The 144179-nt window shown below is 36.7% G+C and overlaps 4 protein-coding genes across 5 annotated transcripts; 2 read left to right on the top strand and 2 right to left on the bottom strand.

The window, feature by feature from the left end:
- Positions 1–44006: 44006 nt before the first annotated feature.
- On the top strand, positions 44007–49094 carry LOC117605819 (zinc metalloproteinase nas-4-like). 2 transcript variants are annotated; one of them, XM_034327550.2, is made up of 4 exons: positions 44007–45215; positions 46409–46714; positions 47415–47548; positions 48728–49094. In XM_034327550.2, the coding sequence occupies exons 1-4, from the start codon at positions 44606–44608 to the stop codon at positions 48875–48877; spliced, it is 1200 nt and encodes a 399-aa protein (XP_034183441.1). In that variant the 5' UTR covers positions 44007–44605; the 3' UTR covers positions 48878–49094. The 2 variants fall into 2 exon arrangements, with proteins under 2 accessions (XP_034183441.1, XP_034183442.1); XM_034327551.2 differs by having other exon boundaries at positions 44010–45215; positions 48770–49094.
- A 2415-nt stretch (positions 49095–51509) lies between these two features.
- On the bottom strand, positions 51510–52577 carry LOC117605800 (putative nuclease HARBI1; the record flags this gene model as incomplete). Its single annotated transcript, XM_076690902.1, is given in 3 exon segments — positions 51510–51597; positions 51599–52325; positions 52358–52577. Coding segments are annotated over 3 exon segments (1035 nt in total), but the record flags the coding sequence as incomplete, so codon positions are not given.
- Positions 52578–63340: 10763 nt separating this feature from the next.
- LOC117605820 (zinc metalloproteinase nas-13-like) lies at positions 63341–71065 on the top strand. The gene is made up of 4 exons (XM_034327553.2): positions 63341–63694; positions 68057–68362; positions 69146–69279; positions 70703–71065. The coding sequence occupies exons 1-4, from the start codon at positions 63349–63351 to the stop codon at positions 70838–70840; spliced, it is 924 nt and encodes a 307-aa protein (XP_034183444.1). The 5' UTR covers positions 63341–63348; the 3' UTR covers positions 70841–71065.
- Positions 71066–72065: 1000 nt separating this feature from the next.
- Positions 72066–139796, bottom strand: LOC117605817 (glucose dehydrogenase [FAD, quinone]). The gene is made up of 8 exons (XM_034327548.2): positions 139643–139796; positions 111249–111418; positions 94039–94282; positions 93256–93514; positions 89635–89895; positions 85726–85956; positions 76214–76541; positions 72066–74032 (listed from the first exon to the last, which is right to left on the bottom strand). Exons 2-8 carry the CDS (start codon positions 111416–111418, stop codon positions 73720–73722), a joined length of 1806 nt encoding a protein of 601 aa, XP_034183439.2. The 5' UTR covers positions 139643–139796; the 3' UTR covers positions 72066–73719.
- Between the last annotated feature and the right edge of the window lie 4383 nt (positions 139797–144179).

Raw genomic sequence — 144179 nt, 5'->3', positions numbered from 1 at the left:
AGAAGACAACACGTTACGCTGAACAGCTGATTTCCAAGCGGGATCATTGAACTCACTGAACGGTCGCTATCACTTTTCACAGAATTTTTCACTATCACTTTTTCACATTGTTATTTACTTGTTTCAGATATTTTCCGTAGTTCTTCCAACGTTTAAATAATGGGTGGCCCCGAAAGGGGCCGATTGTTTCAAGTTGTTATTACGATAAATGGGGTTCGATGTATCCCCCTTCTGCCGCCACACATACAGTCATACGTTTTGTTATGTTTTGTTGCACGCGTTGTAGCATTTCAGGTGTGATTAAAGCCACCGCGCCATGTATTCGGGCCACTAGTTCGTCAGGCGTGGAAATAGCAACTTTGTAGACGTGGCTCTGAAATAGTTAATAAAAATACGAAATGGTAAGTAAATGTACGTACATGTCAAGAAATATTTTTAAAGTAAGTTAAAAATTGTAATAGCATACGTATTTTTAAAAATCCCCAGAAAAAAAAATCCAGCGGATTTATATCCGGCGATCGTGGGGGCCACGCAACAGGACCGTCGCGGCCAATCCACCTGTCCTGAAAGGCTTCATCTAAATAGGCCCGGACATTTGTGGCGAAATGTGCAGGTGCACCATCGTGTTGGTAGAACATGTCCCTCCGAATTTCGGGAGGAATTACCTCCGCGAGATTTGGAAGGACATGTTCTAAGAACACTCTGTATGATGGGCCGGACAATCTATCAGGTAGAAGGTACGGCCCAACGATAAAATCGCCGCAAATTCCGGCCCATACATTGACCGACCAGCGCACTTGTCCTGCTCGTGTTCGAATCGCCAACGGTTCGCATCGTCCCACACGTGCGAATTGTAGGCATTGAAGCACCCCTCCCTGGTGACGAGGGCTTCATCAGTCCACAAGACGCACTTGCAGAACGATGGATTCCGGGCGATTTTGCCCAACAGCCACCTGGAATACTGAATCCGCTGGATATAATCTTGCGGATTTATGTGTTGCACCCGCACATACTTATGACTGCTGTTTATACTAATAGGATTATCAACCACTTCAATATCGTCCAAAACATATTCCTCATGGAATATGGCATCGCGTCTGTTCGTCAATTCTTCCTCTGTGTAATTGGAGGATAAAATAGTAGGCGCATTCTGCATTAATGACGGCACGATCTCCGCTATTTGTGGATTTATTTCTGCTGCCGGTTCTGCCGGTCCTCCCCCTGTTGATAATCGGGATTGTCTCTCCCTCATTATTGCGGTTCGTTGCGCAGCCTTCATATTACTCCACATCTTTTTCAGTTGTACAGTATTCCTCTGAAAAATAAAATTTATATTACAGGGTGTCCCAGAATGAGTGCAAGTCGCTTCGTTTTGAAATTATTAAGGAAAAACGCCGACCGATACGAGCGCACACAGTGCGTTCCAAATTCCAAATAGCGATAAGCATTCCCAGTGTTTAAGTTTAGATTTTTTAATAGCTATCGGGGTGACTGAAGCTTCCAGTTTTTAGTTTGTAAATGCTTAGTTTATTTCACAGTCACAGAATAAAGTCAGTTTAGTTGAAATGTGTAAGTTTGAGATTAGTTTGCAACTCGTTCTTCCGTGTCTGCACTCCGTATCTCTCTCTCTTTAGCTTTTTATTTCGCGATCTTTTCTCCTCTGTTCCTTTCGAATAAGTAAGGAAGGAGTACGTAGCTCTTGGTAAGAAACCAGTGGATAGAGAGAGATCGGTGGTGGGGACAGCAGAGGAGCGAGCGCTTTACAAAGCGGTAATTGGTGAACTATCGGCTGACAGCGATTATCGGTCGATAATTCCGATTCCTAACACCCAGTTTCACGTAATAATATCGTTTATTCTACAAACCTTTGATGAAATCACAGCAGACATATTATATTGCTGTGTAATTTGTTGCCACGCATCTTCTTTATTCTTTAAAGTGGAACTGTCACTTTTCTTATTTTCTACTATGTGTGAAAACTTTTTCAATATTCCCACGAATGTATTTTTATCGAGTTCGGTAAAATGTTTCTTGCTAGTCATTTTGTCGAGAAAATCGCACTGTTCTTTCCTATGTACGGTCGTACGGTAAGTGCCGTGGGGTTCATCACAGTCTTCTTACCAAAAGGCAATGCCTTCCCCACTCCGAAAAAGTCAACATTTTTAGCAATACAGCGTCGGGCCGCTTGCCTTTTCTACACATTTTACATTCGTATGAACAGTCTTTCGATACCTGGTAGCTGACACCTGGCCACCAGCACTGGTCCCTATCATAAATGGTACGAAAGCACAATAGCGCCAGGCTAATTGCTTTGGACAAGGCTCCAAAATATGCCGTCGCTAACATATCGAATGAAACTTATAAAAAGAATTGCAACGCGTTTGTCGCCACTACACCGCGATCGCTCAATTCGTTGTAGATTAGTTTAGGATTCATAATCAATACAAAGAATTACATTTAAATTTTATTTTTAAATAATTTCAGTGGTTAGTTTAATCTTGTGTTATTTTGTGTTCGTATTTCAGAATGAAACTTTAAATATAAGAGATTTTTATAACGTATGTGATAACATTAATTATAAAATTGTTCTTAATACATTTGGCCTTTTTTATTAATAAATTTGGCTCTGTCTATCGCTCGCTCAATTATTTGAATTCAATTCAAAAACCGCGTCACTAAAAGTAACAAATAATGCTACATTTTCAAGAATCATTTTCATTGGTTGTTGCGCGTAGAGTATTAATTTTTGCTCTAGGCAAGAACGCCGGTTAATTTTGTAAGGAAAAAGAGTGCAGGTAACTGAATTCGACACTGTCAATACTTTAGTTAATAAACAAGTTCACTGAATACTTTATTGTAGTCTTTAATTCGTAAAGAAACCCGCAGCGAATTAGTCGCGTATTACGGGTGTCGTTTAGTTTGAGGAGCGCAAACGAAGTAGTAGGACGTTTGTCGCGGTGTCGGTGTTTTTATAAACCCATCGCCCAACGACAACGCCGAGCCGATGGTGTTGTCGAACACTAATTAGATTAGGTTTCAAATTATGGCGCTCTAAATCCGGAACATTGGTTGTTACAGTAGAAAATCGACGGAAATAGCTGAATGTCAAATAAGCATTGCTTAAGCATGGACTTCACTAAGCAAAGCTTAAGCATCGCTTCCTTAACTAAGTCGGTCTTATTCTCCGACTCTGAATACATAGCGACTTAAGCATTGCTTATTCGAATAAGACGATCTTAGTCAAGAACGTCTTAAGTTCTTGCTTAAGTTGCGACTCTGAATACGGCCCATAGTAAACGCGAGATAAGATGTTCGTTGGACCCGTGCTTGATGGTTCGCGCCCAGTTCGCCGACTTAGAGGCTCAGCACCGCCGCTTCCTCTCGGTGCGTACGATGTCTGGATACCGCAAGGTGAAGATAGAGGCTAATGGTTGTGCCTCTGCCATAAGGTGTAGATTGGATCCGTCTCAGCATCAGGAGGGTCTCCAGAGGCTCCTGGTCGAATGTCCCTCGATTTTGGTCAGTCGGGCGGGTCCGAGTCCATCCGCAGGGATGTGGCTGCGTGTACTGAATCGATTTTTGATTCCACTAAGACCCCTTGTTCTTATGGGTCGCCTGTGTCCTCCAATTCTGAATCGAAGAGGTCGGTTGTTCATCAGTTCTGGCAACGAGTAGGTTACTAGGCGGCACTGAGTTAACTCCAAGGCGGTGAAATTCCTGGTCTTGATGTAGGGGCCAAGTTAGCTACAAAAGGGCGCTATCCTCGCTTCTCCTCCCTAGTGCTCCTGTGTGTGACCATCACGTGGGTGGTTGTATCGTACATGTGCAGAAATGCACAGATAATATTCGCGAAACCTAACATAAGGGAAAAATCAACAACGCTGGTATATTGATTATTCGAACGTTCCTGTAAAGAAAATGTACAAAATAAAACGCAATGCGTCAGTCGACCCTTCCACGGAGTCTCGGCTGCCTCTTCGTCGAATCATCTGGTTCTAAAGTTTCGAGTAGAAGGCCGACTGTGCATTGTTATCATGACTTTCCTGTCTTCCAGAATTTTAATTTATCTAAATGTCTAAAAAAGAAATTGCCCATTTTATCCTTTAACACAACGTTATGTTTTGGTGTAATTTCTACTATCTCGTAGAGACCGTGGTACCGTTTGCCAAACTTCCCTACCCTTGGCTCAACCAGAACGTATGCCATGTCCCCAACATTACCCTTGAATGGATGCGCTCTTGCGTCATAATATGATTTCGATTTGATTTTTGCTCGGTTTAAATTACTTCCTGCGATTTCCTGCATTTCGTTTAAACGGTCATTTAAGTCGCGTATATATTCGTTGTAAGTCGGAAGGTCGTGATTTGCAGAAAATGCTGTAGGGCATCGCGCACGTTTCCCATAGATCAGTTCGAAGGGTGTGAATTTTGTACCCTCGTGCACGTAAGTGTTACACGCAAAAATCGCGAAGGGAACTAGTCTGTCCCAACCGTCAAAATCTCCAAGATAATGGGTGATATAGTCGACTAGTACGGCATGGCTACGTTCTAGGGCACCATTAGTTTGTGGTCGGTAACCGGAAGTGGGTATGTGTTGGATGCCGAACATTCTTGCCACGGTAGAAAATATTCTATTCAAGAAACTGGTATCTCTGTCGGATAGAATGACCTTTGGTGTGCCGAATTGTAGAATAAGATGAGTTACTAATGCGTGAGCTATTGTTTCTGCCTTAATATTGGGCACCGGAACTGCTATGCAAAATTTCGTAAGGCTATCTTGCATCGTAAGGATGTGCCTGTTTCCATCAGGTGTAATTGGAAGAGGTCCGACAGTGTCTATTGCTACTTTCGCGAATGGCTCTACAGGTGTATCAGTTATAACCATGGGTTCACGTGTTTTATTTCTCGAAATCTTTTGCGTCTGACAACTAGCGCATCCCCGTATGTACTCCTCTAGCTGAGCACGCATATTCGGCCAGTAGAATCTTTCGCGTACTCGTTGATATGTTTTCGTCACGCCTTTATGCCCGCCTACGAGGCTCCCGTGCATTTCTGCGATGATTTCGTTTCGAATTTCGCTAGGTGGTAACTGCACGCGACTGTAGCAAAGGGTAATCTTAACGTCGGTGTCTTTAAAAATCTTCTTTAACATTCCGGGTAATACGTCCTGCGGTAACACATCGGTAAGATCGTCGAATCGCGAAATTCGGAAGGAATTCAAGTTCAAATCGGACAATTTTAATTTGAGCGTCCGTAGGACTGACTCCAATTTCGCGATCGATAGATTGTCATTGAAGTTCTTCTGTATTATGATGCTGAAAATTTTATTTTTACCGCGGTCCGTCACTATGATACTACCCGGTTTCAAGTCCGATTTCCTTAATGTTTCGAGGTCTATTACGCCGATATCAACGAGTAATTCGCTTACTGGTGCGAGTCGTAAATCGCTGCTAAGAAAATGCACATAGTTATCTCTGTAATAGGTTAAGTTCTCTGACGCAAAAGTTACTGTTTTTGGAACCTCCATTTTCTGAGACGGATCCGAGTATAAATTCTCTGAATCCATGGGTATATTCGCGAAGGAGGTGTGTGGTAGCACGTCGGTTTGCACTAAAGTGTTTTCATCTTGTAACTGAGGGTTTGGTTTTGAAATTGTTCTATTACGTGGTGTTGATACGGCTATAGGTAGTAAAGATGGTGGTGTAGGAGGTAATTGTGATTGGTAATGTGGTCTGTATATTATTGTGTCCTGTGTAACGTCGTCTAGGTGTTTGTGTAAGTCGTCAACGTCAGTCTCCGTATCTGGATTTTTAGCGATTTGAGTTTGTTCTAAATCCTCTTTGGTGGATGAAAAGTCAAAGAATTCGTGATCGCTATCTGAGTAAGGTGTTTTAAAGAGTTCCTTATCGGAGTCTACATTGGCGAAGTCCGCCTCGAGTCCTGAGGTCTGAGGTTTCCTCGGAGATGGCCCCAAGCTCGGTAGGACGCTCCTACGACGAACGAAAATCGGTGGTTCGGACGCATCGCAAACGAAAGGAACATTCTTTTGCAATAGATCGGAAAGAGGTTTTGACTTTTCAGCAAAATTCTCGATAAAGCGCTTATAATAACCCGCCAAACCTAAAAATTGCCTAATATGTTTCGCGTTCTTTGGCCGCGGAAAATTCTTAACGGCGACGATCTTTTTAGGATCAGAACGGACTCCACGTTCACTGATAACATGTCCTAAATACGCGACTTTGGTCTTGAGAAATTCGCATTTGTCAGGCTGTAAAGTTAAACCGGCGTCGGCTAGACGTGTGAATAGACGTCGAACTTTCTTACCGTGTTGCTTCAAGTTTTTCGCGTAAACGACTATGTCGTCCAAATACACGAAAATCTCGACACCTTGTAACCCACGCAAAACCTGATCCATAAGCCGTTGGAATGTGGCTGGCGCGTTTTTCAAACCCTCGGGCATATGAACATACTCGTAATGCCCATTTGGTGTACTGAAGGCAGTTTTATGGCGATCTTTGGGGTCCAGTTCGATGTGCTGAAACCCGCTGGCTAAGTCGAAAATGGAAAAGTACTGTGCGTCTCCGAAGTGATCTAATATTTCTGTGATGTTTGGTAAAGGATAAGCGTCTCCTATTGTCTTTTCATTTAGTTTACGAAAGTCTATTACCATTCTCCAGCGTGGGTTTCCCTTTGAATCTGGCTTCTTGGGTACTATCCACAAAGGAGAATTATAAGGCGAATTTGAAGGAGTGATAATGTCGTTAGATAGTTTAGTTAAGATCTGTCGTTCTATTTATTGTTTGTGTACGGGTGGAAATCTGTATTGTCGTGTGTTCAATGGTATGTCGTCTATTGTCGGTATGTTGTGTTTTATGTAATTGGTAGCCTGTAATTTGTAGGACGGAAGATGAAAGCGTTCAGGAAATTCCTCGACTAACATTTCTACGTGCTCACGTTCTTCGTCGTTTAAATGGTCTAAACGTAGTCTATTCAAAATTTCTGTAACTCTATCTGTCGTTATATCAGGTGTACTATCGGTATCCGAATCGTCTTGTTTTTCCGGAAAACAATGATAATCAAAAGGTATCAGTTCCTGTGCAGGTACTGTAAATTCAAGGTCTTGGTTGAGCGAATTTATTGCTAGTACATGGCATACGCCCTGGTTGTTAACCGACACAGCAGCTTCGCCGACATACAGGCCGTCAACTGTCGTTAAACGCGGCAAATAGCCCTCTTTTAATATATCATTAACGACATCGATCACGATGGATTGTCTTGTACGAGCTTTTATAACATATGTACGCGGTTCTAATTTACGTTGCTCATGTAATCTAGCGAACGTTGATCGATAAATCTAATCGGACGAACCGGATCTGTGCTCGTGACTAGTGTATTATTCGTGAACGAGATTTCGGCTTGCTCTTGGCGAAGGTATTCCTGCCCTAAGATTCCGTTTGTGCTTAGTGGAAAATCTGAGCGTATGACGTGAAAACGAACTGGTTTTTCTTGCAAATGAACTATCGCGGTACCGATTGTTCTGTCTTTCTGCGGAGTAATACCCGTTATTAATGTAGCCTCGTGCGTAGCTATCGGAATATTTGTCATTAGCGTATCTAGTTATATTAAATTAATCTCTGCACCGGTGTCTATTAAGAAGTGCGCGACTCTTGTTTGGAAGTCTTTAGACGACAATTTCACTATTGGAGTATCGCGCTTCGTTTCTATTGCTAATACGGTTTCTACTGAAATTTCACCCGTGAACGACGCTCCGGAGATGGTGGCTCGTCGTTGCGTCGGTACGACGAGTCGTGTTCAAGTTTAAACGTTTCCTTACTTCCGGTGACGGTGACCTTCGGCCCGATGTGTTTCGCAGCACCGCGAATTTATAATTACAACCGTCAATACACAATAGAAATCATTGTCAATCAACAACCATCAGGTCTTCTTATCGACGGTAACAAACACACTGCAATTAAACTGAAGCCTGTTCAATACATTCAGCCTACCTGGCAAGGACTAATCAACAAAGGAACGAATAACCAACCGTTTATTATACGAATTTAGAAGTACGATCCTTCACGTTCAATAATAAAACTCACAATTACTAGGAAACATACTAAACTGGTCGGAGTCATAGTTTGTCACGTATTGAAGCAATTACTATTCAAGAGTTCGGAATTTCCAAACAGTAAATAGAATTTCTAAGGACAAGGTTCTAAAAATCAGGACGTTTATTTTAGAATCCATATTGTCCACAAAACTCGCGACAAGCAGTTTACAATCTTTTACGGGTGCCTTCACCTTTCTACAGTTATCCAGCTGGACGAAACGAACGCCTAAACCTTTTGTCAGATTAATTCTGCAAAACGTCAAACTTTCACTCCGTGTCATAAACAGGACCCCCTGTGATGCACAAATCAACCAAGTCAAACAAAACCCTAAGGGGTCCCGAACCATCTAAGCTGCATACTCAGGCACCAACGGTCACTTGACCATATACCTCTAAGATACAACCCAAACGTAAGGGTCTTGAGCCGTCTGTCGCTCACGCCTGGGTCACTGCCGGTTCGGGTCATAAACTTTGGCGAGTTCCACGTGCATCACAGCCTGCTGGGTTTTCCGGTAGCTTACATGGGAAATGTCCGGCGAGCTGATTTGCTGAACAGTTCAGCCTATCGCCAATAGCTAAACTCAAAACGTTTACTAATTGGCCCTTTTGGTGAACGCCTATCTCGTCGGACTACCTCTCTGCGGCTTCTTGCTGGACGTTTTTGACACGGACATTCATTCGATCACAAGTCTTCAAACAGTTCACTCAGCTCCAACGTTTAGAGTCACTTGTCATATTCAAGTAAACTTCGAGTCATCGGGATTTTCCAACTCTCCGACCAGTGGAGTGTATTCAAACAAGTATCGTACCGCTTGTTTCACAACACCAGACAATTGTATAAGACTCTTAGTAATATAATATCATATTTAATCTAGATCTAATCATTTATTACCCTTAATATTATAATAGATCTTAAGGAGGTACAGATTTCGTGGTGGTATCAATCGGTGACGGAACAATATCGATTAACATCGCGAACGCGTACTAAAAAACACGATGGTCCGGCCGTCGGCTCGCGTGAAGGTGGTGTACGCGACCGCGAATCACGTGTTCTTACAGGTGAATTCTCCCGTTTATCATCCGCTTGCATACTCGGTCTCGTATGCATATCTTGAGGATGCGCGCAACACGCGCACGTTCGCTCTTCTGTGATCGGTTCTTTCCTGTGTAATATTCTGACAGGGCTCGGTGTTCGATCACTCGAATACGAGGTGTTACGAGGTGCTTCCGGCGCTCGTGCGGGTGAACTGTATCTAGGATACGCATAGCTACGACTTCTATTTGGACTGTCGTGGTAACGCGATCGGTAATCGTAATCGTCGGCACGTTCATCTTTTAAGCGCGTTTCTACTTTCAGAGCGATATCTAGCGCATCTACTAACTTTTTCGGGTCTCGCGCTTCGACGGCTCGACCTATTTCATCCAGTAAACCGCGAAGAAATGCATTTAACGCGGTGGCCGTTACAGGTTCCATAATATCGGATGGCCGGCCTCTGTATTCGATCTTGATAAAATCCTCTATCCCGACCAATAAAGCTCGAATACGGTCGTAAAACGCGTAGACGGATTCGTCTCGGTACATCCGAATGTTGGCGATTTGAAATAGAAATCATTGTACGTTCTATCCGATGTAAATCGACGTTTCAAATGTTTCACCAATTCCGAAACGGTTTCAAATTTTAACCCGTGCACGCTGTCGCGAGCTTCCCCTCTTAATTTAGAGATTACGAGTCGTACAAAACCTCGCGTCGACGTTGTCGGGAGACTTTCCGCATTGAATTCTACTTCCGCAAGAGAATCTCTTCGGATATTTTTCCCGTCAAAAACCGGCACATGTTGAACGGCCTGTTGGACGGCAAAGCTTTCTATTACCGAAGCTGTGAAAACCGATTCGTTACCCTCCCCGGTATTAGTTCCGCCTAATAGGCTAGCAATGCCAGTGCTTTTCCTAGGACCTGCGGTACCCGTGCTTTTACTGGGCCCTGCCTCAGTCGGATTAGGCATTTTGCAAGAATATGTTCAGTATACCAGTTAAATACAAAAATATACACAATATATATATGAAAATAACACAAAAATATCAATATAACAATTTACGTGATAATTGTTCATCAATCAAACAAATATATGAGCAAAAATGTATAATAATGGTATATTATAATAATTATGCCAAAAATCAGATTGATAGATCAATAAGCCAGTAAATTTCTGAAAAATAGATTATAAGTTATGAAAATAGGTTTTAAATAAATAATTGACAAATAACAGAATAAATAAATAAATAGATAAATAAATACGACAAAATACGATTAAATGAGAACAGTTGTAGATTCAGTAATGAACAATTATCACTCGGTACACATATATAAATCACACAATAAATAAATGAATAAATAAATATATAACACAAAATTTTCCACCGTAAATAAACTTCGATATATATATATAGGCTCAATGCGTAGTGAAGTGTGGCAAAAGGGGTATCTATATTCGTAATTTTCCCGGATTTACCGCACTCGTAGTTCGAATCAATCAGAAGTAATTTGAGAAAAATTGACACTTTAAAAATTTCAAACACCTAACTACACAAATTCAAACGAACGAGCATTGAATAGGATCCCACCGCTGCCACCAAAAATTTTGTTACGTCGCGTCGCGTCGCGAGCAAGAGATACGGCGCGCGACGTACAAAATTAAGAAACGAAAAATTGGTTAATTATTTCAGTTAATACGCGGTTGAGAACGGTATTAACGCTGCCACCAGTCTTAATCGTATTTGACGATGTTGGGTCATCCACGATTAGAACAATTTAAAAAGAATCGATAAATTGAAGTAAGATTCTAGATTGATTGAGTTCGTTAATGCTCTGGTCCCATACGGGCCCCTCGTGTGAATTCGTGTGAGAAGGTAGGCGTGTTAATAAAGAAAATGAAAAGGGGTGTTTGAACATAACTTATTAGAAACTGATTATAGGTAACAAGTGTATAATTTCGAGCAAAATAATTACCATGAAAAATGGTTTGATTAACAAATGTCCGAGCTGTATGAAATATATGGAAAAAGAAAATTAAAATATGTATGTATGTATAAAGCAGTGAAGAACGGATATTTGTAGTGTAAATGTAATGAACTTTTAACAGAAAATTGACAGGAAAACGATAATGTTATTTGAAATAGCGATTCGAACTTCGGTGTTTTACTTTACAATGATTAAATAGCGATCGGAAAAGAGACGGTCCCAGTGGGATACCTCCAAGACAAACTGTCTCGTGGGCCGTCTTCGTTTGCGTGTAATCGGAAATTTTAGTAATTGAAATTCTTTTGATACCTCGAAAGTTTGCGTTGAAACGGAACGATCTAGTGGGATACTTCCACGACAGACAGTCTCGTAGATCGCCGTTTTGCCTCACTCGACATCAGATTCGTTGTGTTAAAGAGTATAGAATAAGCGACTCACCAATTCGATGTAAAATAATATATCTAGATATGTATATCTCTATGTAAACAGCTGTGGTGATGGTCTGGAAATCTGGAAAACCGAAGAGAGGATGAGAACTTGATGCACACACTACGCGTTCGCGTTTGAGCCTTTGATTTTTACGGATACGGAATACAATTTACGAAACAATACAATTGAACGACGCGGCGCGGAAAAGAAATCTATTAATTAACGGACGATTTGAAAAAAAAACGCAAAAGGAAAAGATAGAAATTGAAAAGTATGAAATTTTACGTATTCGTATGAGTTCTTGACACGAAAACCGCGAATCGAAACACTCTCGACACTCTGCCTTGTTACACGGAGGAACTTTGCCGAGCAATCTAATTACACGATTTCGTAGACAACTGTCTCTACGCGAACACGGGCTCCCCGTCACGTACCTTGCGATTTTTCGACGAAGAGTGATTTGCCTCAGTCAAGCGATCGTGTCTCAGGGTTCGACCCGCGATACTCCTAATCCTATCGATTAGGAACGATACTCTGGTGTCGATTAAACGTTTTATTTATGATATTCGTTTGCTTTATTTGGTCTTTAGTTTATTCGACGTATTTCATAATCATGTTCGATTTATTACACGCATTTTCCGGCTTCCGTGACGAGGGATATGTAAATCGATGTCTTACTTCTAATTAATTACGGGAGCATTCCATTCGCATTTTAACGCAAGTTCACGCATATTGAATATATATATATATATATATTGTGACCCGTTATTCTCGTGGGTACACTCTATATTCGTTCTCGACACAAGTACAAATCGCGATGACAATGCGTTGGGCGCCAGCCACTTTTCGTGGCGATCAAACTCGAAAATGGGAAAGGGGGTAGAATGGGGGTCGCTACAGGGGATGGGACTCGTGGCACTTACGTCCTTACAATAATTCGCAGGGGAGTACGCGGGGAGGATTGTCTAGGTCTGGGAGAGATCTCAGGGTAGGAGGAAGGGTTCTCAGGAGAGCTCGTGTACGTTACGCGTAGGAAGATTCGTAGACAGGACTGATAGGGGTTGGGCGAAGGGAGTTCGCAAAGCACAGAAATCTTTGAAGAGTCACGATACGCGGACGCGAATGTACGCAGGCGAAGATTGCCGTTGCCGAAACTCGCACCTTTACAATAGTAACACGAAATGGACTCACCCCAAACACTTCACACACAAATCTCACTTCCGTCGCTTTACAAGCTCCTCTACTCGCTCTCTCTATTGCTCTCTAAAATCGCTCTTGGAAATATCTATATCGCTCTCTGTGCTAGCCTAGGGCTCAATGACGGTTCGCTACTGCGACGACGAGACCGTCGCGGGATGGTTTTGGGGAGGGGATGGGACTAGGAAGGGGGCCTCTTCCGGCAATGGGATAGATCGATTATCGATTGTCGATTTGCCGGTGATCGGGGTCGATGGGGCTGACGGATTTCCTGCGGCGGCGGGTGGGCTGAGGTCTTCGGGCTCGGCGACAGATGGCTCCGGGTGGGCGTTTGCAAACTTCTGGGTAGCTTCGTCCAATTTTCCGAAGTCCCGCGTTGCTCCTTTCTTTTGGAAGGGTTGAAGGACTGTCACCGGCCTCGTAGCTCCTTCTAGAGTTGTCCGTTTCTTGGGGTTCTTTCCGTCGCCTCCATCGGCCCAATACCGGCGGGCAGGGGTAAAGGGGTAAGGTGAGGGAAGGGTTATCTTTAGGTGGGAATGTGAAGTGGGAGGAGCGCAGCGATTGTAACGGGGGGGCACAGGTGTCACCACGTTACAATATATATACGTTAACATTCTAGGAATTTATTCCAGAATATTTCTCGTAAATGCTTGGCAGTTTTTATTGCCTATTCGCGACAACACGTGTTTATGATCCCCGTCGACCGTTGTCTCGAACGTTCTTGAACGTTCGTCGACGTTTTCGAATTCCCAGAGGTTGTCACGCAAGCCTCGCTTTCCATTCTTATTCAGATCGTTTCATATCATTCAAAACAAATCACTTTCACTCTTAATTGCATTCATTCTCCCGTGGAAGGACCGGCTGACGCATGCTTTACAGGTATGAGAGGTACCCGCTTGTAAAGTAAGGCAAAAATCGCATTTTTCCTTATTCTGCACAGTTAAGCTGGGATACCTCCATGTGCGTCGCACTGCTTAACCGCGCGGCGAAGGATGTTTATGATACCTCTCTTCGACCTTAACGGTTTCGAATTTCTATACATTCCCAATACGTAGTTCCAACGGCAATCGTCCCAAGGAAGATTAATTTGTATTATTTGAAAGAGCCAAATGTTCAGTACGCCTTCGCGGATAGAGGATACCGTTGTGTCACGCGGATTCCACCACCGGAAGGTTCGTACTTCCTTACAAACTTTTACCTTTGCAAGGAGAATAAATTTACACTGAGACTTCTGATAAGTCGTTAAAAGCAGATTTGTTTAATTCGAAGATGTTGTACAAATGTTTGTGTGTGTTTGGAGAACTAATACCTCAGAGGTACGTTAAAACTGAACTATGAAGCTACGTCGGAGTATATCGTTAAGACTGTATGAATTGACCTTAAGAAAGCTGACGAAGTGGTCAGATCTGAGGATCGACAGTAAGTGACTCGAGTCTCGGTGTCTCGTTCCAAGTTTTGTATTCTCCCTCTCCTGGGTCTTACGAACGGTCAGCAAGGAGCCGCAGGGAGGTAGTCGATGGACATTTCCCATGTAAGCTAACCGAAAACCCAACGGCTGCGGTGCACGTGGGAGTCTTAAGGTGCGTGTTTGCACAGAACCGGCGATATCTCCCAGGCAAGAGCGACTGATGGCTCAGGTATAGGCTGTGTGCCAGATGCGAGCGACTGTGGGCTCTGAAGGTCTTTGTGACTGGTGGTACCTGGGACAGAGCGCAAGACGGTTCGAACCCTGTCGGGGTTGGTAGATCTCACAAGACACATGCACAGCAGGGGACCCGCTTAAGACCCGGAAGAGGAGTTAGAATTTAAGTGAAGTGAATGGCAAGACCTCGTAAAGGATTGTAAACTGCTCGTCGTGAGCGTTTGTAGACAATGCGTATGCCAAATAAATGTTCTGACTTTACTGGCCTTGTACTGTAGAAGGTCTGTATACTGTTGGACCTTTTGGATTTTCATGGTGATTGATTCGGTACGTGACAAAATACTACTTCGACCAGCTTAGAAAGGTTTCTAGCAATTAGACAATGTGCTATTGAACATGACTGACCGTGCTTCTAAATTGATGTAGTAAATTCATCGGTTCATGAATTTACCGTTGGTACCATTTTTACCAGGTACATAGAAGGCAAAACGGACGATGTCTTAGGGTGATTTTATTGCTCTCGATAGTTAAACCCGTAAGATTGTTAAAGTATAAAACTGCTATTATCGATCCGCGAGCGGCATCCTATGCCGCGTAACACCAAATATAGCCTCCTTTGTGTTCCTCGCCTGGGATACTTCCACGTGCGTCGCACCGACGAGGCACACAAAGTAGGTATATTAGATGGCAAACTATTAAAAATAAAATAAAAAGAAAAAGGAAAAGTCATTTTGAATCTCAAACTCCTAGTTCGTGTTCCCGTGAGGAATACCTTCAAGTGCAGCGCACCGGACGGAGAAGCACGAGGTAGGAGGAGCGCGAAAAATATCATGTAATATGTGTTTTGAATTCGTCTCGATGTCCTCTACAATATGGTAGAAAAAAAAAATGTGTTCCTATTCGTAAAACCCAAGGTGACCTTGATTTAGCCACCAAAATAAACTGTTTTCGACATTTTTTTACTGATATTTATTGTGCATTTCATACTCTGCAACTCTTGTTCTAAACTTTTTTTTGCCAGATGGCTGCAAGTGGGTAAAAAATCGTGAGTAACGTTACAGGTAACACCCTGTATATACATTCATTTTTCACAATCAGATCATGACGAAGATTGTATATAAATGCACATATACTGGATACATGACAAATGTTTATGGTATCTTTTATTTTTTTTATTGAATAAAGTAAGTGCATTTGCAATTTATTAATTATCAACAATTTTATTTTATAATTTATCAGTTTCTTTTTATTTCCTTCATAGTATTACAATTCATGTTATTCAAAAACAAATATCCTGCGATCCTATCACATTTATATAGTTCTTATTCCTACACATTCGTACTTCGGAAAAACATTTGATACCACTTATATGTATATATCGGAGTACCATATCGGGACATAATATTTAAAAAAAAAAAATAACCTTAGGCATTCGATTTGTAGGAATATTCTTCCCTTGGTTATGTTATATTACAAGAAATGTATATATAATATTTGGGTGAAGGTGTTATGTCATTCATACATTTCCTAGGTGATATATGCAGTATTGTATTTTATACTTTGGCGGTGGCATACATAATACATATAGCTATCGTAGCATCCGTGTGTCATTTAGATGTATGCGAAAAGTGATGTAGAATAGCATGCCGTTAGTTGGATGCAATAACTGAGGTGGCGCTGAAATCAGTTTCTGTTCGGTCTAATTTTCGATGCAACGTTGACTGTTTTACCGACGTGGAATTCGAAGTTCGGCCTCGACGCTCGCCTCGAGAACGAGCGCCATCTGCTCTATCCTAATATAAAAATGTGAAACACTTCGCACTAGAGAAGTGTAACACGCGTTGATGGTAACGGAAGATTGCTTCGATACCCAGGACTGTACCCCTTTACTTACAGCCTTTAGCACAGCGTTGTCATATCTCACTAGACAAAGAAAGAGAATATGCGCAACGAAATAAACTGATCGTGAGACAAATACATGTCAAAGGAATGCCGCGAGATCTTTTACTTTATCGAGCTCCACTCAATTTCTAGATGCGGACATGGTTTTTCTGTTGAAAAAATAATTTTAATTTCAGAGAAGTAAGAAGTTCGTACGGAGTGAACAAAAAATGCAATTTATGCATGCAGTAATGATAAATAATAATTGTATTTTTAAAATATAATGTGGGACAGGTATTTAAAAGAAAAAAAGTGTATTTTAAAAACATTTTTTTTTAATATTGGTTATAATACATCTGGTGCAGCGGTGATGCGTATAGGCGGTGCGGCGTAGTTCCATAAAGTGGGTGCGCCGTAGGTGCGTAAACGGTGGCTGGCGGAGATGCGTAGACGGGGGCTGGCGGAGATGCGTACACGGTGGCCGGCGGAGGTGCGTAGACGGGGGCCGGCGGAGGTGCATGTATATGTTCCCTCTGGTATCTCCTTAATTGTGTTCTCATTTTTCGAAGTTTTTTGTTCGCTTGGCGCCGTGATGCTTCTCTTATTTTCTAAAATTCATATAAAATTACAAGATTAATAAAATACATATACACAAGGCACAGAAAGGTTTATTATGAAAAACATTCATAACACATAATTTACACACACACTCACACACAAACGAAATGTATAAAAGTATATCGAGAATATCGAGAAAATTACATAGCACATACACTCATTACTCAGTTGTATGGAGGATGTCATGTAATTGTACATGACACTTTGTATATGTAATAATAATGTACCTTTATACGGGTCTCCACTGGCCGGTTTATAAAATAAACCGCGAACCATGAAAACTAAGGCTTGCGTCCCTGGTTTCATCTCAGATCCAAAGGCACCATAATCTTGGAAGAAAATCTTATCGTCATTTCGTCGAACAGTAACACGCAATTTCGTTCTGAATCATCCATCCACGATACCTTTTTACGTAACTGTGTAAAAAAGGTCGTACAAATGCCTGGCCACATTTCGATGCTTCCGAACCATCTACTAATTGTCCTAGGACATGGTAAATGGAAACCGAAATTGTCACGAAGTTTTCGGAATAAACTCGGTGACGAATAATGCATCGATAAACAAATCTGTTGCTCGTCCGCAGAAAATACAGGATGCGGATACAATTGCATTAACATAAACGTCTTTACTTTGTTGGAAACTTTGTCCTTTATGTTTCGATTGAAATCTGACTCCGTCATTTTGTACGACTCTAATTTAGCAGTTTACGCAATTTCTGCGTTGCTAATTTGAGCTGATTAATTTGTTTTTGCTTTCTTGTAGAAAGCAATTCGCGTGAATACTTACGACTGTTACGCGTAGGCGCAGGCTGTTCATTATTTTCACGCAAATCATATAATACTAGTACCGCAGCCTTCTTCAACTTTATTTGCACTACCTTGTCTTCTTCGGCAAAATGTCTTGTACAAATGTACCGCCGTTTTAACTGTCCATCATGTAACTCCGCGAAATCATCATTACGCGACGTAACACCACAACCGCGATAAACACATTTCCTATATGATGTGCGCGTATCACGAAATGTCATTTTTGAAACAGAATGTAAGCGGTTAAAAATCTGTAATCTATCCGTTCGCACCGCTTGCTTACGTTCTTTAGACTGAAAACACGTAACGCGATGACACTCGACCCTTAGAAACGAATACACATAAACTTCGGCGGGCAACATGTATCGGTCAATGCAGATACTTGTGTATCTGCAGTGACTGTTCCGGATAGCTGTAACTGTTAGTGATTGTTTAGGAACACCTCGCTTTCTTTTCATAATATTGAAAAATGTTGCACTGAATTTATAGAAAAGGTGCTCCCCCTCCGTTTACAGAAACACTAAGCAAGCGGCCGTCGCTCTTGTTGCTATAGACGCATACGTATAGGTAGAATTCATTATAGTAGTAACTCGTGAAAAAAGTAGAAAGTAGTAATTTCGTCAAGAAATATCGCCTTTTTTCAAACACATAATGTATAATACCTATTTTTAATTGCTTTTGTTCATTTCTTAGAATTGCTTAATAAAGGGTATAGCCGGATAAGGGGGTCAAAAGTGCCTTTAGACCAAATTGATCAATGAACATACCAATTAATAGATCAAAGAAAATCATTTGTGCCAAGCATAAACTCAGTTTATGACATGACCGGACCTATTGAGGACGAACCGAAAATTAAATTCTGACTCTATTGTATAAAATAATAAAAGACCATTACCTGGACTAGGAAAACATCTTGACTTAAAAATAGATTTTCGTCGAGGAACTGTAATAAACTTCTTTTACAAATCCTCGCGCCTGTGTTCCGTTGAACGGTCGGAACATACAGTGGGCAAAAAAAATAGGTATTCAGGGAGGAGGTTCAAGTAAACAGGCGTTTCTTTTCGAAATTATTGCGAAGAGAGTATAATGTTTTTTTATTAACGGTCAACGGCATGTTATTATATAGCATTTAAAGAATATATATAAATTTTATGATTGTAAAAATGTTGAAAAATGAAGGAGCAGCAGTCGGTTGAAGTTTGCTTCTCAAGAATGCGCCGTGCAGCCTACAGATCGCTGTAATTGTCTAAAATCAAAAACTCCAAAGTTTTTCGTTAAAATATGATAATACGCTTTGCATGAACCTAAATGTAAAAAAAAATTTCAAAAATTAAAAATTCTGCGCCACTTTGAAGAAAAATCACCAGATTTTGTTATATATAAATGATTATAAACATTGTTTCTTTCAATTTAAAAACAAGCCTTTAGGTTCATGCAAAGGAGAATATATTAATGAATATTCGTGCGAAATTTCATAAGAATCGGTTGAGAAATGGCTGAGCTACATTGTACGGCGCGTAAAACTTTGTGTTTTGAGATAAACGCGTTTAAAGTTTGCGGAAGGTAAAATAGTCTTTTACGAAACTTACAGCTTATGTGAGGTTAATCAGCGATGCCAGGGCTGTATAGTAAACCCTCTTGTTCTTGAAATTCGCTTAGCAAAGTCTGCTGTTTCCCTTTTCAAGCAGTTTTTGCCTGTTTTGTCCTCTCTCGGCTGCGGCGCTCCTGACTGCTAATACGATGTACGTCATACGTATTAGCAAACTACTTACACTGCAGCCCGATTTGCAGTTGTAAATCGTTCATAACTTGTAAAACGAAGATGTAACCTTCATTAAACATGCCGGCAGCCAAAAATGCAGCACTTTTAATAATTTTTGAGCCGCAGTTTAGATCATTAGGGGCCAGACGCCACAGTAGCGTTAAAACTTTCGTTTGCGTTTTGCGTGTAGCCACCTAAGCATCTCTCAAGCAAATCATCGCGGCAGAAGTCGATGTATATTGGAAGAATGGCCTTCTGCACGTCTGGATGTAGCGGAACAGGATACCTCTGCTCCGCACCGTTCGGAGCGCGTCACTTTAACGACGTTGTAGGTACACTTACACTTCGAATTTCGGTTTGAAACTTTCAGAGAACATTCTCCAGATAGTAAATTAATTTTCTAAGCAAAAAAAAAAACGTAGAATTTTTTCATTTTACTTGACCCTCCCCCCTTCATACATCGTTTGAAACAGAATACCTCATTTAAAATTGGACCAAATGACTTGAGGTTTTTTGAGAAGCTACAAAAATTAATTTACTAAGATATGTGCTTTTGTTGCTTTAAAAAGTTACAATTTGTTGAAATCGTGAAAAAAATAGTGAAGGGTAATTTTTGAACATTCTTATGTGAGCCCATAATGAAAATTTAAAATGTCTTTCGTAGATTTAAATAAGTTATGTGTATCGAAATCGGTCAATGCACTTAGAAGTTACAAGTAATTAAAATTTTCTAATTTTAAGAACAGAACTAGTCACGTTCTTAAATGAAAAGTCGCGATTTTCGGAAATGTTAATTACTTGTAACTTGATCATCTATTGATCTATTAATTGATATGTTCATTGATCAATTTGGTCTAAAGGCACTTATAGTTATTCTTGTAATTAATTTATTATTATCACGAAAGTGTTGCCGGCCGCTCAACAGCGGTCGGATTTAAATATATAACCTAACGTAACCTAATATATCAGTAATATTCATTTCTAATTGAGTCAGAATATGTGAATTGACGGTGGAAAGCACCGAAGCGATAGCGCACACGGATGGAAGCAGGTATATGCTTGTGTGTGAAGTGCGAATACTAGTTGCAATACATATGGAAACAGATGTGGCAACATTGCAGTCATACTATATGTGTCATAATGTGCGTACGTCTCTTCACCTTACCGTAATCGATAAGGTAGTTGTGCCAGTGAGGTATGGTAACAGAAGAACTGCCAAAACAGGCACGACTGTTATACCGACTGTGGAAACCTCTCTTCGTACTGGGGGGGACACTCGCCCCAAAAATTACATTTACATTTTACATGTACATTTAGACTTTACTCGGGCGCAGCCCGAGATGGCGTTCTGAAGGAGGTATCCCCTCCTATATTGCCCAACGAACATCGGCGGCATTTTTAAACATATCGCAAACATACCGTATCAAATACAAAAATGATTTCGCACCCGCACTCACATTCCTTTTTAAACGCATTAAAGAGAAAAGAGTAGAAGGGTGAAATTAATCCTTACCACCTGCGATCCGTCCCGTGGACTAGACGAGGCCTCCAACCCGATACCTTTCCAAAATCACAATCAACTTAAATTAGCTTGCAAAGTTTATCAAGGAATTTGAAGATGTTTTTACAAGTTCCCAGACTCCCCTTCATAAGAATTTCCAACACATCCATCCCAAGCCTAAACCCTTTTTCTTCCAAGTAACCATTTAATTCCACTCTTTCTTCTACAAACCTATCACACTCCCACAATACGTGCTCGATCGACTCTACCCTGTACCCGCATCTACATTCCTTGTTTTCTACCAGATTCTTCCTATACAAAGATTCCCCCAAATTAAAGTGATTAGATCTTAATCTGTTCATCCTGGTCAAGAATTCTCTATCTACCCCTTTGATCTTATAGAACCATGGCTTTTTATTGCCGAGGTTGTTATTCGGATTACTATAATATTCCACCCTCTTAAATAAACCTATACCCGTCATTCTATTGAAGAACCTGTTCCAGGCCGCCTCCAACAGGAACAATTTAATATCTCGAACTGCGACGCCAAAATCCCATCCTTCCTCCCCTATAGTTGTACTGCCCGCCAGCATATCTGCTCTATGATTACCTTCTATCCCCACGTGACTGGGGACCCATGCAAAAACTACGTTCATGTTTTCTATCATCACAGCCCCATTTACCGAGGCATTCCTTATGAGCTCTCTCGCCATCTCATGGACCCATGGACTATCTCCCAAATTGGAATCCAGATGGGCAATTTTCGACAAAACACTCGCCGAGTCCGTTACAATCACAAACTTACACTCTGTTGTTTACATACTTTAATGCTTGTAATATCTCGAAGGCTTCAGCCGAAAAAACCGACGTGGCCCTATGTAGCGACCAAGAAACCTCCTCCCAATCTCCTACCCCTAGCCGCACCGTCATACCCGCCCCCGTCGGAATTGCATTGGTTTTTTTAGAACCATCGGTATAAATTTCTATTATGCTTTTAGATGGACGGGAGTTCCATAAATCATTCTTTATTTCGCTCAAAAGCGCTCTATCGCTAATCTCAAACTCCTTCCGTCGTTTTCCCATTTCCCAGTTTATTCTAAGTCCTCCTTTTTCCAAAAAATTTCCCCACGACAGCCACTCCAACCTTTCCACCTCCGACCTAAGACTCCTGTCTACCCATTCCTCCAACTTCACCCAAGATCTAGCCCACGGTTCCATAACTTCCCAATCCTCCTCATCCCTTATTACTATAAAACTTAAAAAGCTACTTCTGACTATGCTTGTTTCGTTCAGTCTGTGCTTAAGCAAAAACCTATCCATCAGGGATTCTACTCTAGTTTCCAAGTCCATACAACCCGCTTCCACGTTCATAACATTAATTGGGGTGGTCATTCTATATCCCATTGCCACCCGTAACCCAGCATTTTGGAGTTTCCCCAGCTTTTTTCTTCCCTTTTTATTTATCCAAAAAAAGACGAAAATTCCGTATTCTATCACCGACCTAACCAAGCCCTTGAAAAAGATCAGCATGGTATTTGGGTTCACACCTTTCTTAATCCCCGCGATAAACCGGAGAATGTCTAACCGTTTTTTGGCTTTGTTGCACACATATTCCACCTGGCTGTTAAAGTACAACCCCTCATCCAAAATAACGCCCAGGAATTTAACTTCCCTGCTACTTTCAAACACAACCCCTCCCAGCTCTAAATTCCTCCTAGCACCAATTCTGTCCCTACTACGCGTAAAAGTAATCCATTGTGTCTTCTCCAACGCTAAATTCAGGTTAATAGCTCTCAAGTTCCCAATAATTTGTTCTACCGCCTCCCTCAAAGCCCTTTCTTTTTGATTCCTGTCCCGACCCCAAACATAGACCACTATATCATCCGCATACAGTAACACCCTCACATTCCCAAGACCCATTCCACGGCAAACATCCGATGAATACACGTTATACAACAGGGGGCTAAGTACCGAGCCCTGGGGTAAACCCCTGCAAATCCGTCCGGAAGTTGCCTGGTCAAACTTCTTCAAGCAAGTAGCTTCTCTATCCATCAACTAATTGCCCAGGTACTTCAGCAGAGGCACCGGACAGCCTTTGCTTCTCAAGATTTCAATCAATTTCCGATGATCCACTCGATCGTAGGCAGCCTTAACGTCTACAAAAGCTGCTGAGGTATCCTCTCTTCTCTGAAAAGCTGACTTGACGTCCAACGTTAGAGTCATTATATTGTCTAATGTGGACCTGCCTTTCATAAAGCCGCTTTGTCGTACGTCTACGATATCAAATTTCTCCACCCACTCCTGCAGCCTTCCCTTCACCAGCTTTTCCAGCAGTTTGCCCAAACAGTCTATCAGAGAGCTGGGACGGACCGCCTTCTTTCCTGGTTTCTCCAGGAATTTAACCACCACTTTCTTCCAACATTTTGGGACGGTCCCATGTTTCCAGATCCAGTTGTACATCTTGAGAAGCAGCTTTTTCGTGTCCCCGTGCAGGTTTTTGAGAACCCTATAAGAGATCCCATCTTCCCCGGGGGCCAAAGACCCTTTGACCTCCTTCAGGACCCTGTTAAGCTCAAGCATTGAAAAGAAATATTCGTCTTCCCACCCACCAATGTCAATTCCAACACCCCCAACCTCGTCCCAACCTAATTCCAACTCTGACGATGAATCCAGGTTCCCAAGGATTTTCCTAGTTTCCTCTTCCTCCAAATCCCTTCTCTCTTCGACCGACAGGGTGGATGACCCATCCCTTAGAACACCGTTACTAATGCATTTAACCTTTCTCCACGCCTCCTTCGCACTGGTAAAACAATCGATCGATATCGCGAAGTCGTCCCACGCTTTGCTTTTCTTTGCTTTGACTAAATTTCGCATGTTTTTCTCAGCCTCCCTGAGAACCAACCAGGTACCCTGAGAGGGATTCCTAATGTATGCCTTTGTCGCCTTCCGTCTTTTTTCCTTAGCCACGTCGCATTCATTATCCCACCAAACTTGTTTTTTCCTAGCCTTATTATTTGTCCTTCCACCCCACAGTGGTCCAGGAAACCGCTTTTCGTGGCCAAAATTAAAAACGTCTCTAAATCGACTTTTGACCAAATATAATAAATATAAATATACTAAATATAATTAATAGAACTAAAATACAATTAAACAAGTGCAAAAATATAATTGTTTTTAATTTTTTTATTCTACTTCAGTATTATTTAAATATCTCAATATACGTAAAATTGATTCGTCCTGTTCTTGATCTGAATCCTCTTCGCTAGTTATATCTTGTGATAAATTAGATCAAATACTTATAACAAATTAAAATTATGTTTTAACCAGTTTAATTGCATAGAATCTTAAGAATAATTATATTAAATGGAAACTACACGCTAAACTATATTACACTTTGATATATAAACAAAAAACTAAAGAATACGTTTAATAGTACATAACTATAATAACATTATACTGAATTCACCCTTTTTTCTACTGATGTTTCGCCTAGCACGTTGACTAAAAGACTAAGACGATGAAGCTGAAATACGTCTCCAAATGATTATTATCTCGTGTTTATAAAAATTAATACTAACAAGAGATAAAAGTCTCGCAGAGGAAACGTTTCGTATTACTCTAGACAGAAGTCACTTCGGCCCGAGCGGTGGCCGCAACGTTAGAATATCTAGACCGTTCATTTATTGAAATTCGTATAAATTTAAAAGTTGAGGAAGGTTGAACCTAAAATTTATATAATTCTTTAAAGAAATGTTTAAGTTTTCTTATAAAACAAATCTGGTAGCTAGCACTTTTAAGCATTTTTTTAAAACCATCCGCAAAGTTTCAATTGTTGTAAACTTTGCATTATTTATACATAAGTTAAAGAACACTTGCGACGCAATTGAATAATCAAAATAGAACTACTAATATGCATAAAGTTGTTCTCAAAAACTATTATTTGATGATCTATAATGAATACTTACAAAAATTAGTTTCACTTCGAATTTCGGAATTTTGACTTCAGCATGTCGTACACGGTTACACAATCGTCCAAAATGAAAATTATTTTGGATTTCATAGTTTTAAAGTGTTCTTACTTTGTAGGTAAAAGAATTTTTGCAAAACATTAAACTTGAAAAATTGAATTTTGGCCACGAAAAACCGATTCCTGGACCACTGTGCACCCCCCAGATGATGAGAGCCTCCGCTCTTGCCTCCGCTCGCTTTAAGGATAGCCCGCTCCAGTGCCTCCGTAAATTGGGAACATCTACTATCAATATTAGGTGCACAAAATAGTTCGTTAGCCCACCGCTCGCTAAGAGATTTAGCTTCTTCTCCCGAGATGTAATTAAAAACCGCTCAATTGATATTCTTTTCCCGTACTTTCGTGTGCCCTCCCCTGACCAATCTTGCTCTAACTGAATAGTGTCGTGGAGGGTTAACAGTACTATTTGATGGTCTGATCCTAACGTTTCGTTCTCCTGCATAATTGCACCCTTATTCATTAAGCTATGGGACCCTATAAGGAGGTCCAGGTTGGACGGCGGACGACCTCCCACCCCGACTCTAGAAAGAGAACCCCTATTCAACACAAATAAATCTGTATCCTGAATAACCTCCTCCAGCCATTTTCCTTCTCTACTGTCTGAAACACAATTCCACGCCCGACTTCTCGCATTAAAATCTCCCATGACTAAGGTTTCCACCTCGACCCTCCTATTCAGTACCAATAAGTCTTCCCAATCACCTCTTCCCCATTGTATCCCCGGTCTCATATACACCACTAAAACATTTAAGTCCCCAGACTCAAGACTAACAGTGACCCCCAGAACCTGCCTACCGATCCCATTCCACACGATATCATTCCGTACTCTAAAGCTCACATTCTGTCTGATGAGGAGAGCTACCCCCCCTCCCTGCCTATCCTCCTCCAAATCCCTTCTAATTATGTTAAACCCTGGGACCACAAAACTGTTCCCTGGTTTGAGTCATGTCTCCGAAATTCCGAATGAATGGAATCTGGAAACATATTCCCTCAACTCCCCAATTTTTCCCCTGACACTCCGAGCATTCCAAATTTCGATCAAAACTGAGGCAGCCATTTCCCCATAAAGGTTACATACCAACCGACGGGGCCTCCTTCGGGCAGGAGCCCTCGTCTGTCTTTCCTTCCTCTGTTTCTCCATTTCAGGACGGAAGCACAGGGTAGTAAAAATCTTCGACTACAAAATGATATGTAGTTTATTAAACAATTTTGGAAAAAGTTAGACAACACAAGCCCAAAATCCTTCACCCACATGGAAAAGATAAACAGAAAAAAGTTTTCATACAATCATCGTCGTTCACCCTCTCTTCTCTTCTTGTTCTCTTCACACGCAGTCCATATCGGCTGAACCGAGGGATATTCACCCATGAGAGCGCACCGCGGCATGAAAGAAAAAAATAAATCAATGTATGAGAAAACTAACCAAACAACAATAAATTTTCTAATTGTTTTCTCCGCAATTACGCTTTGGATATCTTCTCTGAATCCCCCATCGCTTCTCCCATAACTCTCAGCATCCAACGAAAACCAATAAAAAATTACATTATTCCAAAGACTCAAATCCACAAAACTTCCAAAAACACTCCGCATCTTACCGCTATTCCATAACCCATTCAACATTCCAAGAACTAAAATACATTGGAGGACATAGACCACCAGGTCTTGCCTAACATATCCTATATCAACACTCATACCAACAACCCACCAACCGCCAGACTAAAACACGTCACAAAGTCAGTGACCACCACACCCGGTGCCCATAGGCCACTTATGCTTCCTAGTCTGGCTGATCTTCACTAACTTGACCAAAGATATGACCAAAAGGGCCATTTTTGATGTCTTGCATCCGCTGGCGAGCCCTCTCTTCCTCCCGGATCGCCTCTGCCTCCTCCCGTTCCCTTTTTCTTCTGGCGTACGACGGCCCAGGTAGGTTATCTTCCCACTCTTTCTGCAGCCGCTCTTTTTCCTGCTGCTTAGCCGCGTTCAGAGCCTTTTTCCGGTCTATCTTCGCTTGGGTCTTCGGTGGGATGGGGACTGACCAATCCGATCGGTACCGCGTATTCCAGTACTCAAATTCCTCCTCCTCCGTACGAGGTTTACCATACTTTCTCTTCCTTAAAATTGTTTCCACCTCGTTTTCGAAACCTCGATCTGCTATAAGATTCAGAAGATCGTTTAAAAACTCTTCTTCCCTCTGCTTCTTCAACTGGTCAATGAGGACTCTGTTGGCCTTCTGCTCCATTTTACTAATTTTTTTAATGGCGGCCTCTTCCAATTCCCCGTGGCCAGAAGTGTATTCAACTTCACCGTCCTCAACATCCGAATCCGGCTGAAGGGTAGAGTAGCGGCTATCCCACTTCTCCTTTTCCAATTCAATTAGTTTCCTTCTAACTAGCCTTTCCCGTGTTTTGACTGGGTCATCTTCCACGACCAGATTTAACCTGCCCCTTCCCCTCCCTCTTGGGGGTTCAGCACGATCATTCCTTCTGTTGTCCACTATGGTCTCCCAGCCTCTCGTGCTCTCCGCCTGAGAAGCGACTGGCCCTCTGGATTCTTTAATAGCCTGCAGCTCATTCTCCAATGGCACTTCAAATTTCTCCCAAAACTCAGGCGGCTTCAATTTATTTTTCCTCGACAGAGCCGGGAAATCCCTAGAACCATCCCTCCAATCTGCGTCATCCTCCAAAATTCCATGTTCACCCAATTGTTTTGCAACCATGTCCCTGGCCGTGGCATAGGCAACGTTGCGGTATACCATAACCTTCTTGACGGCCTTTTCTCGTTAAAATTTCCAGCACACTTTCGCCAAACTGGTGTGGTTACCACCACAATTCAGGCACTTGACAGGCCTCTCACAGGCCCCGTGTTCATTCTCAAGGCACCTTATACATCTTCTACTACGGTTTCTACACTGCGTTTCTATGTGTCCAAATGCAAAGCAGCGAAAACACTGCTTGACTGCCTCAATGAATGGGAACACTCTCACGCTTACGTGGCCCTGACCAATCCAGAGCTCCCGTGGTAATTGGTCGTCTCTAAAGGTAGCTAAAATCGCCATCCCCTCCACCCATTCTGCTTTGCAACCTTTGATCACTTTCTTCTTTAAGCGTTCCAAGGTACATTCGGACCGACCCGGCACCAAGGCCTCTTCCAGTTCCTTCACCGATTCCTCCCAATCCGTTATGACTCCCTTCCTGAACTTTTTCCTCTCAGGGAAGTAAGCATCAAAAGTGGCGTTGTCGTTTTTTAATCCCCGTAATGATCTACCCCTATTCTTCAGCAGTCTATATATTTTAATGAGGTTTCTCCGCTTCATTTTGGTCGACGCTTCTTTCTTTAGAGCGACCGTAACCATGTACTCCCTACTAATTAATTCCTCTTCATAATAAGATTTTTTATGTTTCTCACCTCTAATTAGCGACCGAGGAGTAGCCAAGTTGTGTTCAGGCCGATCTTTAGTGCCAGGTGCTGTATCCCCCAGAAGTTCCATGTGCGCAGTCGTTTTTCCAAGTTCTTCTACTATTTCTTCTCGAGTTCCAGTATCCTTATCTAAATTATCAGTCGGTGTAAAAACAACCTGCCGATCTATAGAAGCTTTATCGGCTTTTCGTTTACCTTTATTATTATTTTCCAGACAGTCCTCGCTTGCTCTTCTCGATCTTTTCCTAGTATATTCCACAACCGACCATTCGCTAATTCCACTTCCTTCTTTATGTGCGTCGTTTTCAACTTCTAACGGTTCTTCCAGATTCTTGTTAGGGCTACCAATCCCTGAGAGTGTAACCAACTTATCATTTGGTGAAATGATTTCCAGAGGCTCCCCCTGATTGGCGGGGACACTAGTTCCATCTTTACCCTCGAACTCCGCAACCGAAGATGCCACCCATCGCTCACTCTGGTGGGCTATCTCACCAACGTCCTTCCTCACAAAAAATTGTATGGCCTAGTTATCCTCTTCTAAAAACTCCGTCTCCCATTCCTCCTCATTTCCAAGATGCTCTACGTCTCTATTTTTCACCAGCCCAGCGGGTTCACCCTCGCTGCGGCTTCTGAATTTCAAATGTTTCTTCGCCTTAATTTTAACTTTACGGCAGCTACTCCCGAGCGAGGCGACTGCCTCGTCTGAGGGCCCGCCCTCCCCCTGCCCCTCAATTCCTGGACTGAGAAATACTCTCAGCCCAGGAAAAATCTAGGACTTTCCACCACTCCACCAATGCACCGAGAAAAGATTTGGAAAACACACCAATAGCCGCGTCTAGATGCACCGTTCACACAGGAGAAAACCTCAGAAAACCTTTGTCTCTTTTGCACCCGCCTCGGTTCCGACCGTTCGTCTCAACCGTCAAAGCGGAAGTGCGCCCCAAAAATGACCACCCTTCGGTAACATAGGCATGTCCAGTCTTCTACTATCTATAGTCACTGACCTCTCGCTCCTCCACTATCTGTCCCTTTCTACGTTCACGCTTGGCTTGCGCCGCATGTAAACACAGAATCGACACCTCCGCTGGAATGCAACCACTGTGTCCCAATCTCGGTTGCATTTATTCAGCCGAGGTATCGATTCTGTGTTACATGCGGCGCAAGCCAAGCGTGAACGTAGAAAGGGACAGATAGTGGAGGAGCGAGAGGTCCAAGGATTGAAAGCGAGGAGCCGAAACGTATCGGTGTTACTAATACGAATTCAATTATGAAACTTTTTTATTTTTGACTTTTTCTCATTGAAACTTTTACTAGCGCATTGGAGAGATTTTTCAAATTAAAATGATACCAAACACGATATAGTTTGAATTGTAATTACTTGCTAAAATTGATGTTACAAGTTGGCGAAAAGCCAGAGAGATCGAAATCAAAACCAGCCGAGGTGTCGGCTCTGTGTTTTCGAAGGTTACATTTATTTAGCCGAGGTGTCGATTCTGCGTCCGTACACATCATTTATATGCAGCCGAAGAGTCGATTCTATGTTGTTATTGTCAGTTTGTAAATTACTTTAATTTTCAATAGGAAGAAACTGTCCGGTTTCATGTAAATCACGAGCTTTTCCTAACATCATAAAGCATCTAATTTCCAGTCAATAGTTTCGCAGCATATTCTGAATAAATAAATATAATTCAAACTATATGAAGTACATTATTGTACTTTATAAACAATAATAAAGTACATTATTGTAAGACTAACCGAGCGGGTGATTAAATAATAGTGGGCGTATAAAATGTTCAACTTTTATTTGCACAATCGTACACGACGACCGTACACAATGATATCCTGCTGTCCCAAAAATCCTCGGTCGTGAGGACGTCTTCGATAGTATGTATACTCTTTTGTTTATGACACCCCGCGCGATTGGGTACTTTCCCTTGAAGGGGAAACGCGCTGACAAAATACATATGGTCTCCCTCAACCGTTTGCCTACTTCAATTTTTCTAACTCCGAAAGCACAGCGCCCAGACCTATCGTAATTTCACCCTGCGGCCTTGAGCAGTTTTTGCAGGCGATTCTGAAAGAACTTTCCTGCGGGCCGCTTGCCTATTGTAAACAGTTTCCATTCAAACAAGCAATCCTTCGATTCCTAATAGCTGAGAGACCCAACGTAGTCATCAGCCATGCTCGATCACCAGGCGTGTTTAGTCTCACTCACCCTCTTTCAAGACCTCACGCAGTCCAAGTTTCCATCATAAAGCGTACGAAAGCAAACTAGAGTCGAGTTAATTGCCTTCGACGACCCTTAAAAATAAGCCGTCGCTAACACATTGGTAAAAGTACAACAGTTTTATTGTTGCATTGACCTCGAAAAACTGGTCAAAAATATTTTAGCATTATTTTAAAATATAAAGCCATAGTGTAATAGGATGTTGGAACGTCAATTACAACAGAACCGAACATATTCAATTAGTTATAGCTCAAAAAATACCAGAGATATCAAAGTGTACTTTGCTGTAATTATGCATATGAGGTAAATTTAATTCTATCACTTATCATTGAAGAACCAAAGCAATATTTGGAAATCATGTATTTCGAAGATACAATCCCTGTTGCATATACCACCTTCTACTGTATATGAAATACATGCTTTCAGATAAAAAATTATATAACGGTTTAAATGCAAGATATTTTTATTTTTATTTTTATTCATAACTTCGGTCTAAGAGTAGAACAATTTAGATATTTTATAGCAACCAATATTTTGAACCATTTTTTTCAGAACATATAAGCGACGGTCTCGCTTAGTTTCCGAAATATTTACGAAAAACATTGGATATAACATATTGAATTCTGCCTATACATATATGTACGCCTGCGACAGCACATGCATAAGTGTCGGTAGTCATCCGCTGGCCATTTGTCTTCTGTTTAGAAACGAGGGTCGGCGAACGTAAAAGCTTCGTTCATAACTGCATATACCAGACTTCAAGAAATGTGTATTCCAATTCAATTAGAAATGAATATCATTGATGTGATGGGTTAGGAAAGGCTATACAAGGTGTCCCAGAACTGGGGATGATTGCTGAGATATGCTCTGCATTCAAGCCGTGGTCGTGATCAAGTGCATCAGCACCACGTCGCACAGTGGTTCGAACACTAGGGTGCTAGCTGGACAAAAAGGCTTATTTGAGATTCTTATCCTTAGAAAATAATCCTGTTTTGTGTTGTAAGTTATTATTTCAGTATAAACATGTGTTACATAAAAATATGACTAATTAAAGGAAAAAAAATAAAATTACGGTATTGCACTGTAGCTATGAGATAAAAAAAATGTAGATATGAAAATACATAATAATCAATAAATATTTAATGCTTAATAATACATAATAATGACTATTTAAAGTATATAAAGTAAACTTACTCGCTACTTGAGTCATTAGCACCCGAAGAACATTCAGTTGATTCTGATTGTTCATCTTCATCAGCAGCAGTACTAACAACTCTTTGCATGTCACTTACATCTGTATCCAACATTGACGCTAACCCAAGAATAAAAGACATGGGTACTCGTCACAAAGCATTTGCAGAAGAAAGGCAATGTGCCGCAGTCTATGGTTTCATAAACTAATTTACAGGCCAGCTTAGAATTTTTTAGGATAGTGAATTCATTTACAAACGTAGAAATTCTGAATTGCTTTATGACAGGTACCGCGCTGTGGCGAAGACGATGCAGATGGCATTTATAAGGATCCTCGCAGGGATAATAATGCGATAACAACAATAACAATAACGGTAAATAAGCACAAGAGAAAAAACAGGATAATAATAACCACAATTAAAAACAACGAAACTGTGAATTATAAAAAAAAGACCACTAACTGACGAGCGTATCGGTTGCACCAATATATGTCACGGGCGACAGCGTTAACTTCATTTTAACGTTTAGCATACTTTTGCAAATTTTTGCAAGTCGAGTATGGTATTAAAATAAAGCAGACAATCTCTACTTTTCATTGGTACAACTTTCATCGCGTGGAACGACGTGGAGCATATACTTCTACACTGACGAATCGTTACATTATGAAAATTTTTCATACGAAATAATAACCTAATTCGAAGATCGATTTACAAAAATACAAGAAAGGTATTGATGATTTTGGGTGATTAAAACTGAAATATACCCTTTCAGCTGCTACATTCATCATCAACATGAAACTTAAGTGCATTTTAACAAACTTATAACATATTCCAGTCGACCATGGAAATGCGCTCGATTGACTAGCGATGAGTGGTCCGCTCTTACATAGTACATTGCCTAGACTGTACACATTTACGAAAAGGCTGGAAGGTCTAACAATATTAGAATTTTAATCTATGGTTATTCTAGATTACATAAAAACAATTAGTTTTTATTAATTTGAAAATGATTTTTGTCCACCTAAATCAGCCATTCGAACCACTGTGCGTCGGTATAGTAAGGCAAAAGTTGTATGGAATAATGAATAAAAAAAAAAAGAATAATAGTATCGAATTATTGGTTGCTGATGAACAATGAATAAAGTAATGAATCGTTATTCATGTAGAATGAATAAATCGAATTGATCCAACACTTTTATTTGTTGTACGATAGGAGTTTTAAAAAATACTTGGTAGTCACTTTTGAAAAAAAATGAGAAAAACGAATACACGTTTTGGAAATCAAAATAAATTTCCAAATAATAAAAAAAGGATTGAATGTAAATGAAACTTACCAATTCATCTGTAAATAATCCAGCTGCAATGAAAATGATTTTTCACTGGGTCATTGTGTCGATCCTGAACATTCGAGGGGGGAACACGTTAGGAAGAACAGCTGATCTCCAGACTGGATCATTGAACTCACTCAACCATACGGTTACTATCCCTTTTCACATAATTTCATTACGTAGTGCGAAAGGGACCGATTCTTTCAACTAAATAAATATTTTTATTCACTGTCAGGTTGCTATTGCACTGCGCACAAATAAAAAACGTAATATTCCGCACTATTTCATAACGTTTTCAGGACGTTACTGATCTTCCTTTCCAACTTCAAATGGGACTACAGTAAAAGCTGGATATATGCAACAAAAGTTTGGCTGGATATATGCAACATCGCTATCCCCTCCACTTGGGGGGATCCCCCTAAGCCGAACCGAGCCGCTCGGCGAGGAAACCGTGTAATATGATCCGACCGTAATATCGGTGTGACTAATACTAATTGAACGACAAAACTTTTTTATTTGTAACTTTTTCCTAATGAAACTTTTACCAACGCATTTGTGAGATTTTTCTGATTAAAATGGTACCACACACGATATGATTTGAATTATATTTTTTTATTAAAATAATAATAAAACTGTACATATATATAAGGCAGGCCGTACACCAAAGATACATCAAACACGCAACATGCAACATGCAACACGTCGCATGTTGTGTACGAACGTAGAATAGGTATCGCGGCACGGTACAAACGATTTGTACGAACGTAGAATAGGTAACGCGGCACGGTACAAACGATTTGTACGGACACAGAATCGATACCAAGACTGGATATATGCAACGTTTAAACGCCCAGAATCGACACCTCGACTGGATATATGCAACATTAAATGCCCAGAATCGACACCTCGGCTGGGTATATGCAACGCTTAAGGGGGTAGACACGGGTAATGCAGCGAGGTGACATTACCGGCAAAAACGGGCCTATTAATGGGTTTACGGGAATCGGTTATTTGTCCTTATATGAGAACACATAGGGCTGGGTAAGGGCTCATTCGAAAGAGGAAGGTCCAATGCAGGGCGGTCAACTCATGGTTTAACGAGATTATGTGTATATTTAATAATATCAGTGTCGAAAGTAGAAGAAAAAATCGACAAAATGCAGTTGCAAATTGGAAGCATTTTTAGGCCACTAAAAGAGTTTTGTGACTCAAACGGTGAGTTGACCGCCCTGCATTGAACCTTCCTCTTTCGAATGAGCCCTTATTCAGCTCAAGATCTTCTCGTATAAGGACGAATAACCGATTCTCGTAAAAGCATTCCCAAAGACGAGTTCTGCCATTATCTGGATACTACAGAGCAAGTCACGTGACAAATTTAGTTCAGCTAGTAGTTATAAGGTGGCGTCTAAGTAGAAAGGCTGCCGATTTGGAATCGTAGTCAGAATCAAGCGTTAGCTTGATTACGTCACTCGAACTGTGCTACGAACGCAAGCGAAAAAGGCAACATCGCCCGAACGCTGAGTGAGACGCACTACAGTCATGCTGTCCTTCTCTCATTCTGAATGTTGAGATTGTCCCCTTTCGCTAAGATTTGACTGCCGCCCGCCTGGATTTTCCACAGCGCCCCATAACAAACCTCACCCGATTCAAACTATATCGTGTTTGGTATCATTTTAATCAGAAAAATTTCACCAATGCGCTAGTAAAAGTTTCAGTAAAAAAAAGTCAAAAATAAAAAAGTTTTATAATTGAATTAGTATTAGTTACACCGATACGTTTCGGCTCTTTCCTTTGATCATTAGACCGCTCTCTCTCACCTCCACTGTCTGTCCCTTTCTACGTTCACGCTTGGCTGGTCGTCGCATCTAATTCGAGATTTGACATCTCGGCTGAATATATGCGAGGTCCCTCCATTTATTAGTTCTAATAGTACCATACTTAGTACTTTTTTATGCAGAATGTTTCAAGGAGTTGACACAAGTAAAAATTGATGCAATTCCATTTAAATAAAAAGTGGATTTGCATTTTTGAGTGCATCGTTGCATTCACGGAGAAGATGAAATCACAGAAAAATAGACATTATCATACCATTGAACTTTTACATAAACAGCTTTTTCCTATCTCTTATCAAATTCAAGATATAACCCGTCAGAAATTGCATGACGTATCCTGTATATTTTTATTAATTAAGAAACATTTATTTAAAGAAGTTAATAACTTTTTCTAAAAAGTTTCTCAGATTGCACGTTCCTTCGGTTCTTCAGAGTAGGCATATATTTTTCAGCAGCGAGGGGTGCTACGGTGCGCTATATAAAATCCACGCGTTCAATCAGTCAGAATTTATCGGAGCAGGACAATTCTATCATTTAGGTTGAAAGAAGGATAGCATGATCACCCTACATCTCACTCTAACCACGCGCCAATGTTTCGCTTTCGTTCTTCAGGCGGATCGTCGCGATGCCTCTGGCGAGATGAGCGTTTGAATGTGTTTGTAAAAATGCTTGAGGCGCTGTTGCCTTCCTAGATCGTGTTGCGCGCACGCTAGCTGAGAATTAAACCTTTCAAGTTCGTACCAGACCACGCAAGTGGCTCCACTAGGCCCAACGAAAAAACTGCTGTAATACCGACGTCCCGAATCGGAGAGGTCACGTGCCGTGTCTACCCCCTTAAATGCCCAGAATCGACACCTCGGCTGGATATATGCAACGTTTGAAACCCGAGCCGACACCGCAACCGGTTTTCATTTCCAATCCTCCTTTGCTTTTCGCCAACTTTTAACATCAATTTTAGCAAGTAATTATAATTGAAACTATATCGTGTTTGGTACCACTTTAATCACAAAAATCTCACCAATGCGCTAGTACAAGTTTCATTTAAAAAAAGTCAAAAATAAAAAAGTTTTTGGATTCAATTAGTATTAGTCACACTGATACGTTTCGGCTCTTTCCTTTGATCATCGGACTTCTCTCTTTCTGCCACTGTCTTTCCTTTTCTACGTTCACGCTTGGCTGCTCGTCGCGTGTAACCCGAGATTCGACACCTCGACTGGATATATGCAACGCCTGGGTCCCAATGTTTGTTGCATATATCCAGCTTTTACTGTATGTACTAGCTTCAGCGTCTGCGAAGCTGTTTCGCTCTTTGTCTTTTTCTACAATCGGAAGTAACCGAGAGTAAGTGAGAGAGGCTCGTGTCGATCCTTTGAATATAGCCGAACGTAGAAAAGGATAAAGAGCGAAAAAAAACCTCGCAGACGCTCAACCTACAGTCTCATCTGAAGTTGGAAAGTAACGTTGTGAAAACGTTCCGTCGTAGTGCAGAATATTACATGTTTTTCATTTTGTAACGTCCCGGTTATAATCACGAGTACGCTACTGCACCGACGCGTAGGGAGAGCGTTTCCCTATAAGAAGGCGACTCGTATTTTTATAATGAAGGGATTATAGGTTCGGGTGGCACGCGGTAAAGGAGTAAAATCCAACGTTAATTCCTTTCTCAAAAATAATAATGAGTTCATGTTTATTCAAGAAATGTGTTTGTTTATAATATATATAAAAAAAAAGGTAAGTAATATAAAAGATATTGAATTAAATAATATAAAGAATTAATTAATTAATGTACTGTTTTTGAAATACAAAAAGAAAATAATTATATTAGTTGAGTACAGTGAGTACGCCCTGGATTAGAAAATACAAAGAAAATAACAATCGCGTTTGTGCTAAAAATGAAATACAATGAAAGAAAATTCAGATTATTAGTTACAAAATAATTCGTCCTAAAATAAAATACAAAGGAAAATAAATTAATTAGTGAACGCGGCTCTAGATACGATTATCAAAACTCTAAATCTATAATTTGAATTTATAAAATAATATTATTTAAATAAATTGATCATTTATACGAATTTTTAAACGTTAATAACTGGAAAACAAAGCCGTAAACGCTATTTTGTTATTCTTGTGTAACGTCCCGAAATTATTATCGCGAGTACGCTACTGCACCGACGCGTAGGGAGAGCGGTTCCCTATAAGAAGGCGACTCGTAAATAATTATATAATGAAGGGATCATAGGTTCGAGTGGTGCGCAGTAAAAGAGTGAAATCCAACGTTAATTCCTTTCTCAAAAATAATAATGTGTTTATTCAAGAAAAATGTGTTGTGTTTGTTTATAATATATAAAAAGGTAAGTAACTATTTGAATTATAAAAAAAAAATGTAAGTAATATAAAATGTAATGAAAATAATATAAAGATTTATCGTAATTGATGTATGTACAAATGTTGCGCCCTGTAGGAGTTAACTCGTTCGGCCGCAGTACGATTTCTGGGCAACTTAGCCGTCACTGATAGGCCGCATCCAAGGAGCTTCGGCTTTCGCTCGCTCGTTAAGCTTGGTAGCGAACCTGACACGTATGAGAACCGCTGCGAACCGGTGGTCGAGCGCTCCGGGTCCGACGTGGAACCTTTGCCGCCTTGCCGACAAAAGAATCTATGCTACTGAAAACCTATGTAGTAATCGTATCATAGACCCGTGTCAGACTACGATCAGAATCGAAGTGAAACAGCTCCTCGCGACACGCTCGTATTTATACCCGAGATCTGCTTACGTAGCAGTTTTTTCTATACGCATTTTCGATACCGGAAGTGTTTGGACTTTGACCGGAGTGTACATACGTGACTCCGCGCATATCGCTATCTCTGTCTATGCATAGTGCTATCTCTCTTTATTCTGCGCTCTATTACTATCTCTTTCTACGCGTTATTCCTATCTCTATCTATGGGTCCTGCGTCGATCTTTTATCGACGCGGTAATTATCGATGTATATTTTTGGAGTATAAATTTTGTTAAGTATAAATATTAATAAATACAAGATTCTTTTCTTATTTGTTAAATATGAATATAATTATTATTTTTCTAGATCACGTTAATACAATAATAAAAAAAAAACGAAGTGTTACAAACTTTAATTGTATAAAACGAAAAAATAAATAAATATTTTAATAATTAGTAATGATGAGACTTTGTGTTTATTCATCTTCTTGCGGGATGTTACACTTGATTTTCGTCTTATTTTGATCCCTAGAATCACCCGTTAAAATATTGCCCACCTGTTGTCGAACACCCTGTATAAGTGATGGCCCAAATCCGGTATACCTAAGATTAGTTTTTTTTTTATAAACAATATCCCCTCGGATTTGATAGGAACTGATGGTACTCACACCGAACAAGTAGAGTCCAAACAAAGGATTGGATGTGGGGAAGAGTCAATATGGCATCGTACTGACCTGTCAAAGTACGTCAAGTACACACATTTTTATATACTCGTATCTTTTAAACTATTGGTTTCCTAAACTTTTTACTTGCATTTTCGGACTTTTCAGGTCAAAAACTACAAGAAAACATATTTTGGACCCGTTAATTTTTGGTCCCCTAAGACGAAGTTTAACCAAATTCAAGATATAACCCGTCCCAATTGCATGACGTATCTTGTATACTTTTATTAATTAAAAAACATTTATTTAAAGAAGTTAATAACTTTTTTTAAAAATAATTCTCAGATTGCACGTTCCTTCGGTTCTTCAAAGTAGGCATATATTTTTCAGCAGCGAGGGGTGGTACGGTACGCTATACAGGGTGTCCCAGAACTGGGGTAGGAACGGAAGAGGGATGATTGGTGAGGTCATTCTAAACAACTTTTTCCTTTGCCAAAATGTTGGTTAAGGCTTCGTTTTCGAGTTATTAACGAAAAACACTGGCCAATCAGAGCGCGCCGTTAGCGCGGGCCGAACCACGAGAGTGTTGGGTATGTTCCGCGCGGTCGTGATCAAATGCCTCGGCACTACGTCGGTATGATGGGATTCGTTGAGTAGAAGTTGCATCGGATAATGAATATAAAAAAGAAAAGAATAATTGTATCGAATTATTGATTACTCATGAACAACGAATCCTATTACATCGACGTGGTGCCGATGCACTTGATCACGACCGCGCGGAATTCATATCGGCGCGCTCTGATTGGCCAGTGTTTTTCGATAATAACTCGAAAACGAAGCCTTAACCAACATTTTGGCAAAGGAAAAAGTTGTTTAGAATGACCTCACCAATCATCCCTCTTCGGCTCCTACCCCAGTTCTGGGACACCCTGTATTAGGCAGCAATGAACGTTGTCCGTTGACATGAAAAGTATTACTTTCGTCCTGGTATCCAGGACGAAAGTAACACTACGAATAGAGACATAAGGAATTAGATACCAATGCAATACATGTTATACAAAGTTTTATTTCTATTGCAACAATCAATATAGCCTCTGAATAAATTATACATATAATATTATAGGAACTTTGTTAATTTGTTATCAAAACTTATTCCAAAGACAAGTTTTAACTTCTAACAGCTTACATAAAACACGGTTATAAAGTCGACAAACAACTTATGAAATACAATTATGGCACAAATAAGTCTGCTCACCTTCAGTACAGTCTTCATGAGACCAACCCTTACATTTCATGCACTAAAACGTGTTACTTTCGTCCCCCAGACAACGTGTTACTTTCGCCCCCCAGACAACGTGTTACTTTTGTCCCCAACCACGTTTTTTTGAGTTTGAAAATTAATAATTTGGAAAGTATATCGACAGTATCTAAATCAAAGGTCTGGTTAGCTTAATGCACTATTTAAGAATACATAGACACCTGTTTGCCTCAGAATCTCGGCATTGCCTATCGTTTATTACAAACAACTTGAAAGGAGAAAAACTTACTTGGTGGCTATCAAATCACAAAGATTGGGTTAACAAAAGCAGTTCAGGCGGTAACCCGGCGTCAACTGACTATAAAGGGAGGGGGTATGACTGTGCCTCCCACTATAGTGATGTGAGGGGGGAGGGGGTGTTACTTTCATAACGTGTTACTTTTGTCCCCGCTCTTCCCTACTTACTTAAGCCTGGGGTCTTGGCAATTCAATGTTCTTTCAATTCGAGGATCACTTTTAAATTCCGTCTGTCGACCTCTATGTAAATTAAAGTTCTCAACGAGTTCTAATAAATGCAAATTGTAGTATGGGAATTTGGGACGGTAGCTATCTTGAGAGGAAAGAGGGTGTCATGTAAAATTTATCTTTCGACAATTTAACTATTACATTCTATTATCTATTTTACTAGATACACGATGAACCGGTTTCGAACACTTCTCACCTTGATACAGTTCCTTTTATCTTAACCTGTTAACCGGGTATGACGAGTTAACTCGTCATTCGTCTGATCAACTTGCAGTAGATAATAATTTTTCTAAAGATCTTCGGTTTTAAATGTGTTGGTGTATGTAAATGTATTTGCATCTATTTTGAGCAAAACAAAAAATTATTCGATTAATACGTAATACAGTGTCCCATGCAATTAGCATACAATAAGGTGTTGTTCCATTCGACTTCATTTAATTTTTACTACACTACTTTAGAGCTATATTTTAGCTCAATTGTGTGGGGCACCCTGTATAAATAATAACTATTACAGAGTGTCGGATTAAGGGAAGGTCTAGGAACGGGCTGTAGTTCCCAGCTCTACTTTGCAGGGGCCCCCTTACAAGTTTTCCATTTGTTATAGAGGAGACTGCTTCTTTTGCACCTTCTCTGGATCCGTCACTGTCACAATGTCGTCGTAGCAATCATTAACTCTGTCTGCGGAGATTATTACAAACCCTCTTTCAATATACAGTCTTGATCCGTAATAAGCAACAGTTTTCCGGCTCGAAATAAGCAAATCTCTATCCCCACCTTTTCATTTTAAGTCGCCCGCAAAGTGAGAGGTCCGAAAAATGAGTGAGAGGTCAGTGAAAGCGAGAAGCCGATATTTTGGGTAATAAATTGTCACGCTTGACTGAGCAGTGACAGTGGTTAATAGAAAAAGGATGAAATATATATAATGCTTTCTCAGTCTGGTATATTTGCCTCGAAATAAGCGAAATAGTGCGAGAATGAGAGAGCATGCTATATTCTATTCTTGTTTAAAAAATAACATTGCTGCTCGGCCGATCACTTTATGATTTACCGCTACCTCGAATCTCTCACTCGTTTCTCGTGTTCTCTATCGTCCCGTTTCGAGAACAAAGTCATGCCGAATAGCATACCTGCTCCGTAATAAGCAACTGGCCAGACCCGAACGTGTTGCTTATTTCGAGGTAAAACTGTACATATGCATATATCATACGATTGTGTTAAAAGTGGACATAATGATATTTAAAAAATTTTTAATATTTATTTTTCAATATTAGAAGATATTTAATGAAAAACATAAACTATGGATTTAATTTTACACATTTTAAAATCAATTTTATTTATTTAATTGCTAATTACAATTCAAAGTAAAGCCTGAAATTTTTCCTAAAAACTTCGACGCTACACGAACGAATTAAAATATCCTTTTTACGAAATATTAATTATGAATTATGTACGACACGATAGTGCTTGTAATTTATTAGTGACAATTAAAAGTTCGACTGAAAGAGGAAACATGACAGATATTATAAATGATCATCGTCACGTATAAACAAACGATGGTGTAAATTTCCCAACAAGTGAGAAAAAAAAGAAACATCATAATTCTAATATATGAAGACTTTATTACTGACCTTGGAGGTTCATCGTCACCGCAGTGAAAGAACCGACAAGGTCCTTAGGAAATACCGAGTATCGCTGATAGAGGTTAGGTCCACTGGGATTTGCATGTGAATAAAAGTGCGAAAGAGGATATTAATTTTGAACGGTGTGAAAGATTGTCTAGAACGACGTACAAATAATACATACAATGCCAACCACTGATATTTTTAATATAACTATACTTCCGTGTATGCAAACAATTCTGATCTTTTATTTCAATCAAATCCTTTAGGCTGTTTACGAACTGGTATCACATGCAATTAATTTGGTGTAGCGAATAAATGAACAAATAAAACCTTGTATAGGAGTTTTTATCATACTATAGCATATAAAATAAAAGGAGAGTAATTTAACATTAAAAAATTATAAAATACATAAGAGAAGTATATAGTTTTGTTTTTATTTTAATAAATAAATTAAAATAAATAGAAGAAAAGAAATTGTAAATATAAAAATATTGAGAATATTCTAAAAATAATAATTGAGAATGTTGTGAGAATATGATAATTTTCGTATGTAAATAGAGAATATTTGATAAAGTATTAACTTCTTTTTTAAGTAGTATAAGTCTATTTTTCATTATTTCAGAATATTTAATATTTAAGTTTGTTTCTTGCTTTTAAGATGCTAAATATATATAATTTTATCATGTGATCATTTTTATAAATATTTCCTAAATAAAACAGTATTGCATATGGACTTATATGACTATTAAAGCTAAAAAATTGTGAAAATATGATAGATAGCAAAGTTTGAATTTATAAAAGATTTTCCTAAAATGTAGTTCTAAAATAATGATAGGAACAATAAAGATATGTATTATTCACTATAAAAAGACGTTCATATGATTTAATAAAAAAGCAGTTTAAACAAAATAAGGTTACTGCCATAAAGATAGATAATATTGATAATTTTTTTAGGCTACCTACTTTTTGCATTAAAGAACAAAAATAAATTTAAATGAACAGTTTTTTTAATTTATAGTATATTCAATTATAATATCTTATATACCTTTTTAAGATAGGGTGAAGATTAAAATACGTCATCGCTACTTAAAAAGATTTATTTATTTATTTATCTAAATTTTTCTCGTTCATGAGGATATTTTATTAAAAATAAAATTATTATAAATATATAAGAAACATCTGTAGCTGAAACTATACGTAGCTTTACCTCATCCTTTTTATTTTTAATTAGACTTATGTCATTTTCAAAATAAACGATTTTTGTAAAATAACGTGTATCGTCAATGTTCGTTTTATTATATTATTTTTAAAATTTATTATTCCAATTGAAGTATGCGTAAATCAGTAGATCAAAGGCTTATTTGTAACATCCACGATGTCACTTTCATGATATAATTCCGAATGTCATTTCATACAATATTTATTCTATTTTTATTCGATCTTATGAATGAATCCGTTGAATGTAGGAAATAAATTCAATTATTCATTTCCATATAACGTTTCAACTAATATGTTAGTTCTCTTTAGGTAGTTCTATAATATTAATAATTAGTAGATTACATTATTGCATTGGATAAACTATTATGTTTGTATGTGTGTCTTTTCAATAATATAATATAAAGGAAAGAGTTGTCATATAACATACAATGATCATGGTAACTACAAAATTAAAATGACTTCACAGTTAACAAATGTATCGGAAATTTAATTTTAATTAACATAAATACTGTACATTAAGTGGAAATTTTTTTTATGTTATAATGTTAAAAAACACACCTGCGGACGTAATACTTCATTCGACGTAATAATATAATTCAATAATTAACAAGTGCCATCAAAGTCTGAAAAGGACCAGCATGTATGGTTCTGTGAAAATGAATAATTTAATTTACATATATAATAAAAATTAAATAATTACTAAATGTATTAGTAACCTCTAAAATTCAAAATTATTGAGATTAGTTAAGTTTGTAGGGATTAGAGATAAAGCTGTATTAGACTATAAACTTAAAAAAATAAAAACATAAAAAACTAACCACAGTACTCACAGAAGCTTACGCATCATGAATAATGCTCTTTTAATCACTATGTCTATAACAGATACAACATATCGAACTACAATTCTTTTCTCGTCGCTGAAAAGGAAAATACGTACATAATTATTTACTAAAGTACTAAATAATCATTAATCACATCGTTCTATGTTATTATTTAATAAGAATCTTTTTACCCGTTATTCAATGTCGGTGATGTCTGAATTTCTATGAAAACACTCGTATTAGATACTTGAAATTATTAAAAAAGTAAATAAGATTTATTGTTAACCCTTGAACAGGATCCTGGGAGCATCGTGACCCAACCTTATACAATATATGCAAGGATATTAATCTAAAGTTAAATGTATAATTTTTAAACGAAAGAGTTTCATGTATTGGAACAATAATTTTTAAAGGAGCAACGTAAAATTTAAAAAATGATAATAATATGAAGTACAAAATTATATACAAATTAGAACTCTCTCCATGGTCCGCCGTCCGAGGGTTAAAAATAAAAATACTGAATTGACGTAGAAATCCATCACCCCTATTATTTGAAATCCTTAATTAATTTTAATTAGAAATAATCATATTCGAAATTTTGCAATGATGGATAACAAATATCATGAAATATAAAAATAAAGGTATGTACTATCTAATGGAACCTTCAAGAGCTTCAGTACGACAATCCACACGTGAAACTTTTCTATGCCATAAAGAATATTCGAAAGGACTCTCGATTATGAATCAATGAACGTCATTTATTACCATCATTCAAACATTCTCTCTATTCGATGACCGTCCAGCAATACGTGACAATTGTCCAGCGTATCGTGGGAGCCTTCGAGGAATCGAACTGGCAAATCTCGACTTCCTGTTACCCAAAGTCCACGGTTATCAGTGACCGTCCCCGATCGCTTCCGCATCGAGCGGAAACATCGAGCGGGTGGGGTTCTTCAGGTGTGTATAAAGCCAGGAAGAACTGGCTGATTTTCGTCAGTGGAATCGCTTCGGACCCTAGCGTGAATTTCCTTTTCTTTCCTGAAAATCTATCCACCATGAACAGTCTGATCATTCCCTCGTTTGCATTCGTCTTTTTGTTATCTTCAACGTCTGCATGGCCGTTTCGTCGAAGAGACGTGTTAGACAATTCGGTGAATAGTCCTGACGGTGTGATCGCTCATCTTCAGCATTTTGGACCGATGCTTTATCGGTTTCCCGATAACGAAACTGGGACGATCGTAGCGAGCTGGCACGAGGGCTGGGACAGAAATCCGGAGGAATTGGGAAACTATGCGGAGGGTGATATCCTTTTTCCGCCGCAGCTCGAAAAAAATGGCCTGAAAGCGGAGTCCGCTAGATGGCCTGGCGGTGTTGTGCCTTATATGATTAGTCCTTATTTCGGTAAGTGATTTTTATATGCTCACTTTTATTGATATTGTTTGTCCTAAAAAAACCAAGTCTTATATGTAACAATTCATTTTTAATGGTTTCTTCTTTTAATAACATGTTTATCAAATTAAAATCACTTCTTTAATATTAATCTTAAAGGCATAAGTGAAAATACATAATTTTTTGAAAACTCTTAGATGAGAAAAGTAATACATTTTTATTATTTTCTAATTGGTAAACTCGTTAAGCTCTTCCTTGGTTTTTCTACGGTTTTGTGTCAAATATTGATGAACAATCAACGGCTCAGAAAAAGAATAGTATTAGTATTATGCTGTTTTGCTAAGGCTAATTGATGTACCTGCAATTTTTACAAATTTCGTGTTGTAAGCAATTCAGATACTAAATTGTATTTTTTAATTTATCTCTAAAGCAGAAAGCTGTATCTATTGTGTACATTCATATAATTGCGTACAAAAGTTTTATGGATCTGTGTTGGTTAGTTGCTGTGATTAGGCAAATGAAAGTATCTTACATATTCGTACGTGAGTCAATCCGTGTCGATCTATGCCGATCCGTGCCGATCAGTTAGGTTACGAGGGCAGTATATGTAACAATATTATAAGGTAGAAAATTTAAAGTTAAAATTTGAAACTGTATATCATCAATAATTGGAGATTAAATGCTTCTTACTATATGTCCATTTTTATTGTGACGATCTACGTACAATATCAATTGTACATATATTTCCAACTTTAACGGTAATGTTAATAATAAATTGGCGGCTTTAATAGCGGGTGTTCAATTATTTTCTTTGACAAATTTTGAAGCAACTTAACCACTATAGAACTTCAAATCAGTTTGATAGTTTCAGAAATATTATTGATTTTTGAAAATGAAGAGTATTCTTTTTTTTTATTTATATATTAAGTGTATAAATTAATTTGATGCCTTTAGTATTTCGCCTTTTTTATTACTATGTCAAATTTGAATATTTCCCCGCGCTTCTGTGTATTTGAAAAGTGACGCAAGGATATGACAACGATAATAATTACTGCAATAATTGGAAAAACCATGACTTTTTACGAATAAATTTTCAATTAAAAAAGAATATATGGTATAGAATTAATTTGTACATGAAATACTTTACTTATACGACGAACGATCAAAGACAATGTGTGATTCTTCATGATCGAATGGAATTACAGATACCCAACAGCGAAATTTGATTTTCGACGCCATGAATGACTACCACAAATATACTTGCATCAAGTTCAAACCCTATACTGGCGAGGAGAACGATTATATTAGAATCACTGCTGGAAATAGCGGCTGCTGGAGCAGCGTAGGAAGAATCGGTGGACAGCAGGACGTAAATCTTCAAGTTCCAGGCTGTATGGTGAAAAAGGGTACAGTGATACACGAATTGATGCATGCAATAGGGTTTTTGCACGAGCAGAGTAGATTCGAAAGGGACGAATACGTGACGATCCAGTGGCAAAATATTTTGAATGGTAAGTACACTTGATAGAGTTTTTTAAATATAGTATTAGTTGAAAATTTAAGATCATTTTTGATTATTTTAATAATTATGTTTTCATCTTGAAGATATGCGTATGACATATTTTTTTATACCTATCTATAACTTTTGAAATTTTACATTCTTTTTTTTATTAATAGAAAGATATTAATAAAATTATTATTAATTACTAATTACTAATTTAATTATTAATTTTCAAATTGTAATTAGCATCTGATAGATTAAATAAACATAAAGTAAAGAATAATGGCGTAAAAAGCTAAAAATTAAAGTGCCAATTAATACTAATTAACCATAAATAATGATAACATTACTTTCGCAATCTTACGTCTTTTTCTACAACTAATAGAAGTGTATTTGTACAATTGTATTTGAGAGGTCCATTTAAAGTTTATTGCAAAATTACTAAATTTCAATCAATATCTGATAAAATGAATGAAAGTAGGCTTAAGAGAAATACTTTAAATATTTAAACATCATAATCCTGAATACGTAACAGAGGTCAAAGTGTTAATATTAATATTAACAAAGTGCAAGTACCAATAATATTATTAATTATATTTTTATCATGGTTCGCCGTTCGAGGGTTAAAGATGTCAGACACTTGTGATCCTCATCTATGTCCTAGATTATTCTATGTTCTCATTTCATATATTTCTTTTTTTTCTATTTAGGACATACTGGAAATTTTGAAAAAGCCTCAAAACAGACCACTGACGCGTTCGGTGTTGGCTATGATTATGGCAGCGTGATGCATTATTCCGCAAACGCGTTTTCCAAGAACGGTCAACCCACCATAATGCCAAAAGTAAGTAAATATGTAATATATCAAGTTAATATTATCAAGGTCTATGTCCTTTCACGTGATGATTTTTATAGATGGTTTTGCAATTTAAAAAGATCTCGTAAATTTCAAGAATTATTAATGAGCATGTGACGCGATCAGTATCATGTTACCTACTGTTGTTCTTTTCACCATTTAAAAGGAAATTTACCTTCGAAATCATGTTTTTAATGAGCTAACATTTTTATGAAAACAACTCATTGATTTTCTTCAAGTTTATTAGAATATACAGGGTGTGTTATAATATGTAGTCATAACTTCAGTAGTTAATTTAATAGGTACATACAAAATAAAATTTATACAATCATTTGCCTTTCCTGAACTTGCTTACGAATTATAACAGTTCCAGTCTTATATTATTTTTTTATGACAAAAAAAGAATGGAAAGAATGGGAAACAATTCTTCTAAAAACTTGGCTATTATTATTAGTGTAACTAGGCAGGGGCGAGAGTGGGTTTGGCAATCTCAACATTCTAAGATTCTAAGGTTTTAAAATTATTTGATTTTCTTTTAAACTTTTGTAAAACGCAAGATGTCAAACATTTGACATTGTTAATAAAGTTAAAGGATCTGGCCCAGTCCAGAAAAATTTTCACATTCTGGAATGTAGGAATTCTGAAATTTTGAAATTTTGGAATTGTGAAATTTTATAATTTTATAATTATGGAATGATGAGTGAGCCAGTTCACATTTTTGGAAGCCCACACCTAATCTGCCCTGTACCTAATTACGTCAGTAATCAGATCAATTCATAAATTCGTTCGCAGTTAATAGATTAAGGAACATTATAAAATTCAATAAATACACATTTATTCAAACAATTGTATATTAATAATGTTTTGCTATTTGGTAAATAATTCTAGTTTTGTAATGGGATCTGCATGTAACCCTTGAAGGGTTAAATCATGACCCAAATTTAAAAAATAAATACAAGGATATGAACTTAAAGTTAGTTCTCTCCATAGCTCTCTCCATGATCCGCCGTTCAAGGGTTAAGAATCAATAAATAAGATATGCTCGAATTTATGGACTGACCTGATAAAACCAAAGTGGGTCACTTGACAGTACAATACTTATAGTAAAGGATATGTTATGAGATTGCGTTCTACACCCACGTTAGCATGTTCAATGGTTGTCCGTAGGAAACTGGCGGCCTTCTAAGTTTTATTGGCGAAATATTCCAGGGTCCGAACAAAGGTCAGCTGGGACAAAGAGAAGGCTTCAGCAAAAGGGATATTCAAAAGATCCGGAAGATGTACAAATGTGGCAAACGTAGAAGAAACAGTTACTGATTTTTGGAAAGTCGAACGATTACTTGATGGAAACTTTGACGTCTTTTAGCTTCTACAGGAAAGATGAAAGTGGAGAATCTAGTCCTTTATAATTAAGCTTTACCTCGTCTTTAAACTCTGTATTCATGAAAGTGGTACGAATTTAGAAACGGTCATGGCAAATCAATATCGACAAGGAGAGGAATGTAAATTTAGAGAAACGTGGGTGCTTGTAACATTGGTGAATGTATATAAATAATTGTATTATTAAATATTACTTGTATTTAATGGTTTAATATTGTAATAAATGCATACCATGAAATTCCATTGCATACCATTATTTACATATGTCCATAGATTTACCTACTTGAAATTTGGAAGAAATGTTTAGTAGATGTTATTCTTCCCATTGATGTAACTAAGGAGGGACCAGGGTGGGCCTGGTCCCCCTAAAAGTCTGTACCGACATCTCCCCAGAAGTGTGGATTTTTAATACTTACAAATTTTTAGATTCAAAAATTCCAGAACTTATAGACTTCAAAATTCCAAAATTTTAGATTTTCTACATATAAGAATTTCAAAATTACAAATCTCCAAAATTTCAAAATTACAGATCTTCCAAAATTTAACGATTCCAAAATTCCAAATTTCTAAAATTAAAAAATTTCAAAACATCGGAACACTAAAATTTCAAAATTTCAGATTTCCAAAATTCCAGGTCCTACAAATTTTATAAGAGACCTGTCCCACTCCAGAAGAAATCCAATCACTTTTGTCCAAATTAAGATTTTTTTCGGTACATATATGTAAAATTCAAAAATTGCTAATTAAACACTCGATCAGTTTTCATGCAAAAAATTAAACTTTTTCTAAGCAACTCTACCATTTCTTTCTTTCTCAATATTTTTAAATCATCTTAGTTCGTAGGTATAGCCTTCCTCATATAGATTAAGAAACTTTATGATTTTTCTATTTCAGACAATTGCAACGACTAGTTTCATAGAAACTATGGGTAAGAAATTATTTTATAGTCTTTTTAGTAGAATTGCTTCAGTAAAGCAATATTGTAATACGTCAAAAACACCATGTACATCTACACGTTATTTTCGATCACACTCTTCTTTCCGATCGTTACAATGGAGAGGCTCCTTACATGAAAACAATTTTGTTTTCTTTTTTGTTTATTAATTTCTGTCCATGTTATCAGATTAAAGTTAATATATTAATAATAAACATTAATTTGCTGTTCTAAATTCCTGATGCAATGTTAACCCTCGGATGACGGGCCACGGAGAGCTCTATTTTTTATTTAATTCTACATTTCATATCATTTTTTAACCGACTTCGGAGAAAGAGGAGATTACTCAATTCGATCATTATTTTTTCTTTTTGTTTTTGTTTTATTATGTTCGCCGATTACTCCAAGATGAATGGACCAATCGCAACGAAACCTTTTGCATCTTGCAGAGTATGTCTCCCGATTGGTTCCGTTAAAAATCATTTGGTTTACGGACCGTTTATCGAATATCAATTCATCGAATGATAATTCACCGAAGACAATTCACCGTATTCAGAAGTATTGAGAATCAGAAGTGTTAATTGTGAAGAGATGGAAAATACAAGAAATAGAAGCAAACATTACACTCCAGTGGAGAAAATCTTTTTTTTAGAGATTTAAAAAAAATATAATCATATAGTAGAATGTAAAAAAAGTAATGTGATAAATTTAAAAGATAAAGAAATTGCGCGGAGAAGAATTTGTATAGAATTTAATGACTCCTCGTTAATAACGCAAGAAGTAAGTAAAACTTGAAACGTCCACCTTTGTGCTGTTCTTTCAATACTTTGTTACTAATGCTCTTCTGTTTTGTAGAGAAATGTACAATAATTAAAAAAATATTGGTCGAACCTAAAGCACGGACAGAGGGAGATTTTAACGAAGGAAAAGCAAGCCCGTTTTGCGACGTGCGTAGGTGTGGGCGATCTTTTAATGGGGAGCACAAGTAAAAATGTGTATCACTTTTGAATTAAACTTTATTCTATTCTCTGCTTCACGTGTGGTTCTGTTCTCTCTAACTACTTCTCTAGGTGACTAACGACTAAATTTTGCACGTGGTCTAGAAACTTTTATTTTGTAGATGGCGCTTCGTATGCTCGTAAGTGCCCGAAGCCTAATAGCCACCGCTTCGACGGCATTTTCGTCAGGTATGAGTGATAGAGAAATAGAAGGTAATTCTACTTATCCGAAGTAGAAAAGGTAATGGAATTGTTTTATTTACTTTTTACTAAATTTTATTTAAAGGAGAAATGTTCGAGGTAACCGAAGAAGAAATTTCATTGGAAATAAATGAGTTAACCTCTATATCAGAATGTATAACAAATAAACAGAGAGAAATCAGGACATCAGAGAAAGATCTGAAAGTTTTTAGATTGTAGAAACTAATTGAGCATGAAGAGAGGATAGCACTTATTAGGAAGCAACATTTGCGGGAGATTAATAAAATAGAAATAGAAACAGCAAAAGTTAAATTAGAATTGGCGAAATTGTTATTAGAAAAAGAAAGAAACAGTAAAGTGTAACAATAAAAAATAAAATAAAAATAATAAAACTGTAATTAATTTATTATATATTTTTACATTTATTAGTATGTATTCAACGGAATAATCGCTGAATAAGTGCTTGTCTTACAGCAAATCCTTCACCAGGCTGCCAATCCGGCGGCATTATTGAAATTTCGTCATCGATTGACAGCATCGTCTTCATCCTCCGAAAGGTTGTCCTGCATTATTAGTGCAAGATTGTGTAATACCGCGCATGCTACCACAATCGTTGTGGAGCACAACAATTTTGTGGACAATCCTCTTGATAAGCAGGGAAATCTGCGTTTCCATACGCTGTATGTACGTTCGACAATTAGTCTGGTTCTTTCCTGAATAGCATTGTATTGTGTTTCCTCCTCTGTCTCAGGATTTCCAATCGGCGCTAATAAAAATAGTAGGCTCGGATAACCCGGATCGCCAATCAGTTTTCCTGATAGTTTGCCCTTCATATACAGCATATATATCTTAGAATTTTGAAAAATCCGGCTATCACGTTGACTGCCAGGATACTTCGGTACAATATCAAGAAACTCCATCCTCGGGCCAACAACAGTTTGCACATTTAAAGAAAAGTAGCCTTTTCTGTTTCTATATACTTCGATTAGCCCATTAAATCGTGTATGTACTAGACGTGTATGTGTACAATTAATTGCGTCCTCAATTCCGGATAACCCAATAGCTCCGTTACCATATCCTAACATTTTGAACAATTGATTATTTTCGTTCCGTCTTTCATCTGTAGTGGGCATTTTTATGTATTCATTGATACAGCTAGCCAACAGGAATGATACACGAAAAATAATTCGAGATATTGTTGCCGGTGACAATCCTAGCGTATCATCAACAAGCGTCTGCAATTTTACATACACTAAACCAGATTATGCATCAGATTATACTAACCTGATATGTAACTTGCACTTGCATAAAACCTTAGGCAGACTAATAATTGTATAGCTGCAGCAATGGGTAACCCACAATTATTATGTTTCATCAGGTACCGTTCAATTTTGGGTAATATACTGTGTAAAACAGATGTTTTAGAGAATCTGAACCGTCTCTTGAATTCCGATTCCTCATAAAATTCAAACGAATTATTTGCATCGCGAATATACTGTTTTGGTCAACTTTCAAAATCAACATCTTCTATATCAACATATCCATTTATTTTATTCTGACGATCAGGGTACATACATGTAGCTAATCCACAATGGGTATGTTGATTCCCGTTGAATATTGTTTATTTGAAATTATCAAATGGGTCATTTGTCATAGGTCGCCGAAGCGACGCCTGAACTAGAATCTTCCTAGTAGAAAAAAGGTTTTTAATTTTCCCCCTCCTCCGAAAAGGTTGAAATGTATTTAGTATTGTAGGCAATAAAGTATATTGTTGGTACTGGCGGCCAGATGTTCGACAGCCGAGCCGACCGGGACGGCGACCAGGATTATGACTCGGATATGATGTCGGCTATTTTTTTCACAAAACAAGAAAACTAAGTTTCAGCCACAATAGGGCATTTTGATTTTGACTGACCAAGGGTCCGAAATAGCCGCACCATAAACCTGGTCTCCGTGGCGAAGTGCATGGGTCAACGGGCCTAGCAAATTTCCCCTCAAGCGCCGAGATTGGGAGGGAGATGTCACGGGCCGTAGGAATTCCTTGGGAACACCTAATTGGTGGAGGCGAGAAACGCCTATTATCGGTCGACTTTAAAACCGGGAACGCGAACGGAAAATGTATGTATTTCGATTAAGATTCTAAGAGAGCTAGATCGAGAACGATCAGCGAAGGAGTATTAAAAATTACAATAACTGTGTACTCAGTGATTTCTTCCGTTACCTCCGAATCCCTCATTCGCTCGTACCATCCCTACAGTATACTATTTAACGATTATATAGGGTTTATTAATAGCTGTGGAGTATTGGTATAAATGAAATAGAAATTATTTTTTACCTCTTAGCTCATTTTGTTAATGCAGCAAGAGGTTTTATTAATAATTGTCGTAGTTGTATAAACAAAATATAAATTATTTTACATTTTCTAGAGCATCTCGAAGTCGGTTGTATTTTTTGTTCTAAATTTTTTTCATTTTCTAAAGATTCAATTGATTTAAAAATTATTCGGTAATTATTTAGAAGTTTGCCCTCCTCAGCTATATATCCCACGTAATGAGACGTACGAGTTCCATAACGAGGAATATTAGCTCTCGTATCACGTCATGTACGCTGTAAACCTAAACCTAAACCTAACCTAAACCTAACCTAAACCTAACCTAAACCTAACCTAACCCTAACCTCAAACCACTTCAGTCACTCTTCCAATCACGATTCAGTCTCCATTTTTCCCGGAATACAGTGTATTGGTGACATAAGTATAACTGCAGTTTTTTACGAATATCTCGGAAACTAAGGCCGAGCGGCGGTAACATGTATGTATAGAGAAAAGTTGTTCAGAATGATGACCTTGACAACATATTTCGAGGTCATGAAAATCGGTGAGGAGGGCAAACTTCTAAATAATTACCAATTATTCTTCTAATATATGACATCTTTTTATTTAAAAATTATACATGTTAATTTTAGATTAATAGCCTTGTGTATGTTTTATAATTTTTGATCTCGATTGACCCAGGCTCCTCTGTTCAAGAGTTAATGAAACTCAGAATCATTTTTTATCCTTCTTTTGTTAATTATTCAATTTAATTTTAATTAAACTCATAATATTGGATAGCAGCTTGACAAGCAACGTGTTAATAAAGTAACAATTCGATTTATTTTGAAATAAAAGAAAGAAAAACGACAAGTAAAAAGTGTACAAATAAAATGTCACTTACGTGTCATTCGTATAAAAGTTTTGTACAGTAAAAGCTGGATATATGCAACAAACATTGGGACCCAGGCGTTGCATATATCCAGTCGAGGTGTCGAATCTCGGGTTACACGCGACGAGCAGCCAAGCGTGAACGTAGAAAAGGACAGACAGTGGCAGAAAGAGAGAGGTCCGATGATCAAAGGAAAGAGCCGAAACGTATCGGTGTGACTAATACTAATTGAATAAAAAAACTTTTTTATTTTTGACTTTTTTTTAATGAAACTTGTACTAGCGCATTGGTGAGATTTTTGTGATTAAAGTGGTACCAAACACGATATAGTTTCAATTATAATTACTTGCTAAAATTGATGTTAAAAGTTGGCGAAAAGCAAAGGAGGATTGGAAATGAAAAACGGTTGCGGTGTCGGCTCGGGTTTCAAACGTTGCATATATCCAGCCGAGGTGTCGATTCTGGGCATTTAAACGTTGCATATATCCAGCCGAGGTGTCGATTCTGGGCATTTAATGTTGCATATATCCAGCCGAGGTATCGATTCTGGGCATTTAAACGTTGCATATATCCAGTCTTGGTATCGATTCTGTGTCCGAACAAATCGTTTGTACCGTGCCGCGTTACCTATTCTACGTTCGTACAAATCGTTTGTACCGTGCCGCAATACCTATTCTACGTTCGTACACAACATGCGATGTGTTGCATGTTGCATGTTGCGTGTTTGATGTATCTTTGGTGTACGGCCTGCCTTATATATATGTACAGTTTTATTATTATTTTAATAAATAAATATAATTCAAATCATATCGTGTTTGGTACCATTTCAATCAGAAAAATCTCACAAATGCGTTAGTAAAAGTTTCATTAAGAAAAAGTTAAAAATAAAAAAGTTTTATCGTTCAATTAGTATTAGTCACACCGATATTACGGTCGGATCATATTACACGATTTCCTCGCCGAGCGGCTCGGTTCGGCTTAGGGGGATCCCCCCAAGTGGAGGGGATAGCGATGTTGCATATATCCAGCCAAACTTTTGTTGCATATATCCAGCTTTTACTGTAATCGTCCCGATGGTCTCCTGACTTAACATTTCAGGGCTGAACCGAATTTGAACTAGGTCAGACTGATAGATTCAATGAAAGAAAATAACTGAAAGATACTTATATTAAATGCAGTGAATACAAGCAAAAGTAGCTACGGATATTCTGAAAGAATGTTAAGTATGTACAAATGTGATTAATAATTTAAACTTTAAACAATCCAATATTAATGTTTCTAATACTTTTGGTATGCAACTCATCCTAGACTTTTCAAAGTCTATTTTTCAAGATTTTGCAAGTCGTCAATCACTGTCCAACGTACTTAATACCTTTCTTTATTTTAGTCCGGGATCTCGCACAAGAACTGACTAAGGGTGTTATTGTGACGAATCGAGTGCAAAGTGGTGTTTTACACTAATTGCAAGTGTGCGCGACTGCATTGGTGGATGTATTGTATATGGTTTTTCTTGAAAATGCTGTGTATAAAAGAATGGGGAGTGCTTGTCTTGGGACTGGAACTGTCGGGGTATCTGCAGTTTTTAGGTATTAGGGGGTGAGAATACAGGACTATAGTAAGCAGGAGCTTGTAACATTTGAAACATCATTGTCCCTTATGATTCAAAACCGTTTACACTTCATGAGATCATCATGAGATCATCAGTATGACAAACATATTCCGATAACACACCGATACTTTGTACTGTCGTCGAATCAACGGAGACGGTTTGGTAGTTTAGTAAATACTTTATTTGTTGAGACAAAGTTTGATACAACTGTTATATCAACGTTACAACCGGTAGAAAGACGGTGAACTTCTAACCTCGAGACCTGCGGAGAGTCCCATTTTATAGTGGGATTTCAAGGGAAAAATGAGGGTAGGGGTATCCTGTGGGATGGATTTGGTGATGCAACATTTGGGAAGGATTCGAAAACATAAATATATGTAACAGGGACAACAGGTCACGTACAGGCCCGGAAAATGGAAAAGGGTTGGATACATAAATATTGGGAAGACCCATACGAAAAGGGCCAGCTGCCAGTCAGAGATATGATTGGGAAAGGAAAATGGTAAAGGTCTGAAAACATAAATAGTGACCACGTCTGTTTGTCTTGGGACCGCAGATTGGATCACTATCAAGAGGGAGACAGTACGATGGTACCCCGATGACACGTCGATACTTTGTACCCCGATGACACGCCGATACCTTGTACCTAGCTGATACCCCGATGCTTGTACCCCCCAAAGTTGACGAAACCGAAGATATAAAAACGAATCAGTAAGCCTCAATAAAGGAGAATATTGTCGACCGTTAAAGTGTGCACGTCTTTTCATTTACCTTCTTACTAACGAGTATCTACGGATACCGTTTGTCAGGGATTCATCAAGTTTAGTTACGTTTTTCCCGTAACAAGCTTAAGCAGTCTGCGCGTGGGAATTGCTGATAATTAAGTTTGCTACAGATAATTATAAAATATGAAAGTTCTCATTCAACATTCTTATATGAAATATGATGTTGTAATATTACTTTGAAATTTATTAATTTATTGCCAAGAGAAAATTTAACTTACCTAACGTTCACAATTATTGTAGTATAGTATTTCAATCAAATAATAATTTCACGAAATTTCAAATTTATTTAACCAGTCATTATAATTATGTAGCGAGAAATTTCTTTTTTTTGGAAATAAAGTATCTTGGAAATAAAATATATTAAGATTTTTCTATTAAAATTAATAATCATTTATAAACTAATCTAGTAAAGATTTAAATTTTATACTGTAACATTTATTTACTGGAAAATTTAAATTGTAATTAAGAAATTAGTATTGTTTAAACTAATATTGCAATAATTCTAAGCTTTTCGCATTTTGATTGAACATTTTTATACTTTATTATATTTTCTCATTTTTTATAGAAAATTACATTTTGCTTATGAATTGTTAAACTGAATTGATAATGATTAGATTAATTAATAATTAAAAATGTTCGGGAATAAGCTATATATGTGTAAATTGGTTCTCTTCAGGTTCAATATACGTTACAATCCCTATTTATAAACCCGTTGTTACATTAATTCTTAACGGAAATTAAATTATTGCTATGTATAAAAAGTTTTATAGACGGTTATATACAAAAGTTTGGATCCAGCACCCTAGATATAAGAAGCAGGAATTCCATTATTAATACGAAGCATGATTTAGAAACAAAATAATATAATTTTTGGCTGTGTTTCCGAATGGCCCCACCAAAATTGAGAATTCAGGTTCGGTATATAACCTAAATTGACTACAAGAAACCGATTAAAGTTAGTTTCAGAGCTGGATGTCTTACCGTTTTCGAGATATCGTGGTAAGGTTACGTTAGGTTAGATTAGGTTAGGTTCTGTGTGTGAGGAAGTCATCGCCCTGAAGGAGGTGACGCCGTCGGGGGAGGCCCCTCGAACTCTGCCCATCACCCCCAGCAGGATGACGGGGGAGCTTTGGCTCCGCCCTCAAGGAAGATGCAGTGGGGAGAGGCCGGAGCAGGGGAATAGGACGGGGGAGGGAGGGGCTTGGCCCTCTCCACCATCGTCGATAGGCGGCTCCAAGGTGGAGCCGCATCTGGGCGGGGCCCGAGAGGTGGCCGGCGTCGGCGGAGTTGGCATGCAGGGGGAGGGTCAAAGGTTAGACCCTCCCCCGAGATGGGGCGTAGAAACGCCATGGGTGGGAGGGTCCCGGCGTGTTCGTCAGTGGTCCCGGGGCCCTCCTTCAAGCCCAGTGCAGGCCACCGTGGGGGTTTTAGCAGGTGAGCCTGATGACTAGCTGTCTGTCACGACGCGTTGTTTCGCCAAATTAATTTTGAAACAATAGTTGAAAATTACGATTACGATGGTCTGATATTTCTTGGTCATGAACGTTGACCGAATAAAACGTATGACTCCGAAAAAAGTGCATAAGTGTCCGTCGCGTTCGAATGTCGCCGTTTTTAACGTCTCGATTTTTTCTCGTTTAGCGGAGAGACTACGTTGATTGGCTTTTTTCGAAAAGCTGACTCTACAATTATCATGTCCCCTGAGTACCGAGTCCACCCTTCCTTACGCCTATAGCGCGATTTTGTCCAGGAGAGGGTAGAGTGATACCTGAAGTACCGGAGGGCCCCGAAAGTTCGACAACGCCGGGGTTTTTCCATCCAGGTTGGCCTTCGAAGGCTCCGTACCGTTAGAGGACCGCTGTCGAATTACCCTTCGGAAAGACTCAATTTATGACGTGTTTTAGCCATTGAGACCGAAACGAAAATAAAACTCTAACTCCATTGTTAAAAAAAAGGAAACTACTATTTCCGGCAATATTACAAAGTTTACTATAAAATAGCTGTACCGTCGCAAAACCGTCATAAATTAACTTTCGAAATCATCGTACCGCGTGTTCCTCGGAACGGAACAATCGGTTTCTGGTAGTCAATTTAGGTCATATACCGAAGCTGAATTCTCACTTTTGGTGGGGTCATTCGGAAACTTATCCTGTTTTTTAATTATTAACTTTCATAGAATTTATTATATAATTAAGAAATATGAATAACATAAATATGAATTCAAATTTTCCTGCATAAACGTTTATACGTAAGTGGTGGGCAGCTACAGACTTATACATATATGCGGGGCCTTTTCCCTACATTGTTACTCTCTTCACGAGTGCCTATGGCTTACGGGGAAAGATGGAAGCCTGAGAAAGGGGTAATCTATGAATAGAGCTAGGAAACTGAGAAAGCCTACGGGTGGCGGTTAGGAATGCCTTTCTTTTCAGTCATCAGAAAGGAAATACAAATGTACTGTTATGTATTGTGCAAACCTCCCCCCCCCCCCCCCAAGGACTGCCTGGCCGTGTGGGACTCGTATGCTCACCAAAAAATCGTAGCAATACCATACTCATTAAAACCCTGTTCCTCGGGATATCTACTATACTCTATACCAGGGGTCGGCAAACTTTTGAGAGAGAAGAGCCAAATTGTCAAGGAAAACAGGATAACGAAGTTATCAAAGAGCCATATATATACATATGGATGTATATATATGTATACCCCCCCACCGGTGGCAGTCATAACCCAAAATGAAGAGCCATATGCTAAGGGCCACATGCAGCTCGCAATCGGCGGTCTGCCGATCCCTACTTTAGGTAATTAGTATATTTCTAGGCCAATGGTCGACAAACTCATTAGTTAACAGAGCCAAATGTCAAAAATACAACGATTGAGATTTCTATTCAGGGTCTAATTTCTTAAACTTAAGCTATATAGGTAGGTACTCTGTTTATTAACTTAATAAACTTTAGTTGAAGTTTTGAATCTTAAATTATAAGTACACTGAATAAAACTTGATATCATGCTTAATAATGATCTTATTTATTCATAGAAATTAAATTGTAAGTAAGGTATCCATAAAATTAAATTATGACAATGACTGACAGTGACAACACTTAATGTGAACAATGGCCTTGCATCTCCTTCGAAAGTTTGGGTAAGTTAGGTTTGTATGTTGTTGTTTTTAATTTTAGGCACGATTCCAGGTTCTCATCAGTAAGACGACTTCTTAATTTACTCTTGATGAGGTTCATGTTCGAGAAAGATTGTTCGCATGAATATGTAGAACCGAAAAGAGAAAGAACACCAAACGCAAGTTTTTTCAACTGATCAAATGAGTCAGGAATACTGTTCCAGGTGTTAAAAATTATCATATCTTCCTTCTCTAGGTCTCTCAAAGCAGACCACTTCTGCTGTCAACTAAGTTCACATTTGTTTTTCTCTAATATTTCCAAATCAGCACAAAGACGTTCAAATTTAGAGCTCCATAATTCTTTGTTTTTTAAATCCAGCTATTGCATTTCAAAGTTGCCAATGTCAACATCAAAGGGAGAAGAGTTTAATTCTGTTACAATAGCACTAAGAGGATTTTTAACAAAGGCTAACGTCGCTTTGCTGTTTCTGAATTCCTGAAACCTACTCAAAAAAGCCTCCCTCATATTTAAGATTGTTGTTTTGAAATAGCAAATATCAATATCAGAATTATTTTCTTGGTGATGTTTCCGCAGGCTTGGAAAATGAATCAAAGTTTCTCTTTCAAAATCTTGAGCATAAAGGGATAATTTGTTTTCGAATGAAATAACTTCTTCTAACATCGAAAAAATTGTATTTCCTTTCCCCTGTAGTTTACGATTAAGCTGATTTAGATGAAATGTAACGTCTACATTAAATACAGAACTTGATTTTTCTTGACTTTTTAGAAGTTTCTCAATTGCTTAAATACAGAACTTGATTTTTCTTGACTTTTTAGAAGTTCCTCAATTGCTTTGTTCCTTGCATCACCGACAGGATATTTAGTGATAAATGACTCGTGTTTAGTTATAAAGTGTCTCTCCAAATTTGACTTCTTATTATGCGCCAATTTTTCTTTACAAATAAGACAAGTCGGAAGGCCATTTAAGTTTTTAATAAACGCAAAAGTCTCGGTCCATTCAACTTGAAATCCACGGTTCCTGTCCTCCATTTTTATTTGCTTCCTCTTTGTAGCCATGTCAAATGGGTAGCACCTGTAGAATTTGCAACTTGCTTGAAAAATACAACCAACTTTATACTTCGAGTATGCAACTAGCACTGACAATTGTACGGAACGCTACAAAACCTTGCGTGAACTAACGCGATGTGTCCAGCCGGCGCTATCGAGTGTACCCTGAGTTGCATTGAACTTGTCGCAGTGAAGTTGGCTACAAATTCACTAACACATTCACGCTGCGTCGGTGAGACGATGGGCGAGATCGACTCACCGACGCGGTGTGAATGTGTTAGTGAATTTGTAGCCAACTTCACTGCGACAAGTTCAATGCAACTCATCGTCAGTGTACAATAAAATCTCTCTAGTTATCCGTAAGCTGAGAAACGAAAATGGACATGTAGGCAGGATAGACACGATTTTTCGAGCTTCGCGGCTGCTTTTAATCCCCGGCGACAAGTCGTAAAAGAGAAGAATAGCACGAGAGCAGTAGCAGACAATAAATTAACAACAGTTTAACTTTCTTATTTTCAGAATTTTCTGGATGCAAATTGTATTGCATATTGGTACAATTTTTCTGATTAAAATGAGACCAAATATGACAAAATTTGGACTATATGGACGAAAAAAAAAATTCGCACTGGATGTTCCGTTGTACATAAAATAAAGTAAATATGCTCCAAGTTATGTCGTGTTTGGTTTCATTTTGATCAGAAGAGTTTAGCCAAAATGTTTAAAGAATCCGTAGGTAAAAAGAGTTAATATTAAAAAAGTTACAGTGCTTTATTATGAACTACCAAACTCTACCTCTCATCAAAGATGCCGCGACGTGTGTCGCGTGACTGACTCGAAGAAACAAAACATAGGCGTCGAATAAGAAATACATAGGTGTAGGACAAAACCGACGAACACTGTCAGCAGGGAAACAAACGAAGAAGTAGAGAGATTTTACTGCGCGGCGCGATATTTGAAGCGCCAAGTGAGAGCTGACATAGATCTAAGACTCATGAATTCTAAAAAAAGTAATCCAGGCAAACATTCATGAGTTTGAAAAGTGTTGTCTATGACTTTCGATTGTAACAGCTCATTTATTTAGTTTTTTTTTCTTTTTTTTTGAAGCGTGACACGTTTGCGAAAGTGTGACCATGCAAATGTAATAAGCAATAAACGCGTTACACAATTTTACAGGAGAACGCCTCACGGTCGATTTAGCCGCATCACTATTAGTCATGAGAAACACTGTCATAGTTTCATCAAAGTGTCATTAACAATGAAGCAACTACAGACGTTGCTTTTTGTTCATTTTTTATGCTGCTTCATGTAAATTCTTGTAAATTCTCACTTGTAAATTTTGAAACAATTCAATCATTGTAGAGTTTAAAATCTGTCTGATATTTATTTGAAGCGGAGAACTAAAATTTTTGGAAAATTATAAAAATTGCATACTATGAACGAAATACAGGTTTGAAGGTGTTGAAAGTTTTGAAATATTATCAGCTCCCAAAAATGAAGACTACACTAAATCCAGATTCTAACAAAAAGAAGGGTGATTATTATCTGTCTGTCCGCCTGTTTTTTTCATGTTGGGCTACAATGTCATTCAAATAGTTCAAAATTATTTATACATATAATCATATGTAATATTGACAGATTATGATAGATATTGATAATTAATGTCTGTTCTATAACTTATGAAAATAGAGTCTTTTTTGATACGCAACATTTCTAATACAAATCTTTTGTATAAATTTATCCGAATGCTTAAAATTCTTATTAGGTATACAAATTGATTCGGTACCTTTAGTATTATGCTTTTTTAATTACTATTTTAGATTTGAAAATTTCCCGCGCTTCTGTGTATTTGAAAAGTGGCTCAAGAATATAATAACAATAACAATTTCTTCAATAATCAAAGTTACTGCGACTTCATCAAAATAAATCTTCAATGAACAAAAAAAGAAAAGATACAGAATTAATTTGTACACTTAATATATAATCTGATATTTTAAAATATATTAAACATATATTGTAATACCTAGATGAATATATTCTTTGAAGGTTAATAAAGTTTAATAATTTCAAGATAAATACATAAATATAAAATAGATATTTTCATGCAAGTACTCAAAATATAAATTTTATAATATTTTGAAATAATACAATTTTATTAATCATCAAGATGTCAAGGATACATGCACTCTAAGGTAATAGGATGTCACCTTGTCAACCACACCTCCAACCATCAATAGTTCTGGATAAATATCATCTTTTTGTTACCTTAAATCGAAAGACTCTTATCATAGAGTGTCCCTGATTGCTTCCGCACGGAAGCGTCAATTCAATGGACACATCTGTCACACCCATTTTCGCAACTTATATAGACAAGAACCTCGATGATTTTTTTGCCAGTCTTATAACATTCGTTCTAAGAATAAAATTACGATTTATTATTCGTCACGTAGTACACGGTATTAAATTTAACTCGCTTCGAAACTATTCTTGAGGACATGTATAGAACGTCAGTCAGAGTATTATTGATATTTCCTTTCATAAGTTTGACGTCCACGCGTCTGTTTCGACGACCAGAAGCTATAAATAGCGAGATCCATGACATTAATAACTCGAACGGTCATTTCGGACACCTTGAAGATTTTTTGTACGGTCTACCTGATGGCAAGACTGGAAGAAGAGTGGCAGAATGGCACGAGAATATGACTAGCAACCCGGAAGAGTTGGGCTCCTATGTAGAGGGTGACATTTTGTTTCCGATGGGAACCGGAAGGAATGGCTTAAGAGCGAGCTCCGCCACATGGCCCAATGGTGTTGTTCCTTATATTATTAGTCCATATTTTGGTGAGTTGTTTGCGTTATTTAAGATAAATCGCCATATTAATTTCAAAAATTGTATTAATTTGAAAAGGTTTCTCGATTCAAAGTTTAGTACTTTTAAACTCCGTGTCCTATGATATTGAGTCACCGTCGTGACGCAACTTACATTTCAAATATGTGAAAGGCTGGTATTTTTAATACACTCGAATTTTAAGTTTAATTCTAATTCTAATTTGCCCAGTCAAAGATCGTTGAATGCCATGCATGCATGATATTGAAATTTTCTTTATTTGTTTGAAAATACAAGCAATAACTAGATAACTCTGACGTATGCAACTTTTAAAAAAATCATAGGAAAATGGGTTAATTTCAAAAGACAAATTTATTAATTTATTAGTTTCACAAAATAAAATGGAGAGAAAAGCGAGGACGTCACAAACATTATATGCATTCTGAAATTTATCTTGGGATTTAAAGCTAAGAATAAATAAAGGTTATGCACTGAGTTATTTAAGATACACGTATTATATTATAAAATATGATTACACACACCTTTCCATATTTTCTTTCAACTAGAGACGTTCATCGATTTAAAAACTAAAAATATGAATAAATAAAATAGTATTATGTATTATATAATTTCTAGACAAAATTGACATAATAATCGTTATTACATCATCTTCATTGTCAGATTCCATCTTTGATACTACCATTCCAACAACTAGAACAACTGAACACTAACTTTAATAAGTGAATATTAATCAATTACAATTGAGAAATGTACTAAAAGTGGAGTTGAATAATTTGACTTCAAAACAGTTTAGCTAACTTCTTGCAATATAATGTACATACAGGTCCAGTCTAAGGAATTTTGTCACCCTGTGCAATAATATACAGTAAAACCTCCATAAGTCGTCACTCCGGATAAATCGTCATTTAAAAATTTACATGGTTTTTACTCTGCTTAAATCGTCAAAATTTCTCGGTCCCTTGAGTGACGACTTTTACTGTATTTTGCCCCCCCCCCCCCAGCTCCGAAAGAAAATTCTTACAATGACATTTTAATAAATTTTAAATAGTCGTATTTGTTAATAAAAAGTTAATGAAAAGTAGTAATCATAAACTACATATTTTGTAGAAACAGGGAAAGAGAGAGATGATTAAAAGGAAGAAAGAAAATAATTGTGATCCAGTAATGCACTAAAAATTTTCAAAAAATGTATTTAGATTGATAATATTATCCACAAAAATAATATATTGGAGGAAAATACTTCGAAGAAACAATTAAAAACAAATTTAGATTTATTTCATACTTTTTAAAATAATTTATTACATTTGAATTTTGTATAGCTTATATCAATTATACCGGCACAAAAAACTTGTCACCCCGTGCAAATGAACGTGTTGCACCATCGATTGTACCGGGCGTGTGGACATGTTATAGTATAAAAGAGTAAAAATATGTAAAATTTGTTGAATGGTCAAATTTTAATTCTCTAGACTCTAAATAGTTTAGGTTCTTTATCATCCCGTCTGGGTTATTTTATTATTCCTATATTTAAAAAGAGAAAGTTTATCAGTTTTCTGTTGAGTACCTCCAAAAGAAATCTATTGTATTCTATAATTTGAAAAACGATGTTTTAAAAGTATTTTTTATCTTACAATTAGTTAATTTAGTGTATATGCATATATAGAAATTGTAAGATTACCCAGCAAGAGACACTTTTTAGTCACTAAAATATGATAAAAGAAATACTCGTTTCAAAGGGTTAAACATTTTTGTACCAAAACTTTTCTTTCATTACTGCTATATTTTAAAAGAACCAGAAAGACCCCATCGCTATTTTTTTAAATGAAATGGTACATAAATAAAATCTTATTACAGAATTTTTAACATATATCCATCCTCTTCTCACACACTCTTATCAATATTTCAGTCAAGACTCACCTTTATCAGTTTCTTATCAGTTTTTACTCGTACAAGGTTGTCTTAATAAACTCTTAGGAGGCCAAGGTTGTTTCGATTGAATTGTTTAAGGTTATTTCAATGCTATTTGAAGAATTCAGGGTAACATGTATTATACTTTATACATTGTTTTCAGTGAATAATCTTATCATATAGGTTATTTTACGCCAAATTGTTCGCATTGGAGTATCTACTTAAGTGAGGGTCAGGGTGGGGCTGTCCTCACAAAATTTGGACTGGTCTCGTTCCAAAAATGTGGACCTTCGCCATTCTAAAATTTTAAGATTCCAAAATTCCAAAATTTTTAAATTTCATTATTTTAGATTTCCCACATTTCAAAATTCCAAAATTTCAGAATTTTAAAATTACATATCTTCAAAATTTCATAATACGCAAATTCCAAAATTTCAACTTTTCTAAATTCCAGAATTCCAAATTCTAAAATCATAAAAATTAAAAAATTAAAGATTTTTAGGACACTAAAATTAAAAATTTTCTGAGGTATCTGGCCTACGCTAGAGGAAAGTCGAAGTTACACCAATCCTTTTAACATCGATCTCCCACTAAATATAGATCTTAGGAGATTGCAATTTTTCTTTATTTTGATAAACACAGGCTACGCTTATAAATATCAATATAACCAACTATTTATTCACTTGAGTTAATCTTCATTTGATTTTAACTTAGAAAGATTGATCTATTGTAATATATCATCTTTTTTAGTTCGAGGAATTGATTTTAAAATGTTAAAACTTAAAACAAATTTTTCGTTTAAAACTAGAATGAATCTAGCCATGTACTATATATTCCTTGAACTTTTACCTATAAGAAAGTCCTTGAGAAATTGTTTATAATTCCAAGAATTGCAAAATCAATTTTTCAATTAAAAAGTATCAGTATAATAGGTCAAAATATCTAAATTAAACTAAAATGAAAAGATGAATTGCATCCCTCATATAATTTTTGACATAAAAATTCGCAAATATAGGTTATTTTCATAAAAATGGTAAAAATTGTAAAATTCAGTGATTTCTATTTTATCAACAAATTAAAACTCAACAGAATGATGACTTAAGCCCTTTTTTATTTCACGTACATTGCATCATATTTAATTACGAACAAAATCCTTGAGATTGATGAATAACGGACTTGGTGTGGAATGATCCGTATGCGTGCAGCAACATACAATTGCAGCGCCAATGCAATTAAGTATTATTGTTAAATTTAAACAATTTAATTTTTGTTTTTAGATTCATTTATTAAATTTGCTCCAATTTTATGAAATTAATTAAAATGGAAAAGAAAACATCTTTTGAGAATCATAGAGTTCATGTTCGTAGCTTTGAAGTATGATAAACAAAGTATCATTTTCATTTGGAAACGTTTTACAAGCACCGGGAAACGAGAGTTAATTATATGCCTGTGATGCAATTATCTCTCTTCCTTTATGTTGGAATGAACGAGTGTTGCAGGGAAGAATCAATTTGTGACGTTTTAATTAGATTCCACGTTTCTAGACGTATGTTGGTTGTTTTGAAATTGTTTAATTAAAAAAAGTCACAGAACCGTGAATATTTTACTGTCAACATGCAAATGTTTGTTCTCAAATATCAAATACAGTCGGTCAAAAAATCTTTCAGTACATGGCATTAAAATTTATTTAACGTTGTATGATTTTAACAGAGAAGGCAGTATATTATTATTTAATACCATGACTGAACAGAAGGTTTTACAACCTTTCTGAATCTCTATTCTGAATTCTAAGACTTTAAAATTCCGGAATTCTAAGATTCTATGGCTTTTAAATTCTGATATTTAAAAGGTTTAAAAACTCCGAAATTTTTAAATACAAAAGTTATAGAACTCAAAATTCAAAACCTTAAAAGTTCAAAAATTTAAAGGTTCCAAAATTGTAAAATTCCAAAACTCTGTAGTTCAAAAATTTTGAAATTCAATAGTTAGAAATGTTCTAAATGCAAACATTTAAAACTTAAAAAATCCCAAAATTGTAAAGTTTACAAATTTCAAAACTTCCAAGTGCTAAAATCCTAGAATTCCAAAATTCAAGTTTCAGAAGTACAAAGTTTAGGAGTTCTAAAATTTAAAAATTCAAAAGTTGCAAAATCCCAAAATACAAAATTTGTACAATTCCAAAACTTCAAAGTTTAAGAATCACAAAATTCAAAAGTTTCACAATTTATAAATTCAAATGTTCAAAAATCTGTAAATTTAATAATTCGTCAGATCGTTAGAAATAAATATTTGATCCAAAATGCAATAGTAACACTTCTGTCAAAGCAAAGGAACATGATCCACCTAGATCTTAATCTTAGCTACGCCAATGCAATTAGCCATCATTATTCCTACAGAAAGTTCACATAATAGAAAATGATCAAACAAGTCACGAATTGTTTTTGTAGACGCTGATCAACGGAAAGTGATCTACGAGGCAATGAACGATTACCATAAGTACACGTGCATTAGGTTCAAGCCATACCACGGCGTGGAGACCGATTACATCAGGATCACAGCTGGTAACAGTGGTTGTTGGAGCAGTGTGGGAAGAATTGGTAGCTGGCAAAACGTGAATCTTCAAGTTCCTGGCTGTGTAACAAGAAAAGGCACTGTGATCCACGAACTGATGCACGCTATAGGCTTTTTGCACGAACAGAGCAGATTCGAGAGAGATCAGTTCGTCTCTATCCAATGGAACAATATTCTAAATGGTGAGTTTCGCTGAGATTTAGCTTGAGTAATAGAATACTTCCATCAGATTTGAATTTTTGGTTCTTCTTCGAAATTACAGTACTGTGCGAATTTAAGTGAACTCGCGTGACTTTATTATTTATAAAATCAGTTTCAAGTTGAAATACAATGATTAGAAAAGGCACATGATGTTAAACCAAAGATTTTAATAGGCCTTGTAATAGACAACTTGTTTGCTATAAGCAAACTTAAGGCTATTCTACACAAAATGATCATACTTTATATTATTATACACAAATTTTTGAATTTTAAGAAATTTTATAGACTTGTAAAACTTGTCTGAAAAAGGTTAATCCAATTTGATGATTGCTTTTTAATCTTTAAAAATTCCCATTGATGCCCCAAAAAAGTGTTAGTTTACCAGATCAGTCCTCTTCTTTATAATTTTTGGACTCAATAAATTTTCAGATAAAATAAGGATTAGTTTCTACAATGATTTTTTTAAATGTTCATTTTTTAACTCAGTTAATTGCTCAGTGCCCTGGAGAGAGCCTTAATTCTAATTTAATCATGTATTTTCTATTTATTTTCATTTTCTAAATTTCACACTGTACCTTCAAAAATTATTTTTCCGACATATGAAACTCTTTCGTTTAAAAATGATACATTTAACTTTAGGTTAATGTCCTTGTATATATCTTGTAAGTTCGGGCCTCTAGTGATCTGGACTCCACTGTTCAAGGTATATTTCCTGCTTCCACTTAACGTTACAACATAAAAGAAATAATTGATATCTTTTTTAGGCCATGACAGCAATTTCCTGAAAGCTTCGAAACAAACTACAGATGACTTTGGCATTGCTTATGATTATAATAGCGTGATGCATTATTCGTCGTACGCATTTTCAAAAAATGGAAAACCGACTATAATACCCAGAGTAAGTATTTTAATTTACCATACTTTATAAAATTTCTTGCAAATTATCTGGTGCAAAAAGTGCACTTACTACAAAATAATAAGTCACAAACATACACTACCGTTCAAAAATTTCGTAACATCTATTACAATGTAATACTAAATTATACTGTAAATAATAATATGTATTACTTAAAATTAGAGAAAAATAACACATTTATGCACATATTATTGTGCTAATCAGGATCGTATTTACCCCTAGATCAAATAGGCACGTGCCTAGGGCCCGGTGAAAAGAAGGGTCCCCATAGAGGTATTTGTCATTACTGCATGAAATAAATAAATCTGCTGGCTTTAACTTTGAAATTTAATTGAAAAATATACATAAGAAGGGCCCAGATTTTTGTTTGTATGCCTAGGCCCCAAAAAGTACTAGATGCGGCCTTGATCACCCTTGATATTAATGTTATTTAGTTGTATCATATCCTTCATGTTTTTAGTATATGATTAAATTTTTGCATTGTGCGTTTAAACTTACGAATGGTAGTGCATATTATTTATAAATATTGACAGAGTTGCACTAAACTATTATTTTATTAATGTTGTCCAATAATATGTGAAATTAACTTATAAACTAACATTATAAATGAAATGATTATTGAAAGAAAGTAACATGGACATGTGTGCCACACCGCTCTTTATCGCCATGACAGAGTAACCAACCAACCAAAAAAAAAGAAAAAGGGTGGCCAACTTCATAATAATACATGGCCTATAGGGATCTCGTGCCACAGCTGTGCTCGTGCCAACAAATATAAATCTGTTATTTTGACGATTTTTGGTATATTTCGATATATGTATACTCGCGATCAAGTCACGCTTCCCTAGTTAAAATGGTGATGCCTTCGATTCTCGCCCTTCTCCTTAGGTATTCCCAAAGAGTATGACGATGCAGTGGAGCGTTCCATCTGCTATACAGATCTGTGACCTCCCATTACATTTCCATATATACGAACATTAACACGGAAGAATTTGAATTGATATTTATGTTATTATTCATAATTCTCAGGAATATACCAAATGTTATAGTATTTAATAATTAGAAATTATATTATTTTTGTTATTGTCTAAATTATTTTTAATATTAATATCGTCAAAATTAAGATTTTAAGAATTCTTACGCTCTTTATATCGAAGATTGATTGATATCGAGTGTACTGCATAGAACATAAAAATTAAAATTATTTCTTCAAAAGTCAACGTATATTTCGACAAAATCACTTTAATAATACCATTTAAAATTTATTATTTTGGCAAGTTTAGTTTTTCTGAATGTTAAGAAACGAAGTATTTTCATTGTTATGTTGATTGAAAATTGTGAGAGGTGCAAAGATATCAGAATATTAAAAATAATTTCATATCGATCGTATTTTTCAATGTTTCAGACGTCAAATGATTATTTCAGCGAAGTTGATAAATATTTTCAGGATAACGTTAGGATCAAACTGGGTCAACGTGAAGGTTTTAGCAAGGGAGACATTCAGAAAATCAGGAGAATGTATAAATGCAACCGCTATGGTTGATTTCACCTCCGATTTCAATTAATCCTTGAAATTCTGCTACTTGAGACACTTAAAACCATCGAAATGTAAATAACATTTTTCTTTTTTTCTTTCTTACAATATTACTGATTCAACAATTTTTTAAAATGTCATTTGCACTCCTTTGGTTCTAAGTGTTTTATTTATGATCAATAGATTTTTTCAAAAGTTCATCTGAACTGATTTATTAAAACCATCACGATAATAATAAGCTGAACATGTATTAAAAATTTGAAAAATTTTAATTAATAGATTTTGATTTTAATATTTCTTACAAAAGATTGTTGGAAGAAATTAATTTCAATTTATGAATTTTTAGAAATATATTGTGCTTTAATATATCAAATAATTTGTAAGTTATGATTCCGGTTAGAAAGGTCGTGGCCTACAGATGGGAAATACTTTGAAGTGATAAAAGATTTATTAGAATGTGTAATGATAATACAATGCAATTACTGCGTATTAGGAACATTGTCGAAGCTACTAAACTCTGCACAAAAAGTCTGTGTGGGCAACCCTAGAAATGTTGGGTCAGCTAAGCAGTGCTGCCTCCCTTCCTTCCAGATCCGAGCCGCTGATCGCTATTGGTTGATCCTCTACATTTCCAATATTAAAAAATGGCTCCACATTATAACAATGAATGGTTAATCTAGTCCTAGGTATTATAATTTATCGTTTTATATCAGAATGTAAGAACGAAATAAAGGATTATCTGTTTTATTATTTATAACTGGATATATTTCATCGTGAAATATTCTATTTATTTTTGTGTCCGTTTTCTTTACATTACATCCAGATAGTTACAAATCATTAATTAAATTTTATTAGGATCAAAATAACATAATAATTTTTTATGTTGTAATTTTAGAAATTAAAATATCTTTTTGTTTTTTAATATTAACCTACATTTTATTAGTTCTTTTTTTCATTTTAAGCAAATCAATTTTCAATAATACAGAGAAAGTATCAGACATCTCTATGTTCTTCCTTAACAAAGTAATCATATCTATTACAATATTTATATTTGATATTATTGTTGAATTATATACAATAGTTCCTAATTTATCTGTCTAAATAAAATGGGCTCAAAACCGAGGTAGCTTTACAACGTAGAATAATTGATTTTCCAACTTTGAATTAAACAATTTTCCATTTGTTCAAAAAAATTTCAAGAATCCTTATACAGGGTGTCCCGCCTAATTTAACCAACTCAATTGATTTTAACTAATGGATAAATCGAACACTTGTTGTCACAGATAATAATATGATGTTGAAAGACATTCACGATTATAATATTTAATTATTTTAATGTAAGTTCTTAACGTTAACTTTAGCATTTTTATCTATAACCCTATCAATTTTGTGTCTATTTTTTAGCTGGTATTGTGACGAATCCAAACAAAATTATAGGATTATGTATAAAAATCCACTTAACCCAGAAGGTCCTTCGACATCGTATTATCCAGTGCTGGACAAATTCATAAGTGGGAGGGGAACCACCAAAAAGGAATTTAAACATTCTGGTGAACTTGTAGAAAAGCTACTCCCTCTCCCCTCGATTTCGATGATTTTTAAATATGTTATAGAAATCAACATTTTGAACAACTTTTTCCTGTACATATAATCGCCGCTCGGCCTTAGTTTTTCAGATATTTTCGAAAAACTGTCCAATCTAATACATTCAATTCTGCCTGTTCATGTGCGTCCGTGTTACATCTTACGCGTTAGTATGCGATCGCCGCTTTTCTACTGTTTCTGCAGGCAATAGCACGGTGACCGATGATCAATATACATATACATATATACCTTGTGAACTTCTGTATTGATAATTTCAACGTACTGTAACTATGACGGCAGCCGGGAATTTAATATAACCTAACCAAACCTAATCTAATGTACTAATCTAATGTATCGCCTAACGGCGACCAGACACACGCACTGAGATTCAAAATCATTTCAATTAGTTAAATTTATACATTCGATATTGGTGTCGGTCGCAAAGATGAAGGGAAATCGAGGAGACATCGGTATCCATACGAAACCGATATTTATGTGAATTTGTCTTGACTTTTTATCGAAAAAAAAATTTTGTTTGAAGATTAAAATTATCTAATTTACAGCTGATTGAAAACTGATTACTTTTTATTAGGAATATTTTGTTTTCAAATTATAAAAAGTATCTGAGTAAACACCTTACATAACGGGATCAAAGAGTAGGTATAACAAGAGGCGATACTCTGACAAAGGAACTACTTGTAGAGAGAGACGAAGTAATACAACCCGTTAAAATGTCCATGTTTGGTACCGGTTTCACTCATTTTTGTAAGAATTTCGTTTTACTATTTAGTGCCCATGTCTGGTTTAGGGTTTCTAAAAGTCCTAGCTCTTGATACTATTCACGATAAAAAAGATTTGAATTTGTCCACTAATTATAAAAAAAATTGAATTGGTTAAGTTAGGTGAGACATCCTGTATCCTCGATATGTATTTCATAGGAATTATTCACTTCAATTTTTATATTTTCTACGATGATCGAATGCGCACAGCGCTACCTTAGCTCTCTATGTTAAAATAGTGAAAGAAATTTGTAATTAAATTCATCACACAATCGTTCATCGAAGCATAAAACAGATGATGATATCCAAAACGTTTAAATCATTAAAAGATCTACATTTAACATTTCCAATTATTATAATTTAAAGTATCAAGGAATCACTTCTATTTCATAAATGCTGATCTAAAATTTCAAAATATTCAACAGTTTAAATTAAATATTCCATTGTGGTCGATTATGTAAATCTCTTTCAGCGGATGGAGATTTTTGATCTCAGAAAATACTTTTATTGGTAAACTGATCTTTATTAGCCGATCCAGGTCCTTTTAATAAAATCAGTAACTCGCTCGCCAATCATAATAGCAGGTGCGTTAGTGTTACCGGAAACGACTCTGGGCATAATACTGGTATCTGCCACTCTTACACCTCTAACTCCCCTGACCCTTAATTGATTATCTACGACAGCTAATGGGTCATCTGGTGGACCCATCTTGCAGGAACCGGCTTGGTGGTTTTCTGGTGCTGTATCGTGTTTCACGGCACATTCCCAGTATGCGTCACAACCAAATTTCAAGTGCTCGCAATTTTTCACCGGTGTACGATCCAGCTGGAAACCGTATCTGTAAAATGGAAATAAAAAATGGTAATGTTATTAAACAAATTTTTTTTAACAAGTAAGTTAGGTGTAGGATTTGTTGCACTACGTTGTATCTATTACGTTTTGGGCCATTATCGAATGGTTAATTTTGGTACATATCAGCGCTTCTCAACCTTTTCATAAATACGTTTCATAAATACCTCCGAAATTAAAAATCAAAAATTACAGTACCATTAAAAACAGTATGTTCTGTACTCCATAAGTAAGTATTTAAGAGAGATCATACACTTAATTACAGTGTTCTAATATATTTCTTTTTGATTTCTAATAGAATAATTGCACACAAAAAAAGTAAATTAAAATGTACAGTATCGAGCAAAGTATATGTATAGAGAAAGATATGTTCAGAGAAAGTATGTAGGCATCAATTTAGTATATGGGCTGGCCCCCCCAGGAGGGTGGGGTATATGAATAGTCGGATAGCTTGGAGGATGAGGATCAGAAATATGGTGGTTCCAGGTGTTCAAGTCTTAAGGGGGCGGAGATATAGGGGTTGAAAGTTGCGATGAACTCGAATTTCATTTGGACGTCCGAGTAGACATCCGCAGTTCTGTGTTCGTCCGCAAGTGACCATCGCTTTTCTACTGTTTCTGGCCCGGCCAGAACTTATAGGCTATCGACCTTATAACGGGTGAGCTTAAAATCATTTAAAAAAATTTTTTAAATTTTTTTAATTGAATGCACCACAAGGAGGTTGTTCCGTATTGATGTAGACGGAATATAATTTTTTTCGTTACTTATATGTCCACATTCAGTTAGGTTAGGCTATATAAATATTCCGGCCGCCTGGCGGCGACCGGCCACGCAAGTTCAATGTCAAAATTATTGAAATTAGTTAACTTTGATTTTAAGCCCACTTGTTATATGGTCGATAGCCGGGCCAGAAATAGTAGAAAAGCGATGGTCACTTGTGGACGAACACAGAACTGCGGATGTATATTCGGACGTCCAAGTGAAATTCGAGTTCATCGCAACTTTCAACCCCTATATCTCCGCCCCTTCAAGACTGACATTTGGAATCACCATATTTGTGATCCTCATCCTCCAAGCTACCCGACTGTATAACTCCCTCCCCTGGGGGGGCCAGCCCATATACTAAATCGGAGCCGTTTTACCGAGCAGTGTATGTTTAAGTAAGATTCGACTGTGTATTGAAATGATCGAAAATATTTCTAACAATTTTTGATACTAGAACTACCGACGTTTGATGTACACTAATCTTTAAGTTGAAAATAATGTAGAAAATTAAATAGATAAGGGATGAAATATAATGTAATATATGTATACACCCATTCTTTATCTCGATAATAGCCAGCCTTGCAAAAATACCTATGATAAAATTTATAAATTAAAATAAGAAACTTGAAATCAGATATTTTGACTGGTTTGGTAGTTCTGGTATTGAAGTAATAAAGTTTCAATGCACTTCATGATATTAGAACTGTTTATAAATACAAGCATTGACAGTAGTATAGGCTGCTACGAGATAAGACTGGTAAGTCAAGTTTAACTTAAATGTATTATGCTCGATAAAATTTTGAGGTCGATTTTCTCAAAGCATCGGATGAAAAAATTTTATTCTTCTCTTTCGACTTATTTTTTCTCATAGAATCGCTCTATATCCAATTGTATTGACCTCTCTGATTTCCCTAGCTGCACGACTGACAATCCTTCATTCCATTGTTTTCCAAATATATTTTACACAAAATGCAATATTTTATTTTAAATAAGTTTCTAAAATAGCCAAAAATCTGACGATTATTATTAATTGCAAGAGTTGAAAAATACAATTTTTAAATTAAAATTAAGAAAATCATGTAACGTACAAACAATTAAATTATTTTATACAATTAACTAGTACGTATGTACATGATCATAAATCTGTACAATAAATTAATTTAAAAAAAAAGAATTAAACAAAATTCTAATCACAAGTAGCATTGATATTGTATTAATTTCGTAAGATACCAAGTAAAAAGTTTAAGTTAGAAAATGAAACGATCACAATCCGAGTAATCATAATTTATTATAGCGTGACGTATAAGACCGTTTCATTTCACCATTGAACGTGTTAAAAATGTTCAATATGAAGAAGTGAATAGCCTCCGGTGTAAATTACATTTATATAGAAAGTATATCATACCTGCTGAGAGCCTGGGTCTCAGACAACTTGATACCAAATTTAATAGCTTCGACGAGGCCAGCAACATCATCAGGGTGGGTCAGATACTTCGGATAAATCATTGGCTTCGAAAGAGGATCGTTATTTCGTAGACGAAGATAACCACGACTCTTCGGGTGCAGATACGTTGGAATGATATAAATTGTACGATTTGTACCCTTCATTTCACCGACCATACCCGTTTCTGCGCAGTCAGCCAGGTATCCACCGAAGATCAATTGTACGTCTGGATGGTCCTCTTTAGGGTTCGCGTATTTCGTGTTTATCATAGCGGTTACCTCTGAAATGCCTGTTAAATGATCAAAAAGATAAATTTTCATGTCGTATAAGGAATATGTACACTCGCGATCAAATCAAGTTTCCCAAGGGAAAATGGCGATATAGGGGAAACAAGAATTCTCAAAATCTTAATTTTGATGATAATATTACTAAAAATAATTTAGGAAATAGAATAACATAATTTTTAATTACTAATTATGGTGAACTTGTAGATGAGGTACTCCCCCTCCGATTTTGATGATGTTTAAATATGTTGTAAAATTGGATATTTTAAACAACTTTTTTCCTTGAGCTACAGGGTGATCCTCTTGCTACGCTACCCGAAAGAAAGTGCCGCCACAATAGAATGTACAGGGTGATTCTCTCGCTATGCAAGACAAAAACCGTGCCGCACAATGGAACACCTGCTGTTCCGTTTCTTGTCTTCGTCTCAGCCATAAACACACACAGAGCAGTCTCGAGTCCGGCGATATGGCCCCTGGGTCTCTTTACCTGCAAAAACAGCAGGGTTCGATTGTGCGACACGGCTTTTGTCTTGCGTAGCGAGAGAATCACACTGTATATGTTTAGCTGTCTATGTGTCTAGCAAGCGACCCTCGCTTCTCTAGTGTTTCTGTCAACAACACCACATGGCCCGACTACCGTTCATATAACGGGTGAGCTTAAAATTAAATTTAACTAATTTTAATAATTTTGACATTGGACTTGTGTGGCCGGCTACCTAAAGGCGGCCGGAATATTAATATAGTCTAACCCAGGGGTTGCCAAACTTTTTTGATCATTGACCCCTAAAAATGTGCTAATTCTCTTATCGACCCCCTCTATAAAAAAATGTTAAAAAAGAAAAAGGAATGTAGTAATATGCAAACGTATCGAATGTGAGATGCGAGCTATATATAGCTATGTCCCCACCAGTGCTCTACTGCTTGAGTAAGGGGCAAGCGTCATAGGGCAAGGGGTATGGGCCTACCTGAGGGGGTCGTATGGCCAGAGAGGCGTGCGCAGTTGCTAGAGTCATTAAGTGGTGGGGACATAGCTTATGCGTAATGCGCGTAAAAATGATGTCGCGTCAGCTAAACTTTACTTACTATATTGTAATTACAAATGGCATTCCAAACGAAAATCGTATATACTGTATTGCTATCAATAATTTTGTGATTGAATAGCATTGGTATTCATCGACCCCTAATCGACCCCCTACATCGGATCGACCCCTAATTATATTATATCGACCCCTGGGGGTCGATATTGACCACTTTGGCGACCCCTGGTCTAACCTAACCTAATCTGGACATATAAGTAAGAATATTTTATTTTTCTATTACTTATACGTGTAGGTTAGGTTAGAATATATCAATATTCCGGCCGCCTTCGGGCGGCCAGCCACGCGAGTCAAATGTTATAATTTGATCTTTTAGCTCACCCGTTATATGATTAGGAGCCGGACCACACGCTGTTGTTTACAGAAATGGTAGGCAAGAGAGCCGACGCACACATGGCCACGGGCGTATACGTATAGATACAATTCGCTGTAGTAGTAACAATATTCTTTCGTGAATATCTCGCAAACTAATCGAGTCCGACATATAGCTTAGAGGAAAAAAGGGCTGTAGTTCCGAATAGGACCGGTCGCCGATCAAGATGAAATTTTGAGGGAATAGGGGGGAGGGAGGAGGGGACCCCAAATATAAAGTGGTATCTTCGGCTTCCTATTAGTTTCCGAGATATTAATTAAAAACTTTCGTACAACACATAGAATTTTTCCTATACAGACGCAACTAATACTACCGTCTTCGCTGTAGCAACCGTCATCGTCAAGTGTCGGCTTCCGTTTCTATTGGGTGTTCCATGTAAAATCCATTTTTTTAGTTACATTTCGTTATGTTTTATATTTTATTACTAATTCTCAAGGAATTAAATACATTTGATTTGTACGTAGGTTAGGTTAGGCTAGATAAATTTCCGGCCGCCGGAAGACTCGTCGTATCTCCAAAGTTTTGAATAGGACACCTTATAGATAGTCAGGTTGGAACCCCCGCTGTGTCAACGGCTGTTCGACACTTGACGATGTCAGCTTACTACAACGAAGACGGTTGTGTTAGTTACATTTGTATAGGAAAAATTCTATGTATTGTACGAAAGTTTTTAATTAATATCTCGGAAACTAATAGGAAGCCGAAGATACCACTTTATATTTGGGGTCTCCTCCTCTCTTCCCCCTCCCGCCTCAAAATTTCATCTTGATCGGCGGCCGGTCATATTCGGAACTTCATTCGAAAAAAGTTGCTTAACATGACGAATTTTAGAACATATTTAAAAATCATCAAAATCGGAGGGGGAGTACCTCATCTACAAGTTCACCCTAATTATTATTAAATTAAGTATATAACTGGGAAATATGAATAATAAATGTAAGAAGCTGACGCTAACGGATAAGAAGAGCTCACGAATCCGTTACGCGAACGAAGAAACGTAACAAGAAATGTAAACCACAGCTGATCGGAGCTCGTGAACTCTCCTAATTGTGTCAACCTCGTGCGGATGAGTGTGTGCGTGTGTGCGTGTGGGCGTGAACGTCAACGACGCTTTGTTTGACGTATGCTCGAGAAGAACGTTACAACCTGCGGAACGATCAGCGTTAGGCGCAGTTCAAATTCGAAGGAGGCCTAGAACATTCCACCGGGACGAATACAAAAGGACGCGTCTGGGAGAGAATAGTTGAGAATAACGCGAACCACGAAACGAGACATGGACGATACGATTTGGCAACTTACGAATTTTAGCGACTCACAGTTTACGACTTACGAACTACAATCACGATAACGACAACGATACGGCTTTGAACACGGATACGACGCGGAAAACGATTCGGACTTTCTTGTATCTCACTGTACTTTGTGTTTTTTGTGTTTCGTTTGGAATTGTAATTTCGTCGGTTTCCGAATTAAAATTTTCTCGCACAAACGTTTACACTCAAGTAATAGGATTAGACTCTTATGTATATCTATGAGGTCTCTTCCCTACATTGTCATTTTCCTTGGGGATGCTGATTAGGAAGGGCGAGAACCCAAAACATTACCATTTTTGATGAGGAAGCCTGATTTGATTGCAAATGTAAGTAGCTGAAAATATAAAATGATTTGTAAAGATGAAAACGATACATTTGTGGTATTTTAATAATCTAATTGAAATTATTTATTTAATTACATTAATTCATTTTGACTATATAATGTAAAAAGAGAGATTAAAGAAATTTTTTGAGATGATTGAAATAATAGAATAAAGTCATTTTGAATTTGGTTAAGTGTTGTCAATGTTATAGGTAATATAAATTAATTTAAATATAAAAACATATTTATATTTGAAAATGCAAATTGAATTTTCCATGTAACAAGGATAAAGTGAACCATTTATACTTTTATTAGAATTGATTTAGATTTATTTTTAGTGTAATTCATTAATAATTAAAATAACGGAAGAATTGATAAAAAGTTGAATGTTTTCTAATTTACACAAGAGTTGTTACAAATTTGATTACGCATTTTCGATGCTATGTTGATAAGGAATATAATTCATTGTTCTATAAATTTTGTATTAAAAGATATAAATGTTCATATAATTTGTAAAGTTATTTTTAGCAAACCTTAAACTTCAAACTGATACATCATAAGTGCTATTTTGTGGTAATTTTAAGTCATCACATTCATTAGTGTAACTGGGTAGATGCCAGAGTGAGCTCCATCGTTTAGATTAGTCCGCTCATCATTTAAAAATTTCAGATTTAAAAGAATCTTAAACTTTCAAAATTTCAAAATTTTAGTATTTCAGAATTTAAAAATTCTAAAATTTCTAAGGGACTTGGCCGACGTCAGAAAAAAATTAATGATCAAATTGTGGTAGAATTTATGTTTCAAAAGTGGTGTTTGAAAGTTGTTAGCAATTAGCCATTGTACAATATATCAAGGATACTAATTAACAAATTATGCAGTCATTGCACGGAATTTTTACATTATCAAATTATATCAGTCTAAATCCATTGTTTGATGTATAATCATCTAATAGTTTTAGCTGGAGTTTCAGAGCATTCCACGTTGATCGTCACAATCCTGCAAGTCTGTTAAACTTTACAAGGGTCTATAGAAATCAAACTAGCTGAAATTCAGAGTTACTTCATTATGTGAAAATTGCCATAGCGTAATTAGAGTTCTAGAAAGGACCTCCAATTCGTGTTAATTTAAGATTAGCATGAGATCTGAGAAGAATCTTTGACATAGTTGCTTGTAACAAATACCGGAACCACGTTCTAATAGAGTTGCGAATTAAACGCTAATTGGATTGATTTCTGTGGCAAATTGCATCATTCCTCTCACGAGATAATTGATTGATCAAGTGACTGGTATTGCCCGCCTAAAAAGCATGATTGATTTCCTGTTTCATACCAGTAAATGATGTTGGATGGAAAGAAGAAAATTTCTAGAATTCTAGAGTATTTTTTAAATTTGTGGCAGTATTGCATTTTTAGATTTCTTTCCTAAATTCTTAGTTTTTTAAATAAATTTAAAAATATCTGGAAAGGTTTACATCTCATTGGTAACCCTTTTATTTTGATCATTATTTAATCTCTGAACAGCGATAGCAGGGTTAATTGTGACCCTCACTCATAACACTTGTACACCTTTATATGTATATAACTTTTATATATTGAAAAAATATAAAATTTTGAAGATGTGAATCAAAAGCAATTTTAAATAAAATTTGATCTCAAAATTCAGAATTTTATAATAAATTGATTAATATTAAATTTTAATATTCTTCCAATTTAACTTTAATTAATTTATGTTATATCTTCCGGGACACTTGTTTCGATGACATTTTTATCATTCAAAAACCTTCAACCAATTGTATCATCAAAATAAGATCCCAATAAAAGTGTTTTGAGAAGTATTAAGTACAGTCACTATACAATTCTCTACAAATGCTTAAGGAGTTATTTTATCCATTTGTAACGCCGCATCAACTACAATGGTTTATCTTGTATAAAAAAAAAGAAAAACAAGAAGTAGACATTTTTTTTATTTATAAGTTAACTAGTCACATTAGAATTTGCATAGACCGAGTATGTACTGATTTTAGGAACAAACAAATAATAAAAAAATGCATGGGTTTCAGAGGTAGTTTTACCGACTAGTCCATCAGCAGACCTAGAATGAAATGCTTTTTCTTTCTTCTTCATCTCTCTTCCGCAGTAACTGCCATAAATCGATCAAACGAGGGTAAACAGACCGATCGGAAACAAGATTGCATCACCGGCAATCGAGAAACGCGAACGAGATCATTGTGCAATTCGCTTTCACCGATCCACTGCATTGAGGATGCATCTGTATTGATCATTTCGAATGCAACTTGCACAAGTGGATGAATTCGTTCTTTTTGTCCTCTACTTTCTCTATTTTTCGATGCCCGTTGCATTCAGTGGATTCCTTTTTAACAGGAATGTTTTGTTGATTGCGTTATCAATGTACCTTTGTGTGTAACGTGACTTTTTATTGAACATCGTATAAGAATGATAAATCTGTTTCTTTTGAGTTGCCGCACAGAGTATTATAAAAAGAAAAGGAGTCATTTGAGACTGAATTTACATTACAAAAAACGCAGAAGTAAATTTTAATTGATACTCTCAGATTACATGAATTTTCCTGTTAATTTCTTCCAAACAGAGTTGCCCTTAAAGATTGTGGGTTCGGGACGGAACTCAGATTATTGAAAATATTAAACTAAAAATAAATAACAGATATTTTGTACTTGATATATTTATTGTAAAATTTAACGATAAATTTAGCATCGTGTGTTGGTAGCAATTTTGGAAGTATTTACATATAGCGTAGAGGTCAGGACAAGTGCTCCATTTGCCCGGTGTTAGAGGCGGCCCTACTTTCAAAGAAAATGTAGGAAAGGGGAGAAAAAGGCGTTTCGTCTCAGGATCGTCTGTCAGACTCGTCAGTGGGGCTGACAACAGACGATCCCTGCCCCAAACAGATCATTGTATAAAGGAGCCTTGTGGGGTTTAAAACCCGCTCTGCCGTTCCCAAGTTTGCACTTATACCGCCGGTATTTAAAGGCGCACCTCCTAACCAAGTGGCGCCGGGCAGGTGAGCGGGTATGGAAGGCCCAACACTTGACTCATTGTCGGCGTGTAATGAATTTTGGTCTAGGACGCTTTTACTTTAACAAACTAACCCTCAGTAGGTTAGCAACTACACCCACCAGGCGCTTCACGTCCACAGCCAAAGCCTCGTTTGCCACCGGAATAGTCAGTGCCCGGACCACACTACGCCCTGTCCTAGACACCTATCATTACCGCAATTCGGAACTTCTATATTGAAACTGCATGCCGGGCGACCGCTTGCGAGAACACTGTCACCCGATCATCTCGCCGCCATCTAGCGGTCTCCGGCCCGAATTAAAGGCGTCCGGGGAGACGAAAACCTCTCTCTCCCCCTCCACTAAACGCCTACAAAAAATTACTTTCAATGAGACGCTCTGTTCTTTTCGGAAGTATCACAATTTCAAAAGATGTTTATGCATCGTATGATCCCTTATGCCGACTATATTTACTGTGTAATAAACTATAATATATGTATACCTTGTTTCCTTCGTTTATTGCATCCAGGTATCTCCATCCATATTTAAAATATAATTTAATGCAGTGTTTCTCAACTTATTTGAGTCCTGACTTCCTTTTATATAGATATTTTAGAATATTAATAAAATGTAGCATTGTAATTGCATTAAAATTAAAATAATGATTATGTGATAAGATTGTCAACAAAAAATAACCGCGTTTCTCCTGCCCTTTTCACGACTTCAGGTTAGAAACCACTAATTTAAAATGTTTAAAATATTCGTAGACAAATAACTTTTGTCACACAAAACTTTTGTCACACAGTGTGGCTCCCTACGTTAGCCATACGTAGGTTCGTCTTCGCGTCTACTTCCTTAGGCTCCCAGTGTTAATAACAGCACTGGTTAAGCCATTAACAATACCATAACCAAAATTAAGCCCAGGCTACGCAGCAGCCCCCTTTGGCTCGTAACAAAACTTACATTATTTTTCTTCTAAATTATTTTTAATAATAATATTGTCAAAATTAAGATTTTGAGAATTCCTATTTCGTCTATATCGCTATTTGCCCTAGAACAGCCTTTGATCGCAAGTGTAAGCCGCAGTGAATGTTTCTGACCTTCTATGAGATAATCTGTGTCATATGTGTGCATTATTTTATATTTTGCTTTAGTTTATTTACCTATATACTACTATGTTTGATTATTGTCATAATTAACACCAACGCGCAGGATAATTTTTATTTAGACAATTAAGAAACAAAATTCAAATAGCAAAATGTCGGGTTAAGGTGTTTAATCTATTAAAACGATTTATTTTCCTTTAGGAGAAACTAAAGGTTATCTTTCTTTTGGATATTTAACATTCTACAGTGATGATTCAATAGGTAATAAAACTTTTTACGTTACAATGTGAATGTACAGTGTAAACAGTATTTTACTTGAAAATTATTATAGGACATGGAAAGCCCGACAATTGTATAGGATCACCCTGTATATTGTTCTTAGTGAGTATCATATGCTTTTCATTTTTTTAAACACTATAGGTGTTAGGCAGTGATAACTTTAAATATTAATTATTATTATCGCTTTGTAGTTTAAAACTAAGACCTGGAAATAATTATCTATGTATTATACATTATCTATGGAAATAATTCTGAAATTTTAGAATCTTAAGATTTTTGAATGGTGAAGGTTCACATTTTTTGAGAGCAGTCCAGACTTTCAGGGCGGCCGAGCCCCCTCACGCCCCCATCTATACTCCGTTCAACGAGACGAGTCACCAAGCACGTGAACAGGACAGGGCCGACTTACGGGTTCCGAATCCCCACATCACATCGAAAGATAAGCCTGACCTTGCATGCAAGAGCCCTCGGCAAGGGACCATCATAATTTGGCCCTGAGTTGTAACATGTGGCAGCCAATGACCGCAGTCGTAGAGCCGATCACGTGAGTTGTGTGTTTTGACTTGGTGACTCGTCTCGTTGAACGGAGTATAGTTACGTCAATGGTAAGGTGATAATTTAACTTCATACTCTTCTAACACCATGTGTAATTGCTTATCAATTGCAACTCTGAATATTGAAATGCGAACGAATGTAAACGCGAGTGTCGATTGACTACGCAATGATCAATTAGTAAGTAAAATAAACTATTTCTAATAAGAACCAGTGAAGGGTGAAGGACATGCTGTGACAATTTTGTGCGAAACTTGGTACAATTGTAAATTAATTCTTAATAAACTTTTTCCTGTAAAATTCTATATAGTAACACAGTTCGTTCAACTTTCATCGCGGGGGTGTTCTTTTTTCATAATTCTTTGTGTATATAATATTTACATAAATGAATATTTTGGCAACTTGTGATCAGGACAAAATTAAAATTTTTGGGGCTCAGGGCTATCCAACCATTGAGGGGTCCTTTAGTTGATAGACTTGGCTCAAAAATTAAAATTTATTCTAAATAAAATTAAATAGCATTTGATTCTAAAGAAATAAAGCAACCATACAAAAATTTCATTTAATACTATTTGACATAATAAATGAAACTTATACTAACATAATAATAAAACTTATAATGAATGAAACTCCCTAAACCTTCACCTTAATTCGGTGCTGCTTGTAATCATGTACACTTTATAACACGGTACTGTAAGCGACGGTACTGCCTTAGATCCCAAGGGACTTTGTTATAAGCCTTTCATTTACTATGTCGAAAAATATTTAATGAAACTTTGTTTACTGTTACCCTTTTTTTCACAATTAAATGATATCTAATTTTATATAAAATAAATTTCAATTTTTGAGCCAATGTTTATCAACCAAGGGTAGAACTGGTTAAACCGACGGTCCAACACGTGCATTTGCATGGGACAGCAAAATTTTGGGGATGGTGAAATTAGTCCAAATTACACGAAATTCAAACATAATAAATCATAAAAAATTAGTAAAATAAATCTAAAAGGTTTTTGAACTGTTTCTTAGGGATAAATACTTTCCTTCAATAAATTATTTTTGTTGATAATATAATAAACTTAAGTACATTTTCTAAAATATGATTTGTTATTTCCTTACCTGTGCCAGACATCAGACCATCTCGGAAGAGAAGGTACTCCATAGCGGTGGCCCAATTGAGGGGAGTCGTGTCAGTATCGTTAATTGTGAAGGCCAACGTGTAGGCGACGTGATTGTGAAGATTTTTACCGACACCAGGCAGATCATGTATAACCGGAACACCGACGGCATTCAATTCTTCTCGCGGACCTATACCGCTATTCAGAAGTATCTGCGGCGAATTTACGGCGCCTGATGGAACAATAAAGATACATTACAATTATATAAATGAAGCTGCCATCTGAATGGAGAAACAGAGAATATTCTTATTGTGAAATCTTTAGGTCGATAAAAGAATAGGATCAGCTACTTTTCTTAAAATAAAATGATACGTGATGTGCTTTTTTAGTATTTAAAGTGCCACTATAGTATTGTAAAAAATTTAGCCAATTAGTAATTTTACTTTAGGAAATGTTGTATAATGTTTTTATTATACAGGGTGTTTCATACCGTTGGCTCTTGTTATTTCTCTTAAATCTCTTAATTAATTAATGGAGCATCATTCGATGTGCGTGTCGGATTCGGAAGTGGAGGTATGTCAAAGATTTCAAGGTCATCCTCATGTTTTTGAATAGAATTGTACATTTTTAAATGCCATTTGATGCATTAACTACGTAATATTAAAAAGTATTAACGTATTTGAGCCAAAAATTGATTACTTCAAAAGTTATCTTGGGGAGAAACCACTAAACTCTCCCTGTCTCTCTCTAAGATATCTCTTTAATTAACCAATTTTTTACCAAAGTGTCTTAATACTCATTGAAGAGGATTAGAAAACGCTTCAATTGATATATAACAAAGTATAAAATTCCAATAAAATTTCGTAAAAATTAAAATGTTAATATGTAATGTTATACTTTATTATACGTCAAGTGAAGCAGTTTTTAATCGTCTACAAAAAAGGTTTCAGGCACTTTGGTCACAAATTGATTAGTTCAAGAGAGACGGGGGAGCCTAACGGTCTTTGCCTAAGATATCTTTTAAAATAACAAATTCTTGACCCGAGCGCCTCATTAATGCCGAGCACCTTTCGATTAACGTATAGAAAAGTATGTATTTAGTTCCATTTAAAAAATTCAGGATGATCTTGGAATTTTTGGAACAACTTCACTTCAGGAAGCGACACACGCATCAGGTGATGCTCCATTCGACCCCATTTAATTTTTCCTACTGAAATTGTTTTTTATCTTCTATCATTTTAAAAACAAGTTGGGCCAGGTGCAGGAAATACCCTGTATTTAGTTTTTTCTGTTGGTCTATTTACAGTTATTAAATTTGAAACCGATTGAACATATTTAGGCTAAATTAAACAATAAAAAAAAGTATTAAAAAATTTGAAAAATTCATTCAAAACAGATCTAGGGTGAAATTTGACCAGGTACTAAAAACTCTAATTTTATCATTATGTACCTAGAAGATTGCGAACTACAGAGCATTAATATAATATTAGGTCTACGTTTTATAAGTAAGTACGTAAGTATGTATAATTTTGTAACACTGTATTTTGTATTTTTGTACGTTTTCTTGTTAATAGAGTTAATAAATAAAAAAAAATGTTCATTTTGAATTCGAATCCTGCAGTCTTAGTTACAATATTTTATGGGTGATTAATTGTATGAAAAATAAATAAAATTTGGAAATCATTTAAAATCTTTTATTTGGGTAATTCATTCCTTTTTATTATTTTTGTTATTTTTTATTGTATAAATAATTATTTTGATTTGAGTTCAAAATTAATAGTTATAAACTATAATTTTTATTTTAACAAAAATTAATGGAAAAAAATTATTTTCTTTTTAAAATTCAAGAATTTCACTTCATGGATGTTTAAAGAATTTTATTTTACATCACCGATATTGAACCCATTGAAAAAACTTCCTTAATTACTATGTTCGTTAACCAAAATACAAAGAACTTACTGTTAAGCAAAATAAATTTGTTACTAATAGCAAATCAAAATGAAATTGTTATAGCTTCTTAAAAAATTGTAAACTCAAAATTGAAAATAACAATTGGAATCTAGATTCAAACTTAAATTTAGGTATTACGTTTCATCATGTTTGCATAATTGTATATTATGGATGTTTGTCTAGTATAAATAATCCTCCAATGAGGTTTCAAATGCTTAAAAGAAAAAAAAAAAGAAATTGTGGAGATTTATCCTGGAAAGGAAAATCTAAATATGATTAATGTTGATTTGTGACAGCTGCTATTCCTTCTATTATAATTATTTATAATGTCCTTTTATGGAGTTATCATCGTCACAATAAACATTTCTTCTACTACTACAATCTTTTACTTCCTGTCCTCCGAAGGACACGCAATTCCAATTATTCGCGCAAGAATTGATGTACAATTATTTGAATGAATCATTACTTCCAGGTGAATATTTATTTATTACTGAAAGGAAAAATTTCTAATTACACTATTACATAATTTGAAAATATTGAAAAACTGTGATCGTAATATTGATAATTTTGATGTATATTATCGAACTTTTAAATATATTCAACATACTTTTTGAATGTTGTAAAATTCATAAAACAGAATTTGTTGTCAAACGTTAATTTCTTAGCAGGATGATTTTGTGGTTTTAGTCAGTTTGTATAAAAGTCAGACAGTGAATTGGATACCCATATTATGATTATAGAGATTGAGGATATGGATGAAACTAATTAGGATCTCAGAGTTGGTAACATGTTAAGTAATAATCTTTTTTCTTTATTGAAATAGTGTTTCTTTTGAATTTCCTTTTTCGATTACTAAGCGACAGTTGATTGATGGTTACCATTTTTTGTATTAAGAAATGAAGGCAGTTGTTACTCACTGTAATGTAAATAACTGTTTTCCTTTATCTGTTGCAAATCAAAAGGTAGATTTCGAAACAACGAAAAATTGAAATAATTTTATAACATAAAAGTACTGCAGAATACTACTTAAGCCATATCAGTATGAAAATCAATACATCAAGGATCAACAAGAGTAACAGGAGCACCTCTAGCCAAGTAAAAGTGAAACACGGAAAAGTAATTCACGTTTCTCGGATACAGTTATGAGAGAAATGTATAATATTCATACTCAGGATAAATGTACTCATCGATGTACAGAGCGCTTTTGGGAAAAACTGTGAAAAGAATTTTCTTCTATAAAACTGTATTTTTTATAAGGTCGAACACTGGAATATCAACTTCCGAAGCGCGTATTTCGCTTTCGAACAGCTGACAGCTGAGCAGGTAGCCCATTCTCTAGTGTCCGGGATCAGCGTCCGACCAGAGACACGCGAAAAGACAAGGATGCACATCTGCCAAGTTTTGAGGACGACGAGCCATTTATAGGTTTAAATTACTAGACAGATGTGCATTCTTGTCTTTTCACGTTTCTCTTTGTCCGGCCACTGATCTAGAATTTGTTTAGCTTCTCAGCTGTTCGAAAGCGAAACACGCGTTTCGGAAATTGATATTACAATTTTTAATTGCTTATATCTCAAAAACGAAGCCACAGATTGTGCCAATGTGCTGTCGCCGTGCTTGTTCATAATCACCGTTCGAATGTAATTAATAACCAACACTCTCGCGATTCAGCTCGCGCTTTACGCGCGCCCTAATTGGACAGTATTTTTCGATAATAATCCAAAAATGAATCTTCAACCAACATTTCGGTAAAAGAAAAAGTTGTTCGGGGTCACTCCAGCAACCGCCCATTTCCGGAAGTATCGGGAGTTACGGGACACCCTGTATACGTTTTGTAAGTTTGGGTCACGATTGATCCAGGCTCCGCTGTTCAAGGGCTAAGAGGTTTTTTTTGGAGTCGTTGATATGAAGTATAATATATGGTCATTGAACAAATAAAAATTGATATCAAAATAATTACCTCCGCTCACGACCACTTCCTTAGCCACAGAAACACGATGAACCTTTCCATCATGAACGAATTCCACACCCACTGCCCTTTTATTATTATCGAAAAGGATTCTGGTGGCTGTTGAATTCAGCATTACATGTAAATTTCGACGATTCCTGGCAGGGCGTAGAAATGCTCGAGCTGTTGAAAGTCTTGAACCATTCCTCGAAGTTGTTTGGGCTATGGCGAATCCTGCGTGAGTCCTTCCATTGAGGTCCGCGGCACCATATCCTATAAACAATCAATGTAACGATTCTTATTAATGTAAGTTCGTAGAATTTAATTATTTAGCAAATTAGGAGAATTATCTCTTATTATTTGGACATTTCTAATAAGGAGAGCCCATTGGCGTAACGTGGACCTTTTCCTGGGATAGGTTAAATCCTTTAGAAAATTTAAATTTGGAATTTTGAAATATATTAATTTTTACGATCTAGAATTTTGAAATTGCGAAATTTTGATATTTTTAAATTTTAGAATTTTGGAACTTTTTAAAAGAATACTAATGGTCCACATTTTTAGGGTGCCCAGGCCCATCCTGGCCCCTATTTATTGTTAGTTACACTAATGGGAAAGCCTGGAATATAATTCCTCGATGATTTAAATAACATTTTACGTAAACGTAATTGTAATTATAATTTCAGCTGCAAATACCTAGCTAATTTTAAAGAAAAGAATTTCAATAAATAGTTCTACAGAAAAATAATTTTGTTTTATGCATCTAATTCGATGGGTAATTATAAAATTTCATATTTTACATAATGGAACATAACAATATTATTCTTAAATTTTATTTTAAATTTCAAGCTTCGTTAAAAAGGTTAAATGAAAACAAGTTTGATTTCGAGTTACGTAAAGAGATAATGACCTCGTTAGTTTCAGTTTTCAATGACAGCAACAATAATTTACCTTTTGTTATCAATCATTCAAATTCTTTTTTCTGTATTGGAATTCAGAATATGTACATAGATTTTGCTAGAAAAGCAAATCGTAACAAGATTGTACCTGTTCATCCAGGATCAAATTACAACTAGTAATTATCGAATAATTCAGCAACGACGGAAAGCTACCGGTGAAAATAATGTCGCAATTAGGTAAGTATTATAGTAGCCGTAAGCAACGATCGCGTAACACATTGCTCGATGGACGTCGTCGAAACGGGTCATTAGACTCGCACAAGTATGTAATAACAACGAAATACAGAAGAAACAAGTTCTTCGTGATTATGTAATAACAAGTTTCAGGACACTTAAGTAGATCGTCGCGTTGTTACCCCTTTTTATACATTACCGTTTCCATAAACATTTCTCGGAGGAATTACTTTTTGACAAGCAGTGAAATTCAATAAACTTAAAAATAATAAATACAGTGTATTTAATTCCTTAGGTACAGTATTAAGTATGGTAGGCTTCCCCAGGGTAACTTGCGATGTCCTGGGGGACGCCCGCCCCCCTCGATTCCCTCGAGAGGGTCCCATATACAGGGTGGTCCCAGAATCGTAGTACAAATGGAGTCAGGCTGATTTTATGGCTTTAAATACGACAAAAATCAAGAATAACGCAATTACATGGGAAGCTTCGTTTTCGAGAAAGGCGCATTTCAAAATCAGTTTAGGTACACGTGTACCTAATTAATAACACTGTCCAACAGTGAATTGATATACTGATTTCCACTAGGCGATTTTTATAGTGTTTTGTACGCTGATTATGAATCAAACCGGTTGCAAACCTGCAAACCGGTTTCCTCCTATACGTACAGTTTTTGAGAAATTTGATTTCGAAAAAGAAACATATTTTTCAGATTTAAACAAATTTTCTGACGTAACCATAACAGATACTAAAATTTTGTTTACACTATAAGATTTTGTAGACTTTCTTGAATACAACAATATCTATCTTTAATACATTATAAATCTTTAAGTACGTTTAAACAATCATTGAACGCGGAGGAACCCCGATTTGGCCCTCAATTTTTTAGCATACTTTTCTATTTATCTGAAAAGGTAGACGTCCAGTGTAAAATCGAATTATACCACGCGACAAAGCAGACTTTCGTCTTGAAAAAACACTCGGAGAAAGTTGCAACGTTGATTTTTTTTTTATAAGCAAAGTAGCAGAAAGCTTCGGGTAAACGAAGTACGTAAATACCGACTACTGGCACTGGTGTTTTGCATCAGGACAGTTACTCGGCGCGGTAATTATGCGCGCAATTATGCCAGCTTACTTCAATGAGAAATTTATTATTATTATTATTAGTATTATTTGTTGCTATACTATTAGTATCTCTGTTAGTTATGAACTATTTTATATATATTTTTAAAATGTTTGTCTGATATTTTGTGTAAAAAAATTACAGCTTATTAAAAAAAATCATTTAATGGTACTTATATATAATTTATTCTTAACATGAACATCTTGTGTTCACCGAACTAAATTAAAATGTTCTCACAGTCGCAGTTTGTGATCCTGCCTTTCCTATTTATATTGCAAAGTTATTGATAAATAACAAATATACCAGTAGCACAGCAATAAATAATAATAATAATAATAATAATAATAATAAATTTCACATTAAAGTAAGCTACAATTGCGCGCTTAAAGCAACTGAATCGCGGTAGTATATACAGGCAAGACGTCGAGCAACCCTCCTCACGCAGAGCACCACTGTCGCTATTTTAACTTTTTGCGAGGTTGTTTCAAGATAAAACTCTGCTCTATCGCGTGGTATAATTCGATTTTACGCTGGACGTCTACTTTTTCAGATAAATTTAAAAATATCCTAAAAAATTCAATGATTGCTTAAACATACTTAAACATTTATAATGTATTAAAGATGGATAACGGTGTATAGTATGTAGCTTTCTATTCTGCTGGGCATCGGAACGTGAAAAAAAAGTTAAAATTTGTTGGACAGTGTAACCGATGTTACGGATTATTTTTCATTGTTTTTTTATTTTGATTTCTGAGAAAACGCGAAAACAGTAGTTTATTCTGAAGACATTGTAAGTCTTGAACATTTAAAACGACTATTTGAAAACAAAATTTAGTTCGAAGAGTATAACTTTGCATACGAGAAAATGGTTAACATTTTCAACAATATTTTGCTTAAAAAATGTAAATTAAGCTCAACGAACAATACAGTGGTTACCCTATTATCTTTATTTATTACGTATAATGTGTAAAAACAGTCACTACAGCGTTCTATAGTGAAATCCGTAACATGGGTTATGAGTTCAGTCAGACGCATACTTAAATTGATTTTCAAATGCAATTTTCTCGAAAACGAGGCTTTCACGTAATTTTGTTATTCTTGATTTTCGAGCAATTTGATATTCTTGCTTCAGCAATATTCTTGATTTTAAGCAATAGAATTATCCTGACGTCGTTAGTATCATGAATTTCGGACCACTCTGTATAATACAGGTCCCATGTAAGTACATATATAGGTCTAGGGTCTACTAGCACTTGCGCATTGAATGTAAAATGAATAAAATTAGGTCCTATAGTGCTCCCGTATTTAATCTTTTTCAAATCGAATAATTGAATAAATGTACGTAATATATATACGAAGAAGGAAATAAAATGTACATACCGAGTTCTTTTCCAGCTTCGAGGATAGCGTAACTTAAAGGTGGATGATAAGGGAACTGAGTGACTGTAAGCGGTCCACCAACACCATGATAACCATAATCCATAGTGTTTGCTTGAAGATTGTCTTCGCTTCTGATGAAATATGGAAGGACATCTTGATAAGACCATCCTATATTACCAAGCCTGGCCCAGTCGTCGTAATCCTTTCGTGAGCCTCTCATGTACATCATTCCATTCATAACGCTCGTTCCACCCAGCACCTGAATAATATTTATATACAAAATTTTATTACATTATTACATATAACAAGTAAATAGCATATAAGTTTTTAAATGGAAGAGTTTTATATGTTGGAAGAATAATTTTCAAGACAACGTAAAATTTATCAAAGGAAATTAATGTGAAATAAAAAATTAAATTAAAATTGGGAGTCTCCATGGTCCGCTGTTCAAGGGTTAATTTCCTTTGCTCCACATGGTTTTTACATTTTATGTATTCTGAATATTTTATAAAATATTGTAATTGCTTATTATAATAGAACACACGAGTGTGTAGATGTAGATAATTAACTGCTAGTATTTTCAATTCTTTTTTCAGAGACATAAATTTAAAAAATTTCTTAAAATTTGAATCAGAATTTATGATGGTAGGTCTTATGTTGGTTTTGTTTTGTCTGATGACATTTTTTTCTACCTCTTTTTTAATCATTTATTACTGTTAATTTAAATGTGAAATTGAAATCAGTCAATGTATCCATAAATAACAAAACACACAAAATATATACCTTTCCCCTGGGCCAGTAGCATTTTCTATCATCTTTATTCAAACACGCTCCTTCTTCACTTTCAGTATTATACTGCCAGTCAATGTCAGTTCCAATGAAATTAAAAAAAAACGAGGGTATTTGAGTTCCAGTAGGTTCATCTAAGCCAGCTTCTAATAGTAACACTGAAAACCTTGATTCTTCTGATAACCTTGCTGCTGCTGTCGCTCCTGCACTCCCTCCTCCTATTACCACGAAGTCGTACCTAAACATAAATGCAAAGAACAATAATTTTAACACTTTACGTGTTGTATTCACTTCCATTTTAATTTTGGGTGCCAGAAAATTTTTATAAAAATATGTCATCTATTTTATAGTAAGAACAATCTCACTTAACTAATTACAAATAATTTTGTTCATTAACAGCTAACAGCTTGTTTAACAGAAAAAGATAAATATTACAAAAACAATATATTAGATTCATTATCACTCGAAGGAATTTTCTGTGATTTTAACTTGGCACTTGGAAAGTTAATTTCAATTTTTATAGATGAAAAATCACGGAAAGAATTTATTAATAAATAAGATAAAATAAATAAGATAAAAAAAATGTGCATTGGCATAACTAGATAGGGGTCAAGGTGGGTCTGGCTTCTCCCCTCGAAAATATGGATCTTTACTATTGTATAAAATTCTAAAATTACAAAATGTCCAAAGGATCTTCCCCCCCCCCCCCCCCCCCCCCCCCCCCTCCCCCAAGAAGGTCCAAATTATGCCAATAGAAATGTACAGCAAAATTGAGAATTGATAATTCCTTTTAAAACAGAGGAATTGAAGTGACAAAGACTGTAAATGTCAACTTCTCTGCAATAGAAAGAAACTTCTAGTTTCCCTGACTAATAAAGAAAAGATAGGATTTAATAACACTTTGTCCATTTTTAGATGAAGAAAAAGTACATTTTAACAAAAACTTATACAGTTAATAATGACAGTAGAATTAATAATTTTCATTTTAGGATTTAATTACAAAATTCTTTGTGATTGCATTTATGTTTAACTTTATATTTTATAATATGTTGATGTAATTGTTTTTATTTTTCATATGGAGGGTTCTGAGGAGGATATTAAACAGTGTACAGAAAATATAGTATACAAATAAATCAATTTAAAGTTTATAGCATTCAAGTGATAAACGATCTAAGTGTCAAAATAAACAAACATGTGTTTCTTGCTTCTATTTTCACTTTAAACACCTCCATATGTATATTGTACACTATCAAGTTCAAAAATACTGGATAATAAGGACAAAAAAATCTTAAATAGTGTAACAGTGTGCATATTTCGAAACCATTCATTAGATATGCAACTATTTAATACAAGCATGTTGCGAATTAGAAACTGGGTTAGAGAAGTCCTAGGTAAAGGCAAGCGAAAGGTGGATTTCTCAGGAGTTCGTTGGGGAAGCTCACACCAAGTGGTAATGGTATTTTGAATGCCACGAGGTGCATACAACTGTGTGCACTCTGTGAAATGTACACTTGCCTCGTTGAGGGACGACAACTTACTTTTATGTGCTGAAATATGAGCCTGAACGGCGAGTGTCTTTTATCGCAAGTTTCGTCAACTATTTAACACGGCGGAACTGATGAAACTTTTAATAGCTGTCCCATAAAGATGAATATCATTGTGTTTCGATCTTTTTTACTTCAATTTATCGACTTGAATTCCTTGAAATTAACAAATTGGCCGCGATGGAAGTCATTGGTGATTGATGTCTTAAATTTTATATATTCGAATAATTAATAATAAAAAAAGGAATACTTTAAGGTTTCAAATTTTAACTTTTCAATTAACTACCTTATATTGTTACTATAATAATAATTCTATTTAAAGTAATATTTTCCTTTTACTAGGGGGTATGCGGGTACCCGAAAATTCGGGTACTCGAACCCCGAGTTTAGGTTAGGTAATGACCGGATTCAGGACCGATTCGATTCGACTCAGCTTGGCTCGGGATTCGGAAAGGTTGTCCGGCACATACAGTTTGGGTACCCATCATCTCAGGACTCGAATGTCCTGAAAGTGTTTTTATATGTTATCGTGTATAATCGGAGATATTTGAGTTTCGGGTTTCAAGTTGAGCTCAGGTTCCGAAAAGAGTTTGAATCCTGAGTTGCTCAGGGCCCTGAAATTACAAGTACTCGAACAAATTTTTAGAGTCCTACTCAAACACGAAAAAAGTTTCTAGCCAGATCCCGACCCGAATTTTCGAGTACCCGTACATTATTATCTTTTACTTATTCAAGTATGGTTAACTTTCTGTGCCAGTCCCCGATGATCTCCATGCTAATTACCGTGTTAAGTGACGAATAATTAAATTAATGAATTGTACATGAGGTGAATGATTTTTACAGTCAAAGTGCATCGTAACAAAAGGTTTAATAGCCGATGCGGTTGCTTCAGACTGCATCCGGCATAAGTGTAAGTGCAGATGCACCAGCCAGATGTGATGCAACGGCAGAGAATTATTGGAACAATGGAACATGGGCTATTACGCGTGGATACACACACGCAACAATTTCACGGATAAGGCATGCATGGATGCTCGCTTTCCAAGAGAAGCAACGGAACACTTTTTTACGACGACGTTGTTATGTGAACCGTGTCCGCGACAATTAAGACCATGTTTAGCGACGATGTCGTTCTAGAAGGCGAACGGGTCGTTGCTCAAGGAAGTTTATTGGTTCGCTGAGATTCTTCCGGTATTTCCGACACGTTTCGTTGCTTCGGCGACGTTTTCAGAAGATTATGCGCACGAATAGGGAACAGGAAGAATTTATCGAGCATGTGCGGAAGAATTGAAGATCAGATGGGAAATTGAGATGGGTTTTAAACGAGGAATGTTTAGAATTTTTTTCAAAGAAAGAGGTTTAAGGAATTTGATGCCTTGTTAAAAATTTATATAGTACTCTAATGCTAAAAGTTTAGTTACTTATTTTATTAACATTTTATTTATCACTACACTCCGCAAAACAATTAAGGGATCACCTCTATGAACTCGAAAAATAGGACGAAATTCAGATGGTTATAACTTTGAGAAAAATGGTCGAATCGATATCGCGGAAAGATCATTTGAAGCTGTGAAATCTCTATTTTCAGATCCTCTTTTAAGATTTTAGCTATGTTGAATTTTATAAAAGTTATAGTGATATAAGTAGCACTTCGAAAATTTTTAAAATTTTTGTTCAACTTTGTAATGTTGCATGGCACTAACAAAATTTTTTTAGCAAGTTGCATTTGTACCAGTCGAAAGCGACTACCTTCCTATGTAAAATCAGTATTTTTTGGTTATTGTATGATTTTTTTTGGTTGAGTTATTTAATTTTGAAGTAAAAGTCGTCCTTTTGACTTTAACTGCTCCTAGAAAGCAGATTTTTCTTTTTAAGTTGCGTCTCTTGCTTTTTCATTTTGATGAACATTTTGATGTACCAGGTCTTTTTAGCGACATGCTTCAAAACCGCACAATTACCATTTTATCTTTAACTCGCTGTATCTCGGCATAGGATAGTCGTAGCATCATGGTTTTAAGATCATTTTAAAGCAGAGAATTTGCCGATTCGATTGAGCTTCGAGCGAATGCACTGTGATAATCTTTTACCCATGGCCACTAACAAATGACCGAAAACAATTCTTCGAATTGACAGTTCATCGAAAATTGATAATACGCTTATCACATTATATAAATTGTATCTGGTCATGACCTAAATATAACCTCACCGAAATTGGGATAACCGAAGTTAGCTCTTCCGGTGTGTACTCTTAAGAGGTACCGGTATATACATGTAATGTCGAATTAACTTTGGTCTTTGCAACTTCGGTAGCCTGAGGGATGTTTTATACTTTGGTTTACGGACCGTTTACCGAATACCAATGACAATTTACCGAAGACAATTCATCGAATGGACATTTCACCGTATACCGATTCACCAAATGCCACTTCACCGAACGCACATTTCACCAAATGCCACTTCACCGAACGCACATTTCACCGAATGAGACAATTCATCGAATGTTTTTGATCTTATTTTATGTATTTGAGTCTACTTGCCTTTTTTTATTCTGATTCTAGTTTGTTTAATATCGTCTTTTTTACATCTACAATTCGTTTCTAACTTTTTATTTTTCTTTTCTTTTATTACTTCTTCATAAATTAACTTATTTCTTTTATCCTTAGTATGTAAGTATGAAATTAAAGTTGAAATACATATTTTGCAGTGAAAAAATTCTTACCACTGCATAAACATAATCAATTTTTTTTTAATGTCTACTGCTATTGTATTTATTTACTACAGATTTCGGTGAGCTTGTCGATGAGGCCCTCCCCCTGCGATTTTGATGATTTTGAAATATGTTGTAAAATTTGTCATTTTAAGCAACTTTTTTCCTCTAAGCTATATGTCGGACTCGATTGGTTTGCGAGATATTCGCGAAAGAATATTGTTACTACTACAGCGAATTCTGTCTATATGTATACGCTCGTGACCATGTGTGCACCTGCTCTCTTGCCTACCGTTTCTGTAAGCAACAGCATGTGGTCCGGCTCTTAATCATACAACGGGTGAGCTGAAAAATCAAATTATAACATTTGACTTCCGTGGCCGGCGAGCTATTAATATTAATCATATTAAATTAAGTAACAGAAAAATAAAATACCGCCAACATTAGCTTTAATCGATGTGGTATATAATGTTTTTCGTTACTTACATGTCCAGATTAGGTTAGGTTAGACTATATTAATATTCCAATGTCCGCACAAGTCCAGTGTCAAAATTATTGAAATTAGTTAAATTTAGTTTTAAACTCACCAGTTATATGAATGGTAGTCGGGCCATGTGGTGCTGTTGATAGAAACACTAGAGAAGCGAGGGTGGCTTGGCGATGCACACTCAGCCGCGGACATATACGTGCAGGCGAAATTCAATGCTATATGTAGTACTCATAGTATTTTGCGAATCTCTCGCAAACTACTCGAGTCCGACATATAACTTAGAGGGAAAAAATTGCTTAAAATGACGAATTTTACAACATATTTAAAAATCATCAGAATTGGAGGGAGAGGACCTTATCTACAAGTTCACCCAGATTTCAATTGAACGTTCCTCAGGTCACCGAAATTACAATGACCAAGATTAATTTCCCCTTATTTGTTTTTGCTTTGCTTATAACAAGCCTGGGCTCCGAAGGATCCGCGGAATGCAAAATAAAATATAAAATATCCTTCAGGCGACCGAAATTGCAATGACCAAAATTAATTCGACATTATATGTATATATGTACCTGTAACGGTTAGGGATAGCGTTGGTGGGTAAAAATGACTTAGCCGTATACGTAGAGAATATATACAGGGTGTCCCGTAACGCATTTTCACCCTCTCAGGTGGTGGTAGGTGGGGTGATTCTGAACAACTTTTTCCTTTGCGATAAAGTGGTTTGAAGCTTCCTTTTTGAATTATTAAGCAAAAACACTGACCAATCCGAGCGCGTATAGCGCGCGGGCTCAGGGACGGCAGTGTCGGCTACGACAGCGGGGCTTGACGTAGGTCGCGAACAAACGGCTTGGCGCCTCGTTAGCATAGTACAATAAAAAAATTGAAGTAGTTAAACATTTTTTGTTGTTGTTAAAAAGGAATACGGAATCTAATCTTTTATCGCCTGTTATTATGTAAAAAAGGAAATTTTAAACATTCTAAATAAAAGATAAAAATAGTGGCCCAGTCCTATTGCCAAATCGTTTCTTTCAAGAAACTAAGAAATATTGTCCGAGCCGTAGCACGCTGCGGCATGCAACGAGGTAACGCCGGTATGCATCCAGTTCACCGAATGCCGTTCATCGAAAGACAATTCACCGAACATAAATCACCGAATGCTGATTCACCGAAAGATATGATTCATCGAAGGGACAAATCATCGATTGGGATAATATACCGAAAACAATTCCCCGTATTGACAATTCATCGAAAATTAATAATTGATAATACGCTTATGGTACCTTGCAGTTAAAAATATGTATTTAGAGTTTAATTTCACACTTAGGTTAGGGTTAGGGTTAGAGTGTGGGTAGTGCAGGCCACCGTGGGGATTTTAGAAGATGGGGTGTCTTGTAGAAGATTCCCCCACGAAAAAGAAAAGGTTAGGATCAAATTGTAAATGTAAAAAGATGTCATTAAACAAAATAAAATCAAAACAAAAAAGGCAAGTAGACTCAAAAATATAAAATAAGATCAAAAACATTCGATGAATTGTCTTATTCGGTAAAATCTGCGTTCGGTGAAGTGGCATTTGGTGAACAGGTATACGGTGAAATGTCCGTTCAATGAATTGTTCATTCGATAAATTGTCGGTAAACCGGCAACGCCTGCCTCTTCAAAAGGGTTCGGAACGGTGATACGATACGGGCGCTTGAAACAAGTGGATACCCGGCTTTAGGAGTACATACACACCAAAAGAGCTAAGTTCGGTTATCCCAATTTTGGTGAGGTTATATTTAGGTCATGACCAAATACAATTTATATATTGTGATAAGGAGTACCATAAGCGTATTATCAATTTTCGATGAACTGTCAATTCGGGGAACTGTTTTCGGCGAATTGTTTTAATCGGTGAATTGTCCCTTCGATGAACTGGCCTTCGATCATATCTTTCGGTGAATCAGCATTCGATGATTTGTGTTCGGCGAAATGTCTTTCGATGAATTCGGTGAATTGACTGGATACCTTATATTTTATTTTGTATACTGAGGATCCTTCGGAATGAACCTATAAAAAGCTTCCCGAAATACTTGAAAATAAGTCAGACATCTACTCATAAGTTGAATTCTCCATTATACTGCGAGAAGGGTATGTAATTCTGTAACGACTGGACGTTGGAAAGGAAACTTTAATATGATTTGACGGGGGATTCTGAAAGATCATACTGTTGTTTTTATCCGACTTCGAAAAGGAGGAGGATACTCAATTCGATCAGCATATTTTTTTTTTTTTTTTTTCATAAAAGAACTTTTTTATTATGCATAATCAACTGAAAGGTTTAGTTTCCAAGATATTCGTGAAAAACTATTGTTACTACTACATTGAATTCTACGTATGTCTACGTGCATTCTACTGCCTACTCTGGCGGTGTATAGGCCTGCATGCAGTCGCCTGTCTCTACTGTTTCTATACACATATCGCGTCGAACAAAAACCAGTACACAGGTAAGTCTTGATTAATGCTAGTTCACATAGTGCGATATTTGATTTAGTGCGAATTTTAAAATGATACTTGGTCGCTTTTAATGCGAACAAAAATTTAGTTACTGCGAAGCATCCGAGACTTTTTTTCGATCCAGACATGGATTGAAGCATGCAAGTTAATACAGACTTGGATAAAATACTGCGGGTTTATCATCACATATACGGAGATATATGTTTATGCTATTATAATTTATTAATATACGTATGAAAGGTATATTTCAAAATTTTGATCGTATATTTTCTTTAACTAACAAAATTCCTATATTTCAAGTATTCGAACAGTACGAATTCAAATAATGCGAACAATTTCTGGGATTTATTACTCGCACTAATCGAAACCTAACTGTACATATATAATAACTGTTGTTATTGCAAACTCCTATTCTTTAGCGCTACTCTGCAAGGAATGCACCGATCGCGATTAAACTTTTTACATCTCGTAGATCATTCCACGATGATCTCAATTGCAAAAATTTGTGGAATTTGTTATTGTTAATAATTATTGTTATAGCAAGAAACCTATTCGCTGGTGTTACTATGCAAGGAATGTATCGATCGCGATGAAAGCTTTTCAATCTAATAGGAGATATTTCCGCGATGAGCTCGCTTCCAAAAATGTATGGAATTCATTATTGTTAATAACTATTGTTATTGTAATTATCCAATAAGAACGGTAAACCACCTTATGGCATCTTACAAATACTGCTCGTTCCACTAAAAAGTGTGAAATAAAATAATTTTTAACAAATAAAAAAATTCGACTTCGAAATACACTAAAAAGTGTAAAATAATTTCTATTTCATTTATACCAGTATTCCACAGCTATTAATAAAATCTACTTAATCGTTAAATAGGATACTAAATACATTTCAACCTTTTCGGAGGAGGCATAAAATTAAAAATTTTTCTTCTATTCGGAAGATCCTAGTTCAGGGATTGGCAATCGATGACACGCCGATTACTGAATGACCCATTTGATAATTTGAAGTTAACAGTGCGAATTAACTACATGTATATTAAAAGTGCTGTCAATTTCTAATACAATCGTTATAATTATAAATGTTTCCAGCCGTACCTATAACGTACCGTTTCTTACGACATATTATTTATCAAGTTTGCCATACCGCAATCAAATCGTTATTGGCAGGAGCGTATATTCGGGTATTTTTAATTTTGCGTCTCCTTCGAAAAGGTTGAAATATATGTATTTAGTATCTTATTTAACGATTAAGTAGATTTTATTAATAGCTGTGGAATACTGGTATAAATGAAATAGAAATTATTTTACACTTTTTAGTGCATTTCTGTTCGAAATCGAGATTGAAATGACCACAATTTTCGTCGAGGAGACCGGTTCGGTTTGGAAAGATTGGCGGTAAGACGGAAAAATGAACGCACTCGTGATTACACAAAAACACAATATGGCTGAACTTTTCTTCAGGGACTCAAAAATTATGGCCTTTTTTTTTATCTTCTTGAAGTATTTAACGAGCAGAATCTAAAAATCCTAGTTTTAGGGCGCGGAATCCATCGGTTCAGAAGTTATGCGCGTGTAAAACTGAGCGCAGAAGAAGTAAAACTGCATAATATAACTGTGTTGATAATGCTCTTACCCAAACCCTAACAGGTTATGGGCCCAGAGTAACGAAAAACTTCCAATGAAACGAAGTAAGTTTAATTTTTTTTTTAAGGTTAAGATTTCCACGTGCACGTTGCGAAAATTATAAAAATGTCTTCCGGTGAATATAAAATTGAATTGTTATCGAGAGATAATTATGAATCATGGGCTATTCATATGAAAGCAATCCTAAGAAAAAAAAGGTTATGGAAATATGTAGATAGCTCGTTACCCAAACCGGAAAGAACTGCCGAAAATCACGCGATTCTCGACGCATGGATAGAGAAAGATGAAGACGGTAGGGCAGAAATAGAATTGGCTATCGCACAATTGCATGTGAAATTAGTAAAGAATTGTAAAACATCATGCCAAACATGGAATAAAGTTAAGGAAACCTATCAATCGTAGGGACCGACAAAAAAAGCCATGCTGCTAAAACAATTAATTACGACAAAAATGGACGAAGATAGCGACGTAAGGTTACACTTACGATAATTTTTTGATGTAGTTGATAAACTAGAGGACATGGAAATTCCCATTAACAATGATTTACTGGCCATAATGTTGCTGTATAGTTTACCAAAAAATTACGAGAATTTCAGGTGCGCAATTGAATCTTGCGATGAACTCCCAGCACCAAATACCCTAAGAATTAAAATAATTGAAGCAGGTGATGCACGCAAAGAAAATCCTTCAACTTGCGATATCCCCAATGCGAATGCAGTTTCTAATAAGGTACTACCAAAAGGTCATCAGTCAGGGTACCAAGGTAAGCCAAGATATTCCTACCGAAATCATCAAACCAACTCTTATCATAATGGCCAAAATAAGCCAAAATGCTACAAATGTAATAAGATAGGTCATAAATCATTCGAATGTAGATTTAAGGATAGATCTATGAAGAATAGACACAATAATGATATAGCAATGTTGACTACAGTAAATAGTATAGGTTGCGGAAAAGATTCATGGTGTTGCCTGGATAGTGGGAGCACAAGTAAATTGTGCAACAACCCAGATAAGTTAACAGATATGACAAGTTGCAGGTCAGAAAATTTAAAATTAGCAAATGGTGATTCAGTAAGCGTAACAGGTAGAGGAATGGCTCAAATAAAGATAAGGAATAAACATGTCAATAATGCTAAAGTCAATGATGTTTTATGCGCACCACAGTTGAGTATGAATTTGCTATCCGTGGGAAAGATAACAAGTAAAAATTTAGAAGTATTATTTCAAAGAGATAAAGCATTGATATTAAACCGTTGTACTGAAACCACAGAGAATTGGTGACTTATATTATATAGTTAGTGATAATAAAGAAGAGGTACACCAAATCCGAGAACAACAGAGCGATATCGAAATCTGGCACCGAAAATTAGGACATTTGAATCCAAGAGACATGTTAGAATTGGAAAAACGAGGTATAATACCGAATTTGAAGGAAAAAAGCCATAATCTGAATTGTGATGTATGCTTGAGAAGTAAGCTGACCAATATACCATTTCCTAAAGAATCTAATCGGTCATCCAAACTATTAGAGATCATTTACTCTGACGTGTGTGGCCCAATGAGAGTCGAATCTCTTGGGAAATCAAGATATTTTTTGACGTTTACGGACGACTACTCAAGATATATAGAAGTCTATTTCTTGAAATACATAAAATAATTTTTAACAAAAAACAAATCCGACTTCGAAATGCACTAAAAAGTGTAAAATAATTTCTATTTCATTTATACCAATATTCCATAGCTATTAATAATATATACTTAATCGTTAACTAGGATACCAAATACATTTCAAAGTTTTCGGAGGCGGCGCAAAATTAAAAACTTTTCCTCTACTAGGAAAATCCTAACTCGGGCGTCGGCAACCTATGATAAATGACCCTTTTGATAATTTCAAGTAAACAATATTCAACGGGAATCAACATACACATTGCGAATTAACTATACAGGGTGATCCTCTCGCTAGGGGACACAAAGGAACTGGCGACAATGAATCCCTTGACCGCACCATGAAGACACACAGAGTCGTCTCAGCCTGGGTAGGTCCCCGATGGTACGTGACAATACGAACCTCTTTATGGTGCGGTCAAGGGGTCCATTGTCACCAGTATTCCTTTGTGTCCCCTAGCGAGAGGATCACCTTCTACTGCAGTTCACGAGTGACCGCACTAACTCGCGCAGTTCACTAGGTCTAGGGAGATTTTTAATAGCGTGTGTGATTCCCCTTTACAGCTTGCTTCTTACTTTGCGTTCACATCATTTTTTTTTCGAAAAATAATAGTAATTTCATTGTATCGTGAAACTTTATAATATCATCACCGGTTAGCAGTTATCGTACGTCATATATTTCTGCCCACCATTTATATGATCGCAAAGTATAATAAGAAGCAAGCTGTAGGGGGGAGTCACAAACGTTATTAAAAATATCCCTAGACCTAGTGAGCTGCGCGAGTTAAGTATGGTCTCTCGTGAATTGCAGTATAGTGCATGTACATCAGGAGTGCTGCCAATTTCTGATACAATCGTTAAAATTACAAATGTTTTCAGCCGGACCTATAACGTACAACTTATTAATTACCAAGTTTGCCATACCGCAATCAAATCGTTATTGGCAGCATCGTTTGTTCGGGTATTTTTAATTTTGCGCCGCCTCCGAAAACTTTGAAATGTATTTGGTATCCTAATTAACGATTAAGTATACAGGGTGTTACCTGTAACGTTACTCACGATTTTTTACCCACTTGCAGCCATTTGGCAAAAAAAAGTTTAGAACAAGAGTTGCAGGGTATGAAGTGCACAATAAATATCAGTAAAAAAATGTCAAAAACAGTTTATTTTGGTGGCTAAATCAAGGTCACCTTGGGCTTTACGAATAGGAACACATATTTTTTTTTCTACCATATTGTAGAGGACATCGAGACGAATTCAAAACACATATTACATGATATTTGATACACATATTACATCGTATTTGACTCTGACAGTGTAAACATTATTTCACCCCGAAGAGATTACTGTAAACACGCGTAATGTAAACACGCGACTAGAACATAAGAAAAACGCACTTTATTTAATTACATGTTCGAAATGCATTCCGCCTTCTGCTAAATACTTCACATTTCCACTTTTGTAAATCAAGTAATATGTTAGTAAAAATATCATGTAATATGTGGTTTGAATTCGTCTCGATGTCCTCTACAATATGGTAGAAAAAAAAAATGTGTTCCTATTCGTAAAACCCAAGGTGACCTTGATTTAGCCACCAAAATAAACTGTTTTCGACATTTTTTTACTGATATTTATTGTGCACTTCATACCCTACAACTCTTGTTCTAAACCTTTTTGGCCAGATGGCTGCAAGTGGGTAAAAAATCGTGAGTAACGTTACAGGTAACACGCTGTATATTATTAATAGCTATGGAATATTGATATAAATGAATAAAATAGAAATTATTTGACACTTTTTAGTGCATTTCGAAGTCGGATTTGTTTTTTGTTAAAAATTATTTTATTTCACACTTTTTAGTGGAACCAATAGTATTTGTAGGATAGTGTAAGGTGATTTTAGGTTTCTGTTGCTTAGCTAATAACCATAAAGTTTCCCGAATTTAAGTTGTTAATAAACAACAGATTTCATAAATTTTTACGAGTGAGATCATCGCGGATATACAGGGTGTCACGCGACTACCTCGACAGCCGAAGAAGGATGATTGCTGAGGTGATTCTAAATAACTTTTTCCTTTGCCAAAATGTTGGTTCGTTTTCGAATTATCAACAAAAACCACCGACCAATTCGAGTGCGTACAGCGCGCGGGCTCAGGGACTGCAATGTCGGCTACGAAAACCGGGCCTGACGTAGGTCGCGAACGAACAGCTCGGCACCCCGTTGGCATAGCACAATAAAAAAACTGAACTGGTAGAATATTTTTAGTCGTTTAAAATGAATACGGAACCTAATCTCTTGTCGCCTGTCATAATGTAAAAAAGGAAAGTCCAAGCATTCTAAACAATAAATAAAAATGATTGAAATGGAGTAATTAATAAACGCTTGAATTGGAGGCTACGTTAATGATGAAAAATTTGAAAACAGTTTAAATGAAACTTTCGCATTCGTTCCTGAATTAACCTGCTACGCTGAAAGCAGATAATTGTCACTGGGAAACGAGGAAACACGTTCGGTAGAACAGCCCTTTTCATGATCGGGCCAGTGAACGGCCCTTATTTATTGCACTTAGATATGAGTAATAGACGAGGTGTTTCCTCTTCGAATGTTCAGAATCGACACAGTGACTTAGCGGGAATTATTTGCTTTCAGCGTTGCAAGTTAATTTAGAAACGAATGGGTAAGTTTAATTTAAATTGTTTTCAAATCTTTCATCATTAACGTAGCCTCCAATTCAAACGTTTATTAATTACTCCACTTCAAATGTTTTCATTTGTTGCTTAGAATCCTTAGAATTTCCTTTTTTACATTATGACAGGCGACAAGAGATTAGGTTCCGTATTCATTCTAAACAACGACTAAAAATGTTCTACCAGTTCAGCTTTTTTATTGTGCTATGCCAACGGGGTGCCATGCCGTTCATTCGCGACCTACGTCAGGCCCGGTTTTCGTACTCGACACTGCAGTCCCTGGGACTGCGCACTATACGCGCTCGGATTGGTCGGTGTTTTTTTTTGTTATTAATTCGAGAACCAAGCCTTAACCAACATTTTGGCAAAGGAAAAAGTTGTTTAGAATCACCTTAGTAATCATCCCGCTTCGGCTGTCGAGGTAGTTACGTGATGCCCTGTGTATCCTACTAAATATGAAAGGTTTTATCGCGAACGATACATTCCTGGCAGAGTAACATGAAGGAATAGATTTTTTGCTATAAGGGTAGTTATTAACAAATTCCATAAATTTTGGCAAGTAAGATCATTGCGGATATATCTCCTACTAAATGTGAAAAGTTCCATCGCAATCGGTACATTCCCTGCAGCATAAACGTCGGAAGATATAAATGAAGTATTGAGAATGAAGTATTGAGATAGGAATGAGAAAATACAAAAATTGTTTTGCTGGACCAATCGGGAAATATACGTCTCGCGGTAATCGGTGAAAAATGTAAATCAAGCATTACGTTCATTGCAAAAAAATCGTTAGCAATGAAACAATGCAAAATGTCTTTTTGACAAGACAAAGTGGGAGAAATACTCTACAAGACGCAAAAAGCTTCATTCCGATTGGTCCATCCGTCTCGGAGTAATCGGCGAACGTACGCCGCGCGTACATGAAATAGTACGTTTTTTTGCAGTAAAAAGCGTTCGGAGTGAAAAAATATAAAATGTTTTTTTAACGGGACCAATCGGGAGACGTACTCTACCAGATGCAAAAGGTTTCGTTCCGATTGGTCCATCTGTCTCGGCGTAATCGGTGAACATACATAAAAAAAAAAAACACACATCGAATTGAGTATCCTCCTCCTTTTCGAAGTCGGATAAAAATATCACTTATATTAATATTTAAAGTAGAAATATGAGTGCACTGGTCATAATTGAAATCAGACGAAACGTGAGTCTGACAATGAGAAATACAGATTGATCTGAAGTACGATGCGAAGAGCTTCGCAATCGATTGGGCGTTGTTTGCCCTAACATTGTTAAAATACATGTCGGTGGGAAGGCTGAAGGTCCTGCGTTGACTGTTTACATAACTCCAAAAAGGCTTAGTATTATTGCAGGTGTACATTAATCTTTCAGTGTTGCGTATATATGACCTATGACAATTTTCAGATAAAGCTTCGCACTCCACACGAAGTTTGGAGAAAAGAAGGTAATCCTCGTACAAATTGGTTTGTTTATAAACTCGGTGAGCACGTTTCTTCTGGCGAATAAGCCTAACAGGTTGTGGGGAAAACCATTTGGGAAATGTAGAATACCTAACATGAGTTTTGGGTATGTAAAGATCTATTGCGTAGTATAAATGATAGTATTCCAGTGTAGTTGCCTCGATTGAAGTTATATCTATAAGTTACGTAATTAACAGATGATGAAAAGGATGGTGACTCCGTGTACAACTTAATGAACAAGGCAGGGTGATATAGGTCGCAATGAAGTAAAGGGCTGTCTGATAAGATAATTTCAGCTAGGTTGTCACTGGTAAAGCACCAGTCAAGGGAGGACCCACAATGATTATAAATTTGATTTTTTTGGGCTAATTGTAAGCCACAAAGGTTATCGATTAAATATTCAAGGGATATCGCTACACTTTGAATAGCGCCAGGATCAATATTGATCGAACGATATTGATCGTTCCACGTAACGTGAGGCAAGTTGAAGTCACCTAGTATATAAACACGATCGGCAGGTTATTGATCAATGATTTCAGTGACACTGTTAATGAAGTCAAGATAGAGGGAAGGAGTTGAGGCAGGTGGAAGATAAAAAAAATGGTAAATGTTAATTAGAGAAAAATTCTAACAAATATGTGTACAATATGAGAATTCTTTACGTGGATACATGAGCTACGAAAAGAGCTTTTTACGGCTATTAAGACACCACCACCCCGTGAGTGGTTGCTAGTGAAACTAGATCTATCATAGCGAAGAACATTATAGTTAGAAAGGCCAAGTTCTGAGGTTGATATACCAGAGTGAAGCCATGTTTCCACAAGAATAATCAAATCATATGCTGGTGTATAACATGCTATTTCTCGTTGCAGATCCTGTATGTGTATCTGGTACGAAGTCTTCTTACATTTTGATAATATATTAATGGGCTGAGTCGGCGTTTTTTGGATTACGAGTAACGAAGACAATTCTAGGAACACCACGAATGTAACGGATTGTCTTAGAAGCATCGTTCAATTCTGTTCTTAAATTATTCAAGAACGCACGCTGTTTCACCGTTTGATCTTGCGTGATCCTGGCCAGCCCCTGATATTTTGATTTGTTCTTCAAGATAGATGGAGGTATCTTCGAAGATTTAAAAGTGACACAAATCGGTCTGGGTTTGTCACCAGAAAAATTTCTGCCAATCCGCTTAATGTGTAGGTCATTGTTGCATGTTTCCGGTTGAATCTTACGAAAAATGGCTTTACAGGTCGATGTATCAGAGGTGGAATTCTTCTCAGGAACGTTGAAAATAATGAGATTATGTGATCTTCTGTTCCTTTCCATTATTTCTTTAATGATATTTTTTTCTAAGTTGCTCATGGTTACTTTTAGATCGTTTACTTTGGTGTTAATATTTCCCAAAGTGCAATTTAAAATTTCAAAACTTGATTGAAGAACCTTTAGCTCGTTTTCAGGCTTGTCCAATTTGGGGTCTAAAATTGCACTGATTTTATCAAGAAGAGAATCGTTGCCATCGTCTATTGGAGACACTGTTGGGGTAGCAGTGGTTGTCAATTCGTTGCAATCCAGAAGTTTGCCTGGTTGCCATGGATGCGAATAGCCCAAGTAAACATAATGTTCCCCGGTGTGATGATATTCCGCATGATGAGCAAAAGACTGGATTGGTGACTGAACTAGAACATCCCTTGCGTGTATTTCTTCGCAGGTGCCATAATTTCAGTTTCAAAAGTGACAAAGTCCACTGACTGTTAGAAGAAGGATAGTCACTGAACGGCTCTTGTTCCACTCGTTCAAAAACGTAAACACCAACACACCAACACACAGAGGTGCGATATAAATATTATTAAATTTTATTTAGTATAAATCTCAATTTTTGAGCCAAGATTGTCAACCCAGCGGGCCCTCGAAGATTCGATAGTCCCGGCTTCTATACTTGCCGTCACCAGAGTCCATAACTGCGAAAAGAATAGTTTTTCGTTCTTTCGTGTGCATCGTCGCTCTGATTGGCTATACTCCCACTCCCCTACGCTTGCGCACAGCGCTGCACCCACGCCAAACAGCATCATTTGGAGCGTATAACGAGTATAACGATTTTTTACTTATGTGTATCATTCTGTATTCTTCCTATTCAACCGTACTATTGTTTCACCCGGTATATTAAACTCGATTAGCGGAGTGGGAGTTTCGAGGCTCGCTAAGTTCCTCCACCATCTTCCAATCTGCGCGGTTTAGTTATGAACTCTGGTGACGGCAAGTATAGACATCTTAATTCGTCCTAGTCATACAGTGAAAGTAGTGTATAATGTAAAAAATAATATGTATTTAAAGCACAGTATAAAATTTCAAAATCCCATCGAAATTATCCATAAAGAAAAAAATGAATGTTATTGATTTCTGTTTTTACTATTTAAACCAAATTGCAATTTCCTCGACTTGAAGCTAATTTAAAGAGAAATAAATTATGTATTTATTAATCTTACCTGGAGTTAACACTGGCAGGTGGTAGAGGTCTGTTGCACGGGTCCTCGAGGTCGCATTGGCTACGAAGAAACACTTCTAGAAGACCCATGAAGAGCATAAAAGATGAACCACCACATGTTGATGCTAAAGTTGGACCAGTCGACGGGGTTAATGGGCAATTGCAGCTCATCTGGAGCATTAATAAAAAAAACTCAGCAAGTTAAAACTTTATGGTACTTTCAAAATATAATACAATAGGAAAGTTAAATTGTTAAAGTTTAATCAAACTGTCGTTGATTGGCAAAAATAAAACAGAGTAAAATTCAATAAATTAAAAAATGGTGGAAGTTGAACTGTTTCGACGTTGGTTGTAAACTGAATGAAATTTTAATTATTAAAGTTTTTTTTTATATGCTTTTATGTTTAGTATTTTATTGTTTTAGAGATCATATTTCGATAAGACTGTGTATTAAGGTTTTATTTTCTAGTTATTTTTATATTTGGCTTATCTCGGGAATAGTACCACACTCTTATTTTGTTCAAATTTCATATATATATGTATTAGGGTAGGAGTGACGTAAATATAAAGTGTCAACGTAGGGAAAGTTTTACGTGCCAAGATATAAAAAAACGCGAAAACCGATCATTTTCACCTTTCTTTTTGGGAATTCTCTTCAAGAAGATAGCGCTTAAATCATTCAAATTGAAAAAAAAGAAACAACCTAACCCTAACCCTAACCCTAACCTAACCTAACCATCGCGAAAAATGATAAGGGTGGGGCGAAAGATGAGCAGACATTAGTGGGTGGATCGTCAAGTTAAGGGAGCAAATGGAGCTATCCAATACTGGAAAACCCACCTTTCATTTCCTCACCTTTACATGCTGTCGGTTGATTTCGCCGAGAAAGGGTAAAATGAAAAGTTAGGTTAGGTTAGGTTAGGTTGGGCCCGCGTGCCCTCCCGCCTCCTGGGAGAATTTTTCGCGGGGTTGGTTTTGTGGGGGTGGGAGGGCTCGCGGTGTACCCTTCCACCCCGGACGAAAGGAGCCCGGACCCCGGTCGGACCCGGGGGCGGGAGGGTGGGGGACCCGTTCTCAATCGGGGGCCCTTCTCCGTCCGCCGCTGGGGGGCCGGGTGACTCCGGGCGGAGGGTGGTGTACCCTCCCACGTGGGGAGTAGCGCTGGCCCCCGCAGGGGGGGTGCAGCGGAGCCGAGAGAGTCCCCTTGGAGGGTGGCCGGCCACGGCTCACCGCAGCCCAGAGGGGGACGACTCGGCGGGCCGCAGGCGCCCTATCTGGGCGCCATTGCACGTGGACCCGGGGCGTAGCCGGCACCGGAAGCCGGCGGAGCGAAGGTCAGCGTACAATCTTCCTCGCGGGCGGGCGGAGGGTTGCTCCTCCTCGTAGCCCGTGAGGAGATCTAGGCGCGGGGACTGCAGGCGGTACGGGCTGGGGGCCCAGCCGCTATTGCACGTAGTTCCCCCGCCATGAAGTCGGCACCGGGTGCGATCCCCGGTGTCGGCTGGGGGAATCCAGACTCCCCCGGTGAGAGGCGTTTCTAGCGCGCGGCGGGGGAGGTTCCGGAGTTATATCACTCAGGTCCCGGAGCCTCCCCTGAACGCCAGACGAGGTCGCCGTGGGGTTTTACTCAGTAGGAATCTGACACTCCCCTGCTGCCCTCCCCCAAGGGACGGCGGGGGATCTTATGTAAGATTTCCCCACGATAAATAAAAAAAACGGACCTGATCAAGTGTACTGGCTGGACGGGGAGGTGATACTCGGACGTGGCGCGTCTCTAGGTGGCGGATAGAGGAATGCTCGCCATGCACTTTTCCAAGTAGTGAAATAAAATAGCTCCCGCGGACCAAACACCAAGGGAAGGAAAACCCATTAAAACCTCCCCTGTGACTGGGGGAGAGAATACAGACATGGTAACCGTGCGTGGCCGTCTGGTGCGGGTAGCGAACCCGGAGTGCCCTAGCAATTATACCGTAACCCAGTGATCACGTCTCGCTGGAACGAGGGGCTTGCCTTCATCGGCCGGCCCGCGAGGATGACAACCTCTATAAAAATCCCAAGCCCCAAGCTGCGGTGCGCGGTGAGAAGGGCGTGCCCGGAGTAAGCGCCGGGCATGGCTAATGGGTGCATCAGTCTCTAGCGGCCAAACCCGGGGTACCTGGCGACCCCCTGGGTGTACTAGCCTTACCCGGCTAAGGCGGCTCTGCCCGGGTGGACCCACGGACCGAGTCACTCGTGGGAACACTATGGCTGACTTGAACACTCTAAAAAACACAGGACGGGATGATTTGGCGACAACAGCGACGGACCGGGACATGGAACAGGATATGGCGGTGCTGACCAGCACCGAGGGGAACGCGAACTTGTTCGCTGCTCCCCGCCCCCAGAGGGCTAGAAGAGGGGCCTTGCGACCCCGCGGAGGTAGGAGCTTCTCTGTTTCGGGGAAGGGAGCTCCGAGTTCGGTTGACAGTGGGTCAACCTCAGATGAGTCCTTTGTATCCGCTGCCTCACTGGACCGCCCGTCAAGGAGGGGGGGGGGGGGGGGGGGGCGGAAGACCAGGGAAAAGCTCCTCGCGGCGACAAGGGACGAGACAGGGGGCAATGACGAGAAGCGGGTCCTTGACCGCTCTATCGCTCCACCTCCCAAGCAAGGGGAGCATCCCCCTGCCTGAGCTGAGGAGCAGCTCGAGCTGGAGCTCTGCTACGAGCCTATGACGGCTCTGGCGGCGCAGACGCTCGAGCTTACACCTACGTCCGCGATGTCGAGCGGGTTGCCTCCGTTTCAAAGGGCCAGACCCTTCTGGGACCGTCCAGAGGTCCCTCCGGCTGACGTATTAGGGCCATCAATGTTGAGATGGCCAAACGAGCGGCGCCGGACAGTGCGGCTGAGGAGGTGGCGGCGCTGAGGCGTGAGCTCCGCTAACGGGACGAACTGCTGGCAAAGCAGGGTGAGCGGCCGCTCACCCTGGGCAAAGAGCTGGTGGAGGTGCGAGCCCGCTTGGGGATTGTCGAGGCCCGTATCTTTCCCGCCCCTGCCCGCTCTGATAAGCCACCTAGGCCGGCCTCACCCCTGGATGATCAGGTGGGAGCCAAGAAGAGGAGCAGGCCCGACCAGGAGGTGGTCATGGCGGAGTATGTTGCTTCTAAAGGAGGCGGGGTGGTTCAGCCCCCGAAGAAGCAGGGAGCGACCGCTGGGAGGGGGCGCAAGGCCGCCCCCAAGCCGAAGCCCGCCGGCAAGAGTCAGCCGGCACCAAAGCCCACGCCCCTTCTGGATGAGGGGAAGAAAATGGAGTCCCCCCTCGAGGCGAGGATGCAGGGTATCCAAGAGGAGACCCGTCTCGCCGCCGAGGGGGAAACTTGGTCCATTGTTGTGGGCCGTAAGGCCAAAAGGGACCTGAGGAAGGAGAGGGTTTCTGGTAGCCGAGTGGTGCTGCAGCAGGGGGCGAAGGCGCCCCCCAAGAAGGCAGCTGCCCCTACCCCTCCCCCGACAAAGAAGAGGGTTGCCAGGCCGCCTAAAACAGCGGCCGTCACCTTGATCTTGGCCTCTGAGGCCAAGACTACGTACGCCTAGGGGATGGCCACCGCCCGCGACAAGGTCGATCTCAAGACAATCGGGATCACCGTGATTCGGCCTCGGCGGGCGGTCACTGGTGGCCTGGTGCTCGAAATACCGGGCGAACAGCGCATGGGGAGGCCTTCAGGAGGTATGCGGGGGCACCGAGGTCCGGGTGTCTCGCCCCATGAAAATGGGCGAGATGAGGATTTCGGGCCTCGACGACTCGGTGTCCCCAACGGAGGTTGCGGCAGCCTTGGCCGCTGTGGGGGGTTGTGCCCCAGTCGTTGTTAAGGTCGGGGAGATCAGAATCTCCCCGGCCCGGCTGGGCACTGTCTGGGCAAAATGCCCTCTGACGGCGCATAATAAAATAGCTGCCTCCGGGAGGATCCCGGTTGGCTGGTTGTCAGTCAGGGTGGAGGCGCTGCCGGCGCGGCCTTTGCAGTGTTTCCGCTGCCTCGAAAAGGGCCATGTGAGGCAGCGGTACACATGCGTGGTGGATCGATCCGACCGCCGCTATGTTTGCGGCGAGTCGGCCCATAAGGCCGTCACATGCAGCGCCTCCCCGTTGTGCCCCTTGTGCACCGACTTGGGGCGACGTCGTGCGCCCCCAAGACCCGGAGGCCCAGTGGTAAGAAGAGCGCCGTTCAGGGGGGAGTAGCACCCTCCCAACAGGCGCAGCAGCAGCCAGCCAAGGCTGCCGCCCCAAGTAAGAAGAGGGGTGGCAAGTCTGCCACCCCAAAGGGAGATAAAGCTGTGGAGGCGGCCCCCTCTAATAAGTAATGGGGCCCATTGGGCATATAATTCAGGGTAAGCTGAACCAGTCGGCCAGGGCACAAGATCTTCTTCTGCACCACCTGGCCGAGTGGAAAATTGGTTTGGCAGTAGCCGCGGAGCTGTACAAGGTCCCCGATAGACACGACTGGTTCGGGGACGATGACGGCTCCATGGCAGTGATTGGCACCGCCTATGCCCTGCCCCCTAAGCTAATAGAACGGGGGCGGGAATTCGTATCGGTGCTGTAGTGCGAGATCGCGGTGGTGGGCGTGTATTGCCCGCCCAGTTGGCCCCTCGCGGCTTTTGAAGAGCGCTTAGGCTGGGTGGGAGACGTTGTTTCCCGTTGCTACCCCCGGCCGACACTCGTTCTCGGAGATTTCAACTCCCATGCCCAATCGCGGGGGTCCCCGAGGACTGACGCGAGGGGCGAGGCGGTACTCGAGTCGGCGGCGGAATTCGAGCTCCGGTTGTTGAACCGGGGCTTGATCAGCACCTGCGTGCGCGCTCGAGGGGAGTCGATAGTTGATCTATAGTTCGTTACTCCCTCGGCCGCACGCATGGTGCGGAGTTGGGTGGTAGTGGAGGAGGCGGAGACGCTCAGCGATCATCGCTACATTCGCCTCGGATTCTCCACCCCCGACCGCTGCGGAGATGGGCGCTGTAGAGGCTTGACAGGGACGCGCTGATGGCCGCAGCCCTCGCTGTGACTTGGCCGGAGCAACCGATCGGTCCGGTCGCGGATACAGGGGAGGAGGTGAAATGGTTCCGGGACACGACGAAGGCGATCTGTGACGTCGCCATGCCCCGTGCCAAATGCCTCCCCAGACGGGCCGCCTACTGGTGGTCGGGCGAACATTCGGCAAAACTGTAATGTCGCCCGACGCCAGTGGCAAAGGGCCCGTCGGAGAAGTAACCGCGACCCAGCGGGGGAGGATGAGCTGTACAGGTGCTATAGAGTGTTAGCGGTAGCCCTGCACCTAGCCATTAGAGGCCAACTCCCGGGCGTGGCAAGAGCTCCTCGGCTCTCTCGACGACGGTCCGTGGGGGCGCCCTTGTATGTGGGCAATGTGCAAACTGAGGCGTCCCTCGTGACGGAGAGCCTCGACCCCCAGTTCTTGGGTCAGGTGGTGGACACGTTGTTCCCTCGTGACGACGGTAGCCACCCCTGGCCCCCGCCGGTCCAAGTCGAATGGACCGACGACATGGGGGTCACGGAGGGAGAGCTGGCCGAGGCCATTAGACGCCGGGGGCTCGGAACACTGCTCCGGGCCCCGACGGTGTCCCCGGCCGAGCCTGGGTATTGGCCCTCCACGTTCTTGGACCGCGATTGAGGCGCCTCTTCAGCGCCTGTCATAAGGAGGGGGTATTTCCCTCTGCGTGGATGGTTAGACGACTGATCCTGCTAAAGAAGGAAGGACGGCCCGCGGAGAGCCCCTCTGCGTACCGACCCATCGTGTTGCTCGACGAGGTCGGGAAGCTTTTAGAAAGCGTGATAGCTGATCGCCTCGCCGAGCACCTATCCCGGGTAGGCCCTGATCTGGCCGAGTCGCAGTACAGTTTTAGACGGGAGCGCAGTACTATCGATGCGATTGACTCGCTGCGCTCCCAAAGCGACTCGGCCACGTCCCGGGGCGGAGAGGAGTTGGGCGTTTCTCTAGACATTGTGAACGCCTTTAACAACCTGCCCCAAGGGACGATAATGGGGGCACTTGTAGAACACGAGGTGCCCCCAGTACTGAGAAGGATAATCGGGGACTACCTACGGGATAGGTTCATCGAGTATGTGGGCCGGGACGGACGCACTTACAGGAGGGGCGTCGATGAGGGTGTACCCCAGGGGTCCCGTTTGGGGCCCCCATTGTGGAACGTGGGGTACAACCCAGCTTTGCGGGTCTTGGTCCCGGACGGTGTAAGCATCACGTGCTTTGCTGACGATATGCACGTGTTTGCCACCGACCGGGACTGGAGCAGGACCAGTCGTCTTGCGGAGATTGGCATGGCTGCCGTCGCAACGGCGATCCGGAGGCTGGGGCTACAGATAGCGCCCCACAAGACCGAGGCGATATGGTTTCACTCGCCTCGGCGTGGGGTTGCACCACCGCCCCAGTCTTGGATCCGGGTAGGTGACACCAGGGTCCAGGTGGGTGAAGGGTTCAAGTATCTTGGCCTCCACCTGGACAGCCACTGGCATTTTGAAAGGCATTTCGACCGTCTGGTCCCCCGATTAGACGGGGTAGCAAACGCCCTTGAGCGGGTGCTGCCCAATATCGGGGGGCCGAGCGAGAAGGTCCCTCTCCCCCATCGTAGATCGGCGGCTCCTTTGTGGAGTCGCTGGGTCGCATTGCACGCGGTCCGAGAAGTGGACGGCTTCGGGTGTGGCCCCAAGCATCGGCGGAGTTGGCACTTAAGGGGAGGGTCTAACCTTTGAGTTAGAGGTGGGGCGTAAACGCGCCAAGGGTGGTGGGGTCCCGGTGTGTTTGACAGAGGTCCCGGGGCTCTCCCTAACGCCCAGTGCAGGTCACCGTGGGAGTTTTAGCCGGTAAAAATCCGGCATTAACTTTGGCCTCCCCCTAGGGGTGCTAGGGGCGTCTTTGGAAGATTTCCCCCACGAAATAAAAAAAAAAAAGGTTAGGTTCGGAGTTGGAGGGTTATTTGAAGTAATTGGAAGAACGCAATAAAGAGAAAATTATGCAGTATCGCCTACAATCACCGGAACTTAACCCAATTGAAAAGTTGTAAGACGAAATAGACAGGATAGTTAGGACCAAGTGTTCAAAAAGTGCGAAACAGGTGTAGACAATGTTAAAAACAAGCTGGGAAGAAATTAAGATAGAAACATTCCAAAAACTTGTCGCAAAATTGCAGCAACTAGTATAAGCAGTTTATAGACCAGAAACAATATTTAAATAAGTCTATATCATTTAGTGGTGAAAATTGTATATATGTATTATGCATCTTATTCCTTTTATAGAAATCAAATGTTCGACAAATATAATTTTTATTAAAAAATACAATAATTACGTTATTGTAGTATAAATATAGTATTTATATGAATTTAGTAGCTATCCGGATACTTATTTTAAAAAAAAAAATGTCGTTTACAATTTTTTTTCTGAAAGTGCTCTATAACTCAATGGGTATATTTCTCCTAAGTATGAATATCATAATTATTATGCGTTTCTCTGAACATCGTGTCCCAAAAACGTGAATTACTTTTGCATGCTTCGCTGCTACTTCGCTAGAGGTGCCATTCACTCTTGTTGGGCCTTAAGGTTACAAATTATCTATAAGAAACAATCTCCTTTTCACAATTATATTCTTTTAAATGAATAGTTAAATACTTCTTTTATAATTTGCTTCTGAGTATCATGAATTTTTAAATATTTTTCATACTATAAAGTTTAATAATTAATTCTATCTGGTTTAAAAAGAAAACAAACAGACTGCAATAGATCGTAACCAAATTACAAACATAACAGTGTCCTTACATATTTGCAAGATTTTTACAACTTTCACGTCGTTTGCAGAGCATATAATTACTAGATTCAACTTCATCAGGATATGTAATTATATTATGTAAGATATTTTTACATTTTGTTTAGAATCAACATAAAAACAGGCGAAAAAATACAAACTGAATTACGATCGTGACAACACTCTTATACAAAGTGTTTCATGCAAATGGACTAAATTTAAGAAGGTTTAAAATGGTATAAAATAAAAAGCTGTCATTAGGAAAAATTAAGTGGTCTCGAATATGATGCATGTGTTACATGCAGATTAAAAAAGTTAAGATCAGTTTCGCTTTTTAAATGAAATTGTATATTTTCTTAAATGTCACTCGATGCAATTTGTTATTCTGTATCAAAAGATATTAAGTATTTGGGAGAAAAATTGATTATTTGTAAAAGATATTTTAAGGAGAGATTAAGGCTTTGATGTAACAATAAAAATTATTAGTTTAAAAAAGATTTCAATAATAATTCTGTATTATAAATTTACTAGACCTTTAAATTAGTAACAAATTAAATTTATAATTGTTTTAAAAGTTATATTACGTAGGCTTTCGCTAAAATATCTTTTCAAATAATCAATTTTCGACCCAAGTATTTTAATACGTATTTGTAAAGTCAAATAAAATCCGTTCAATAACATTTTTTCAAATGAAACTTAGTATTTTTGTTTATATAAATCAATTCTTTGAAATATTCTACATAAAATGGTATTATTTGAACAGCAGAATCTGGATCGATTGCGATTCATACTTACAAAACATATCCAAGGATATTAATCTAAAATTAAATATATAATTTTTAAACGAAAGAATTTCATATGTTGGAAGAATAATTTTTAGAGACCGTATAAGACTTAAAAAATGAAAATGAAAATATGAAATACAAAATTCAATTAAAATTGTGGCTCTCTGTATGGTCCCCCGTTCTAGGGTTAAGGTACAATATCAAAGAAATCAATAATTCATAGGATATTATCAAATTCTTATTTGATGTTTTAAAACGCACGACTTTTTATACTGTCTTTTGAACAACTTAATCTTTCCAACTTGCATTATGTTTTTTACACTGTGTGGAAATTTGTTTTGCTAAGAGTATATGATAAGCTTATGAAATATTGCAACAAATGTTAAAAAATGATATAATTGTTAATTTAATAAATTAAAAAAATAATCTGTGGAAATAAACTTATTGATCTTTTACCAACAATAGCGTCATATCGACTTTCCTTTTTCTAGATTCGTAATTAATCATCAGAAGTGTGAACAAACATCAACGCGTGTATGTATGTACACATCTTCAATACCGTTACGTTCACTGACCGAGAACCGCACGGTGCGGCGTCTTTCCGTCGATTACGAAAGTCTCATGTAATTTTGCAGCTTCATTTTTTGCAAGTTCTTTTTTTATCTCGACGTCCTGTCGGACTTCCACATGCAATAATTGCAGCGGTTGCCAGCTGTCGAGTTTGAGACACAAATCCTGTCGTGTTGAAACTTTCTGAAGGAATGAATTTCGTGCCCTCGACCTGGCAATCGTTCGCTTATCAGCATGCGACACTCGCACCTGCCGCGCCTACTGCAACGGCTCAATGCATTTCTAACCTCGCTTATTTCCGTAAGCCGTAATTTGATGATTTAATGAGGTGTTTGGAAGGAATAGTGGTCGGAGGATTAGAAAAAAATGTGTGTAAGAATATTGGTAGCTGTATTAGTGAGGAATATTGTTCTCCGCTCACAAGAAGTCTCACGGGATGGCACAGGGGCAAGAGGAGGTATTACGCACACATCAACTAACTCCCTAGTTTTACACGATCTTAAGTAGTGACGTGACTGCTTTGACCAATCATATGTTACTATCGAGAGTGTGTGTGAGCTGAGGTGAGGCGCGGCCAATTAGATTGCGATATTCTCATAGGACTTTCTGTGATCGGTGGGGACAGTAATAAGTATTAAACGTTTTTTATCAAAAACTCGAAAGTGGCATTAACAGAGGCGAACGGGTTATTAGAAATTTGAGAAAATTCCCGGTGGGTCAGTGAGGAATTTGGAGTTGTTCTACGTAGAATTTAACTTTCATACTAAAAAACAATGGAATAAAAATTATAGTTGTAAATAATGTTGTAAATAATAAACATACAATATGCCAGATAATTTCGTAATGAAAACACAACACGTTTTAAGGATATTATAAATATAATATTCTATTGAGAACTAACGAACTAAAAACGTATTTCTTTTTAACTGTCGAAACAGTAGTGCAACTACAGGGGAGTCAGAAGCGTCAGCTGACCCCTACTAGGAAATTAAAAACTTGTTTTCTCCAGAAAATTTCAGATAACGATAATAAAAATGAAGGAAATTAAACTTAATATTAACATGATGATAATATTACTTTATTTAGGTTATGGTGTTAGTTGGCTTGTTCAGTATTGTTAGATAATACTGGAGTCTAAGAAAGTAGACACGGAGGCGAACCTACTTACGTATGGCTAATATAGGGAGCCTCAGGTCAAGTGTAGCTCGAAGGGGATTTGAACACCTGACCTTGCAGAGTTTCTTCATTGCAGAGATTTTCTGCAAGCGAACCATATTGACGCGTACTGAACCCTTTCTTGACTTTAATTAGATCCGAGGTGCCTTCGCCGCCAACCTTTTTATCCTCAAAAATTACAGTAAAAGGAGTGGTGGGGATGGACGTTACGAGGTTCCGAGGGATCGCGCCTGAATATTCTAGAAGACAAACTATGCCAAGTGTATGCATTTGGGACCAAATAAGGAAATTTACGAAGACGGGAACGTAACACTAATAACGTATGAAAAAATTTGTTTGACCCCCCTGTCGGACAGTTATGGCTGCATATTGTCTTGAGATGTTTATTGGGTATATTTACCTACGTCTACAATGAAATTAACAGTAAAAATATAAGTCCCTCTTCGCCCTTGGCTAATAATATTTTATGCTTAGCAAATTTTTTTCTTCGTTTGTATGTTGTATATTTTTATTTATTCTTATATTAATTATATAAATTATTTTTGTGTACTCTTATATTTTTCTTTTTGTAATATTTATTGTATCTGACGTTCTATTAATTTTGTATTTTATGTTATTTTTATTTTAAAAATTTTACACGGTTCCTTTAAAAATTATTTTCCCAATGTATCAAATTCTTTCGTTCAAACATTATACGTTCAACCTTAGGGCAATATCCTTGTATATATTTTATAAGTTTGGGTCACGATTGACTCAGACTCTACTGTTCAACAATTAATCACTGTCATTTTTTGTATCAATGATTTTTCTTCTTCTATATTTGAATAAATGTTACCTACTATTATTATTATTATTATTAAAAAGTTAGTTACACATCAAAAGCGCCTATAGCCAGTAGCGCAACTATGGGGGATCAAAAAGGTTAGTGTTAATTCATCACGTTTAGTTTAACGCGAGGTTGGGTAGCTTAATGGTAATTGGTATTAACTCCCAAATGAATAAACAAATTATAAGAGTTGATATATATATTGTCTTTAATCCTGGTATACATGTGACTCGGAAGATAGAATTTATTCGAAATTTAAATGTATTTCGGACTCGTCAGATTTATTAATCTGTTTAACGACTCTGTTTGACGACTAAAGTTGTTCTGCCGTTTTTAACGAATGCTTTCAAACAAGAAACCTTGAACGAGGGAGGAGCGAAAAAATGGAAAGGGGGGAAAATTTGTTACAGGAACTTCGAGAACGTTAGAATTGGTCAGGAAAATTCGTCAGGGTGGAGATTGGGAGTATGTAAGACGGTGTTCAGTGGAAGGGACAAAATTCAGAGGGCCCTAGTACTTGGCCTTTCCTCGACCCACAGGTACGCGGGTGACGTCGACAGCAATTTGGGTTTTTCTAGATCTTTGATACGCAGAACCGTTGGTCGAGCGTTTTATGGCGGACTTAGCGACGTCGATTTCGACTAATATAATAATAAAGTAATTTAAATGTTTGCCGATGGTATATGTATTGTGACTAACTTAAAAGGAAAGATATAACGATAAATTTTGCCGAAAATTCTGGAAGCGACGATTATGTTCTATTGTTATGACTATTGCTGATTTAACAGTTAATTTATGCTCTAATAAGAAAATAAAAGCCTTTTTTGTTTTAGATAAACGGCAGAATATTTTTGAAATTTTCATAAAATGTTGTCACGAATAAATAGAACTGAAAAAATTAGATTTAATAAAGTATATTGCCACTTTTTTTATTATCGGTTGAGTGAATTCCTCTCCACTCGGAATTTCACACACGTGTCAAATATCGCATGGTTGGAGTCTTCTTTTCATATTGCCGATTTCAAGTATGTATTGTATGTTCTGCACCTACAGCTCCCTAACTGGTGATAAAACGAGAGTTTAGTGTATCATCATGATACTAAAGTTTCTTTGACCCCTTATTGGACAATTATAGTCGCGCTATTGAATATAGCAGAAGACAAATTAACTTTTCGAACTTCTATAGGTGTCAATAGCAATGGAAGGGTTAACTAAGATAACTTCATTTATCATACCTGTCAATGACCTGACTTTTGAATTATATTTGCGCGATACAACCACCTTGAAACCAGAGTCTTATTGAGTTTTGCTATTGCCGTAACTTAATCTGGTACGGCTTGCATGATCCTTGAGTCGTGTGTCATGGTTCTCCTAATAACTAGGTAGTTTCTACGTAGTTTCTGCAATGTAAACATAAGTACTTCTGATGTGAAGGGACGCAGATAAGGGTCCTCGGGAAGGGATAAGTCCAATCTTGGTATATGCTTTGAATATTCAATTTCCTATTTACATTAATTATTGGGTCTATTGCAAAGTTCTGTTCGTTCACATAACTGAATTAATACATTGAATTAGTAAGCAATATATTAAGCTGTTGCATGTTAAACGACTGATTTTGAAACATCAGAACTCTGATGAAATTTGATAACATAAAGTACCACAAAACAGAACTGATATGTTAATTCAAAGGTTAAAGTTTGCTGAATACGGCTAAATAAACGTTTTATAATATGAAATGATATAACAATAACTGGTTATTAGAAAATCGTCGTATTAATTACTGTGTATAATATACAGTAAGATGGTCATTTAACAATCAACAATTTATTTTGTATTAAGAATATTTTTGAACGTTTTATTTGGTCATTTTTGACAATCTTTAAGATTTAAATTTATATACTTTAAGTGCTTGTAAAGAAATGCAACATTCAGGCGTCTAGACAACGTCGCCTGCCGTTGTCTTTGAGAGTCCTAAACGTGGGATTGTCATTCAAGAGTTGCGTCGTTGGAAGAGAACATTTTTTGGGACAACGATGTGGCATTCGAGTGGGCGGTAATGTGTGAGCCGCACGCATCGAAGTTCTAGACATCCATTTTGCGTCGTAAAATAAAGTCTTGACCAATATCTCGTGCGTTTATGCGTTTTGCTCTTTATTCCGCGAAACCGCTCTTTGTCCATTCTTACATGCTATATTGTGATACTTTTGTCTTCCGATTCGATTTGATCTTATAAGTTCTAAAATTAATTATTGTTTACTGTAACTGGGGCAGCCAGTCATTTTATATTCGGAATATTAATAAACTGTTTATGCAATTACTTTCAATACTTTTATGTCATAAAATATTAATAAATTTGCATTATTCCATCGCTGGAGCTCGTAAAGGGTGCAATCCGCTGTTATTTATAACACATTAATTATTATAGTTGAATATGAAACTGATGTCTCTAATTTAGTAATTTGTAGTTTGCATCATATTTAAAACTGAAAAATTAACAACTAAAATATATTATTCATACATTGGCGTAATTTGGGTCTTCTTTAGGATGGGCCAAATTTCTTAGAAATTTAGAAATTTTAGAAGTTTAGAAATTAGAAATTTTTGGAATTTAACATTTCTGAATTTTGGAATTCTTGACTTTAGAAAACGCTCGTTTATTTAACAAAAATTACCGATGAAATGTTCTCTTATTTTTGATTCTCAAGTTTCGAGTTGAGAGGATGCAACTGTATTCTTTATACTCAGTTGTGTTTAGACTAACAAGGGAACATATCGAAACTGCACACGCAGATTTTGATGGAAATTGTATGAGATATAGTTCTCAATTCTCAGTTTTTTATCGGCGATTGTCGATGTTAAGGAGGTGAAAACACGCCCCAAAGTTGGGGGATGAAAATATATTTTTTGGAATATTTCTGAAACCAGGGGGTGCAAGAAAGAATTTTTTTTTAAATTGTATGTTTTTGAATGATGAATTCAATCACACAAGAAATTTTGAAAAAAACGGCATTTGTTTTAATAATATCTTAAAAATTTGAATTTTTTCTATAACTTTCCTTGTTAAATGTCAATCGATTTTCATGAAAGTTTACATATGTGAACTATGGTTCGTAGTCCTCGATATCCCCAGGTGACAATGATATCGGCTCATCCGTTAAGTCGTCAAACATTAATTCATGCTCTACCTCTGTATCAGTGAATGCTGATTCTTTGGCTCTATTAATGAAGTCCATAATATTTTTTGCTGCCTCAACCTCTCTCTCGTTTGTGGGTGTTTCTTTCTTCTTGTAATAATTGTATAATTCCATCAAAATGCTTACAATGTTAATTAGATTGATATTTATATTTAAAAATTAATCTGAAAATAAATGTTGTAGTTAATATAAGTAATAATTAACGTTACCGTCTATCTACGTTAACTAGATGATTGTTTCTGCATTCACAATATCGTAGAAGAGCAACGACCGTAGTAAACAGATAGCTTTGAACAGAATCAAATATGTAGAACTTCATTCGAAATGCAGAAGGAATAATACTGTTCTTCACAGAATTAGTATACATATTTATAGACTTTGTATTTTTCTAGGTGGAGTGGGGCAGTGCACTTTATATTTCTCCCTCTCCAACCGTAAAATCCAATCAGAATCCTCAAAAATGTACACTTCATTTTCACCACTGTTTAAAAGGCTGGGGCTAACTTGCAGGTGGTTTATTTCACACCAGCTCTTTTCAGAGCTACCACATACTTAAAACGAGGAAAACTTGGGTTTCAATTATTTAATGATCCTAGATTTGGTTATGATTTTGACCCCATGATATTTTTTCTGTAGGCCTTACGGCTGTAAATAAGTTAAACTGGCATGGGCCATAAAAGTCTCCGTTCCTCAGAACGCTGATCAGTGACGTGTTAAACTTATACCTGCGGTACCTTCTTTGGTTGTTAAAGGAAATATTGAGGACATATAACGACATTATTAGTTAAAGCAGTTTAAAAATTAATTACACTTTCTACAAAACAAGTTTTACACAATATTTCTTTTTATACAAAGCGGGAGAAAATTGTGCATATAATAATTACTGTTAAATGGCATAAGAAAAAAAATTCCAGAAACACGTGTCGCCTATTTCGATCCATAGTTCACATACTATGTAAATTTTCATGAAAATCGATTGACATTTAATAAGAAAAGTTATAGAAAACATTCAAATTTTTAAGATATTATTAAAACAAATGTGTTTTTTTCAAAATTTCTTGGGTGATTAAATTCATCATTCAAAAACATTCAACTAAAAAAAAAAAACATTCAACACAGAAAGCCTGAAATTTTGCTATTCTGAAATTCTGAAACTTTTGAATTCTATGATATTTTAAAATTTTTTAATTCTAAAATGTAGATTGTTGCATTCCGAAAGAAAATACATATATCGTGAAGATATTTTGTTAATATGTAGTATTTGTCTACAAAATTTTTATTTCATTTTCAGTTTTTCAATTTTAATGTATAGATAGTAAATAAAAGTTTATAAAATCGATCTTCATTACATTAATTAGCAGTTAATTAGACGAATACGTAATTATAAATTCTAATGATGAATAGGTTATGTTTACTCTTAATTATACGAAGCTGCATGTGCAATTATATAAGAAATTCGAGCGCGGTGTTAAAAATTTTCCCGATGGAAAGTTAATTCGTACTCTCCTAATCGTTGGAAAACAGAATTGTATCAGCATGTGTTATAATCTACATCGTGTTAATGCATTGAATCGTGGTAACTGAAATGAGGAAGAGTCTCACACTTTCTTTGATGATCTTTGTGACAAAGAATGATCCCCGACTATGAATTATGCATGCTTTGACGTGTTGTAATACATTATAAAACGCTATTAAATAAGCATCTTGTTTCTTTTTCATTGGAAACAACATTCGTTTTGCAACAGCATTTTGTATCATTTATTCTGTATCAGTAATAATATTATTTCTCATACAATTTTGTAATTATTGTTGCGACAGCGAGAAGCTGTCAACATATCATGACAAGAAGTTTATATTCCTTGTTTCGAGCGGAAACACATTACTGGTTGTTTTAGGTCTCTTGGACAACCGCGCGATATTCAAATATTGAGAAGGTCTCGAAAAGCCGTCACGAACAGACCTACAAAATTGTGTGCTCTAATTACTTTGTATTTTAAATGTACAGTTTTGTTTGGTTCGTTATCGTTATTATTGAAATGGAAACTACAAGCACCACTTCCCGGCGCAACATTATTATATATTCATCTCATAATATTGTCATTAATAATCACATAAATGCAGTTTATGCATTGTGAAATCTCTTTAGTAAAAAGAACACTTTTAATAATGTTTTTATCTTTTACAATTAAAAATTTTAATCTTCCATTAGGTATATCCCTGTAATAGTTTCCTTGTTATATAAATAAATGTAATCTTTATAAATACGTTATATATATGGGCGTTGAGTGTAGAGGGGGCGAGAGGGTTTCGTCCCCCCGGACGCCTTTAGTTCGGGCCGGGGACCGCTGGGTGGCGGTGAGAGATCGGTGACAGTGTTCTCGCAAGCAGTCGCCCGGCATGCAATTCGAATATACATATAGAAGTTCCGAATTGCGGTATGATAGGTGTCTGGGGTAGGGATCGTCTGTTTCGTCTAGCGATATCCCGAGACGAAAACGCCTTTCTTATTCCGCCGGCATCCTACATATATGTATTATATATTTAAAACTAATACAAGAGTGTTCAGTTTATATTAAAGGATCGAGCTGGTGTTAAACAAAGAAACACCAGTCTTTTCATCCATAACCTATTCTTAGAGGTGTGCGAATATCTGAGATTTCGAAATCGGGTCAAGTCGGGAAAAATCAGACGAGATCGAGTCGGGTTAGAAAAAATCGGACGGAATTGGATCATCGAGTCGGGAAAAATTGGGCGAAATCGAATGAACTTCCGAAACTATAGCATCTACCGAGTCCCGAAAGTATCTTATCACATACCACGTAAATTGTATTCAGAGGCCGGAACTTTCCGAATATAGGTACAACATTATTAATATCGGAATCTCGTAATTTATATTATACAACATGAAGACATACGCATAATTAAAAAATGAATAAATAAGTACATACTTTCGAGACCCGATGGAAACTATACTTTCGGGAACTTGCAACATCTCGCCCTGTCTCGCTTAATTTTGCCCGACTCGACCTGACTCGAACCGAACTTCGGGTATCTCTGACTTTTGAGAACCCACAAATGTTCTCAAACATTAAATAAATGCAATGAGCGATCAAATTATTACACTTACAATAGCAAAAACAAGTTCTCTGTGTGTTTGATAAAAAATAATACTTACATTCTTGCACTTTGCAAATTAATATGTACTTCATAAAAAATAATAAGAATTTTATTTAAAAATTGTCGAACGTAAAAAAGATATAAAATCATCAATTTATGCAACTGTTTCTCTAATCGTTTGATCACCTACTGTAATATTTAATAGAATATTAGAGGCATACTTTCAACTAATAATTAGTATAATTAATATCAATTCATTCAATGAACTATAAATAAAAAATATAAATTATTAATAATAATTCATAATTGAAAAAATTTGCTCTTTAATTTATTAAAAATTAAAGATAGTGAAACAAGTTTAGGTCATAGAGAAGAAATAAAAAAAATATCAATTTCTGATAGATGGTATAGGAAACATTAGCATAAATAGATCTACAGATCTACATTCACAATAGATTCGTAATAGGAGAAGTCCTTCAGAAGAAAAATTGTGCAATATGATTTATCCATCGTATCGACCTTAAAAATCGTAATAATTTATATACAATTTCCTTAACAAGCTACTTTGCGTAACTCGTAAGCAGCTAGCCATTGGGAGCAATTTTTAACTTGTCTATTAAACGGGAATACACCTTTTACGTTTGCCAAGAAAAAGTCTCCATTACCTTTACCCCTCTAATCATTCGTTCCGCGATTTACGCTTTATTTTATAGCGGTGTAATCGCAGGATATCGGATATCGGGCACCGTTAAAGGAGAAACATGCTGAATGTGAAAAATTCTAATATCAAAGGCAACAAAACAATTGAACTGGTACTAATTTTCTTTTTCAAAGGACGTGTGATTTATTTAATTTATTAGGTACCATTTTGTTTTCTTTTTGTAAAACGGAGCGAAGTAAGGAGTCGATACCTTTTGGCGAGTTAAACAAATTTTTTATACGATACAAAAAATAAAAAAGAAGTTGAAAAGAAGTAAAAACTGAATCAATAAAACTTTTTTATGATACAAAAGATAAGTAAGAGATTGAAATTTGTTTCATGAAAAATCAGAAGTATCAGTTTATTAGAGTCTTGGTATGATACAAAATTTTTATAATTATTTATAAATTTCAAATTGAAAAGAAATTATCCTAAAACTTTACAACTTGTATACAATATTTTGAACAGAATTAATTAAAAAGCTGACGCAATTAAAAATTTGTTCTGATATAAAAAATGAATAAAAAATTGAAATATTTGTAAAACTTTCTAACACGGAGATATATAATATAATTGTTTAAGAGTTTAACAGTAAAAAGAGATTATCTTAAATAATAGATTAGGGAACCTCAGGAATATTCAATTATCGAACCTCAATCAATCACGAAAATCCACCGTTACATTTTTTTTCCCTATCTGGCTAAGACACGAGCAACTAATAGACCTGCCAGTGAAGCAGTAAAAAATAATAGACCGTTATTTTTACTCGCAGGTAAAGAGAATGCGAGGCAAGTAGTACGATGAACCTTGTGGGAACATTTCAAGGGAAAGGTAGAATGATTCCGCGATTTTTAATGCCAAGGCATGTTGACACACACGTCTACTGTCGTAAACAATCTGAACATATCCGTGGTCAAATTTATAATTTTCTTTCTTTATTGGTTCTTTTATGAAGTAATGGTTTGACTGTGGACCTTTATGCAAAATTACCATTTTTAAAAATCATGTTGCCTTTCCAGATAATTGATGGTATTATTTTAATTTCCCCATTTTGCATATTTTACAGACGTTGAACAATTTATTTTGTTTCCTACATATATATTGTATGCTCAGATGCATAAACTTTATTATATTTTTCATGTTACTATTTTACGGCTAGTATATTATAAGAGGTAGGTATAAATAGAACCACATTATGACTTTTGGGGCCCAGGGACTATCAAATCTTCGAGGACCCCCTTAATAGATAAACTTTGTTCAAAAATTGAAATTTATTTTAAAAATTAACTCATAATGTATTTCGTGCCTAAATTGTTTCGAGGGGTATGATTTTCTCGGAAACTAATAAAAACAGATAACGATAATATATTTAATCAAACTATTTGCCAAAATCCTTGTCATAATTTTAATCTAGACTATTTAAATATACTTTTTGTCAGACTTTTTTAAAAGCTATAATCTACCGAACATTGGACACGAAATACCCACGTTTACATATGAAGGATATTGAAAATACGTATATACATTAAGAGTTAAATAACATTTAATCGTATAGAAAAAGGGCAATAGTGAAGAAAAAGGAGCATTTCATTTAATATTCTTTGACGTAGTAAATTAAAGACTTATAAGGTGGCCTTTGGGATGAAACCCCCTTAGATCTCCCTTAAATTCGGCGATGAATATTTTAACCCTCGGACGGCGGACCATAGAGAGGACCCAATATTATTTTTTCAATACATATATAATATTCTTTCGTTTAATTATATATTTAATTTAAGGATAATATCTTTGTATATATTTATATTTTGTAAGTTTGGATCTCGATTGACCCAGATTCCGCTCTTCAAGGGTTGAAATACATTTAAAAATATAGGATTGTTAACAATACAACAAAGTAGTAAGCTAAAGGACATCTTATTTATGTAATAAAAATTTTATTTTGTTGGTATATGTATTATTTTTATACTGAAACAAATTATTTAATTTGAGTTTAAATTAAAATATATATTTCGAATTACATAACAATTCTATATTAATATTAATGTAAAACAAATTTATAAAAAAGCAAACAATTATGCTTGCAATATTTTGTATCACAAAGGTGAATTTTATTGTGTTCCAAATCTAGAACATAGTTGTAAACACGTTAATATGATAAAAGAAAATAATCGGCCAAGTTTTTTGCATTTTATCTAACATCTTATTTTCTGAATGTTCCTTTAGATTCATTCCGCTTCTGCGAACCTGTTTATCTAGATTCTAGATTTAACTGTTCCAATTCCATTGATACTTTCTTGCTCAAAAGAATTTTTAAACCGTTGAATGTTAATCCTCTGCTTTTTTATGAGATTCAAGGAACTCTTGATGAGTTTACCGTCAATTTTGTATTCTAGAGAAGGTCAAATAGAAGTTTGTCTTTCAACTTGACAAGATAAGTTAAAATATGCAAGATTTTATATTTATATTGTCGATATTTATGCATTTCTTAATAATAAATTATTTATTATTATTATTCATTTAATTATTTGATTTAATAAATTAGAAAAATGTATTGTTCTTATCTTAATGGATTTATTAGATATTCTTGAATAAATTGTTTTTTAATTATTCATTTACTTTATGTATGTAGAAAATACAGGGAGATTCTCTCGGCGCGCAACACAATATCCGTCCTGCACAATGTAACCCTGCTGTGTTTGCGGGCAAAAAGCCCAGGAGATCAAGTCGCCGGACCCAAGACTGTTCTGTGTGTTTTGGGTCTGGCGACTTGACCTGGGCTTTTTGCCCGCAAACACAGCAGGGTTCCATTGTGCGGGGCGGCTATTGTGTTGCGCGCCGAGAGAATCTCCCTGTATTTTAAAACACGTGTGTTGAGTGTAATATTGTAGCGACGCAAACAGAAAGAAGTTTTCTCCCGCGTAAAGAGAAAGCGAGGTTCGAGCATAAACAGATGGCCCTTTAATACAAAGGGCAATAAAGTCGTTGTGCGCTCGGACTCGGCGACATCGGTAGGCTTTGGCCGTCGACGCGTTGCTACGCGGGAAAACTAAAGTGTTTAGAGGCGTTTAAGGGAAAATTTTCCTGTTCCCTCTCCAGAAATATTCCGGGTTGGTTTAGGCTATATAAAGTCTAGCTGTTCCGACGGAGACAGCTTGTTCTTTTACTTACGTCCCGCAACGTAGCTCGGTGCAAGGGTAAACCTTGTGCCGTTAATCTTATTGTTAGTTAAGTTAGGATAGTTACAATTAGATTAGGTAATTGTATTTTACACATTATTATACAAACTATTTATTCCTACAATTGCGAGTGTTTAATTAATTTACCTACACATATGATCCCAAAATATGTTTAACCAAATGGAATAAAGTGTTAATAAATATAAAATTTTTAAAAGAACAGATTTAATAAAAATCTAAATTTTCAGGATTATTTGTAGTTTGGAAATAATACGTTTATTAAAAGGTTTTGATGGTACAAAAAGAAGAAAAATAATAACAACTATCAAATATGAAAAAGAAGACTGCAATTTTTCAAAGATATTGGCTTTTATCATAATAGTAATTTGATTTGTAATTAATTTTTACAGTTGATGCAAGATTAAAATCTTATGTAAAAAGAAAATGGAATCATATTAATATTCTTCATATGCATGATAAATTAATTTCTTTGTTCATTGTTTACTACATATAGGAAAGAAAAATATGTAGGCGTTTAGTGGAGGGGGAGAGGGTTTTGTCTCCCCGGACGCCTTTGGTTTGGGCTGGGGGTCGTTAGGTGGCGGCGAGATGACAGTGTTCTCGCTGGCGGTCGCCCGGCATGCAGTTCCGTACAAGAAGTCCGTACACACACACGCACATACACAAAGTCGTCTCGGCGCGGGTAGGTCCCCGCTGGCACGTGGCAATACGGACATCTTCATGGTGCGGTCAAGGGGTTCATTGTCGCCAGTGTTCCTTTGTGTCCGGCTGCGAGAAAACGACCTTGTATAGGAGTTCCGAATTGTGGTATGATGGGTGTCTAGGGCAGGGATCGTCTGTTGTCAGCCCCACTGACGAGTCTGGCAGACGATCCCGAGACGAAACGCCTTTTTCTCCCCTCTCCTACAAATAATTCTTATTTTCTTTGATTCTGTTAACAAATTCATATTGATTTTTAAATACTTTTTAAAATTTCAGAAGAATCTATCTTAGAAAAGATTTTGGGATTCAAAAAAATTTTTCCATTAAAATTTTGGGAATCCTTGACATGTAGATTTTAAAATTAATCTTACAATTTTCTTTGCATGTTGGTGGAATTTTTAAAACCCTTTTTAACGATATTTAATATTAATTCTATAATTACGGTCGACTATCCAATTTTCAATCACTTATACTTTAAAATGATAATAGATCTTTCGATTTAGTGTACTGTGGAGGATCAGCAATTTTCGGGTTATGCAACCTACTTTTGGAACATCCGAAATGTGAGGGAAAATATCAGATATTTTTTCGTTACCTATGGAGTGTTTCAAAATGTTCTTTATGGCAAAATAAATTGTAAACTATTCAAAATTAGATATTCTGTTTCTTTTATAACGAAGAACTCTTAATTAATTTTGTTAACCATATTTGCGAACCATTTATATGGTCATTGTCACTAAACCTTAAGCTTTAAATTGATACGTCATGAATGTTATTTTGTAGCATTGATATGGTAATCACCGTTTACTATAACCACTTACCAGCCATTGTACATTGAAATGTTACAATAATAAGAAATTCATATCATTGTTTGGAAATGATAGCGACACAACTAAAAAAATTTGAAATTAGGTTTTGTTGCATACAAAGTCTCCATTATGTTTCTATGTTTATCATATAAAATGGTACATTTATAATTCCATTGCTTCTTTATAAGGTCTGTATTTAGTATTTTTAAAAATATAAATTTTAAAACGTCTCTCTTCTACAGTTTACATTGTTTATGTTGTGCCCCTATCCTTGTCATGCAACGATATTTTGTATAATTATTTGCATCAAATTGGTATTTGCCATAAGTGTTACTTTTATGCCATTAAATTTTAACAGAAAGTTCTATGTTTCAAAATTCGTCATTTGATATGCAACAGCTTATCCACTACTTACGTGACTGAATTAAGACTTTTTGAACTCAGGGCTACGAAATCTTCAAAATCCTCCTTAATTCGTTCAAATTTCCCCCAAATAACTTCGTTCAAAAATTGAAATTTATTGTAAATAAAATTAAATAAAATTTAATCATAAAAGAAAACAATGATCTATAAATAACGCAATATCGAAATATAATTAAAATAATTTTATTCATAGAATTCTATTTATAATGAGAAATTTTTGAGTGTAGTTTTTTGGTTCCGAAAATTTTCTTTGCATCCTTATTATTTTGACGTACAAACGCTTTGTGTTGAGCTAGTAGCAAATGGGTTAAAATAAATATTTTCATAAAGCAATTCCTAGAACGTTAAATGTAAACTTTTGTCGAAATCAGAAAAATGTTATTAAACATTTAAAGTCAGTTTTATGGCTGCAGTGGCGGAGCCAGTAAAATGTATAAAAGTAGAGGAGAGGATATAAATATGGGATAGCCATTGTTTTTTAGATGTAGAGAGTCTCAGAATAGTCATAAGTAGAAAAATTAAACAGAAATTTAGGGGATTTCATGCGGAATGAACTGTATAAATAAAGTTGTATACACTGCATATAATTTCTGTCTTTTCACTTACTCTAATTGATGGCAAATTCGGGTTAATAGAAATTCGGATATTAATATGAGAGAGTGTTACTTTTGAGAAAAATAAAGCTATAAAATCAAGATAGAACATCAATAATGATAAATTAAACATAACACAACGTCAAATATAATAAGATAACCATAACTAAGCGACGCGTTAATTTCATTTTGCCAATAAGTGGTATGATAGGCATTCCACAATCTGTCTTTACAATCTTTAGAAAATCTTTTATCGCAAAATATGCACATTTTATATGTTCATATGTTTATTACATTATTTAGTAGTAAATTTAAAAATGTAATAGAATTAAAATGCTACGAATCAAGTATCTTATATTTCTACCAATTTATCATTTCACTGTCTATTATCACTTATCATAATTAAAACAGAAATATTTAAAATATCCTTTGATATACTAATACTATGATTATTATACTATAACTTAGCCATTTTACTTTTTTAAAATTCATGAAATAAACCAAAGTAAATTTCACTTTAAGAAGCACGCATAGAAATTTTCTACTATTACGACCGAAAGCTATAACATTTGTTAATTAAAACAATGATATCTATCAAGAATGATTTTTATGGGAGAATATTTTACTCGTCATAATACTTGATATATAATAATCATTGTTAAAATTGTCAATGCTGCGTACGAGTTAAAACTTTGGTATCTCATATTTCTACCCTATCTCATATTCGTACCTTTTTCTCTACATAAGTACACCTCTTTTATATCTATTATCGCCCCCTCTCTGAATCTGTCATGACTTTATTAAAAAATCAAAGGATTAATGTTCATTTTGTGATCGTGGCATATTTAAGAGTTTTGATTTTTTTAGATCAACATCAAGACACAACATTATATTAATTTTCCAGTTTGGTGGTGAAACTATTAAACCGTTGATTGCAATGTTGGTCGGAAGAGTTGTAAAACCGCCAACCAGTGAAACGTGAATTTTATCCGACTATCGTGTTTCAAGGGAACAGGAGGAGCAACACTTTTAGAGAGTTCTTTTTCTGTTCTCGAATGACTCCGGGAATTGTCGATGCGAAAGTACTCACAAAAATTGTTTACGAGAACTTTCAGGTTGGATCTCATAATTATTCGACGAAACGGCTAACATGCCTACATGGGAAATTACATGTTGCTTCATAAGTCATTCAATCTCAGCTTAAAAAAGAATAAATAAAAGTTGATGAATTTAAAAAAGTTGATTTCTTAAACCTTACAAGATATGTACACTTTTCAAATACTTTATTTAAAATAAAAATTATTAATATAAAAAAATTGGCAATGCTGTAAACAGTATTCGTTGTTATTTTTTAATACAATCTTCAAATCAATTTACACTAGAATAATCCAATCGTGTAAAATTAAATTACAGGAATTTTTGTGAGATTCAAAAAATATTTGTTTCATTCGTTACGCACTGTAAAAATTGTATTCAAAAATTCTGACGAGTAACAAAGTTACAACAGTGACAGTCGCCCTCTTCTTCTACGATCATTATAATATATACCAAGTTTTTCTCTATTGCTCGGCAACAGTGAGGAGTTTCTCTGAAATCTGACGTGGTTGATATTTTCACTTTCGGTCAAAAATGGTGAGTCCGGAAATAGACTTCCGAAAATGGAAGTCCAAAAATAGATTTTCAGAAAGATCTTTCAATGCTGATTTCCTAAGTGGTATACTTTTTATTCTAAGACGAAGCATTTTCCTTAAATTTTTTTGTTATTCGTTATTTTATTCAACTTCCGGCCCAGACCGGAAGTCCAGTTACTCGACATTTTGAAGCCATTTTTATGCTGATTCTAAATATCACTTTCGGTTTTGTGTCATTTCCAGTCAGAACCGGAAGTTCAAAACCTTTACACGCACGGTTTCAAACCATGAGAAACGTAATACCGAAAACCATTTCCGTTTATTTCCTATCGTTTTTGTTCCACAGAAAGACAGACAGATGGACACACTGGAAAACCTATAGGAGCGAAACTCCAAAAATATTATCTCACATTCTGAAAAGCTTCTTAGATATATACCTAAAGGGATATTAAAGTATAAATTCTCAGTAAGAATGTCTTCTCTAACAATGTCTTCTCTTATGACAGAATTGCAAAAACTTTATTATGTTTATGAATTTAAAAACTTCAAAAACGAAAGTCTTAAAACCTTAGAATTTTGGAATTTGTTAATTTCAGACTTAAAATATTGGATTCTGAGAATTTTAGAATTTAATGGAACTTGGATGAATATTGGAGGAGGTCGGTTGATATTTTTGCTTGGTCGGGGGGCACTGATCATATAACTTTAACAATCTTTTTAGATAATCTACGGTGTATCACCTTTCTAATAAAGAAAGAATGATATCAATTCTTAAAGTAATTATTCTTGAATAAACTTTTGAAAATATCCTTCTTGTGTACTTCACAATGTCAAAGACATAATTGACAAAATAGTTATATATGCCAAATTTAGTTTATTGTTTTCTATAAAACTAGGTGTACAATAACTATTGGCTCTAATGTTAAAAATCAAAAGAAGATACTCTACACTTCTAAATTAATGTATAATACATTAATAGATACCTAAAATTGCAAAATATTTTGAAGTAATAAAAATTGACATTATGCAATCTTATTTACTATCTCGTTACATATTGTACAAGATATATTATACTTGTTCTTGCCGTCCTTTTGTTGTTACACAATTTACGTCGCTTCCTGAGCCGAAGCTATTGTTCAACGAAAAACGTGAAAGACCGGAACTTGTAATTATGACTAACACGTCTGGCGATGGTCTGTTTTGAAGAACAAAAAAAGTTGCTGTTTTTCTCATTACTGATTCATTTCTCAGAATGTAAATTATCTGGTAATAAACATGTTAAGTAATAAAAAAAACATTGCTCAAAACACATACAGCTATTGATCTTCGTTTTTATTAATTTTGCTTTGTTATAGGGGTATATGATCAAATCATGCAGTTCAATCTAATTATTCGAATTTACCTAATTATAATATAATTATAGTGTGAAATTAATCTAATTATTCAAATTTTATAATCAATATTGTTTTCAGTGGTACATTCTATGTAATTTTTATTAACGTCGTCTTTTATATTATTAATATAAATTTTTTGAATTTTGTTTCGTTCTGGTAGGAGTGCAATTTTTATTATTATTATTTTTTTTTGAGAGAGAGGAATCGTTATTATCAATTGTAATTATTAATTGCGATATATTAATTGTTCTCAATTAATTCTCTCAAACGAGAGACAAATATAAATTGGTTACAAATTTTAGACTCGGAAAATTTAACAAAAAGTTCACAAAAAATTTCCTTCTTATCGCTCCTTTTACTAAAAATTATTATATATGAAAATACCAATTTTTCTTGTTTTGAACTAAATAATACATAATACAGTATAGTATCATAATAGAAATAAGGTACAAAATTTTTTTCAGATCCGCCTTTCAACTCCTTCATTTATTTAAAAATAATTATCTTAATATCTCTTTTGGTCCCCAAAATTGTCTCCTTTTTGGGTTGTCGCTCTATCAACTTGTTTTCAATAGGTTGATTGATGCAAGGGAAATCACCATGTGCAGTCGGACGCGCTTTAATAAAAACTGTCGAGTCAATCGTGATCCAAACGTACACAACGTATACAGTGATGCATTACGTCAAACTAGACACTTAACCTTCTAAATGCAAGATCTTTATATATTGTAAAAACAATGTCTGAAGAAATAGTTTAATCCTTAAATTGCGATTTTGGGTTAAACCCAAACTTACAAAACATATATCAGGAGATTAACCTAAAGTTAAATGAATAATTTTCAAATGAGAGAGTTTCATATATTGGAAGAATAATTTTTAGAGCAACAGTATAAGATTTAGAAGATGAAAGTAGTATGAAATGCTCAATTAAATTAAAAGTAGGAATCTCCATGGTCCGCCATGCGAGGGTTAAAAATGTGTAAAATAAAAATGAAGTAACGTCTATATCTAAATTTTAATTTTCATCTCAATGCGCTGTTTTACAAAAATTTTATTTTTTCACTTAAATTTCTCGTTTTCTACCTTCCACTATTATTATCGTATAACTTAACAATATACTATTAGCAATTTTTTAACTCGCAAAAGATCCAAATAGATATTAATTATATATAAAATTGAAATATTCCGAATTCGGATATTTAATATATTTTAAATTGTACAGTTATATTTTTGACGATTTGTGTTTTTTTTGTGAATATCTACATGCCTTAAAAATTGGAAATGACCTAAGCAAGTAGTTTCCATTTTATAAAACTTCAAATAAACTGAGGGAATATATCTAAATTACCGCTTGCGTAATAAATTTTGTTAGTGCATAATTATTGACTTAAGGGGTAAATATTTCTTTCACAAATGACCTCCATGGCACTCATGTTAACGCATGGAATTTGAAAAAAATTTTTCAAAAGTGACTTACCTTTGTAAGGTCGTTGTCCTTGTTATCCTTTCAAGAATGTTTCGCACTATTGACACCGAGGATCCTTGGCCCGTTCACGTTCACGATACGCTAGGAACAGGATCGTTGCTTACGGTACCACGATCAACACCAGACTGACCCGATACCATTCTCCATTGCAGTTGTAATATTCGAAAACTTCCACCACTTTCTTACCTTCCCTTCTTCCAAGTAGCGACTTATGGAAATGATCTGAGCGACTGTCGTTTCTTGCCGCTCTATACAAGGTGTCCTAGTATTAATCCTTACGCACTAAAGTATTTTTTTAACACTAGAACTACCAAAATGCCTAGGAGGTGGTGGCCAATGTATTGACACGCTTTGATAAGGAAATTAACACTTTCCTGAAATAATAGTGTTGTTTAAATAATAACGAACGCGTTGCCGGCCACCGTAAGGCGGCCGGATATAATCTAACCTAACCTAATACATCAATAATATTCACTTCTAATTGAGTTTTAATGGACATTTCTACCTTAATTTTTACAAATCTTTGGCCGAATTTTGTTAAAGTTATGGACTTTTATCACATTCGCCATTACGAGTTGGGAATTATATAAACTCGCCGGTTAATTTGATAAATATTCAGTAATTTATCACACCAGTGCAATAAACTCAAAAGGCCTATATATTTGGTTCCGCATAGAAAATTTAAGTTCAATAATTAAAAGATTAGTCCTAGTGCTAGATGTGCAAAATATAAAGGAATTATTTTAAACTACATCTGCTGGCCTTATGAGGATACCAAGTTTAGGTCGTAACAGGTAGAGTGCAAGCGATAATAAATGAAGATAAAAGAATATCAACTATGGATTCAACACACTGTCCAACGAAACATGGACATTATATAAAATGTCCGGGCCATTTGTGAAATACCTGCCCATTATATAATACATTGCTCAAAACATTGGGCATTTTATAAAGTGCCCGGTCATTTTACAAAATGGCCACGTTAAACATATTGCATACATGTTCAGATACATGTTCATTTATTACTTACAACTGAATTATAAATACTATTAGGTATCACTGTAATGTTGACAAATAAGATAAAATTCAGAAAAAGGTACCATTTTTCGATGTCGATGCCTAGGTTTATTGTGACCCAAACTTATAAAATATATACAAAGATATTAAACAGTATACAATTTAAAAAGTAAAAATAATATGGAATATAAAACAAAATTAAAATTGGGGTTCTCTTCATGGTCTGCCGTCCGAGGATTAAAGAGTTATCAATAAAGGAAGTTTGAAAAATATAAGTATTATCGTCGGTCTCGAAAGATGTTGTATTTGAGAACGATGTTGTATCTTTCTTGTAGATCTTAATAATCTTGTTAGGTTATTGTTTGTTGAAATTGTTGATAAAGACAAATATAATATCTACAAAAGTATACAACGTTGTCTTCAGCTATTAGGTTTCCCGATATCAATATTAATACTTATATTTTTCGTTGTTTATTAAAAAGTTATGAAGTAACAAACGATTGTCAAGTAAAACCTTCACAACACTACTCAGGATGATGATCTTGACAATATATTGAAAAATCACTGAAATCGGAGGATGGTATCTTTTTATAAATAATTACCACAAAACAATTTGTGTTTCAATACTACATTTATCAAACGTTACTCGCTTTCAATTACACGTGTATTTTATATTGAGTGCAGTTTTTTTCCACATGTGCATCGCGGATGTATATCTTTTACACAGATTGCAAACGACGGTAGTTATACTTATCTTGTTATATTTTTTCTTTTTTTAAGCTGCTTGTTAGTACACGGAAATAACATCTATTTGTAAGAAAAACGAGGTAGATGATGATTTGCTTTATGCTATAGAAGCCATAGATATATTACTTCAACTATAATATTAATAAATTTAAAAAGAAACACATTCATATATTGTAAATATTTGTATATGTACACTTGTGTTATAAATTTTTAAAGCTTCTAAACAACCAATGTTGAAAACAATTTTTCTTTTTTAAATAAACATTTTCTTTTAATTATCACACATAAGTATATGAGCATTATTATAAATATTACTAAAATTGCAACATATTTATATCATTTACATTAAACTGCATAAAATTCTATGTCTATTTTACACGCACACTTAACACATCATAGATTTCATAGAAATTGCAATTACACGCTCGTTTAATCTTCCTTCCGTTTTATGTTATACGTTATCTTGAATTAAGATATGTGAATAATTAGTCATCACTTTGATGTTAATTATACACCTACAGAGATACATTATCATTCATCGAAACTCTTTTTTTTAACATTGCCAACATTTTCTGAAGTTATAAGTGGTTTAACCCTTTCATCACTGAATATGTTTTTAATATATTTTTAAAAACTTTTTACATTTTCTAATGAAATAATGTCTAAAATGAATGAATATGTGCATTCTATACTTTGAATATATCCTACTATCCTGAACATGTCCTGGGACAATGTGTTCCAATAGTAAAATAACAAGAATGTTGTAATGGGACAATCTTCATTATATTTTACGTGTGATACAACAAAAAACATGCTATGCATAGTGGAATGAGGTCAAGATTACTGGAACACTCAAATAATACGCGGTTTTGGGACCGTAAATGATATTTGCTTTGGGACATATATGTCCCGACAGTGGTGAAAGGGTTGTTAAGCGGAAACTAAAATAACTACATATACTCACTTATTACCTGCCTTGGATAGATTTTAAATACAAAAATGTGGAGTTAATAGAAAAAAAGTTATACCACATGATGCTTTCTGTTTAAAGAGCAATTTTAAGTGATTTCAGCCCTTCTTTCTTTTTTATAAAAGTATTTAAAATATTTGAATACGAAAAACGAAAGTAGATGCTCATTGCCTTTACTTCATAAAAGTGATTTAACTTCTTGGAAGAAAGTTTTACGAATAACCTCTTGAATAATACTTACCAAAAATATTAAAAGACAGGCGCTGTTACTTAACCATTATGTATCTATAATATAAGTATCAGAAGCGTTAGATCGGTGGAATATAGTTAAAAGGAAATTGATATCACACTTCTTCATAAAGCATAAAAGGGCTACACGTAGGTAACGTTCAATATAATTTGGTTTATAAACAATTATATAATTTTTCAATTTAAATTATACAAGAGAATCTGCTGAATTCGCACACTTGGTTTTTAATGAAACCGGAGATAATCTTCAGAGAAATATTTAATACTTTAGTACCAATTTTCTGCATTGAAGCGGTGATAACAACTCTCAAAGTTGAGGGTTAAAAATACATTTGTAGAACAATTCAGAAACTAAAGATTACAAAATAGATATTTGTATTACTTTTTCTGTGAACAACTTTTAGTGTAAAAATAATATAAGTAAAAAGAAAACGTGGGAAAACAAAGAGAAGAGGAAAAGGGTAGGAAAAGGAACGTTCCTCGATACAGGAGAGGTCAAATTTTCAAAAAGCTATCTTTTGTAATGAACTTTCTAAAACTAAACGAACTAAAACTTGTTTGAATCGAGAAACTATTTATTCAAAATAAATAACTTGTCATTTGTATTATTCTTCCACTGGGACCCTCAATTATCAGTAATAATGGAAATAATTATTCACTCGTAGCAGTGATCTTCTCTTTGAAATTTAATGACAAGCAGGTCTAAAAGAAAGTGATTTCAGTGTTCACGGCTATGTAACATGGGAAACTTAATGACAGAGAATTAATGATGGGATAGAGATACATATATTCCTCGTCTTACATAAACTTCCTTGTTTTCATCCTTCATTTTGACTCATGTTTTTGGAGATATTAATGCTTCAAATTTTACTACTGTTCAACGAAAATATATTAAATATTAATATTTACGTTCAAAATTTGCTATTGTAACGTCCCAGCGGTAACATAATTCAAGAATAAATCGTAATATTAAATTAAGTCGATAATTATTGTATTATAGTAATCCTTTATAGAATTAGATGACGTGCGCGCTTGCGATAAGAGTAGGGTAGTTCGCGTTAAGAGCAGGGGTGATCGGGAATCACGTACCGGGAGTCCAAAATTCGCAAGATTCCTGAAAGAATTCTATATAGAAAAAAGCGCATTGTCAGCAGAATTTGACTATAAATAGAGGCGTGCCACGCGGAGAAAATCAGTCTGGTTTCGACCACGTTCAGATCGACTTCGGTGGAGTGCAGCTACCACTCTAGCAATAGAGGAAAGGCTAAACTTGCTCAGTGCTGAATCGCCTATGCAGGGATATAGTAATAGAGTAACCCGCGCTAAATAAAATCTCTATTTTTAGTGACAAGTACGAGTTTCTACGGATCTACAGACACTCTACTCATGGTTCGCGATGTGTTCACTACATGTTGGTTTAGAGTTCGCTATCAAGCGTAAAGAGCTAGCGAGGAGCGGACCCAAATAGCACATGAATACGGCCTATACTACACATAGGCCGAGGTCTGTTCGTGTCTGAGGGAACAGTCCAAGTTGCTGTCTTTG

Source organism: Osmia lignaria, chromosome 2 (assembly GCF_051020975.1).
Source record: "Osmia lignaria lignaria isolate PbOS001 chromosome 2, iyOsmLign1, whole genome shotgun sequence".
Classification (NCBI taxonomy): domain Eukaryota; kingdom Metazoa; phylum Arthropoda; class Insecta; order Hymenoptera; family Megachilidae; genus Osmia; species Osmia lignaria.
This window is presented reverse-complemented; position numbering and strand designations above follow the sequence as displayed.

What these genes read in the sequence shown, in the direction of transcription:
- LOC117605819 (XM_034327550.2), top strand. Translation starts at nt 44,606, where the DNA reads ATGACCGTCCAGCAATACGTGACAATTGTCCAGCGTATCGTGGGAGCC. An exon ending in TATGATTAGTCCTTATTTCG is followed by an intron (nt 45,216 to 46,408) that starts GTAAGTGATTTT and finishes ATGGAATTACAG; the next exon opens with ATACCCAACAGCGAAATTTG. An exon ending in GTGGCAAAATATTTTGAATG is followed by an intron (nt 46,715 to 47,414) that starts GTAAGTACACTT and finishes TTTTCTATTTAG; the next exon opens with GACATACTGGAAATTTTGAA.
- LOC117605817 (XM_034327548.2), bottom strand. Translation starts at nt 111,418, where the DNA reads ATGAGCTGCAATTGCCCATTAACCCCGTCGACTGGTCCAACTTTAGCA. An exon ending in CCTGCCAGTGTTAACTCCAG is followed by an intron (nt 94,283 to 111,248) that starts GTAAGATTAATA and finishes ATTTATGTTTAG; the next exon opens with GTACGACTTCGTGGTAATAG. An exon ending in GAGACCCAGGCTCTCAGCAG is followed by an intron (nt 74,033 to 76,213) that starts GTATGATATACT and finishes TCCATTTTACAG; the next exon opens with ATACGGTTTCCAGCTGGATC.
- LOC117605820 (XM_034327553.2), top strand. Translation starts at nt 63,349, where the DNA reads ATGTATAGAACGTCAGTCAGAGTATTATTGATATTTCCTTTCATAAGT. An exon ending in TATTATTAGTCCATATTTTG is followed by an intron (nt 63,695 to 68,056) that starts GTGAGTTGTTTG and finishes TTGTTTTTGTAG; the next exon opens with ACGCTGATCAACGGAAAGTG. An exon ending in ATGGAACAATATTCTAAATG is followed by an intron (nt 68,363 to 69,145) that starts GTGAGTTTCGCT and finishes TATCTTTTTTAG; the next exon opens with GCCATGACAGCAATTTCCTG.